The sequence below is a fragment of the Salvelinus fontinalis genome, chromosome 4 (genome assembly GCF_029448725.1).
Source record: "Salvelinus fontinalis isolate EN_2023a chromosome 4, ASM2944872v1, whole genome shotgun sequence".
In the NCBI taxonomy this organism is placed as follows: domain Eukaryota; kingdom Metazoa; phylum Chordata; class Actinopteri; order Salmoniformes; family Salmonidae; genus Salvelinus; species Salvelinus fontinalis.
This window is the reverse complement of record NC_074668.1, coordinates 79906404-80050582: the sequence shown is the minus strand read 5'-3', so window position 1 is coordinate 80050582 and position 144179 is coordinate 79906404. Positions and strand designations below refer to the sequence as shown.

Below are 144179 nucleotides of genomic sequence, written 5' to 3'. Positions count from 1 at the left end.
GGTGGAGGGCTGGGGGTCAGCTGGGGGTCAGCTGGGTTTATGAGCCATCCCTCTTCTTATCAGTGGTGTTGAGAAGCCTGAGCTGCAGGAGGGCAGTGAGGGCAGTAAGGGCAGTGAGGGCAGTGAGTGCTCCCAGCATCTCAACTGCTGTCCACATCGGCTCTAAACTGAACCTGTGATAACCCTATCAATGCTGACCTCCCTCCCAGGCCAGGGAGCTGTAAACCCAGGTCCTGCCAGTTAGGATCACTCCTCTACCTCTCTGGATCATCTTGTACCAGTCTGCCAGTCAGTATCACTCCTCTACCTCTCTGGATCATCTTATACCAGTCTGCCAGTCAGGATCACTCCTCTACCTCTCTGGATCATCTTGTACCAGTCTGCCAGTCAGTATCACTCCTCTACCTCTCTGGATCATCTTATACCAGTCTGCCAGTCAGGATCACTCCTCTACCTCTCTGGATCATCTTGTACCAGTCTGCCAGTCAGTATCACTCCTCTACCTCTCTGGATCATCTTATACCAGTCTCCCAGTCAGGATCACTCCTCTACCTCTCTGGATCATCTTGTACCAGTCTGCCAGTCAGTATCACTCCTCTACCTCTCTGGATCATCTTGTACCAGTCTGCCAGTCAGTATCACTCCTCTACCTCTCTGGATCATCTTATACCAGTCTGCCAGTCAGTATCACTCCTCTACCTCTCTGGATCATCTTGTACCAGTCTTCCAGTCAGGATCACTCCTCTACGTCTCTGGGTCATCTTGTACCAGTCTGCCAGTCAGGATCACTCCTCTACCTCTCTGGATCATCTTGTACCAGTCTGCCAGGCAGGATCACTCCTCTACCTCTCTGGATCATCTTGTACCAGTCTGCCAGTCAGGATCACTCCTCTACCTCTCTGGATCATCTTGTACCAGTCTGCCAGTCAGGATCACTCTACCTCTCTGGATCATCTTGTACCAGTCTGCCAGTCAGGATCACTCCTCTACCTCTCTGGGTCATCTTGTACCAGTCTGCCAGTCAGGATCACTCCTCTACCTCTCTGCGTCATCTTATACCAGTCTGCCAGTCAGTATGACTCCTCTACCTCTCTGGGTCATCTTATACCAGTCTGCCAGTCAGGATCACTCCTCTACCTCTCTGGGTCATCTTGTACCAGTCTGCCAGTCAGTATCACTCCTCTACCTCTCTGGGTCATCTTATACCAGTCTGCCAGTCAGGATCACTCCTCTACCTCTCTGGGTCATCTTGTACCAGTCTGCCAGTCAGGATCACTCCTCTACCTCTCTGGATCATCTTGTACCAGTCTGCCAGTCAGTATCACTCCTCTACCTCTCTGGATCATCTTATACCAGTCTGCCAGTCAGTATCACTCCTCTACCTCTCTGGATCATCTTGTACCAGTCTTCCAGTCAGGATCACTCCTCTACGTCTCTGGGTCATCTTGTACCAGTCTGCCAGTCAGGATCACTCCTCTACCTCTCTGGATCATCTTGTACCAGTCTGCCAGGCAGGATCACTCCTCTACCTCTCTGGATCATCTTGTACCAGTCTGCCAGTCAGGATCACTCCTCTACCTCTCTGGGTCATCTTGTACCAGTCTGCCAGTCAGGATCACTCCTCTACCTCTCTGCGTCATCTTATACCAGTCTGCCAGTCAGTATGACTCCTCTACCTCTCTGGGTCATCTTATACCAGTCTGCCAGTCAGGATCACTCCTCTACCTCTCTGGGTCATCTTGTACCAGTCTGCCAGTCAGTATCACTCCTCTACCTCTCTGGGTCATCTTATACCAGTCTGCCAGTCAGGATCACTCCTCTACCTCTCTGGGTCATCTTGTACCAGTCTGCCAGTCAGGATCACTCCTCTACGTCTCTGGATCATCTTGTACCAGTCTGCCAGTCAGGATCACTCCTCTACCTCTCTGGGTCATCTTGTACCAGTCTGCCAGTCAGTATCACTCCTCTACCTCTCTGGATCATCTTGTACCAGTCTGCCAGTCAGGATCACTCCTCTACCTCTCTGGGTCATCTTATACCAGTCTGCCAGTCAGTATCACTCCTCTACCTCTCTGGATCATCTTGTACCAGTCTGCCAGTCAGGATCACTCCTCTACCTCTCTGGATCATCTTGTACCAGTCTGCCAGTCAGGATCACTCCTCTACCTCTCTGGGTCATCTTGTACCAGTCTGCCAGTCAGTATCACTCCTCTACCTCACTCCTCTACTCCTCTACCTCCAGGTAGAACCAAAAGATTTCTAGCTGGAACTAAAAAAGGGTTCTTCAAAGGGTTGACTTATGGGGTGTGGTGTGTTTTTTTCATCACTGCTAAATGTATGAACATTATTGAAATATTACTGAAATGTCAAGAAATGCTAACAATGAAGCAACCTGTTTATACAGTACACAATATCTGGATATTCAATTCAAATAGAAGTCTTTATCAGTATCTATTTGAGTAATGATACATGACAATGCTGCAACAGTTATGTTCAGTTGAAGTACAGTTTGTACAGTTCAAGTGTCTTCTCTCCACAGTAATCCCCTGGAGACGAACTGCTAATGGGGTAGATTCTCCAGGCTGTCACTTGCTTCCCTTTAAATTATCCGTGCGTGCACAGTGTGCGTGTCAATCCCTGCGGGTCGGTTTTGTCTCTATGGGGGACTAATGATCCCAGTATGTCTGCTCTGAGTGGCCCTCTGCAGCTACATTCTCTTATTATTGGCTTAGAGGAGAGAGAAATTGTGGGCTCCCAAGTGGCGCAGCGGTCTAAGGCACTGCATCTCAGTGCAAGAGGTGACACTACAGTTCCTGGTTCAAATCCAGGTTGAATCACATCCGGCCCTGATTGGGAGTCCCTTAGGGTGGTGCACAAATGGATAAGAATTTGTTCTTAACTGAAATAAAGTAATAATACAAATAATAATATACACTACCGTTCAAAAGTTTGGGGTCAGATGCCTCACAAGTCCTCAACTGGCAGCTTCATTAAATCGTACCCCCAAAACACCAGTCTCTACATGAAGAGGCAACTCTGGGATGCTGGCCTTCTAGGCAGAGTTGACTGGCCAATAAAAAGAAAAGTTTAAGATGGGCAAAAGAACACAGACACTGGACAGAGGAACTCTTCCTATAACGCAGCATCCCGGAGTCGTCTCTTCACTGTTGACGTTGAGACTGGTGTTTTGCGGGTACTATTTAATGAAGCTGCCAGTTGTCACTTGTGAGGCGTCTGTTTCTCAAACTAGATACTCTAATGTACTTGTCCTCTTGCTCAGTTGTGCACCGGGGCCTCCCAATCCTCTTTCTATTCTGGTTAAAGCCAGTTTGCACTGTTCTGTGAAAGGAGTAGTACACAGCGTTGTATGAGATCTTCAGTTTCTTGGCAATTTCTCGCATGGAATAGCCTTCATTTCTCAGAACAAGAATAGACTGACGAGTTTCAGAAGAAAGTTCTTTGTTTCTGGCAATTTTGATCCTGTAATCGAACCCACGAATGCTGGTGCTCCAGATACTCAACTAGTCTAAAGAAGGCCAGTTTTATTGCTTCTTTAATCAGAGCAACAGTTTTCAGCTGTGCTAACATAATTGCAAAAAGGTTTTCTAATGATCAATTAGCCTTTTAAAATGATAAACTTGGATTAGCTAACACAACGTGCCATTGGAACACAGGATTGATGGTTGCTGATAATGGGCCTCGGTACGCCTATGTATATAAAATCTGCTGTTTCCAGCTACAATAGTCATTTACAACATTAACAATGTCTACACTGTATTTATGATCAATTTGATGTTATGCATGGATGCAACATGTGTGTGTGTGTGTGTGTGTGTGTGTGTGTGTGTGTGTGTGTGTGTGTGTGTGTGTGTGTGTGTGTGTGTGTGTGTGTGTGTGTGTGTGTGTGTGTGTGTGTGTGTGTGTTTGTGCAGATCCATTGTAACGCCAGTAGGTGCTGCTGGAGTGCAGTAGAACATGTAGAAGTGGAGGTGTGTGTGTGATTCTGGTCCTTAGAATCTGGGCTCAGCTCCAGCCTGCTGTCAGCATATACAAGCCCAATACTCACAACCCCTCCAGAGACTCAACAAGACAAAGCTACGCACACACACACAAACACACACTCTGCTAGCCCCTTGACTGATTCACACACATACATTCCTCTTGTCTGATCAGTGATGGACAGAGCAACGACTCTCAGAATGAGAGAGAGAACTCGTCTTTTATACGAGAGAAATGAGGGGTCTGATACCTCACACTGTTGTTGGTAGACACTACTACAGTCAGGATCATATTAACAAGTTCTTTAAACACCAGGGGTAAATAAACAGGACTAAACAGGCTTAGGGAGTTTTGTAAACAAACACTACTCCTCACTCAATGATTTGTCATAGGCCCTTCTTTTCCCTCTTAGTTTTGAGTAGAAACGTAATAGAAAATGTAGCTATTACTTTGTACTTTCTCACAAATTGTAATTAAATGATAGGGGAAATGATAGGGGAAATGACAGGGGAAATGACAGGGGAAATGACAGGGGAAATGATAGGGGTAATGATAGGGGAAGATGAAAGGCAGATATGCTGTCCTAGTGAAAAGTAACAAAGACTGCAGAGGGACATAGTGTTATGATGGCATCAGGGTTCTGTTGGCACTGATTGTAATTTGTTTACTACGGTTGTAATTTGTTTACGACAAAAGTATTTGTTTACTACGGAGACTATGTGAGAGGTTTCTTTCAGGTCATGTTTAAGAGTCCAACATGAGAGTCCAACATGAGCCCTGGTCTGGCCCTGGGTGTACCCTGTCATATCTCTATACTACTATACTGTAATATTAACCCTTTATATCCTGGGCTTGCAATCCGCTGGTCCAGCAGCAGCCGCTGACAAGGTTAATCTATTTAGAGTAGGTGGGGAGATTACACAGTTTATTATCCGCATCTCCTCTTCTCTCTCCCCCTTCCTCAGTCCTCAGCCTGAGTCCCCATCCACCAGGCAGCATAGGCCAGCTCCCAGCTCCCTCCGAAACCTAATCCCATGTCTACAAGATAAGGTTGTATTATGGTAGAGAGAGATTAACAATATGCCCGTTGTTTGTTGCCCCGTGCAGTCTGGCAGGCGGGCACGGGCAGTGCAGGCGGAGCGGGCACTAAAGCGAAGAGTCGGGTTGTTAGGAGGCCAGAGATGTCGGATATGAACTCTGACAGGGAGAGAGAGGGGGGGTTAGAGAGAGGTTGCGGGAGAGCGACATAGAGGGAGAGAGAGGGAGTAAGGGAGGGGGGGATGCACAATGCAGCCGGCTGAGATAATCCCGACTCTGCTGCATACTTCCCCAGTAACAGGAGAATGGGGAAGGCATGTCACCCACCAAACCACTGACATGGTCTGTCAGCATGGAGGGGTGGAGAAGAGGAGGGGGAGAGGGAGGTACACACACACACCAGTAGTATTATGCGCAGGTTAATCACTGCCAATTATAGGGAGGAGGAGCAATCAAAAGGCAGTGATGTAGATGAAGGCCTGGCTGGGTGGAAGACAGGGCTGTGTCATCATAAACCACTTGTGTCTCAACCCGTTTGTTCCTGAAACATTGAACAGTGAATGTTATAATCCCTGGGGACTGGGAGCGGCTGATGTATGTGTAGTTACTGACTGGTACACTGTTGTGGTACTATGAGCTGGTGTTGATGGGGACAATAAACAGATGGACCTTTTAACAGCAGCTTTTTAAAAGGGATGTCTGTGTGGTCCAGACTAATAAGGTATATTAATAATAATAATTCACCTGGTTCCATGATTGCTAATCACAAAACATACCAGTGAGATTATCCTAATCCATATCTTTCTCAACTCTGATTAAGCAGATAATCCTATTCAAATGTAGCATGTCTTATTTTAATAACCAGTTTAAACACATATGTGTTGGTGATAATTAATGAAATCCAACCAAAATAAATTCAAACAACAAACTAACCTGCGTGTTCTATTTCTAAACTGCCGTTTTGAATCCAGGTTCATTGAGCAGCGGCCCAGGCCCTCTATAACATCCTATAGTCTTTGAAATACCCTCTGGGGGTTTTATGTGCCTAGATGTTCTGTGTCATATTCCAATTTGCAGCTGATGAATATGTATGACGTTAGGCAGCACGTGCAGTCCCAGTGCCGCTGTGCATCTAGCCAACACGTTTAGCAGTTCTGTTCTGTCCCAGACCATTTGTATTAGGTTGCTGACAGTCGACAGCTGTTTTGCCTTTAATACGATTAGAGTAAAGAAATTAGTAGTGGTCTCTTTAATCTGCCATTTAACAGTGGAGGCCACCTGGGGCTATCTGCCTGCCTTGTCCTCTACACTCTGAATGGCTAATGAGAGAGAGGGGAGCTTTAACCCTAGAGAGAGGGCCCAGCACACAGCCATAGCACTTCTCTCTCCACTGCACATTCCCCCTTAACCTCACTGCTCCATAGCCACACACTTGTAGGTTACACACATGCAGAAAGCTTACACTATAAGTGTTCATGCTCAAATGGATTGAAATTGATTCTCTGAGATGATGATGGAGTTGATAGTGAATGATCAGCATAGTGTCTATGTGCACACAATGACGTCTCCATTGTGTATTGTACTACTGTGCCTTTATTGACCCTTGCCAGCAATTAAAAAAAAAAAAAATGTTTACCTTTATTTCACTAGGCAAGTCAGTTAAGAACAAATTCTTATTAACAATGATGGCCTAGGAACAGTGAGTGAGTTAACTGCCTTGTTCAGGGGCAGAACGACAGAGTTTTATCTTGTCAGCTCAGGGATTTGATCTAGCAACCTTTCAGTTACTGGCCCAATGCTCTAACCACTAGGCTACCTGCCACCCCAAATAACACAGGATCAGAGAAATACTAACCTCAAACAGCCTGATACGGTCTGAGGTAAAAAAAAATATATACAGTATATACATAAAAAAAACATGAGACAATATTTCACCTTGCAAATACAGCCTGATTCCTTCTTAGCGGGAGTCTGTAAATGTTGGTTAGCGAGGTCTGGTCTCCTGTCCCTGTGGGAGCAGCAGTGGGTTAGGGGAGAGGCAGAGCATGCAGAGCCATACAAACGGGCCTTTTTTCTGGGCTTATCGTTCAGGCAGCCTGGGGGCTGGAGGTGGGGCTGTCGCTGGACTCCTGCCCAGAAAGCACAGTTTGGAGGGTGTCTCAGCTTACCTCTGTCTGTACTCTGCTCTGCTGACTGACTGACTGACTGACTGACTGGACTGACTGGCTGACTGACTGAAAGGAGCCTGTATTATAACTTCTGATTCCTCCACTCCAGAACTCTCCTCCTTCTCTCCTCTCCTCTTCTATTCTCTTCTCCCCTCTCTTCCCTTCTCTTCCACTTCTCTTCCTCACCTCTCCTCTCCTCCTTCCCTCTCACTCCTCTCCACTCCACTCCACTCCACTCCCCAGCTCAACAGACTGTTGCATCTGATCTGAGAAATATGTAATTTTGTCTTCCTCCATTGGCTGTACGCCTCTCTGAGATCCCAGCGATCAGTTATGACATTTCCACTGTAGAGACATTTACCTTCCTGAAAGCTGAGGCAGAAATATTTTCACAATATTTAAATCTCCTCGATCTGTAGCTACCAGGAGTGCTGTGTATACAGTGCCTCACCAGACTAACGTTATAAACTGCATGCGGTTTTATGATGTTTATGCCCGATGAGGATTTGGTTGAAAACAAGGAGCAGATGGGGAAAGTTAGTGTCGATATGGAAATGTTTATGTTAAGAATTAAACATGGTTTTTCTTTGAAAAATGCATTATATGAGTCAAATCGGTTTGTTTCGTTCCTTGTGAAATATACTCTGAGAATATCCGCCCATGTTGGATTCTAGATGGGAGTATGTAGCTAGGATGAACAGGGCCAGACATTTTCCTGACAATGTGATCTGACCAGGAAAAATCTAGGGCAGGAGTTCTCCCTGCTCAAGTCACTTGGTCATTGAAACTAGCGATGATGAACCATGCGCATATACACTGTTGTACAGATCTTTGCTGAAACAGGTGCTACAGCGGGAAGTTTACTGAGGTCATTGATTATCATGTTTCCCTGCAAAAGATCACATCAAATCAAATGTTATTTGTCACATGCGCTGGATACAACAGGTGTATTTCACCTTACAGTGAAATGCTTACTTACAAGCCCTTAAACCAACAATGCTTTAAGAAGTCAAGATTTTTTTTTAATAAGTGTTAAGTAAAAAATAGATAAGTAGAAAATAGAAAAGAAAAATAACAAATAATTAAACAGCAGCAGTAAAATATCAAGCGAGTCTATATACAGGTGGTACCGGTACAGAGTCAATGTGCGGGGGCACCAGTTGGTTGAGGTGATTGAGGTAATATGTACATGTAGGTAGAGTTAAAGTGACTATGTATAGATAATAAACAGAGAGTAGCAGCAGTGTAAAAGAGGGGTCTGGGTAGCCCTTTAGCTGTTCAAGAGTCTTATGGCTTGGGGGGGGAAGCTGTTAAGAAGCCTTTTGGACCTAGACTTGGCGCTCCGGTACCGCTTGCTGTGCGGTAGCACAGAGAACAGTCTATTTGGTATTTTGGTGTTTTATTAGGATCCCCATTAGCTGTTGTAAAAGCAGCAGCTTCTCTTCCTGGGGTCCACACAAAACATGACATAATACAGAATGTCACCGCCTGGTATAGAGGTCCTGGATGGCGCACTACCTTTTGCAGTGCCTTGCGGTCGGAGGCTGAGCAGTTGCCATACCAAGCAGTGATGCAACCAGTCAGGATGCTCTCGATGGTGCAGCTATAGAACCTTTGACGGATCTGAGGACCCATGCCAAATCTTTTCAGGAACTTGAAGCTCTCAACCTGTTCCACTACAGCCCCAACGAGTCCTCCTTTTCCTGTAGTCCACAATCATCTCCTTTGTCTTGATCACATTGAGGGAGAGGTTGTTGTCCTGGCACCACACGTCCAGGTCTCTGACCTCCTCCTTCATCTCTGTGAATGTGCCCTGGGATGTAATGGACTGTGCTGCTCTCACTGCTCTGTGCTACAGGACCTGTACAGGACAGGTCATTGAGTGGATGATCGATGGTTTTCTGATGGGAACCCAAAATTGCCTGCTTGTCTCTCTTATCTCTCTTCTCTGAGTGTTGGTCAGCCGGTCACAGATTAGATTGGTGGATGACAAGTTGGAATCTGACAAGACAAGTGAGTGGGACACTTCCTACACACACACATACAAATACACTTGCACGCAGGCACGGACACACAAGCGCAGGTAAGCAAGCACACACACACACACACACATACACACACACACACACATACACACACTCATCTCGCCACTCTGTTTCTCTCTTTGTCCATAGGAATGTTTCAAACCACTCTGGTAATACCATAAAGCTCAGTGAAAGGGAAAACATTCCAGAAACGTCAGACCAACTGTTGATTATAACCACGACTTGAGAAACCCAAGGGGGAGGGGGAGGAGTTGCAATCTACTGCAGAGATAGCCCGCAAAGTTCTGTCATACTTTCCAGGTCTATACCCAAACAGTTCGAACTTCTAATATTTTTTTTTTATCTCTCCAGAAATAAGTCTCTCACTGTTGCCGCCTGCTATCGACCCCCCTCCGCTCCCAGCTGTGCCCTGGACACCATTTGTGAATTGATCGCCCCCCATCTAGCTTCAGAGTTTGTTCTGTTAGGTGACCTAAACTGGGATATGCTTAACACCCCGGCAGTCCTATAATCTAAGCTAGTTGCCCTCAATCTCACTCAAATCATCAAGGAACCCACCAGGTACAACCCTAAATCCATAAACATGGGCACCCTCATAGACATTATCCTGACCAACTTGCCCTCCAAATACACCTCTGCTGTTGTCAATCAGGATCTCAGTGATCACTGCCTCATTGCCTGTATCCGCTATGGGTCCGCGGTCAAACGACCACCCCTCATCACTGTCAAACGCTCCCTAAAACACTTCTGCGAGCAGGCCTTTCTAATCAACCTGGCCCGGGAATCCTGGAAGGATATTGACCTCATCCCGTCAGTCAAGGATGCCTGGTCATTCTTTAAAAGTAACTTCCTCACCAACTTAGATAAGCATGCCCTGTTCAAAAAATGCAGAACTAAGAACAGATATAGCCCTTGGGTCACTCCAGACCTGACTGCCCTTGACCAGCACAAAAACATCCTGTGGCGGACTGCAATAGCATCGAATAGTCCCCGCGATATGCAACTGTTCAGGGAAGTCAGGAACCAATACACGCAGTCAGTCAGGAAAGCAAAGGCTAGCTTTTTCAAGCAGAAATTTGCATCCTGTAGCTCTAACTCTGAAAAGTTTTGGGACACTGTAAAGTCCATGGAGAACAAGAGCACCTCCTCCCAGCTGCCCACGGCACTGAGGCTAGGTAACACAGTCACCACCAATAAATCCATGATAATAAAACATTTTAATAAGCGTTTCTCAACGGCTGGCCATGCCTTCCTCCTACTCCAACCCCTGCCAACAGCTCCGCTCCCCCCCCAGCTTCTCCTTCACCCCAATCCAGATAGCAGATGTTCTGAAAGAGCTGGGAACCCTGGACCCGTACAAATCAGCTGGGCTAGACAATCTGGACCCTCTCTTTCATTGTTGCAACCCCTATTACCAGCTCTTTCGTATCGTCCGTGATCCTTAAAGTTTGGAAAGCTGCCGCGGTTATCCCCCTCTTCAAAGGGGGTGACACCCTAGACCCAAACAGTTACAGACCTATTTCCATCCTGCCCTGCCTATCTAAAGTCTTCGAAAGCCAAGTTAATAAACAGATCACTAACCATTTCGAATCCCACCATACCTTCTCCGCTGTGTAATCTGGTTTCCGAGCCGGTCACGGGTGCACCTCAGCCACGCTCAAGGTACTAAACGATATCATAACCGCCATCGATAAAAGATAGTACTGGGCAGCCGTCTTCATTGACCTGGCCAAGGCTTTCGACTCTGTCAATCACCGTATTCTTATCGGCAGACTCAATAGCCTTGGTTTCTCTAATGTCTGCCTCGCCTGGTTCACCAACTACTTTGCAGACAGAGTTCAGTGGGTCAAATCGGAGGGCATAATGTCCGGACCTCTGGCAGTCTCTATGGGGGTACCACAGGGTTTAATTCTCGGGCCGACTCTTTTCTCTGTATACATCAATGATGTCGCTCTTGCTGCGGGCGATTCCCTGATCCACCTCTACGCAGACGACACCATTCTGTATACTTCTGGCCCTTCCTTGGACATTGTGCTAACTAACCTCCAAACGAGCTTCAATGCCATACAACACTCCTTCCGTGGCCTCCAACTGCTCTTAACTGCTAGTAAAACCAAATGCATGCTTTTCAACTGTTCGCTGCCCGCACCCGTCCGCCCGACTAGCATCACTACCCTGAACGGTTCTGACCTAGAATATGTGGACAACTACAAATACCTAGGTGTCTGGTGAGACTGTAAACTCTCCTTCCAGACTCATATTAAACATCTCCAATCCAAAATCAAATCTAGAATCGGCTTTCTATTTTGCAACAAAGCCTCCTTCACTCACGCCGCCAAACTTACCCTAGTAAAACTGACTATCCTACCGATCCTCGACTTCAGCGATGTCATCTACAAAATAGCTTCCAATACTCTACTCAGCAAACTGGATGCAGTCTATCACAGTGCCAACCGTTTTGTTACCAAATCACCTTATACCACCCACCACTGCGACCTGTATTCTCTAGTCGGCTGGTCCTCGCTACATATTCGTCGCCAGACCCACTGGCTCCGGGTCATCTATAAGTCTATGCTAGGTAAAGCTCTGCCTTATCTCAGTTCACTGGTCACGATAACAACATCCACCCGTAGCACACGTTCCAGCAGGTGTATATCACTGATCATCCTCAAAGCCAACACCTAATTTGGCCGCCTTTCCTTACAGTTCTCTGCTGCCAGTGACTGGAACGAATTGCAAAAATCACTGAAGTTGGAGACTTTTATTTCCCTCACCAACTTTAAACATTAGCTATCTGAGCAGCTAACCGATCGCTGCAGCTGTACATAGTCCATCTGTAAATAGCCCACCCTACCTCATCCCCATACTGTTTTTATTTTATTTACTTTTCTGCTCTTTTGCGCACCAGTATCTCTACTTGCACATCATCATCTGCTTATTTATTACTCCAGTGTTAATCTGCTAAATTGTAATTAATCGCTCCTATGGCCTATTTATTGCCTACCTCCTCATGCCTTTTGCACACACTGTATATAGACTTTCTTTTTTTCTACTGTGTCATTGACTTGTTTATTGTGTTATTGACTTGTTTATTGTTTACTCCATGTGTAACTCTGTGTTGTTGTCTGTGTCACACTGTTTTGCTTTATCTTGGCCAGGTCGCAGTTGTAAATAAGAACTTGTTCTAAACTAGCCTACCTGGTTAAATAAAGGAGAAATTAAAAATAAAAATAAAAATATTTTAACAAAGTGTCAATATTTGTGTGTCAGCTGTCAGGAACTAGGAAGGCTCTATGACAGGTGTCCAGCTGTATGGTCACACACACACATGCACACGCACACACACACACACACACACTGTTACTTCAGCTGTAGGAACTAGGAAGGCTCTATGACAGGTGTCCAGCTGTATGGTCACACACACACACACGAACACACACACACACGCACACACACACACACACTGTTACTCAGCAGGATCACATTTATTTGAGTGCTGATTCTACTCACTGTGTATTATTTGTTATGACTACTGGTACTGTGTCAAATGGAAAATGGATATTAAGTTTTAAAGGTGATTCCTTGTGAAAATAATATTACAATTTGATCCACCTTTTGTTTATTAATACAATTATGAGAAACCAACATCTCATCATGATTTCACTGTTTTGAGAAAGGCGCTTGACAGATTACAAAAAGTCTTAAGCTAATTGAAACAATATCCAAAATGACATTCATCGGCCAATAGAACAAGACACACTTTGGCTGTTGGTGTAATTCAGAAGACCGATTGTGGAATTACACATGTATTCATGTGCATTTTGTCCTCTTTAGTATTTACAAAATTATTTCATTTGAATGTACTGTATGTCAGTTTTATTTTGAATGTATATCAATGAGTATTACTGTATGACTGTAGAGTATAATTCCCCTCCTCTCCATAGCTGTGTGACCTGCCTCAGTGGGAGCATGTTTAGTCTACAGCAGGGTCTCCTGAGCCTGGCAATTTTTTAATTGAAAAGTTGTGTTCTCTTGGCATGAATAGTTCAATACAGCACTACTGGAATTAGAACAGCATGGAGGTGACAATTCATCCGCTAGTATGCACTATCTATAGCAGGGGTATTCAACTCTTACCCTACGAGGTCCGGAGCCTGTTGGGTTTCTGTTTTACCTGATCATTAATTGCACCCATCTGGTGTCCCAGGTCTAAATCAGTCCCTGATTAGAGGGGAACAATGAAAAATGCAGTGGGACTGGCTTTGAGGTCCAGAGTTGAGTTTGAGGGTACTATACTGTACAGAGCTTCCTAGTTTGTTACTGTACAGAAGAGACTACAGAGCTTCACGGTATGACAACTACAAGATGAAAGATGTATTTTCTATCAATATTTTTGGATAGTATTGTTTGTAATACATGCATGTTAACTAAAGGTGTGTGTTGTTTAAACGGGTTGGAATAACTGTCAATTTGCAAAGATGTTATTATGAAATTCTCAGATTGTTTTTCTTTGCATTGACATCTGCCACGTAATGCTTTGTCCTTATCTGTTCATCTAAAGGAATACAATAAAGCTGAATGTGTCAGTGTGTAAACTGACCCATACAGACTCAACTAAATAACTCAGTCTAGTATACTGTCATTCAGTCAAACATACAACATAAGGAAGATATTATATGCAGAGTTGACATCGTTTCGCTGCTAGTCGGTTCACATTTTGAGTGGCACATGCAGTAATATTATACAGCAAAGCCAGGTGTCATAACCAACTCAATTGCTGTTATGAAATGTTAGTAAATCCAGATTATGTTCAGATACACACACAGTCTCTCGCTCTCTTTCTCTCTCTCTTTCTGTGCCAAAGTTATTGTTGTCCTGCTGTGGGTCTAAATGGTTCACAGCCAGATGATGACAGTTGAAGGTCCTTGGTAGTTAGCCTCTCAGCGGTTATCTGAACACACACACACACACACTAACAGGGGGGATGCAGGGTACCCTTACACCCTGAGAAATACTACTGAGGCTTCTCACCCTCCTGGTTCTGGCACAGCACGGGAACTAATCTGTCACGGTGAGTTTTAACCACTAATTTTAGCCCTGAGCTAATGAATAATAAAACAACGTGCTATTATTCATGTTACAATGTTACAAGACGATTCTCACCTACACCAATCATTTCCAGGAGGGAGAAAAATACTGTTAGAATTAGCTACTCCTCTCTTATTTTGCCAATTTGGACTGTTTAATTACGTTGACAGCTTTTTTTGTTACTGTTAGCAGTCCTAAGAACATACACACAAATTGTTCCTCTTATTGAGCTGAGACGACAAATTGAAAAGTACAAATTGCTTCACTGTGGAATGCAAAAATATTTCAAAGCCGAAGTAATACAACAACATTCTGGAGTTTTCCGTGCAAATTCTCTGACTGACTTGTTTGTGTTTATCATAGACACATCTCAATATTCTCTCTCCAAAGCGACAGACGTAAAAGCACTGTCCAACAGACCTGGGGTCAAATACTACTTGAAATGATTTTGCTTGCCTGGCTTAATGGACCATCTGGTATTCCAGGCAGTCTAGGGTATTTAAAATAGTTTAAATACTATTTGAAATGATTTTGCTTGCCTGGCTTAATGGACCATCTGGTATTCCAGGCAGTCTAGGGTATTTAAAATAGTTTAAATACTATTTGAAATGATTTTGCTTGCCTGGCTTAATGGACCATCTGGTATTCCAGGCAGTCTAGGGTATTTAAAATAGTTTATATACTATTTGAAATGATTTTGCTTGCCTGGCTTAATGGACCATCTGGTATTCCAGGCAGTCTAGGGTATTTAAAATAGTTTAAATACTATTTGAAATGATTTTGCCTGTCTGGCTTAATGGACCATCTGGTATTCCAGGCAGTCTAGGGTATTTAAAATAGTTTAAATACTACTTGAAATGATTTTGCTTGCCTGGCTTAATGGACCATCTGGTATTCCAGGCAGTCTAGGGTATTTAAAATAGTTTAAATACTACTTGAAATGATTTTGCTTGCCTGGCTTAATGGACCATCTGGTATTCCAGGCAGTCTAGGGTATTTAAAATAGTTTAAATACTATTTGAAATGATTTTGCTTGCCTGGCTTAATGGACCATCTGGTATTCCAGGCAGTCTAGCGTATTTAAAATAGTTTAAATACTATTTGAAATGATTTTGCTTGCCTGGCTTAATGGACCATCTGGTATTCCAGGCAGTCTAAGGTATTTAAAATAGTTTAAATACTATTTGAAATTATTTTGCTTGCCTGGCTTAATGGACCATCTGGTATTCCAGGCAGTCTAGGGTATTTAAAATAGTTTAAATACTATTTGAAATGATTTTGCTTGCCTGGCTTAATGGACCATCTGGTATTCCAGGCAGTCTAGGGTATTTAAAATAGTTTAAATACTACTTGAACCCAGGTCTGCTGGTCTGTACCCAAGTCTGAACTGACCAGGTCTGCTGACCAGGCAGGTTTCTCCCCGTAGCCTGGTGATGAAACTGATCTCCTCCATGTTAACATGAGCCAAACATTTGTATTTCAGACTGCGTCTGTGTGTTAGCTAGCAGTGAAGTGCTGTGCTGGCCCTCTGCCTACTGGGGAAAAACCTACCATGGCCAGGGTTCTGGAATTACATGTGACTAGGGTTCCAGCCAGGTCTCCATGGCTGAGCAGTATTTAGGACATTTAGATTGAGTCCCAAATGGCACCCTACATAGGTCCTGGTCAAAAGTAGTGCACTATATAGGGAATCGGGTGTCATCTGGGACGCATCATAAGATGTTGTTGCTACTCTGGGGTTTCAAGCAGATACATCATTCATATGAATAACTTGTTAATAGATAATGTTTAATATTTATGAAGTGCTTTTAATTGAGCCCACTTCACTGTGGTGTTGCTGGCAGAGAAAGAGGCAGGCAGGGCTAGCAGGGGAAGGGTCTTTAGTTGTAGCCGGTGTTGATGTAAGTGATCAGGGTTGGCCTGGCTCCCTGGGTGTTCTTCCATTATTGGATATCACTGTGTTTCGATAAATAGTGGCTCGACCGGGAGGATTGACTTGTAAGATACTGCAGAAATGTATGTGTCGTACCTGCCTTAACAAGATTGACTACTGTATACTCCCTACTTGAAACACCACGTACATACACATACTGTAATTCACTCCCCTCTCTCTCTCTTACTCTTTCTGTCTCTCTCTCTCAAACACACACACACACACACAGTGCTAATTGTCAACTACCACCAACCACTGCTCTGGCTACCTCCCAGCCAAAATGTGTTTCAGCCGTTGTATTTCTCAGTTCTAAAAATATCATAGTTTAAATTATAGGTGGATTTTTGTAATTTTTTTACAGGGTGTATTTCACCTGATGAGTTCAGGATGTGTAGCTATACACCCTACACATCATCTTAAAGGCTTTTATGTGATCAGTAGAGAGCAAAACCTTCAGAACAAGCTATAAATATGACAACAGAATCACTCTAAATATGAAGCTCTTGGAAAGATGCCCCGAACAAAATATCCTTGGATGTTAACTTGGAAGCAATTTGGCCTTTTGGCCTCTCATCTCAGTCTGATCCATACAGTATGTTATTGGGCAATGCTCCTTTCAATGTTACTACGTACACTGCTGGTGGATGCAAGATTACAAGTCATTGAGTGACCAGTGCAGTGGGTCACGTAAACTAGCTGTCAGATTGATATCAAGGAAACACATCATTAGGCTTGCTCTCATCTTTTATAGGGTTAGGGTTAGGGTTAGGGTTAGGCCATGTAGTCAGTACTAGTAGGAGGAGAGTCTATCTGGACAGAGATGTGAGGAAAAACAGATGATGACCCTAATGTTAAGGACCATACTGTAGTTTCTTCTCATTGTCCCAGGCCAGTACACACACATAGGCCCTGTCAGTGAGAACCCCTAGCAGAAAATAACCAGATTAAAATACTTGTTGGTCATAAGGTGTTTGCGCTTTTTGACAGCACTTTTGACCCCATTTGGTGTTCCTCATATGAAAATGTTATAAAAATGAGACACTTTTACACTGTGGCACTGGCTACTATCCCTTATAACGTTGAGCCTCCTCAGTCAGCCAGACAAATTACACTCAAAAAGTATCTGTTGAGTTGCAGTGAACCCATAGAGGAGGATAATGTCATAACAGCAGCTTTAGTTCAAGTGACAGGTGACCTGTTGAGTGCTGCTTGGGAGAAGAGAAGGAGGAGACATAGAAATGTTCATAATTACCAGTATGTGAAAGTGGCCTGTCTTGACTGACAATCGTAACAAAGAGAGGGAGCGTGAGAGAGGAGGGGGTCAAGGGGGAGAGGGGGCAGGCGGGGGGATGTTTAGAGTTATAAACAATACTCTCAGAACAGTTAGAATACTGGTGTGTTCTTAAGAACCTGGTGTGTTCTTAAGAAAGTAAATGTTGGGATTGTGACAGACTGGGAGGTCCTGTCTGAGAGGTGATTGATTGACAGCTCTCTCCCCCTGGACATCACTGAACTGTAGCTGGGCAGGGCAGGGCTGTGTCCATCCTCAGGGCAGACAGACATACCTGAGACTAGACAGACAAGGTGAGACAGATCCCTGATCCCCCTGATCCTTCTGGCCCCTCCCCTCAGGGCTCCTCCCTTCAGGCTGACCGGTCACCCAACGATACAGGCAGAGTCGACATGGCGACAGACAGAGTAATAGCCCAATTACCAGTGATTTGTTACGGAGTGGGCGGAGAGAGAATACTCCCTAGACCAGTCATTGGCAGACAAATTAGCGATATCACAATAATACATTGCTGGACGGCCGTGGTGGGCTACTGGGTTTCAGCCCTTAAAGGTGGAGGTATCGAGTGTCGCTGAGACTATTGTGGCTACAACTACAGGGAATTCTATTGTGACTTTTGTGTAGAGGAGGAGGGATTCATTTGAGTTTTTCACTCCAGTCAGCGCTTTGTTTTCTCATCCCTTCACCCACTTTCAAATGTTTTGTGTTTAGTTCAAAGTTTAAAATATACTGAACAAAAATATAAACGCAACATGCAACAATTCCAACAATTTTACTGAATTACAGTTCATATAAGGAAATCAGTCAATAGAAATAATTTCATTAGGCCCTAATCTATGGATTTCACATGACTGGGCAGGGGTGCAGCCACCTGGGAGCCAGGCCCAGCCAATCAAAATAAGTTTTGCACCACAAAAGGGCTTTATTTCAGACAGAAATACTCCTCAGATTCATCAGCTGTCCGGGTGGCTTGTCTCAGACGATCCCGCTGGCGAAGAAGCCAGATGTGGATGTCCTGGGCTGGTATGTTTAGACGTTGTATGCAGTTGTGAGGCTGGTTGGACATAGTATTAAATTGTCTAAAACGATGTTGGAGGCGGCTTATGGTAGAAAAATTAACATTCAATTCTCTGGTAACAGCTCTGGTGGATATTTCTGTAGTCAGTATGCCAATTGCACCTTCCCTCAAAACTTGAGACGTCTGTGGCATTGTGTTGTGTGACAAAACTGCACATTTTAGAGTGGCCTTTTATTGTCCCCAGCACAAGGTGCACCTGTGTAATGATCATGCTGTTTAATCAGCTTCTTGATATGCCACACCTCAGGTGGATGGATTATCTTGGCAAAAGAGAAATGCTCACTAACAGGGATGTAAACACATTTCTGCTCAAAATTTGACAGAAATAAGCTTTTTGTGTGTATGGAAAATTTCTGGGATATATTATTTCAGCTCATGAAACATGGCACCAATACTTTACATGTTGCGTTTATATTTTGGTACAGTATACATTAAAACAGCAGTAGTTTGTTTTATGAATAGTAGTTTAATTAAAATGTTAAATAAATATATTTATATTTAGGTGGTTGAAGCCCTAACACACCATATTCTAACACAGTTGGCAGTTCTCCTTCCAAATGCTAAGTAGTGCTGCTTAACATGCTCTGGCACTGTGCCTCAGTACACTAACTGTCTAGAGCGAGGGGTTGAATGCCAACCACTTCCCCACAGCTATATCATGTTCTGCTTCATCATTCTTCCCAGGCTCTCTCCTCTCAGAGTGGGTCTGTCTGTCTGTCATCTAGCGAATGGTTTTTATTGGGCCAATGAAATGTGCGAGCTGCTGGTTTTCCAATCCTGGACAGACGCGGTGGTGGACGGAAAGGATGGAAGGCTTCCATTTCAGTAATGCAGTCGTTTCCTCTGGTCTGTAGACAACGGCTGGTCGCTGGATGATTGCTGCTGTCCAAGCCATCAGTCCTTTCTGGGGTGGTGAATGTGGCTGCATCCCAAATGGCACCCTATTCCCTATTATGACCAGGGTCCATGAGCCTCTGGTCAAAAGTAGTGCACTATATAGGGAATAGAGTGCAATTTGGGAAACGTCCTGTGATGGTGACTTATAGGGTACACAGACAACAGGAAGAGGTTGACCTGCATTCTCAACTACTCACCATAAAGTCTCACTTCCATTACCGACTGGGCATCTGTGTTTCAGTGTCTGTGAGAAAGACAGACATAATTGGACTCCATGTTATATGGATGCTTTGATGTAATAGTTGTAGTATCTGTGGATGTGGTCAATCTGATGGAGGCTCTGTTTTTGCACAGTGTCCGCAGTATCTTAAGGAGCCAGAACACAGCTACCCAGATACATCAAACCAAGTATTAACAGTGGCAGTAGAATCAAACAACCATGTTTTTTCTTCATACTAACCACATAATCTCATTTCACACGTTATGTAATAACAACATCAATGCATGGTGCCAAAATCCATGTTGTAGTGTTTTCTCAGACAATCTTGCCTGTGTCTTCTGAATGCTCTGTGCATACTGCTTACCTCAGCGCCCACTCCAGCTGACGTGTGTTGTAATGATATTACAATGCGTTCCAAATGGCACTCTCTTCCCTTTATAGTGCACTACTTTGACATGGGCTCATGCCATTTGAGACGCACTCACTGAGTCATTCCACAGGCCCACCACAACCCCTCCACTCCACTCCACTCCACCACACAGTAGCCAGAGAACCAGGTAAATGTTTATGGTGAGGAACACATGATACCCAGTTTATCTATGCAAGTTATTTAGCAGCGTTCAATAGTGAGGGATGTTGGTTTGGATTCTGTTGGCATACTGCTGGCTGGTAGGGTTTTGTGATGATTCTGTTTGAGTTCTTGTGAAATGTCTAAATGTCTTTGTGCTAAAAACATATATATTGTTTTACCCCTTTTTCTCCCCAATTGGTAGTTACAGTCTTGTCCCATCGCTGCAACTCCCCTATGGACTCGGGAGAGGCGAATGTCGTGAACCATGCGCCCCCCGAAACACGACCCTGCCAAGCCGCACTGCTTCTTGATACACTGCTTGCCTAACCCGGAAGCCAGCCGCACCAGCTGGCGACCGAAGTCAGCTTGCAGGTGCCCGGCCCGCCACAAAATGTCACTATAGCACGATGGGATAAGGAAATGCCGGCCAAACCCTCGCCTAACCCGGACGACGCTGGGCCAATAGTGCGCCGCCTCATGGGTCTCCCAGTCACGGCCTGCTGTAACACAGCCTGGGATCGAAACCGGGTCTGTCGTGACGCCTCAAGCACTGCGATGCAGTGCCTTAGACCGCTGCGCCACTCATTTACATTTACATTTAAGTCATTTAGCAGACGCTCTTATCCAGAGCGACTTACAAATTGGTGCATTCACCTTATGACATCCAGTGGAACAGCCACTTTACAATAGTGCATCAAAATCTTTTAAGGGGGGGGGATTGCTTTATCCTATCCTAGGTATTCCTTAAAGAGGTGGGGTTTCAGGTGTCTCCGGAAGGTGGTGATTGACTCCGCTGTCCTGGCGTCGTGAGGGAGTTTGTTCCACCATTGGGGTGCCAGAGCAGCGAACAGTTTTGACTGGGCTGAGCGGGAACTGTACTTCCTCAGTGGTAGGGAGGCGAGCAGGCCAGAGGTGGATGAACGCAGTGCCCTTGTTTGGGTGTAGGGCCTGATCAGAGCCTGAAGGTACTGAGGTGCCGTTCCCCTCACAGCTCCGTAGGCAAGCACCATGGTCTTGTAGCGGATGCGAGCTTCAACTGGAAGCCAGTGGAGAGAGCGGAGGAGCGGGGTGACGTGAGAGAACTTGGGAAGGTTGAACACCAGACGGGCTGCGGCGTTCTGGATGAGTTGTAGGGGTTTAATGGCACAGGCAGGGAGCCCAGCCAACAGCGAGTTGCAGTAATCCAGACGGGAGATGACAAGTGCCTGGATTAGGACCTGCGCCGCTTCCTGTGTGAGGCAGGGTCGTACTCTGCGGATGTTGTAGAGCATGAACCTACAGGAACGGGCCACCGCCTTGATGTTAGTTGAGAACGACAGGGTGTTGTCCAGGATCACGCCAAGGTTCTTAGCGCTCTGGGAGGAGGACACAATGGAGTTGTCAACCGTGATGGCGAGATCATGGAACGGGCAGTCCTTCCCCGGGAGGAAGAGCAGCTCCGTCTTGCCGAGGTTCAGCTTGAGGTGGTGATCCGTCATCCACACTGATATGTCTGCCAGACATGCAGAGATGCGATTCGCCACCTGGTCATCAGAAGGGGGAAAGGAGAAGATTAATTGTGTGTCTTCTGCATAGCAATGATAGGAGAGACCATGTGAGGTTATGACAGAGCCAAGTGACTTGGTGTATAGCGAGAATAGGAGAGGGCCTAGAACAGAGCCCTGGGGGACACCAGTGGTGAGAGCGCGTGGTGAGGAGACAGATTCTCGCCACGCCACCTGGTAGGAGCGACCTGTCAGGTAGGACGCAATCCAAGCGTGGGCCGCGCTGGAGATGCCCAACTCGGAGAGGGTGGAGAGGAGGATCTGATGGTTCACAGTATCGAAGGCAGCCGATAGGTCTAGAAGGATGAGAGCAGAGGAGAGAGAGTTAGCTTTAGCAGTGCGGAGCGCCTCCGTGATACAGAGAAGAGCAGTCTCAGTTGAGTGACTAGTCTTGAAACCTGACTGATTTGGATCAAGAAGGTCATTCTGAGAGAGATAGCAGGAGAGCTGGCCAAGGACGGCACGTTCAAGAGTTTTGGAGAGAAAAGAAAGAAGGGATACTGGTCTGTAGTTGTTGACATCGGCGGGATCGAGTGTAGGTTTTTTCAGAAGGGGTGCAACTCTCGCTCTCTTGAAGACGGAAGGGACGTAGCCAGCGGTCAAGGATGAGTTGATGAGGGAGGTGAGGTAAGGGAGAAGGTCTCCGGAAATGGTCTGGAGAAGAGAGGAGGGGATAGGGTCAAGCGGGCAGGTTGTTGGGCGGCCGGCCGTCACAAGACGCGAGATTTCATCTGGAGAGAGAGGGGAGAAAGAGGTCAGAGCACAGGGTAGGGCAGTGTGAGCAGAACCAGCGGTGTCGTTTGACTTAGCAAACGAGGATCGGATGTCGTCGACCTTCTTTTCGAAATGGTTGACGAAGTCGTCTGCAGAGAGGGAGGAGGGGGGGGGAGGGGGAGGAGGATTCAGGAGGGAGGAGAAGGTGGCAAAGAGCTTCCTAGGGTTAGAGGCAGATGCTTGGAATTTAGAGTGGTAGAAAGTGGCTTTAGCAGCAGAGACAGAAGAGGAAAATGTAGAGAGGAGGGAGTGAAAGGATGCCAGGTCCGCAGGGAGGCGAGTTTTCCTCCATTTCCGCTCGGCTGCCCGGAGCCCTGTTCTGTGAGCTCGCAATGAGTCGTCGAGCCACGGAGCGGGAGGGGAGGACCGAGCCGGCCTGGAGGATAGGGGACATAGAGAGTCAACGGATGCAGAAAGTGAGGAGAGGAGGGTTGAGGAGGCAGAATCAGGAGATAGGTTGGAGAAGGTTTGAGCAGAGGGAAGAGATGATAGGATGGAAGAGGAGAGAGTAGCGGGGGAGAGAGAGCGGAGGTTGGGACGACGCGATACCATCCGAGTAGGGGCAGTGTGGGAAGTGTTGGATGAGAGCGAGAGGGAAAAGGATACAAGGTAGTGGTCGGAGACTTGGAGGGGAGTTGCAATGAGGTTAGTGGAAGAACAGCATCTAGTAAAGATGAGGTCAAGCGTATTGCCTGCCTTGTGAGTAGGGGGGGAAGGTGAGAGGGTGAGGTCAAAAGAGGAGAGGAGTGGAAAGAAGGAGGCAGAGAGGAATGAGTCAAAGGTAGACGTGGGGAGGTTAAAGTCACCCAGAACTGTGAGAGGTGAGCCGTCCTCAGGAAAGGAGCTTATCAAGGCATCAAGCTCATTGATGAACTCTCCGAGGGAACCTGGAGGGCGATAAATGATAAGGATGTTAAGCTTGAAAGGGCTGGTAACTGTGACAGCATGAAATTCAAAGGAGGCGATAGACAGATGGGTAAGGGGAGAAAGAGAGAATGACCACTTGGGAGAGATGAGGATCCCGGTGCCACCACCCCGCTGACCAGAAGCTCTCGGGGTGTGCGAGAACACGTGGGCAGACGAAGAGAGAGCAGTAGGAGTAGCAGTGTTATCTGTGGTGAGCCATGTTTCCGTCAGTGCCAAGAAGTCGAGGGACTGGAGGGAAGCATAGGCTGAGATGAGCTGTGCCTTGTTGGCCGCAGATCGGCAGTTCCAGAGGCTACCGGAGACCTGGAACTCCACGTGGGTCGTGCGGGCTGGGACCACCAGGTTAGGGTGGCCGCGGCCACGCGGTGTGAAGCATTTGTATGGTCTGTGCAGAGAGGAGAGAACAGGGATAGACAGACACATAGTTGACAGGCTACAGAAGAGGCTACGCTAATGCAAAGGAGATTAGAATGACAAGTGGACTACACGTCTCGAATGTTCAGAAAGTTAAGCTTACGTTGCAAAAAATAAATTAAAAAATCTTATTGACTAAAACGATATAGTACTGCTGGCTGGTGAAGTAGGCTGGCTAGCAGTGGCTGCGTTGTTGAAAGTGTAGCGGGCTAGGTAACCTCGACAATTTCTCTAAATTTCTCTAAACTACACAATTATCTTGGATACAAGGACAGCAAAGACAACTATGTAGCTAGCTAACACTACGCTAATCAAGTCGGAGGCCCCCTTGGTTTCTTTTCTAATTGAAATTATAACTTACACGGCAACAGCCTTTAATGCATCAATATTTCACATAGCATCCCACTATTCCTTACCTTTATTATACAGGCCAGGTGTTTTTGACAGGTATAAACTTACTTCGATTTCCCCCCTAACTCAACAAAGACACACTTGTCTTCAGCGCTGTCTCTGATGAGGACATCAAGTATTGACCTCTGACCTTTCAGAGCCCTAATGACGTCCATTTAGTGCCATCTGACAGCCCTGACCCGGCAGTGTCCGGGAGACGCATTGATTCCAGTAGGAAGCTGTGGAAACTTAGTGTCCGTCTGGCTCAGATTCAGAAGACGGCAGAGGGATGGAGGATGGAGGGGAATTGGCTGCAGTTACAATGGTAGTAGCCATGCCCAGATATCTCAGTGCAGCATTAAGCCTTGACCAGGCAACCTCTCACACAATCAGGCCCTTAGATTGTGGAGGTATTGGCATACACTTTCCCATCCTGTGCTTAGCGTACCCCAGAGTTAGGGATACCCGCGCGTCGCATTTATGACAGGAAGTTTAGACTCACCACCCGAGGGGAATCTAGTCCAATTCAGAAATGAAAATGTTTGCTGACTCATTATAACATTACAAAATTGTTTGGGATTTAACTTGGTACACACATATACAGTACACACACACACACCAATTTGCTTCAGCTCTTCAAGATCAGACAGATTGATGTTTGTTTGTTTGTGTACCTGCCTGTTCTGCCTGTCTGACTCAGCCAGACAACACTGACATTTATTGGGTTTAACCGACTGTGGACCGACCAAGACTAATTACATAATGAGTTTATTAGAGGTAATTATGTTGAATCAAATATTTAGTATTACGTTGCGTCCCCCTTTCATCCAGTAAGGAACAAGGAGGTCTTTTCAGGATATGGCTCTGCTCTCCAGCTCACCAGACGTCTGGAGTGTGTAATCTCTCCATTTTAAAACTCTTTTAGCTCTGGAGCCAAAGACTGCATGTCTTTTTTGATCACATTGGGAGTTATTTGGGAGTTCTCAGGAAGACCAGCTCTTTCACACATTGATATATGCAGTAATAGTAGGATTCCATGAAGGCTGTGAAGGTTGTCTGCTGACTCCTGGCTCGAACTCTTGTCCGTAGACTCCCGTTCCTTAGACTCCGTACTCTGCTGTAACAAGGATGGCATTAGTTAGTTAGACAGTCAGAAAAAACAAGCTTAAACCCTCATCCAAAGCAAAGATCCCTTCAGCTCATCAGCTTTGTGAAACCTCCACCATGGTGTGTGTGTGTGTGTGTGTGTGTGTGTGTGTGTGTGTGTGTGTGTGTGTGTGTGTGTGTGTGTGTGTGTGTGTGTGTGTGTGTGTGTGTGTGTGTGTGTGTGTGTGTGTGTGTGTGTGTGTGTGTGTGTGTGTGTGTGTGTGTGTGTGTGTGTGTTGGGGTGGAGATATTACCTGTCCTCCTAGCACGTCAGATATCACTTCACTTCTCCATCACAATGCAGGTTTAAAAGGTTCAACTGTATAATGACATGTGCAGGAATGTACAGAGCCTTGTCCAGACCCCAGCTTAGTCCTACCGTAGTACCCATACCATTAGAACTGCTTCCCAAATGGCACCCTATTCCCTAACTAGTCACTACTTTTGACCAGAGCTTTATGGAACCTTGTCATTAGTAGTGCACTATGTAGGGAATAGGGTGTCATTTGGGATGCATTCTTTAGCTGTCAAAGTCACATTCCTATGGGATTTAGAGTATTCCTACCAGCTTCTGTTTTAGCACCACTAGAAAACAGAGAGTTTGGTGGGGGTGAATTAAGTGCATCCTCTGTGTAACAGAAGGCACATCTTTCAAAACAGCCAAAGGAGTAAGAGGTCTGAGTATTCAATCAGGTGAACACATTGTTTTGTGCTACACACTATGATCTAGGATTTTTTTGAATGAATGAATTAACTAATTGATTATAACAAGCTCTGGTCTTCTCTACCCTAACATCATCATACAGCCGAATACAGACAAGCCCAAGTGCCTCAGAGCCACTGTAAATCCTATCTTTGTTTTCAGTTACCCAGTGAGTTCCTGAACCTGATAGGCATGTTAAAGAAGTGCTCCCAAGTGGTGCAACGGTCTAAGGCACTGCATTTCAGTGCTAGAGGCATCACTACAGACCTTGGTTCGATTCCAGGCTGTATCACAACCAGCTGTGATTGGGAGTCCCATAGGGCGGTGCACAATTCGCCCAGCATTGTCCGGGTTAGGGTTTGGCTGGGGTAGGCCGTCATTGTAAATACATATTTGTTCCTAACTGACTTGCCTAGTTAAATAAATGTTACATTTTTAAAAAGTCATACCAACCCACAGCAGTATTGGTATGGGAAGAGACAGGCCTGGTTAGTGGGTATAACTGGCACCCACAGACAGCAGACTTCCTGGTAAACCACTTGACAACAACATGGCTCTGGTTTCTAACTCCACCAGTCTGGCTCAGATAATATTTCCCCAATTTATAAAATCTTCAGGTTGTCATAGAGGTTGTCAGCTAGTTCCCCTCAGTTTAGACCCTTTTCCTTCCCTCCCGGTATATTCAATCAGAAATATTGATGTAAACTGTGTTTGTTCTGATTGTCATAAAACCAATAAATAAATGTAAATCTCAAAGCTACACTCTTAAAGCATATAGGATGTATCCTACAAGCACTAGAAATAACTATGCAATAACTATGCAATAACTATAACTATGCAACTATACTATGCATCCCATTCCCAAAACTCAAGCAGTAGACACACAGCACCATTGCCTTGCAGCCCACACTTGATGTTTCAGTGTTCTCATTATTGCTCCTGCAGGGCTACCATTAGGAAAAGACGTTTCCTCGCCGAGCATGACCTCTGACCTGGGCTAATCTGTCATGGACAGACAGGTCACGGAAGGTCTCAAGGCTCAGTGCAAACCTGAACAGTCACATAGATGCTGGACTGGACATACACCCACAATGGCCACTGGAGCCATAGTCTCTCACAAATCATCTCTGCTGCAAACCTGGTTTCAAATACTTTTAGCATTGGCTGCAGCCTGGCTGGAGTGCCAGATGGGTGGGGTATGCACTTTTGCGAATATTCCATTCATTCTATCTTGCCAGGTAAGCTCAATCAAACAAAGATAAAGTATTTGAAATGATTTCAACTAGTATTTGAACACAGGTCGTCTCTTCTCATCTGGGACATTGGAGGATGGGGGCTGTAGAGGTTGAACCCACTCTCCTTTTCTCTGACAATCTGATGAAAATCTCCTATGGCTCTGCCATTCCCCAGATCATGTACTCTAGAAAACAAGGAAAGGATTAGAGTGAGTTTAAGCAGGGGAACCTTCAGGTGTTTTAGGACTGTTCCTCAGGTGGGCTCAGCCTGTGTGTTCCAGCCCAGTAACCCACCTAAGTGGGGTTCTTAACATGCACTGAAGGGAGATATCAGTCACATACTGCTCTGGTTCGGACTGCGCTTTCTTTCTCTTTTCAATGTTTTATTGTTGTTTTTAATGACTGTGTGCGCGGTTTGGTCTGTAACAAGCCTCTGATACAGGCAGAGTTGGATCAAAAGCCATGAAACAAAATTACAATTCAGGTTTATTTATGCCAAGGAAAACATGTTTTGAAAGATCTTCTTTGTCAAGTTGGGGGGTAATAGATAGGTCAGGATTGTTTTAGTGTTGTTGCTCTGTTTAGTAATGTGTCAGTTTGTAGATGCCCCAACACACTCACAGTCACACTTTCGCACACACACACACACACACACACACACACACACACACACACACACACACACACACACACACACACACACACACACACACACACACACACACACACACACACACACACACACACTTGATTTGATCTGTGTTGCTCCCGACCCTCTGCTGCTCTGTCACACTGACATGTTTAACAAATAGTGTCTGGGCTGGGGGCAGGACATACTATTATGTCAGGGTGGGGGGCAGCAAGTTGTTGTCTATCTCAAGAAGCTATGATATAGTAAATCATGTCCAGGAAGTGTCAGGGTGTTGGGCAGCAAGTTGTTGTCTATCTCAAGAAGCTATGATATAGTAAATCATGTCCAGGAAGTGTCAGGGTGTTGGGCAGCAAGTTGTTGTCTATCTCAAGAAGCTATGATATAGTAAATCATGTTCAGGAAGTGACAACCTAAATCATACTTAGGTTAGTGTCTTCAGAATTCACATACTGACTTCAAATTACTTTAATGTTCTAGCCAGTTCACATCTATGTTCATATTCAATGATTATGTGATAAGAAATACAAAGAGGTGAGAATTAATCGTACATGTAAATGAGACTATCATCTTTACATCTTAATTCTTCCCAATGGATCTCCAGTGCACTGCATGCAGGCAGGCATCAAGCCTGGCTGCTGCAGGATGTTCAGAGGAGGGAGTGAATGAAGGATGAGGTCTTTCTCCTCATTCACCAACCAAAGCAACAAAAGGAGCCTCTGTAAATATTTCAGCTGGTTTGACACCTTGGTCGTGTCCCACAGCAGGCAGTCTGTTGCCTCTCAGAGAGACCCATTGTGTTCAGTTAGGGTGGTGAGGAGAGGCCTGCTTTGTGCCGTGTGCTGCCCTGATAACTCACTGTGTGTGTGTGTGTGTGTGTGTGTGTGTGTGTGTGTGTGTGTGTGTGTGTGTGTGTGTGTGTGTGTGTGTGTGTGTGTGTGTGTGTGTGTGTGTGTGTGTGTGTGTGTGTGTGTGTGTGTGTGTGTGTGTGTGTGTCCGTGACCTATAAGGAGGCAGCAGTGCTTGCATGCATAGCGTACAGCAGCGGACTGACTAGGTTTGCGTCCCAAATGGTCTCTGGTCAAAAATAGTGCACTATGTAGGGAATAGGATATCATTTGTGACATAGACTGGAGGATTAAAGCCCTGGTTGGTTCCCTGTCCTGTGTCTAACTGGCTGCCATGCATGCTCCAACGCCTTGGCACAGGGGACACAGTGTGCCACAGTTGGCCTGTTCACTATCTCTGTTCCCCAGGCTACTTAAGTCAGCCATGTCCCTTGATACCATCACACCACCATCAGGAGTGGGTCTTCAGGGAGGTTTCCAATAAGAGTAATGTCTTCCCTCGCGTCCCACGCGCCACCCGCGACCATTCAACAATTTACGGGGAGATTACAGATTCTAATAAAAATGTTGTAGTCTTAATTAAAGGATCTGCTCCTGATTTTATGACAGTCCCCCCCCCCCCCCCCCCCCCCCTTATGTTGCTACCTCTCCAATCTAATTATACTGATATACCTCATTAGCATGAGCTGGCCATTGTTCAGCTCATTTGCATATTATATTTGATAATTGAATGAGGAGGCTGGTGATTAAATTAGAGGGAATGACAGATGATTCAGCTCCCGTTCCGTAAGGAAAAATTAACAGAATGACCAAGCTGGGAATTAGAGCTAGTTCATTTTCATGCATATTCATTTTGTTCCCCAGCTGGTTGCACTCTTGCTAATTTGAAATAGGCTCTCCACTGCTGTGAAGTTGTGAGTCTGCTCTTTACTCGCTACTGCAGATCACAAGCTGCTGTGTTGTGTTCCTTCCTGCTTGGCATGCTCTTCAGACCCTGTCACAGATATACGTCTGTCTAAAATGGCACCCTATTCCCAATATAGTACAGTATTTTGACCAGGACCTATAGGGCTCTGGTCAAAAGTAGTGCACAATAAAGGAATCAGGGTGCCATTTTGGACACAGAGAGAGCTGTGAAGGCTATGTCAGATGAAAGAAAACACTTGGTGAATTGAAACATGTTTTGAAAGTGTAGCTTCATCACTGAGGCAACACTTTTACAGGATGAATGATAAGACAGATTGGAGCAGTGTTGGGAAATTCATTTCTGAGCACTTCTAGTGTAAACACAGACTACTCCTAGCTGGAGTCTATTACATCTAGAACTGTTGCTGCTGCCATGACATTATTGATGCCTGCCTGGTCTAGAAAACACAAATACAAAAGATGTTATCATTTTTTTAAGTAAAACATGGTTTTAAGTGTCTGTTTTCATGACAATTACATTTCCACATTCCAATTATACAAACGTTCAAATTCTGCAAATTAGCATTTTAATTGTTAAGAGCCAATGGAGGAAAAATATTTTATTTTTACACAACATTTGTAAGCGTCCCTCTTATGTTATTAATCCTAAAGACATGTCCTCCTGGACAATGTAGAACAAGGCTCCCTGGAATGTTTCCACGCTGGATCCAGGTTCCAAGGCGTCCATACAGGCAGGATAAATGTTTAGAGGGGATATTTGGAGCAGCTTTAGCCTTTCACATGGTAATGTAAGCACTGGCGGCAGAAGAAAGCTGTCCTGACCCGGGGGGCACGCCGTGACACAGCCCCCTGATTCACCGCCCCCAGCCCGGAGCTTTGTTTATGTGTGTGCACAAGAAATAATGCAGAGCATAAAACAGGAGAACTTTGAAGGGGACCCACTACCCTGGATGATAAATGTTGCCTGCTCTAAGGGTATAAATAATCCATCCAATAGCACAAAAGTCATTTCAGGAGTGACTTATACATCGTCATTTGTACAATAACATTGGGGCATGTTTCCTCTCTCTACTGGGAACCTATCAGACTAGGGGTTGAATCATCCTCCTGGCGTTCTACACTTCTAACTTCTGAAGACGACAGTTTGTAGTGAAGAAATACTGTTTTTATTTTGATGGTTTTTTTGCGATATTTAAAATAAAATGCTTAATTTGCTACCATTTTTATTAACTCCATTAGGCTACTGTAATTCAGTTATTGCTAGTTGATTATTTTATTATCATTATAGGTAAGCGGAGTTACACCAGCAGGCATAGCTTTTATGTCTTTATGTTTCTGTTGGACAAACTGCTAGTTATTATTATTTAAGATGGTTGTAATGTAATGATCTCTCCAGCAGTATGAAAGTGGTGGAGAATTCAAAAATCAGACGTTTGCTATAGCCTAGATGTTTAAAATAAACACTTATAGATGTATAAGGTGGTGATTAAATATATTTATCTTTAGTTTAAAAAATTCTAAAACATTTTATGTGTGTTTGTGCTTTGTTTCTTTCAAGTTCCACTGCTGACAAACACAGTTAACCAGATATGGATATTTAAATCCGTTTATAAGATCTTGTTGTTCTTGGTTTCCCTGTTCACTGCCTTGCGAAATCTGTTCACTTCCTACCCCAGTATACATCAATGCACAGACTGTCGTCTCATTGTCTGAACAGAGACAGTTTTAGGAGGCAGCGGAATTTACACAGCCTTAGTTTGCTCTCATCTCACTATCTGTCAGTAGGTGGTAGGAGCTGTTAAGTGAAGTCCTTACATCAGTCACTTCCTCACAAGGGCTCCTTCTCTTGGTCTCTCTTTCTCACCCCCCCCCCCCCTCCCTCCCTCTCTCTCTCACTTGATCTCTCTCTCCCTCTTGTTCTCTCTCTCTTGTGCATGGTCTCTCTCTCTTGGTCTCTCTCTCTTGGTCTCTCTCTTTCTAGCTCTCTCTCTTTCTCCTGGTCTTTCTCTCTCTTGGTCTCTCTCTCTTCTTTCTTCATCTCTCTGATACAGCCTCAGCTCTTATCAGTAACTTGACCGTGCCCACTTCCAGACTTCCAGCTAACGCAAATGTTTGCAGAGAAGATGGAGATCTGTTGATGTGTGTTTTGGGGGGTTGAGATGAGACTGAGATTTGTGGAGCGGTAACACACACACACATGCATGCACACACACACACACACTCAAGTCTCAAAGTAAAGGATTGCCAAGGTGTATAGACTAGCAAGGTAACAGGAACTGTAGCAATGTGTGTGTACTGATATCTCTTTCCCTCTCTCACTCACTGAGTGCTTATGTAAGGAGAGAGTATAGTATATACCAGCTAAGCCCCCTGAGTAATTAGTGTTGTGTTCTCCATTAGGTACCCTGATCTCTGTAGCAAGAACATTTGTGACTTACCACCTGGATTTAGTCTTATGTAGGTAAATGTGAAATTGTGTTTTTTTTTTACATTGGATAAGAGTGGAGACTCAGAGCTACAAAACTGTATATCATACACTACAGTTGAGGAACAATGGGAAAGTAATTCTGCTTTGAAAGTTGATCAACTTGTAAACTCACTTTTTAGAAAATTGCCTTTGAATGTTTTGGTATCTAGTGAAGAGCTCTGTCTACACCCATTCAGCATCGTTCACACCCTCTTAAGCTTTGGCCCCACCCATCTCGTTTCGCTCTCGGAGTGCACACTTGACGCTCTGGCCGATGATTTGTTTACCTCTGTATAACATGAAAACAGCCTAACTAGCTCTGCTGGCAACAATTTCATTACAATTTTTTGCAGACGTTTACTGACACCGGCCGTATTCAACGGGTGTTGTACACACGTCACGTAACATTAGCTAACGAGCCAGCCAGCTAACGTTAGCTAGTTAAACAACAATGAACAACACTAGACTAACTAGAAAAGCAAACAGCTCTGGGAAACGAATAATAACGTCCGCTAGGGAGCCAGCCAGCTAACATTAGCTAGCTAGCTAACAGTATACTTTAGCTTAACACATATAGTTAGCTAGCTAGGTAAACTACGTTTTTAAGACCACACATGTAACGTTAGCTAATGAGCCAGCCAGCTAACGTTAGCTAGTTAAACAACAATGAACAAAGTGCCAACAATGCCTAAAATTAGGCTCTAACTATAAAAGCAAACAGCACAAATAATAATGTCCGCTAGGGAGCGAGCCAGCCAGCTAACGTTAGCTAGCTAGCTAACAGTACACTTTAGCTTGAAATTAAACCACTTTAGAAGTGTACTGTTAAGAGATATAACTAGCTAGCTAGGTAAACAATGAACCTAGCTAGGTAAACAACGTGTAAGATCACACATGTCACGTAACGTTAGATAAAAAGCCAGCCAGCTAACATTAGCTAGTTAAACAACAATGAACAAAGTGGCAAAAATGCCACAGTGCTGGGAGCTAACCAACCAGCCAGCTAACATTTGGCTCTAACTAGAAAAGCAAACGGCTCTGGGAAACAAATAATAACACCAGCTAGGGAGTCAGCCAGCTAACATTAGCTAGCTAGCTAACAGTACACTTTAGCTTGAAATTAAACCACTTTCTGTTAAAATTACAAACGTGTAATATCTGAAAATGTAGCTAGCTAACGATAGACTATTTTACCTGTATACATCAACATGCATCATGGACGCATCTCCCTGTCAGGAATGCCATACCACGGTTGCCCTTAATTTGAAGATGTAATCCAGAGATAGGTGTTTGTTCCATCTCTTTAACTATCATACTCTAATTCCACTGATTTCAAAACTTAATCTTCCAGAAAATGGAGAGCAACACTTACGCAGCTCCACCACACAATACATTTTTTTTAAAGCCGTGTTCGACCTCAAATAGACAGACGCTTTCAACATGGCAGACCAATCCAAACTCCTCTCTCGGCATGTCCAGCCCACTCATTATCTCAGCCAATCATGGCTAGTGGGAAGGTTGCTACTTTTTCTGTGGCTTAACCAACAAGGCTCCTAATTTAACAATTTTATTCGTATTTACAGATGGCATACAAGTTTGTTATTAAGGTGCATGAAAGTTCACATGTTCAAGAAGGCATTTCTGCCAAAAACCGCATTTTGATTAACAAATATGTTTTATGTTCAAACAGCTCTCCTGTGAAGTCGTGACTTGCGACATATGCCTAGTTTCCTGAATCGGGTCACATTTAGGTAGTTCTGTGTTTCCTGAGTTCATGTTTAGGTAGGCCTATTTCACATTTTAACTTGTCATCCGTTTTTCTCTCCTTTAATTGTTTATGTCCTGCTCCTCCGTACCGTCTGTTCTTTTTCACTTTCTTTGCTTTTCCATTCACTTGGAAAGCTGATCCAAATGTACATCTTCAGTGTGACGTCCTTAACCTCACGGTTCACAGTCATTGTAACGTTACAGATTTAAAAACCAACTGCCCGACTATAGGCCCACTGTTGACTGTCCTGAACTACCTAGTCTTGGGCTGTGTTTGTGTTTCACAAAGTTAAGTTTACGTACCCTTTGTTTTACCTGAATAACTTCTTTAAGACTTATGTAATGAGATGCCGTAAAAGCGCAGCAGCCCTGTCTGAGAGAAACACCCACCAGTTGTACTTCAGAAAGGGCAGATCTGTCAGGGCTAGGTCGCTTTTTACGGTGTCTCCCTGTAATTGAGGGCTGATTCATCGGTTCGAACGCTTGTCATTACTTTTATTACCTTGAGGGTCTGGGTCTGGGTAGCTAGATACCTCTGTGAATGAGGTATCTAACTAGTTCAGTGCCAAAGGCCTGTGGGTGAGGAGGAACAATGAGAGCAAAGTCATTTTTCTCCCCCGGCTGTATAGTTACTAGACTAGGGGGAAGCAGCTTTGAAAGGGCCACAGTTTTTGACACAACCCACTGGCCCTGGCACTGGCTGGCGAGTCTTGTTTTATGTCTTCTCTGCAGGGCACACACACGCACACACTTACATACACAAACACACACACACACACACACTTACATACACACACACACACTTACATACACAAACACACACACACACACACACACACACACACACACACACACACACACTTACATACACAAACACACACAGTTGAAGAAGGACAATTTGTTTGGCTGTTTGATGCTCCTCTAGACACAGGCTGGTAGAGGATTATATGTGATGGCTCAGTGATTAGTGGTAGTGGTGGTACGGCTACAGTAGTGTGCATTTGGTTCCAGGCTCTTGCTTTAACACAGACATCAGTTGTCCTAAAGTCCCGCTAACTTCTGAATGCTTACATTATGAGGCTGTCTGCCTGCATGCGGTCCCATGGTCCCTCAGGGAAGATGGTTGTTCGGTATTGCTTTATGGATTATTACGTTACAGGTATATGTCCTGCTTAAAGATTCATTTCCCCGGGATTTCATTTTGGATTTATGAAACGCCTCTGTTGCCAGGTTCTCTTTAAGCATCTTGGCAGAGAAGATAATCATTGATTCACTGTGAAGCTTCGCGGTGCTCTCTCAAAAACAACCAAACGCTACTGTGAGGATAGCCAGATCACACATGCAGAGAGAGAGCGAGCAAGAGAGAGACAGAGAGACAGAGAGAGAGAGAGAATGTGGAGTTGACATTTCCAGAGTTCCATTCATAATTTTTAGAAGCAGATCTTTATATTCTGTTAGTTAGTGCTATCGGAACTTGGAATTTTCATATGACAGAAAAAATAATAACTTGATCAAAATAATAATCAAAATAATTTCATAATTAAATTCAAAATGAATGGATAAGATACATACCATGTGAAAATACATATATTATGTGAAAACTGTGGTACAAATACCTTCATAGCTCTCTGACTTGATGATGTGAACTTCAACTTCAAGTGACATGACGTGAACTTCCCATCTATTTGTTCTAGCTTTGCCTTCAACATTTGTCTCAATTCCACCGTTGCGTGCATTCATCCTTATGAGAGAGAGATAGAGATCAGTGGTGTTGTTTTAAACCTCTTCCAAAGCATCTTAAGATAGCTCTTCATTTGATACTGCACTGTTTGGAGAGAGCCTTTGAACGCTGCTGTAGAACCTAGTCCAGAAGGGCTTCACCTTTCAGATGATAAAACAGTGAATTATTGGTTTGTTTATCACGCTCTTAAACCCTAAAGTGCATAATTAAACAGAGAACGCATTAAAAGGGGTATTGTTAAAAGTATTTTTTAAATCTTGTAAATCCCTGTAATTTATGTCGTCATGGTCAAGAACCTTCACCCTGGCCTTCTGGTTCCAATTTAGGCCTTGCTGTCTGGGTCTGGGTTAGTCTGTACCTGGGACTAGGATGCTGCAGTCACTACACTTTGGAAGCTAGAGAAACACACCGGAGGTCATGTCAGTAAATTGTAGCTGGGAAAAAGTAATAGTGTAGTGCCTTTTTTCCAGACACAATTTACTGATCTGACCTCCACAGAGTTTCTCTATCTACCTTCCTTCCATACTGACCACCGCCTGCCCTGGCCCCGTCCCCAGCCTCTAGGGAGAGACAATAACGGTTCAGACCAGCAGACTAACTGCGTCCCAAATTGCGCCCTATTGCCTGTTTAGTGCACTAAGTTTGGCCAGGGTCTATGGGGCTCTATTCAGAAGTAGTGCACTATATAGGGTGTAGGGTGCCATTGGGACGCAAACCCAGAAGAGTCACCAGACCCCTTGGCTTCTTCTGCCTTGTGTGTTGATCCTTTCCTCCTCTTCTCCTCCTCTCATCCTCTCCTCCCCTCCTTAATCAAACAATCTGGGGAGTGATTGGATTTTAATATTGCTGGGCCCAGTCATAATGGTGTGATGGACGGATGGAGGGGATGGTCGGCAGGGCCCTGGTGGATTGGAGCAACATGTCAGCTGCTCAACCCCACCCAGGGCTGGTTCCATTAATGGTATTGCTTAATTTCTTAAAGTGACGGTAACACCGTGGGAGCTGGGTCACCGTGGTTGGTAGAGCCAGACCCTGCAGACTCTGCTCTGCCCAGCTGTCTTGTCCTGGACTGGGCTATTACTGTAACAATGGAGGCAGGCCATCCCACGAATTCAGGAATCCTATTTCAGTCAGTGGTTTTGAGATATGAGTCAGAGTTGGATTCATTTGATACCATTTAAAAACCTCTCCTGAACTGACATGAAATTGACCCCCACCCTGACATGAATAGGCGTACCAGAGCGTCTAACCTATCATTTTCTTTGATGCTTATCTTTGATGCAGTTGTTTTTTCCCTTCACTAAGTGACTCTTCCTCAATACCTCATTGTCTCACAGCAATGACAGGTAAATATATGATGTATTTCACAACTAACTGCCTAATAACAGTTTGGTTCAGTGGAAAGGGATGTAGTATAGCTAACCCTTCCCTGTGTTTTATAGGGAATAATTGTTGAGTGGGTGGCTTTGACCTTTATTTCTCCTCTTAATGGGCGTTTGTGTGTTTTGTTTTTGCGCTAGATTTATGGTGGGTGGGGCTGGGTGATTTACGACGCTCTGACACTGTCGGCAGTGGGACCAGAGTGACTGACTGTACTCTGTGTGTGTTCCAGGTGATCCCATGCAGTCTGGCCACCAGCCCGGTGAGCCCGGTGAGCTGTACACACATATGCACGGATGCACATACATGCACATAAACACACACACACACATATAAATGAACACACACACACACACATATAAATGAACACACACACACACACATATAAATGAATACACGCATACACGCATACAGACAGACAGACAGACAGACAGACAGACAGACAGACAGACAGACAGACAGACAGACAATATCTCTGTTGCCTCCCCTGTGCTCTGGTGACCTGATTTTTGGCTGATATAGGAGTTCAACCCTGTTCAGTTCTCTTATCTGTGCTTTCTGTAACAGTCCCCCACACAAACCAGGTCATCTATAGTAGGATATAACACACACACACACATATGAGGTCATCTACAGTTGGATATCTGACCATTCCTGGAGCTATACATACTGTCAATTGAATATAGAGTTCAGAATATATAAATATTTCTAATGATATAGCCTATATAACTGCTGGGTGAGAAGAGAATGTGTTGGCTAGTGTGTTTTTATGTTTTTCTCATACCACACCAACTAAATATTAAAACAAGAGCTACGGAATACTTACTGTGTTATTAAGCCATTGACAATTATCCCTGTATGGCCCAGGCCTTCTCCTCCTCCTCCTTCTTCTTCTCCTCCTCCTCCTCCTCCTCTTCCTCCTCCTCCTCCTCCTTCTCCTCCTTCTTCGCCTCCTCCTCCTTCTTCTCCTCCTCCTCTTCCTCCCCCTCCTTCTCCTCCTCCTCCTCCTCCTCCTTCCTCTCCATGCTTTTAAGGTTGACAATATCTGAATATTTACTTCATGGTGTCACTTTCCCATAAAAGCAGCATCCATTCCGCCAGATCGATAGAACACAAGTACCCAGTATTACATTGGGATGTTGACACACACAGTGCTCTTTCATTATCTGTGTAACCTAAGATGATTAAATTCTTGTCACTAGGAGTTAAATTGGCCATTACCCATCTAAGATGAATTGGTCCTTAAATGTCCTATTTAAGAGACCTGACAGGAAGTGCATGGGGGGAGGAAAAAGTGCAAATACTCAGTGCTGTTCATAATTTATTTGTTGACAGATGGAGTCAAAATAACATTTAGCTGTGGACATGTGTATTGGAAAATACCGAAAGACAAAAAGGAGGATCCTTCAAAAAATACGTACAGTATTTTGACAAACCCATTGTAAGCAGGAACAATAATATTATCTACTGTGTGTGATGTAGTTAGTGATAGTGAAAATTCCTTTGTAAAGGGGACACATTATTTGTGTAAACTCCTCCCAGCCTTTTCATAGTTGATTAAGGGTCAATAAGCCGTTCTCATTTCTCTGCATGGATCACATCAGTGGTAACTGCCATTGCTCATCATTTAACCTGACTTGAACCCTTAGTTTTCATTGTTATTCCTCAGTATACAATGTTGCATGCTACTCTCTCCTCCCAGACCCCTTATTTGTCTCTTTTAAAAAAAACATAGTCTCTATATTAAATCAAGCTGTCAGAGTGATTCCCTTGAGATGTTGGACTTGCAGATTTTCCTTCCAGGTCAGTATGGCGGCCTCTCTTCCACACTCATGCCTTGGCATTCATCTTTTAACTGCAAATGTGTATAGGCTACTATTCAATTAAACCTTAAACCTTAAATGTATCTGTCATTCTTTTTTATACAACAGTTATTATGGTTTTATGACAGCCCAAAATATGCATTATTAGTTTGTATTTGGCTCTTTTATTATGATAAGCTAAACCAATATAATTATATTTGGAGCTAATTTGGTATTACACTAATTAGCGGAAGAATGATGCCAACCACACACCCCTTCTCTGTGTGGAACATTGGTGAGTCAGGTCTGGGCCACTGTAACCGGCCGCGCTATACAGTACTGCTCCATTCACTGCGCACGGCCACGGATGGGACTGGGACAACACGCTGGAATTTATCCAAACAGGACCTGCTATTCGATTTCACAAGTCCAACCAATTAGAGTGTTGCATCACACCTTGACTTATGTCAATTGTTTGGTGTATTCAATCATTCATGATGTGGTACAATGCCCTTCAGAAGAGTCCAGTTGCACTGAGTGACCAGGTAGCAACTAAATGCCCTCTGTTATTTTTAGACAGAGTCAGATGGCAGGCAAGCAGTCCTTATTTTCTCAAACAGATTACTGTGAGGAATCAATAAAATGTTAATTATATATATTACGCAAGTATCCGCTGAACTAAAGACGCAATCACAGATGCAAATGCAAAGGTAAACTATATGACTGAATAAATGGATTGAAATTATTCAAGTAATTCTTTACTCCTCTAAAACATAACTATTCATTTTCCAGAATGGGATCAATTCATTGGTTGACAGGACTAGCTCAGAAACGGGTTGTCATTCGGTTAGACCATATATTATTGTAATGTTGAAATTCTGGATTGTGTCTCTCTAGTTAGCATTAATACATGTCATATATTTCCTATCTCAGTGTGTGTGTGTGTGTGTGTGTGTGTGTGTGTGTGTGTGTGTGTGTGTGTGTGTGTGTGTGTGTGTGTGTGTGTGTGTGTGTGTGTGTGTGCGCGCGCGCTCAGAACGCTCCCGGGAACGGGTGTTAATAGTGTTTGTTGTGGTTCTGGTTTAACGCAATGGATAGACACGCCCATTAAAAAGCTGATAAAAGATCAACAACAGATACTACATAGATGTTGCACTATCTTAAGTTTTAGAACGTTCCAAACTTTTGTCATGAACTTTGCGTGCATGACTTTTCTTGAATGTTCTGTTTACACTGGCCAGTCGTTTCATGGAATTTCGTAAATCATGATTTTATATTTTCTTTTGCAATTAGTATTGCCAATAGTGATTAAATCATACAGGCCTTAACTGGCCCGGTTATCAGCAAGCTCAAATGGAAACGTAATAAAATAAATGTAAATATGCAATGGTCTTCTCCAGGCTGCCCTGTGAAAAGCATCAATTAAAGCGAATTCAGGTTGATGTTATAGGATTATGTGATGGCTGTCGTGTGGTATTTTATTAAAAGTCTAATAAAAAATGATTTCATATTATTAAGTATTTTAATATTTTTATGTGGTAAGATATCAATAGATATGAGAAGTATAGGTTAAAATCCATCTGAAATTCAACCAATTCGACAGGATATCATGCACTATTTTTGCTACGGCCTACTCTGATATTCCCGCAATGAAATAGGTCAGATTGACTAAGGTTTGATAAAGTTCACATGTTAATTTGACCCATGATCTCGCTTAGATTTTCCGATTGTGTTTGAAATACCAATTCCAACAAAATTACCATAGGCCTATCCTTTTCCCACACTAGTTTTTCTACTCTTAATTCACAATCGAAATGAAATATTCCAGGCATTTTGAGTATATAGGGTTGAAATGTGTTTTACCTTAAAGTGAAGAATACAACTTTGTAAATGTTATGAATCTACATTATAATAAATGTGTATCTAGGACATTTGTCTCTTGAAACGTTCCTCTCCAGGCTAGTTGCACCAATATTGTTATTCCTCTGTCAGTAACTTCTAGTTATCTCCGGTTATCTCTAACAGGCAGCATTGTTTCCTGCAACGTCTCTAAAACAGCTCAATTACACATCTATTATCTACCCATTGTCATTCGAACTTCCGATTTAGATATAGGTTTTTGTTTTGTGTTTTCAGTTGTTTTAATTTCATTGGGAATGCAAATGTTTATGAATGCATGTATGTATGTATGTATGTATGTATGTATGTATGTATGTATGTATGTATGTATGTATGTATGTATGTATGTATGTAGGTAGGTAGGTAGAAAGGTAGGTAGGTAGGTAGGTAGGTAGGTAGGTAGGTAGGTAGGTAGGTAGAGATGTAGGTAGGTAGGTAGGTAGGTAGGTAGGTAGGTAGGTAGGTAGGTAGGTAGGTGTGTCCATATACAAGTATGATCATTTTATTACAGTGTATAAGCCCATGTGGGCTGGGAATCATGAAGATGCATGACACTATAATGAAATCGATCAATCAATAAATCGTATGCCTAGCCAATAGTTGAGTTGAATTAGGATAATGATGTTTAATACAAATTAAATTAAATCTACAAGATAAAGAGTTCCATTCATGAGTCTATTTTGATCCTGTGAAATTATGGTCAGACATTAAAATAATAAGTTAGACCCACTTTTAAACGGAATTTATAGCCAACTACAAATGGGCTAATTATTAATAGGCTATACATTTCGTCTTAGTCTACTGTATTTTTTTTTGTTCATTGTTCCTATTATCTCAAATTATTTGATGAGTGCTAACTAATTGTGTCCAGGTAGCCTAGTCTTTGCGTTGCCCGGTTAAAAACACACAAAGGTACTTGGTCTGAGATGTCATTACTGAGACGTCTGACCCGTGCGTAATAACGCAATTGACTGAGTGGAATGAAAATAAACTGCGGACAGATTAGGGTGGGTTTACGAGCTGGTCTCTCCACTAAACTAGCTCTTTCCAAAGAGAGAAGTGGGTTTGTTGTGGCTTCATTCAATGTATCGTTTGCAGGTGATGCCAGGCGCAGATAAGAAGCCGCTGATCCTTGTTGGCTGTCTAGACTTGTGACTTAACCAGTGAAACTGGATTGATCACAACAAAAATTCGCCCCTAGAAAGTAAATGACCAGAAGCCAATCCACCTTGATTCCAATCTCCCAGCCTCAGAAAAACTGTTGTTAAGCATTAGGTAGGCTGCGCTAACCCTCAAATTGAGGTTGTCTTATTTACTTTTAAAAAAGTATTATTGTTCATTCCACATGCAAGTTTTAAGCTCCAATGTTTTTTAAAGTTAAAATGATTAAATAGCTTGCATATAAAAATAACATAATCACATGATCATAAATATTTTCCCCAAATCAATAGGCCTATCAGATTATCCTGATAATAGTCATAACATTCAACATTTATATGTAAATGCTTTCATCAATGGACCCTCAGTATTCGATCATTGACGTTTTAATCCATCCTTTTGTATCGCAATTTGAATAGGCCTACTTTTTGCAGTGGTTTAATTAAAGCCTAATGCAGGGATAAATAGGGAACTAAAACCGATTGTAAACTTATTCACCTTGTTAGCACAATTATTATTTTTGATAAATTCAGCAATATATTGGTGTTTGACTTGTTGTATATAGGCCTACACCTCTGTGGTTTAGAAGCTCGGGGAACTGGGGGCCTATAAGGTTTGCGTGAAGCATACTCGTTTTGGGAATACCTTTGGTTGAAGGTTTTGAGCTCAAATAACCACTGGTCAACTTGATTAACTGCATGTCACAGGCTGAGTGAGGGAACGGGGTGTAAGCCTATCTTGGGAAATTCTACAAGAGTTTATGCAAAGACTGTACCTTAGACATTATAAAGATTTAACCGTTTATTTTTGATCAGTTATTAATTCCTTTATGAATCGTTGTCCTGACAATAAATAATAATAACTTACTTTTGTTAGAGAGGCTCAAACAACCTGCCCTCTTACTATTAAGATCAAATATTTAACAACAAGAATCTGTTTTATATAATCTTCGGAAATCATGCTCCTTTTTAAGACAAACACACGAATCTATGGACTTGATAACGAAATAAATGTATCAAAAATCACATAAAGAAACCAAGACACGATATATTCACAATGAATTGCAGAATGTCCACCTGGTTCGACATCAAATGGCTCCAATGTAATATGGAGGGAGGCTGTTTTGTAAATCCATCACGAGAATCTTCTGTCTTCTTTCGGTTCATGCAACGAAGTTCGGTTTTTGTTTTGTCACTGATATCCTCAAAAATGCTGAACTGAGTCTTAAGAAGAAGGGCTTTCGTACGCGTTGCTTTATAGTGCCGTTAGGTAATTGTTCAAAATTGAGAATATGTCACTTTCCTCTCCATGTCCGAAACGACTCCTCTGTCTTTAGGACGCTGTGATGAGCTGGTCACATGCAGGGGACCGGGGACCGGGGCGGGAACATGCTAGGCCTGGGACCGAGGCTGGTGGCCTGGTCTCACGTCTCCACGGGACTGGGTACCATGCTGTTCGGGGTGTCGGGTAAGTGCGATGACAGAGAAGTCACGTCGCTGCCGGAGGAGTTTCCCAATGAACCCGATTCCGAGAAAGATACCTATAATGTGCAAAGACAGTGATGTCAAAATAAATATGTTCTGGCTCTGTTTAGGCTACAAATTTTGCCACTTCTGACTTTGAAATTTGCCATTTAACGTTATTACTTATACATTTTAAATTGATGACATTAAAGTTAAGAAAAAAAATCTGAAATTGTCGTCATCTAAATTAATGTGTGTGTGTGTTTGTTTGCGCGCGTGCGTGCGTGCGTTCGTTCGTGTGTGTGAGAGAGTTTGAACGTGTGTTCGTGCGTAATTACGCGTACCCACATGTGCACCCACATTAGCATGTAAGTATAGAATGTCTCCTCTCTCTTACCAGTTGTTGAAAGGCCGGCTGGTCCAGATCACTCTGCAGGGCGAACTCGCTGAGGGCTTTCCAGGGCGGCTGGTAGGTCTGCACCTCCACCGAGTTACCCTGCCCCGTGTTGTCGTGCCTGATAGGGCTTCTGGCAACCAGAGGCGTACCTGTGAGCCCCTGTAGACTCTAATACGAGATTAGATAGGAAATCCAAATTAAATCTACACTTTGGTAGAGGAAGAAAATAATCAAATTCCCAGATCAGAATGTCAGGATTTTGTTTTGTAGTCTTTGCTTTCCAATACAGGTCATGCACAATTGAATTCTTGATTAATTATTTATTGGCAGGTTGAATACAGAAAAACAATAATGAAAGAACAGCTAGTGGAAATGACCGGCCTCGGACCAAGGGTTATTCAAGTGTGGCACTGGTCAAATCATTCCAGAGAAACGAATTCTTTGCCTTTAATTAAGAGGTAACCATTTGGCCACAAGTACTTCTTTGCTGACCAACCTGGACTCAAGGTTAGACGTAACATAGTAAACGAAAATATCGGAGACTTATATTAGTATATGTACGTTTGGTATGGTAATAATTTGTGGATGTCTATCATCCCTTTCGTATGAAATGTTACGAATTACAATTCGTATGATATGTTACTAATTGCAATTCTTATATCCCGGATTTTCGTTTACTATGTTATGTTTAGTCTATGAGACCAGCCTGTGCTGACATACCTCAACTATCGCAAAAATGTAAGGATTCAACGATGAACCAAACATAAAGAAAAAGTAATAGGCTAATAGAAGTATAAAAAATGTTTCCGAGATTAACTTACGAAGATGCTTACAGTCTTATCACTGTGTTGCTGCTGCTGAAGTTGCTTCATGAGAATAGATCTCTTTTTGTCTTTGCATCTTTTATTCTGGAACCAAACTCGAATAACCCTTGGGCTGAGGCCGGTCATTTCCACCAGTTGTTCCTTCATTAGCGCATCTGGCCGCGGATTGGCGTTGTAGCAGGTCCGTAACGTGTGGAGCTGCTTCTCGTTCAAAACGGTTCGCACTCGTGTTGTCTTCTCTGACTGCTTGTGGACGTGGTTTCGGTGTGGTGCCCGTACTGTCACCGGCTCTGCTGAAGAGAGGCGGAATTATATTTAATAAAAAAGGAAATTAACTAAAGTTTGACTTATATTGTTATTATTAATTATTATTCTAGTCTATGCAAATGCGTTTTTTCCTGGAGTATGTTCCTTGATATAGGTTATATAGACCGTTAATTACTCTTATTAATCTAAAATATAATTTATTCAACTCTTGCCATGCGTTATAATAGATGGAGTACGTGTGAATGGAGAGACTGATGTCGTGTATATATATAGTAATTAACAGTCTCTCCATCCACACGTACTCCATTTGATCTTGGTTTTCCCCCCTAAAAATACATTGCCCATATTGAGCAACAATTATGTCTAGGCCCCAATGACAATGTAATTCTAAAAGCATGTAAGCTTTATTGCATTATAGTTCAATAGGCTACAGATTCCCATCCACGCACTATGACGCACTCCTTATTTATGTCATGCATTAAGTTTTTGTTAAATTAAAAAGGAATAGTCAATTAGTCAACAGCAACTGTGCGTAGGCCTACTCGTTAACATTTCTATCTACTACAATTCTTTAATTTGCACATTAAGAGATGATCTGTAAAATCGTATTTATTGTTATCCAGATGATCCTGATAGGCCTAACGTCAAGGGGTAGGGATTAGCCTAATCTTTGAAGTTATTATAGCCTACTGTATTAGTATTATTGGGTCAACACTATTAAATAGTCATGTAAATATCAAATATCAAAATCCTTAAAAAATCCAACGTGATTATGTTCAAAATCTATCAATTTTAAAAGCTTGGTATAAAAATGAAATCATATCTCAGTGATTTTCCATGGAAAAGTTTAAAGGTCAGTCTGATTTTGGTCGCCTATTGCCTAATATAGCCTAGTTATTGACATCTTAATGACTCAAAGCTTGCATCTGATTTTTTTTCTGGATCGTTATGGTCATAAAATTAGGCCTATCGATAATTCTAGGAAAAATATTTAGGGACTATTATTATCAGGCAATTATTATGATCATTAATATAACAATGAATATCACCATTCTGATTAAGATAATTGCCTCCATATTCTTCTTCTTATTGTTGTTGTTGTTCCTCTTATTATTATTATAGAAGTCAGTGGTGGTGTTGTTTTGTATGTGCAACTGACCTGCTAAGTGTAGTGATCTGTTGGAGTGGATATGTCCGGGGCTGATTGGGCTTCCGGCGGAGCTCCGCTCCATTAGTAAACTGTGGTCCGCCCGACACAGCAGCTCCTCGTCCCGGAGAGAGAACTCATCCCCCGGCAAGAGCTGCCTGCTACACACGGAACATCTGAAACACTCGATGTGGTACACGTTGTCCCGGGCTCGCATCACCAAATCACTGCTGCTGAATCCCAGGTTACATTTTGCACATTTTATTCCAAATAACCTGCAAGGAATAAATTAAACAAAAAATATATGGAATTAAACAACAACTTCTAACAGCCATTTGATCTGTTACTGCAGTTTTTATTCCAGGTTTTACATTACTAGGTCTACGTCGAACGTCAGAAACAAGGCTAAGATAAATATTACTGTGCATTGTTTAGCCAGGATCAAAGTATAAAAGCTCAAATGAACGAACTATTTTAATTGTAGAAAAGCTGATTAATTGTAGGTCAAATGGCCTTTTATGTGTTGAACTACAGATACATTTTGCATAGAATTACACAGACTGAGCACACTTTGTTTTATAAACCTTCAAAAACAAGGATATTTGTATTTTTAGGCCTAATAAGCCTCTGTGATTTAGGTACAAGTCTTGCATGTATATGGATATACTATATATTAGTTTGTAGGCTACCTCCTCATTCACACCAACGTTAAAATACGTTCAATCACTAACAGATTATTTCCAAAGAATTTCAATCCGTACCTTACATAATCTCTTTTGCAATATGTTTTTCCGTCCCGTACGAAGCAAGTGCATGTCTCATCCAGGTACTGGCTGCACTCTGCACACTTCAGGCAGGCTGCATGCCACTCCAGGTCCGGGGAAACTCTCAGTATGTACTGGTCATGTATCTGACTTCCACAGCCTACACACATCGCGAATCCGGACTTCTCTGCAGAGAGCACAGACATTGTAACCATTCTTTCCCATGTACACAGTTCTTGACACCTTAAATGACACTTTTTGAGAGCCACTGGCCTACATGTCACTTCTTCGTCTTAAATTGTCTTATACAGAGCGACATACTCCCAGTTTCTCAGTGTATTACATTCCAATGACTAAGACCTGTTCTGAAATTATGCACAATCGTTTTGAAAGAAATCTAAGATAAAATGAACTATAAACAAGAAAAAGTACGCATTATGGATAACAAAACAATACCAATACGAATATATTAAATTTGCTATATGCAAATAAATATATGAAATACGATGGCATTTGAATGCGATAATAGAATATGTTTTAATTTCAGAGGCTACGATTTGTAGGGTAATCTACAACACTGTGAAAAGCGGATAAAAATACATGCAAAAAAATGCCACTTACTTTTGGAATGATCCCCCATATCACCCAAGAAAGAAGAGTTAAAAATAATATCCACCATACAGGAATGATGACGGGATTGCGATAAGATGCAGAAAATAAGTAAGAAGGAGAAGAAGAGGAGAAAGGAGGGAGGTGAGTGGCCTGTGCCTGGCTGTCTGATAACTTCAATTCGGACTGTGGGACGGCCCCGGGAAGAGGCGCTGCAGTGTCCAACACGCTCTCTGACGTCACGCGTAAAACTGGACATCCATTCGTCCCACATAACATATTCCCACTGTCATATCAAGTCTCGCTAGAGATTTTAAAGAATTAAGTAGTTCAAAATGTTTATTTATTTTGAAACAGTTGGTTATTTGTTAGAATGCAATAGGTCATTCTAAGGTCATTTTGGGGCTTAGACATTTGCCTACGTTTATGGAGAGCTTTTTTGGTTGATCCATTATTTCCTGACAATTACTACTAATTATTTAAAATCTGTACACTTTTGTTAGGTCTACATTGAAATTGGAATTAGCAGGAGTAAGCAGTAAATTGCATGTTTCTCCTGAGACAAGGAGAATGCACACAGAAAACCCGTCATGACACCTGACACCATGTGAATCAGTCCATCCATCTACTCGAGAACAACAAGGACACCTACTGGAGGAACATTAGAAGTACAATTTTACTGCTTCATGCCAGGACAGGAGAGCAGCGCAGTGAGCCACTCTAGACTGGTACCTGCTTTTTAGTTATAAATCAAATAAAATGTATCCACAAAGTTTCTGTATTGAATTTGTTCTATTTCATATATCAAATTAATACAATGTAGGTAGGTTCCTTTCATTGTCTCGCAATTTTGGAGTATAGGGCTCTCATTATTTAATTCCAGATAATTCACAGGTTTATTTATGACCATTTGGTTGCCATATTTTACATTAGCCTGTATTTTTCCAATTAAATATAAAAGTTTATGTCTATGGATGGAATGGAATGCTTACATCATGTATTTTATAGCCTACAGTACATGCATTCTCAAATCCCTGGTCTTTTGCACTTTTAAAGGGCATTTGAATTCATAATGAAATTATTAGATAGGGCTATTCTCCGAGTTCACTGTTTAAAGTGAAAGAGACGCGGAGAGATCAGAGTACATTGTTCTCGCGAGATACAAGAGTGGAGAATTAACTGATGCCTCTCAGCTTTGTGTGTTTGTTTAGATCAAGACAAATAGCTAGCAAAAATGTAGCTGATTAGCTAGAAAACTAGCCAGTTATGTTTACAGCAATAAACAGAAGAAGTTTGGGACAATTGGTAAGTAAAACTCCAGTGTTGACAAATGCAGCAATTTCTTCTACCTTTTCAGATTGCCACCAACGTCTAGTTGGCTAGTCTGACTGAAGTCTGTCTGAGGTCAGTTGAGGACATGGCATGTCGACAACATACTTTCACTCTCATTTGCAACTGTACTGTTAACTACATACATTGAAACTATTAACCGGTATCGTGTCAGAGTAGAGCATGAAACTAATCCAGATTTTTGCCACATAACTAGCTACAGTACAGTGTGTCATCTGACTTGGGTTAAACTAAACTAGCAAGTGATTTCGTTATCTTGGAGGACAAAACACACAGTTGACCTGCCATGGCTATAGCCTTCCTTTTGGTTTTCGACAAACGTATTTCATATTGCCTTTATTCCCTGTCGTGCGTTTTATAATGACCATTGTACACACTACTGTTTACACTTAACTTGATAGAGCCAGTCTGATAATGTGCCCAAAGCCCTCTGTCGAGTTTATCATTCAAGACCAAAATAGTAGTTATTGACAATCAGAAATGTCTAAGTCTTCTTTTTAAAGCAGTTTCATAATGGAGATTGGTAGTGTTCTCTCCTGCAGCCCTGTCTGGCCCAGAGGTTTCAGAGTACTCTGGTAATAGCAGAGCACAACAACAACCAGCTCACACCCATCACGCTGAACGCCATTACTGCTGCCAGCAAGGTGGGAGGAGAGGTCACCTGCCTGGTGGTTGGAACCAACTGTGCCAAGGTAGGACTGTCACTACGGTGCACCACAGAGGTGGCAACCCCTCTTATCTGGAGAGCTACCAGTGTGCATACAACTTTTTTAATTTAACCTTTATTTTACCAGGTTGGTCTCATTGAGATTAAACATCTCTTTTGCATGAGAGACCTTTCCAAATTTTGCTCCAACCCTACACTAATGCACCTAATTTCAGCTAGGCTAATCCTAATTCTGGTGGGTAGAATCAGGTGTGTTTCAGGAAGGCTGGAGCAAAATCCTGCATACACCCAGCTCTGCTGGAGGAGGGTTGGCTACTCCTGCCCTAACAGCTGTTCAGTCACACATCAATGGAAGTTATGTTTTAATGTGGTATTTCGTACATATGTCACCCTTGTGCAGTACAATGTAGCTCTTTCATGATATACAGCTGGCTGATATGGTTAACTGTTTATTTCTGTGTTGGTTTCCTTCTTTAACAGGTTGCAGACCAGATCAGTAAAGTCCAGGGGGTCAAGAAGATTCTAGTGGCTCAACATGACTGCTACAAAGGACTGTTACCAGGTGATTTTTGGAAATGATGAAAGTCCCTTCATTCTGGGATGGGATATTTTTGTTATGTTCTGAGGTCTGTGTGGATATGCTTAGTTACAGATGTTTATTTACAGTTTATATGATATATACTGTTGGAATGATGGAATGCCATGATACTTCCTTTTGGTCTAAATATGTACTTTAACCCCGGTCCTCTTTTCTCCATACAGAGGAATTGACTCCTTTGATTCTTGCTACCCAGAAACAGTTCAACTTCACACACATCTATGCAGGAGCTTCTGCTTTTGGAAAGGTGAGTTACTGACTGTAACACAACAGTGTTCACATGTCTGCATTTCCCCCATATTAATAATAGCTATATAATGATCAAATCCTTCCTTATCATGGGAAATGTATTTTATTATGTATCCAGACATGCATGAATAATAGCGCATTTTATCATCATAGCAACATCTAGTTGATCTGATTTACCATTTTTAAACATTATGCTTTAATGCTTCTGAAAGTTGTTTTTTTCCTTCCAATTTTACCCAGTAAGTGTAGTACTACCCCTCAATTACTACCCCAGTAATCTGTCATTCTGCAATAGAACTGTCAACTTGCTGATCTAATGGTATTTCTATTGAATTAGGATGCATTAAACAATATCTTATGTATTGTAATCCAACTCATATTGACTGAGGCTGGGTTGTCTGGTCTCGATCTCCCCGAGTAGATGAATGTGCTTTAGATGATGCATCCTAATACTGTCTGGTATTTGATTTCATTATTTTACTAAAAACATCATCAGCAATCATTTGTCAAAGATTACTTTGAATTCCATTGTCCATCCTTGGGCTAAACTTCACACAGTTTTGTATTTGAGTCTCCGTAGCCCAAGCTAGTTTTATCCAACTCACAGAGGGAAGTTTGTATCCATCATGGTACTATAGCATTATTCACGTCATCTACTTTAAACTGTTTCCGTAGGGACACATTATTTGTAATAGTTTCAATTTTGTCTTTATTGTACCAAACTTTGCCAAGTCCTTAAAATGTTGAGAAACATTCCTATTTTAAAACATCAACCTCCTCATCACCTCTCTGTGTCCTGAGAGATCCACAGGGTGATATGGTTGAATTAAAGAATATCATCTCAATACTGTATTATGCTCAACAGAATCTCCTTCCCAGAGTGTCAGCCAAGCTGGATGTTGCAACTCTCTCTGACATCACCGAGGTCAAATCTCAAGACACCTTCGTTAGAACCATTTACGCTGGTGAGATTCCTGTTGTAATATCTTTTATAATTAACAACTATTCCATTGAGGTATAAAATGACCCCAAATATTTTGTAAGCACACTAATTATTATGCATTACAACATCGTTTCTTATCGCTGCAGGCCTGTTCTCAGCACAACCTATAATGCATACGTAAGCAGCAGAATAAATGATTGGATATATTTCAGTATTGGTGTAGTGCTCTGCTAATGGGCTGGGGTCAGGGGTTAAATGGAGATGATTGTTCTATATTCATTAGTAAAGTGATGAGGCTATAGTAGTTCATGTTGTTGTTGTTTCTGACCTCTTAATGACTACAGAGATCCACCCTAGTCATCCCAGCTGTCAGTCTGAAAGACTAAAAGCCTCCCTGAAGAAGAATAAGCTCAGATCATATTTTGATTGAGCACATTATAATCATAAAATATAGATGGGTCTGATTTAAAATTATCCACTTAAACTTTGGCAAGAGCCTGACTCTTCCTGGTTGGAAATTCAGTGGGGGGGTTTAACCATTTTGCTGCTGCATTTTTGACAGACAAAGGTCTTACACTTGGATGTTTTGGTGTTGTCAGACAGTCCAATTAGTAATTTACAATGCATATGCCAGGAACCGCCCTAGCTTCATACAATGCAAGTTCTTACAATGCAAATAATTACAATGCAAGTCTGTTCTTTCATGTTTTTAATTATTACTGTGAACATTTGTCATTGTATTTTATAGAATTGCCTGAATTGCATCGCATGTAAAACCCAAAAGCTTTATTAGATCCCCAAATTTTTATAAAACCTTTTTTCTTATATTGAGGGGTTTTGCTCTGAGAATATATCTCAATATATCCAAGCAAACACATTGTATGTGGTGTATAGTAGTGGTGTATAGTAGTGTATAGTATGTGTTGTCTTTGCTACAGGTAATGCCCTGGCCACAGTGAAGTGCAATGAGAAAGTCAAGGTGTTCACAGTGAGGGGAACTTCCTTTGAACCTGCTGCTGTGGAGGGAGGCAGTGCTGCTACTGAACAGGGTACAGTACTCTTCCATTACACGTTGACAACAGCACCACTCCGTAACCTTTTTCTGTCATCATAACAGATATTAATATTTTCAATACCTGATTATGGATGGAGAGCAGCATATTCAGATGCTAGTGTAAAGAATATATTGGACATTTAAATTGGCTGCGTTTTTTTGTTATGTCTGTCCATTCTGTTGCAGTTGCCTCACCCTCTCCTACGGGGATGTCAGAATGGCTTGAGCAGAGCCTGACCAAGAGCGATCGACCAGAGCTCACTAGTGCCAAAGTGGTGGTGTCCGGAGGTAAGGGCTTAGCTTTACACTGTCTGACTGCTTCAGCCAATGTGCCATTCACATTCCCTGGCCTCTCATTCTGTTAGGTCATTGTGACCAAACACTTGATTTCTTTGTCCCATTAGGACGAGGGCTGAAGAGCGGTGAGAACTTCAAACTGCTGTACAACCTCGCTGACAAAATGCAGGTATAAATAACGATGTGTGTGTACATCAGAGAGAAGGAGAGAGAGAATCTTTGAGATTGAGTGGGTGCATGTGTGAGGGACAGTGGAAAGAGTGAGGTCAGTTGTCTGTGTGTAACTGCGTGGTATGATCATGTGTATTAATAACCTGCTGTATGTTGTGAATGCAGTGGGGGCTTCAGGAGCTGCTGTGGATGCTGGCTACGTCCCCAATGACATGCAGGTTGGCCAGACTGGCAAGATTGTAGCACCTGTAAGTGATACAACACACACCCTTTTTTTGTCTCTGTTATTTCACTGTGTCACAGCAGAAACCTACGTACAGTATTTCTTAGTGAGCAACCTGACAAGAAAATAATAACAGAACTTTAATAAATTGTTTATGATTGTTTCAGTTTTTCAGCATCACACTATCACATTAAATGTTCTGTAAAATTATATTTTAATTGAGGTATTTTGGATTACAAATGTAATTATGTTTGGTCTTGTTGAATGATTTTAATTGAACTGTATGTGCACTTTTGCTGACCTTCATTAGCCTACAGTGCATTCGGAAAGTATTCAGATCCCTTGACTCTTTTCACATTTTGTTACATTACAGCCTTATTCTAAAATGGATTCAATTGTTTTGCCCCCCTCATCAATCTACACACAATACCCCAAAATGACAAATCAAAACAGGTTTTTAGACATTTTTGCAACTGTATATACACTACCGTTCAAAAGTTTGGGGTCACCTAGAAATGTCCATGTTTTTGAAAGAAAAGCACATTTTTTTGTCCATTAAAATAACATCAAATTGATCAGAAATACAGTGTAGACATTGTTAATGTTGTAAATGACTATTGTAGTTGGAAACGGCAGATTTTTTTATGGAATATCTACATAGACGTACAGAGGCCCATTTATCAGCAACCATCACTCCTGTGTTCCAATGACACGTTGTGTTAGCTAGTCCAAGTTTATCATTTTAAAAGGCTAATTGATCATTAGAAAACCCTTTTGCAATTATGTTAGCACAGCTGAAAACTGTTGTCCTGATTAAAGAAGCAATGCAACTGGCCTTCTTAAGACTAGTTGAGTATCTGGAGCATCAGCATTTGTGGGTTCGGTTACAGGCTCAAAATGCCCAGAAACAAAGAACTTTCTTCTGAAACTCGCCAGTCTATTCTTGATCTGAGAAATGAAGGCTATTCCATGCGAGAAATTGCGAAGAAACTGAAGATCTGGTACAACGCTGTGTACTTCTCCCTTCACAGAACAGCGCAAACTATCTCTAACCAGAATAGAAAGAGGAGGGGGAGGCCCCGGGGCACAACTGAGCAAGAGGACTGAGCAAGAGTACATTAGAGTGTCTAGTTTGAGAAACAAATGCCTCACAAGTCCTCAACTGACAGCTTCATTAAATAGTACCCGCAAAACACCAGTCTCAACGTCAACAGTGAAGAGGAGACTACGGGATGCTGTCCTTCTAGACAAGAGTTCCTCTGCCCAGTGTCTGTGTTTTTGCCCATCTTAATCTTTTATTTTTATTGGCCAGTCTGATATATGGCTTTTTCTTTGCAACTCTGCCTAGAAGGCCAGCATCCCGGAGTCACTTCTTCACTGTTGACGTTGAGACTGGTGTTTAGTGGGTACTATTTAATGAAGCTGCGATGGCGTGATGGTTGCTGATAATGGGCCTCTGTACGCCTATTCCATTAAAAATCTGCCGTTTCCAGCTACAATAGTCATTTACAACATTAACAATGTCTACACTGTATTTCTGATCAATTTGATGTAATTTTAATGGACAAAAAAATTTGCTTTTCTTTCAAAAACAAGAATTTCTAAGTGACCCCAAACTTTTGAATAGCGTATATAAAACATATTTTTAGAAATATCACATTTACTCAGTACTTTGTTGAAGCACTTTTGGCAGCGATTGCAGCGTCGAGTCTTCTTGGGTATGACGCTACAAGCTTGTCACACCTGTATTTGCGGAGTTTCTCTAGAGCAGGTTTTCATCAAGGATCTCTTTTGTACTTTGCTCCGGTATCTTTCCCTCGATCCTGACTAGTCTCCCAGTCCCTGACTCTGAAAAATTTCCCCACAGCATGATGCTGCCACCACCATGCTTCACCGTAGGGATGGTGCCAGATTTCCTCCAGACGTGACGCTTGGCATTCAGGCCAAATAGTTCAATCTTGGTTTCATCAGATCAGAGAATCTTCTTTTTCATGGTCTGAGAGTCTTTAGGTGCCTTTTGGAAAACTCCAAGCAGGCTGTCATGTGCCTTTTACTGAGGAGTGGATTCAGTCTGGCCACTCTACCATAAAGGCCTGATTGTTGGAGTGCTGCAGAGATAGTTGTCCTTCTGGAAAGTTCTCCCATCTCCACAGAGGAACTTTGCAGCTCTGTGAGAGTGACCATCAGGTTCTTGTTCACCTCCCTGACCAAGGCTCTTCTCCCCCGATTGCTCAGTTTGGCCGAGCGGCCAGTTCTAGGAAGAGTCTTGGTGGTTACAAGCTTCTTCAATTTAAGAATGATGGAAGCATTGTGTTCTTGGGGACCTTCAATGCTGCAGAAATGTTTTGGTATCCTTCCCCAGATCTGTGCCTTGACACAATCCTGTCTCGGAGCTCTACGGACAATTCCTTAAACCTCATGGCTTGGTTTTTGCTCTGACATGCACTGTCAACTGTGGGACCTTTATATAGACAGGTGTGTGCCTTTCCTAATCATGTCCAATCAATTGAATTTACAACAGGTGGACTCCAATCAAGTTGTAGAAACATCTCACAGATGATCAATGGAAACATGATGCACCTGAGCTCAATTTCGAGTCTTATAGCAAAGGGTTTGAATATTTATGTAAATAAGATATTTAATTTTTTAGAATTTTGCGAACATCTCTAAAAACCTGTTCGCTTTGTCATTATGTGGTATTGTGTGTAGATTGAGGATTTTTTTTATTTATTCCATTTTAGAATAAGTCTAACATAACAAAATGTGGAAAAAGTCAAGGGGTCTGAATACTTTCTGAATGCACTGTATTTTCTCGATCTTGATGCTCCAAAGGTGGCCTATCTATCTCCTACATTCAATTGTGTGTACAGTGTGTTAGTTAGCAGATGTGTGTGGATTGGGGTGTGTGTGTGTGCCAAGATTGCGGAGGCTGTGTATGTTTTGGCAAAGCCAACAAGCCACAAGACAGACCCCTCACAGCAAAGCGAATTAGCCTTAGTCGAGTTGCATATTCCGGTTTTCAGGAATACAGCTATTTTCAACCTAGCTTCCTTTTCCACTGAAAACCAAATGTGGGAACTCCGCTCAGGCGTATCTCGTATGCCTGCTACGTCAGGTTAAAGGGAATTAATACAGGCAAGCACACACTTGTTATCCGAAACAATACAAACAAAATCACAATGTGTGACAATACTCTGTATTGTGACATTATTTAATTATTTTAAATTGAATAAGCTTAAAAAGGCTAAATGGGTCATTTGGCTCGCGACAGGGATATCCCAGCTGTCATCAGACCCACATTAGGGCAGTCTGAAGCGGCTGTAATGTAGTTAATGGCTGATTTAAGGTCCTAAATGATTTACAAGTCCCATTAGGAAGGAGACTTAAGTGCTGTGAGTCCACCCTGCCCCTCAAAATGGACAACTCTGCCAATATTGTTGTACACAATGTAAACAGGAAACAATCACAGAAGGCTATGAAATGCAACATACTAAACCAGTAACCATTCATTGCTTGTGTATTGCAATTAATATTCAAAACAAATCAGGTCAATTGAAATATAATTGATGTAACCAAATGTAATAATATACTATTTACAGTAATATTATATATACAGTACCAGTCAAAAGTTTGGACTAACCTACTAATTTTCTTTATTTTTGCTTTTTTCTAGATTGTAGAATAATAGTGAAGACATCAAAACTATGAAATGACACATATGTAATAACCAAAAAAGTGTTAAACAAATCAAAATATATTTTATGTTTGAGATTCTTCAAAGTAGCTGCCCTTTGCCTTGATGGCAGCTTTGCACATTGGCTTTCTCTCAACCAGCTTCATGAAGTAGACACCTGGAATGCATTTCAATTAACAGGTGTGCCTTTTTAAAAGTTAATTTGTAGAATTTCTTTACTTCTTAATGCGTTTGAGCCAATCAGTTGTGACAAGGTAGGGGTGGTATACAGAGGATAGCCCTATTTGGTAAAATACCAAGTCCATATTATGGCAAGAACAGCTCAATTAAGCAAAGAGAAACAACAGTCCATCATTACTTTAAGACATGAAGGTCAGTCAGTGCAGTCACAAAAACCATCAAGCGCTATGATGAGACTGTCTCTCATGAGGACCACCACAGGGAAGGAAGACCCAGAGTTATCTCTGGATAAGTTCATTAGAGTTAACTGCACCTCAGATTGCAGCCCAAATAAATGCTTCACAGAGTTCAAGTAACAGACACATCTCAACATCAACTGTTCAGAGGAGACTGTGTGAATCAGGCATTCATTGCCAAATTACTGCAAAGAAACCACTACTAAAGGACACCAATAAGAAGAGACTTGCTTGGGCCAAAAAAAACGAGCAATGGACATTAGACCGGTGGAAATCTGTCCTTTGGTCTGATGAGTCCAAATTGGAGATTTTTGGTTCCAACCGCCGTGTCTTTGTGAGACGCAGAATAGATGAACGGATGATCTCTGCATGTGTGGTTGTCACCGTGATGCATGGAGGAGGTGGTGTGGGGGTGCTTTGCTGGTGACACTGTCAGTGATTTTATTTAGAATTCAAGGCACACTTAACCAGCATGGCTACCACAGTATTCTGCAGCGATACGCCATCCTATCTGGTTTGCACTTAGTCCCACTGTCATTTGTTTTTCAACAGGACAATGACCCAACACCTCCAGGCTGTGTAAGGGATATTTGACTAAGAAGGAGAGTGATGGAGTACTGCATCAGATGACCTATCCTCCACAATCACCTGACCTCAACCCAACTGAGATGGTTTGGGATGAGTTGGACCGCAGAGTGATGGAAAGGCAGCCAGCAAGTTCTAAGCATTTGTGGGAACTCCTTCAAGACTATTTAAAATGTTTTGGTTACTACATGATTCCATATGTGTTATTTCATAGTTTTGATGTCTTCAGTATTATTCTACAATGTAGAAAATAGTAAAAAATTAAGAAAACCCCCTAATTAAGTAGGTGTGTCTGCACTTTTGACTGGTACTGTATATATTTAAAGTTATAGGTATATTTTCTAAACAGTAAGCAGTGGATGGTATGTCAATCTCCATAATTCCATGTCAAGCCTTCAGAAACGCTCCAACCCCCCCCCCCCCCCCCCCCCCCCAAAGAAATCACATCTTTCCTCATGCCTGTCTGAGAGGGGAACCATGTTGTGGATTTATAATTTATCATTCTTCAGAGGTAATGCAGTATTCACATGATAATTAGGATACATTTTTGATTGTTGCCTGCGGGCATTTCTGCATTGTTGGCTTCAGGAACCTGGGCCATTATGACCTTATTAGTGTAACTGTCAGTGGCCTGTTTTAGTTTACACATGCGTTGTCGTGTATTTTATTATGAACTGCACTCATCAGGATAAAACTTATTAGTGGCTTTTACAAGACGCCGTGTCACTTAAATGAGGAGAGCAACACCTTCGCTTGACTCAATGTACCTGTCAAAACAACGCTGGCAAATTAATAACGTTTTTAATTACTGTATTCTTGTTAATTACTTATAAAGACTATGTATTTTACTTGAAATGGGATATGATAACAATTGATTAAAATAATGACATACAATTGTTTCAGGTTTTGTCATAAAGAACAAATAATGAAAGATTTTATAATATAAGGCTATTGTTAAGTGACAGCACTGTATAGGCATTGGTGGTTTCTGAATGATGCAGGTTGATATAGTCTTTACTTATGATTTTAGAGGACTGAAGTAATCATTTCAAGTGATAACTTTTATAATTTTCTCATTATCTACACAAGCTTTGTCACATGTAGGCCTACAGTACAAATATAACAAAATAAAGACTTCTAATGGGACCACTTTTACCCTTTTTTCATATGCTTTTCAAGGCATTGAATATCATAGATTCTTCTGTCAAACCAGTTATAGGACTCAGTCCTGAGATACCACTGAGCCAGTCTAACAGTATTTAGTGTTGTTAGCCAACCTGTTGTCCTTTGTTGTCTATTTGCACACAGCAGCATCCCGTGATCACCTGGTTGATTAACTCAGTTGTGTCACAATCTGGCTATGTGTACAGGAGCTTGTGTTCTCACACCTGAGGGGAGCTGTGCTGTGTGAACCACTGGGTTTCAGCATCACTTTGGGGGATTTTATTAACAGGCCAGCGGGTGCACCGAGTCCCTGCCCTGCTGCCACTGCTCACAGCAGCTGTGGAGAGACCAAACACCAGACAGGCAAGCAGAAGAGGAGGGAAAAACTGACCAAGCTTGGCAAAGCGTCTGGCCATTCTCCTCCTCTCCCTACATATACTTTAAAAACATCCAGGGCTAAATGACCCCCCCCCCCCCAGTATAGCAGTTTGTAGTGGGAAACTTTCAAAAAGCTGTTTATACCCAGCTGGGGACCTACTTGGAGGCTAACGGGGAGAAGCTTTTCTATTTTTTATTTTCTCTCTCCCAGTCTGGGGGGAAAAAAGGCCTCTGGATTGACAGTGCCTTTCATACTGTATTATCCGGCCTGGCTTTTAACTCCGGGAGAACTGTGTTCACAAATTGATGCTCTATCCCTCTGAGGATGCAGCTGAAACATTAAATCCTACTGAAATATTCATATGTGAGTGCATTTAGCTGAAAGCAATTGATGTGCTGCTCCCTGGAGAATGGATGGTAATGTTGCAGCCAGGGGCCAAGGCCCCCACACTCTGGCTGGCAGACACCCTAAAGGACCACACTGGTCAAAACCATTGAGATGTATGTTCAGGAATTGACTGCCTATCGGGTCAGAGTATGATGTAAAGGGTTCCAGGGGATTGGGGCTCAGTTTGTGGTTCTGGTGTTGGTCATTTATGGTCACAGCAACTTGGTTCACCAGACTACTGGTTAGGAGAGCATATCTCATATGGCTGTGGTCATAGGGATTCTCTGATGGCCATGCTGTGTATATCTGTGTGAAAACACGCATCATCTTTGCATTTTAAGTTGTTGAAAAGTAATGGTTAAATCAATAGTCTTACATATCATATTGTGTCCTAACCTTTTCATTTATTTGGTTGAGACTGATTTTTTTTCAAAATAGATTTTTTTGTTCTCCCTACAATAAACACTCTGTTTATTAAAACTTGAAAGCTGATTTATTTTATTTATTTATATATTATGTCTCTGTAGTATTATTGCAAAAATATACAATTTTTTGTTATACGAATTACATTTTTGATAATACATTATTATATACTGACTGGCCATTTTATGTTTTTTTTCCAGGAACTCTACATCGCAGTGGGCATCTCTGGAGCTATTCAGCACCTGGCTGGGATGAAGGACAGCAAGGTACAGCACACCACATCACACACATCAAACTAAGCAGTCTAAATAAGCTAGTGGTATTATTGTGGTATAGCTGTGTTATTACTTGTGGATAATACTTCTCATTTAAACAAATGTAAAAAGATTTGTTCTACTGATTTTCAAAAAAACGATTTGAGGATGCAAGATATTCTGAATTTTTCTAGTGCTCCAAACAAAATACAGAATATGTTTTATACAGCAAGAGGTTTTTGAAAATGTAACAATGTTTCCCTAAAGAAGTTGTGCTTTTTAAAACATTGTTTTTTGCTGATTATTGCTGTCGCAAGTCATGCATAAGTACATATAGTTATGGGGCTTGTGCGTCTGATTGCTAAATTAACTGTGGTGTCGATTATTTTATTCAAGTCTTCTGAGCTCTTTGTGATGTAGCGCCTTGTCACCAGGAGAGTGATAAATACGTCTCACCCTCATGTTTATCACAATTTCATGTAGCTAAGCTTATTCTACCGCCTTTTATGGAATTTGCACTAGTGATGGATTAACAAATAAAGATATACATACAGTAAAACAATGGGGATACTTATTAAATGTCATATTGATTTAAAATAAATTCTATTAATGTAAAAACATGTATTAATTAATAAAAAATATTTACAACTCTTTGAAACTGGCTGTCTCATTTTGAAGATAAAAAAACAATCATTTGTTATCTGAAAGTTATCTGAAAGTATAATGATCACCCATTCCAATAATCAGTCCAGTTAACACTGTTACTGTATAGGCGGATTTGAAAAAGCCAAAATTTACCTAATTAATAGTATTACAACAATTCACTCTTTGAGAATGTCTATATATGAGGAGGATTTGAATTAACTTGGTCAAAGTACTTTTTCTTATTTGCATTCCTCTTTTTTCGCTGTAGTTGACCCACTTTTACAACAAGTGGAAGGCAGAATACGTCTGTCCCTGGAAGAGAACTGTTTTATGTAAATGAAAAATGGAAAAACTCTTTCGTAGCCATGACAACAGTCTCCTGAGTGGATTTCTTCCACCAAGGCGAGCTATCTGCTCCGGGATCCCGTGCACTTAAGAAGTGTGTTTTAAAAGGGAACCTGAAGAAGCTTTTTAAAGAATGATGTATAATTTATTTGTATTTTCTCTCTTGCTTCGGAGCTTCTTAAGAGGAAAGTAGGGTGTCTTGTGTGGGATGTGTTCTGAATGTGTCAGACCACAGTATTATGTACTATTATGCAGCCATAGTCCCATATCTATTTGTTTTATATGAGATGTACTCTGCTTCTACGTATATCCAGCCACTTGATGTCATGGAGCTGTTTTCAATCACTTTCATCCACTTAAAAAAAAACACATTCATAAGTGACATCACTTAAGTGCAGCTAATTTGGGTTTGTATGTTTGCTGCTTTAACAAGCTATGCAATATGTCATGAAAGCATCGTGTATATATAACATGAGAGAGTAGTAAGGGATGGTAATACAACTTTATTTTGTTCTTTATTATTAATTTTAACTCAATTCTGATTCTCATCATAGTGACTGATATTGTCCTAATGCCGGATACTGACTCACTGCTTTAGGATGTGGATCAACAGTTTACATAGCAATGTATCTTTGTAATTTATGATTTAAGTGTTTGGTTTAGCCTCCATGTACAGTATGCATACCGCTTTGCATTTTCATTCAGAGGACAGGTTAGTACATGTACTGAGACGAACTGTGACACGTGTTTCAGTGTTTTATTTCTAGATAATCGTTGCCATCAACAAAGATCCTGCTGACTACGGTTTAGTGAAGGACCTCTTCAAGGTAAGACTGTCAATGATGACACGATTAGATATTGTAATATAAAAGGTGTGAAATGAATCCCTATATGGAGGTAGATATTTAGTTCATCTTAAGGAGTTGGACCTAGATCTTCAGCATTGGCTAAATGAAGTATTGTACACCACACCCTGTATAAGTTTAGTAAAGTGCTATGAGTGTTATCCAAGTTAACACTGATACACTGGATTTAACCTGTATGTTGCCCAGTATATCTAATTCATGACAGCATTTAAAGTGTCAGTGTTCATGTCCTTGATCTGGTTAGTCCTGATGGGTAAATTGTGGTGAGGAGTCTTGAGGGAAATATCCATCACACCCTCATGCCATCGTTACAGATCCCTGTCACACCCTGTCCATCTCTCCTTTAAGAGTCATTCTTCTAGTACCCTCAGGAGGATTTAAAATAGGTTTATTAACATGATGTGTATTTATGTTATTGTCACGGCCGTCGTTGAAGGAAGATCAAGGTGCAGCGTGGTGAGCGTACATAATCCTTTTATTTCGAAAAATTATGTCAACTAAACAACAAACGAAGAAAACAAACGTAAAGCTTACCACTAACAAAAGTGGTAAGCTTTGTGCCAATAAAAAAAGTCAACTACCCACAACGAAAGGAGGGAAAAAGGGCTACCTAAGTATGGTTCCCAATCAGAGACAACGATAGACAGCTGTCCCTGATTGAGAACCATACCTGGCCAAAACATAGAAATAAAGAAACATAGGAAACAAAACATAGAATGCCCACCCCAAATCACACCCTGACCAAACCAAATAAAGACATAAAAAGGCTCTCTAAGGTCAGGGCGTGACAGTTATATTAATAATATGGGCCTTATTCTACCAAAAGTGGTTTCCTGATAAAAGCAAACATAACATTGGTTTTGGCTGAATTAGGTCCTTAATTAGCTATAAATTATTATAAACTGGGTGGTTCAAGCCCTGAATGCTGATTAGCTGACAGCCATGGTATATCAGACCGTATTCCACATGTATTTTTACTACTCTATTTACATTGGTAACCAGTTTTATAATAGCAATAAGGCACCTCAGGGGTTTGTTGTATATGGCCAATATACCACGGCTAAGGGCTGTATCCAGGCACTCTGCATTGCGTCATGCTTAAGAACATCCCTTAGCCGTGGTATATTGGCCATATACCACACATATACCCTCGTGCCTTATTGCTTAAGTATACCATAGCAAAACACATTTGAAAAAAACGCAAGAAAGAGGTGATATCTCAGATTTCCTCCTCAGTTAATGACGCTGTAATAAGACACATCAACGACTGATCGACTAATTGTCACGATCGTCTTGCGGTGAGAGAGAGGACCAAGGCGCAGCGTGTGAAAAATACATTCTCTTTTATTAGAGATGAGAGAAACACGAAACGAACACTATTAACAAAAATAAACAAAACAACAAACGACCGTGAAGCTACAAACGTAAGTGCAATACACAAGCTACAAACGTTCTACATAGACAATTACCCACAAAACCCAATGCCTATGGCTGCCTTAAATATGGCTCTCAATCAGAGACAATGAACCACAGCTGCCTCTAATTGAGAACCAATCTAGGCAGCCATAGACATACAAACACCTAGACAAGACACTGACCCATTTAACATACAAACCCCTATACAATCCAAAAACACATACATTCCCCATGTCACACCCTGACCTAACTAAAATAATAAAGAAAACAAAGAATACTAAGGCCAGGGTGTGACAGTACCCCCCCCCCCCCCCAAAGGTGCGGACTCCGGCCGCAAAACCTAACACAGAAGGGGAGGGTCCCGGGGTGTGACCCCCACTCCACCATTGTCAATACCAGCTTTGGTGTCTCTGGTAGATCCTGGCTGACTGGCGGCTCTGGCAGATCATGGCTGGCGGTAGGCTCTGGCTGCTCATGGCTGGCGGTAGGCTCTGGCTGCTCATGGCTGGTGGTAGGCTCTGGCTGCTCATGGCTGGTGGTAGGCTCTGGCTGCTCATGGCTGGCTGGCGACTCTGGCTGCTCATGGCTGGCTGGCGACTCCGGCTGCTCATGGCTGGCTGGCGACTCCGGCTGCTCATGGCTGGCTGGCGACTCCGGCTGCTCATGGCTGGCTGGCGACTCCGGCTGCTCATGGCTGGCTGGCGACTCCGGCTGCTCATGGCTGGCTGGCGACTCCGGCTGCTCATGGCTGGCTGGCGACTCCGGCTGCTCATGGCTGGCTGGCGACTCCGACGGCTCGGGACAGACGGGCGGCTCCGACAGCTCGGGACAGACGGATGGCTCAGACGGCGCTGGGCAGACGGATGGCTCAGACGGCGCTGGGCAGACGGATGACTCAGACGGCGCTGGGCAGACGGATGGCTCAGACGGCGCTGGGCAGGCAGGCAGCTCAGACGGCTCTGGGCAGACGAGCAGTGCAGGCGGCGTTGGGCAGACGGCCGACTCTGACCTGCTGAGGCGCACAGTAGGCCTGGTGCGTGGTGCCGGAACTGGTGGTACCGGACTGGAGACACGCACCTCAAGGCTAGTGCGGGGAGCAGGAACAGGGCACACTGAATTCTCGAGGCGCACTATAGGCCTGGTGCGTGGTACCGGAACTGGTGGTACCGGGCTGAGGGCACGCACCTCAGGGCGAGTGCGGGGAGAAGGATCACTGTGTACAGGGCTCTGGAGACGCACAGGAGGCTTGGTGCGTGGTGCCGGAACTGGTGGTACCGGGCTGGGGACACGCACCTGAAGGCTAGTGCGGGGAGAAGGAACAGGGCATACTGGACCCTGGAGACGCACATTAGGCCTAGTGCGTGGTGCCGGCACTGGTGGTACCGGGCTGGGGACACGCATCTCAGGGCTAGTGCGGGGAGCAGCAACAGGACGCACAGGACTCTGGAGACGCACAGGAGGCTTGGTGCGTGGTGCCGGAACTGGTGGTACCGGGCTGGAGACACGCACCATAGGGCGAGTGCTTGGAGGAGGAACAGGGCTCTGGAGACACACTGGAAGCCTGGTGCGTGGTGTAGGCACTGGTGGTACTGGGCTGGGGTGGGGAGGTGGCGCCGGAAATACCGGCCCGTGCAGGCGTACTGGCTCCCTTGAGCACTGAGCCTGCCCAACCTTACCTGGTTGTATGCTCCCCGTAGCCCGACCAATGCGGGGAGGTGGAATAACCCGCACTGGGCTGTGTAGGCGAACCGGGGACACCATGCATTAGGCTGGTGCCATGTATGCCGGCCCGAGGAGACGCACTGGAGGCCAAATGCGTTGGGCCGGCTTCATGACATCCGGCTCAAAACTCAATCTAGCCCTGCCAGTGCGGGGAGGTGGAATAACCCGCACCGGGCTATGCACACGTACAGGAGACACCATGCGCTCTACCGCATAACACCGTGTCTGCCAGTACTTTCGCGCTCCACGGTAAGCTCGGGGAGTTGGCGCAGGTCTCCTACCTGACTTCGCCACACTCCCTTTAAGCCCCCCCCCCCCCAATAATTTTTTGGGGCTGACTCACAGCCTTCCTACCGCGTCGTCGTGCTGCCTCCATTCGCCGGTATCCCCCCTCGCTCTGTTCCAGAAAGTCCCAGGCGGGCTCCGGCATTCGCCCTGGGTAGATCGCCCACCTGTCGATCTCCTCCCACGTAGTATAGTCCAGATCCTGCTCCCATTGCCATAAATCCTGTGTATGTTCCTGCTGCCGCTTGACACGCTGCTTGGTCCCGTTACGGTGGGTAATTCTGTCACGATCGTCTTGCGGTGAGAGAGAGGACCAAGGCGCAGCGTGTGAAAAATACATTCTCTTTTATTAGAGAAGAGTGAAAAGACGAAACGAACACTATTAACAAAACCAAACAAAACAACAAACGACCGTGAAGCTACAAACGTAAGTGCAATACACAAGCTACAAACGTTCTACATAGACAATTACCCACAAAACCCAATGCCTATGGCTGCCTTAAATATGGCTCTCAATCAGAGACAATGAACCACAGCTGCCTCTAATTGAGAACTAATCTAGGCAGCCATAAACATACAAACACCTAGACAAGACACTGACCCATTTAACATACAAACCCCTATACCAAGGGTGTCAAACTCATTCCACGGAGGGCCTAGTGTCTGCAAGTTTTTGGTTTTTCCTTTCAATAAAGCCCTAGACAACCAGGTGTGGGGAGTTCCTAACTAATTAGTGATGTTAATTCATCAATCAAGTACAAGGGAGGAGCGAAAACCCGCAGACACTCGGCCCACCGTGGAATGAGTTTGACACCTGTGCCCTATACAATCCAAAAACACATACATTCCCCATGTCACACCCTGACCTAACTAAAATAATAAAGAAAACAAAGAATACTAAGGCCAGGGCGTGACACTAATGTTAATGCAATTAAACTGACTCCCTCTGAGCCTTTACTCAAACATTTCAATTATTAAGGGAAATGTCTAATGGTCACTGTTAATTCACTCTTCTTCTTCTCTAATTGTGACATTGAGGCACTTCCTGGTTCACTAGAGACCTCCCGCAAGCCATTTCCTGCCTGATCAGAGGCCCAGGCTGTCAGTTAGACGCTCATTAAAACTATTCCTGTGTAATAATGTCATTGTAAAAGCATTTTGTGACATCTGCTTATGTACAAGGGGTTCTATAAATGAGTTTGATTGATACAATGAATTGAATAGTTAGGTTTATCATTATAAATCATTAAAAGACACCTTCCATTTGCCGTTCAGTCTTAAACAATGGGGATTCATTAGCTTGGTGGTGCAGCCATCTATTTGACCTGTTTAAAGGCCATGTTAATGTCTGGTTTTCCCTCTCATACATTTGCACATTATTCAGTTGTTTAATCTCAGAAAGCAAAACTTCTAGAGACCTTGTGCCTTACTGAGTTGTGCCTTATTCAGTTACAATCCGTTAACTAGGTTTCTGGGATAAGCCTAAAATAACACTGAGTGAAAACATGTTTAAATGAATATGCAGTTGAGTTCTTACTCTCTCCGACTGTAAACATTTCTCTGAGTGCCTGAATGCAAACCTGGTAAATCAGTTATTGGGATTGATAGAATAGGAACCATTTGGAACTGTATATTATTCCACCTAATGAAAAAGCAGATGTACTGAATTATTGAACTGGTGAATGTATCAGTAGATAGTTCATGAGAGGACCTCCTGCTCAGAGAGTAACTTCCACTCCTCAACCTTAACAGGAACTAATACCACCTGATAGTTAAACTAAGGGGATTGCCTGGTGTTTCAGATTGATTCTGTGTTCCTCTTCTCGTATTCACTCCTAATTGACATGCTCAGGTAACTTTGGCAGGGCTCAACGCCACAGGGTTCCAGGCAGCACTTCTACCCTCTAGTTTAGGCATAAAGACGGAGGTGGCAGATCCAGATCCAGTGGCCAAGCTTTGCCACACACTTCAAGAGGGACCCTTTGTGAGAAGTGAAAGCCTAGTGGCTTTTTCCATTTGTTTGGCTGTGCCTCATCATTTATTAACCAGTGCCGTTGCGTGTGATCGGTCGGTGTAGGACTGTATGGAGGAGTGGGCCAAAATCCCTGCTGCAGTGTGTGCAAACCTGGTCAAGAACTACAGGAAACGTATGATCTCTGTAATTGCAAACAAAGGTTTCTGTACCGAATATTAAGTTCTGCTTTTCTGATGTATCAAATACTTATGTCATGCAATAAAATGCAAATGAATTACTTAAAAATCATACAATGTGATTTTCTGGATTTTTGTTTTAAATTCCGTCTCTCACAGTTGAAGTGTACATATGATAAAAATGACAGACCTCTACATGCTTTGTAAGTAGGAAAACCTGCAAAATCGGCAGTGTATCAAATACTTGTTCTCCCCACTGTATCACGGTGGATAATGGAAAGCTACAGTATCAGGATAATAGTGTTATATATCACGGTGGATAATGGAAAGCTACAGTATCAAGATAATAGTGTTATACATCACAGTGGATAATGGAAAGCTACAGTATCAGGATAATACAGTGTTATATCACGGTGGATAATAGTGTTATATATCACGGTGCATAATAGTGTTATATATCACGGTGGATAATGGAAAGCTACAGTATCAGGATAGTAGTGTTATATATCACGGTGGATAATGGAAAGCTACAGTATCAGGATAATAGTGTTATATATCACGGTGGATAATGGAAAGCTACAGTATCAGGATAATAGTGTTATATCACGGTGGATAATGGAAAGCTACAGTATCAGGATAATAGTGTTATATCACGGTGGATAATGGAAAGCTACAGTATCAGGATAATAGTGTTATATATCACAGTGGATAATGGAAAGCTACAGTATCAGGATAATAGTGTTATATAATCACGGGGGATAATGGAAAGCTACAGTATCAGGATAATACAGTGTTATATATCACGGTGGATAATGGAAAGCTACAGTATCAGGATAATAGTGTTATATATCACGGTGGATAATGGAAAGCTACAGTATCAGGATAATAGTGTTATATCACGGTGGATAATAGTGTTATATATCACAGTGGATAATCGAAAGCTACAGTATCAGGATAATAGTGTTATATAATCACGGGGGATAATGGAAAGCTACAGTATCAGGATAATACAGTGTTATATATCACGGTGGATAATGGAAAGCTACAGTATCAGGATAATAGTGTTATATATTACGGTGGATAATGGAAAGCTACAGTATCAGGATAATAGTGTTATATATCACGGTGGATAATGGAAAGCTACAGTATCAGGATAATAGTGTTATATATTACGGTGGATAATGGAAATCTACAGTATCAGGATAACAGTGTTATATATTACGGTGGATAATGGAAAGCTACAGTATCAGGATAATACAGTGTTATATCACGGTGGGTAATGGAAAGCTACAGTATCAGGATAATAGTGTTATATATCACGGTGGATAATGGAAAGCTACAGCATCAGGATAATAGTGTTATATCACGGTGGATAATAGTGTTATATCACGGTGGATAATGGAAAGCTACAGTATCAGGATAATAGTGTTATATATTACGGTGGATAATGGAAAGCTACAGTATCAGGATAATACAGTGTTATATCACGGTGGATAATAGTGTTATATCACGTTGGATAATGGAAAGCTACAGTATCAGGATAATAGTGCTATATCACGGTGGATAATGGAAAGCTACAGTATCAGGATAATAGTGTTATATCACGGTGGATAATGGAAAGCTACAGTATCAGGATAATAGTGTTATATCACGGTGGATAATGGAAAGCTACAGTATAAGGATAATAGTGTTATATCACGGTGGATAATAGTGTTATATCACGGTGGATAATGGAAAGCTACAGTATCAGGATAATACAGTGTTATATATCACGGTGGATAATGGAAAGCTACAGTATCAGGATAATAGTGTTATATATCACGGTGGATAATGGAAAGCTACAGTATCAGGATAATAGTGTTATATCATGGTGGATAATAGTGTTATATATCACGGTGGATAATAGTGTTATATATCACGGTGGATAATAGTGTTATATATCACGGTGGATAATAGTGTTATATATCACGGTGGATAATAGTGTTATATATCACGGTGGATAATAGTGTTATATCACGGTGGATAATGGAAAGCTACAGTATCAGGATAATAGTGTTATATCACGGTGGATAATAGTGTTATATCACGGTGGATAATGGAAAGCTACAGTATCAGGATAATAGTGTTATATCACGGTGGATAATGGAAAGCTACAGTATCAGGATAATAGTGTTATATCACGGTGGATAATAGTGTTATATCACGGTGGATAATGGAAAGCTACAGTATCAGGATAATAGTGTTATATCACGGTGGATAATGGAAAGCTACAGTATCAGGATAATAGTGTTATATCACGGTGGATAATGGAAAGCTACAGTATCAGGATAATAGTGTTATATCACGGTGGATAATAGTGTTATATCACGGTGGATAATGGAAAGCTACAGTATCAGGATAATAGTGTTATATCACGGTGGATAATGGAAAGCTACAGTATCAGGATAATAGTGTTATATATCACGGTGGATAATGGAAAGCTACAGTATCAGGATAATAGTGTTATATATCACGGTGGATAATGGAAAGCTACAGTATCAGGATAATAGTGGTATATCACGGTGGATAATAGTGGTATATCACGGTGGATAATGGAAAGCTACAGTATCAGGATAATAGTGTTATATCACGGTGGATAATAGTGTTATATCACGGTGGATAATGGCACATTTATGAAGGACAAAAGAAAATCAGTGTGTTTCAAAATGTTGTATAGTTTGAATGAACATTGAAGTGCTCAATTACACTATAACAAAGGAGATGTAATTTAGAATGCAAATACATTTGTTAAGACATACACACCAAATGTTTCATCCGCTAACCCTAAGTGGAGGGAAAGCATTGTCGCCAAAGGAGGGTGGTGGAATCGTTCAGCTGTAAATAAAACGCTACATCAGCTCTTATTGAAACCCATAATGACTTTACTTCATATGATCCAGGTCCTCAAATAACATTACACCCAACCCCCACTTTACTATCCCCATGTCTTAATGAATACTTCTGAAACACTTAGGCCTGCTTGATTGAAGCCTTGATTGTTATTAATTAACAATTAAACATATCATTTACTTGTAAACACTTGACAAGCAACAAAATGGGTAGTTTATGTCCTCAATTAATTATTTGATTGAAGTTAATTAGGGGGTTTAATCCTCATTACCAGACATTTATAATGACAAACCTCATTAACCAATTACAGTTTTGTTGTGACAGGTCTCTCCAATGTTAATAGATATGAATCATTTATTTCATTTCAGAGCGATATGCAAATAAGTTGACAGTTGCTAATGCAAAAGTGTTGTAGGGTGATGTTGAAGAGTCTGGAGCCAATAGGAAGGCTCAGTCATATCTGATAAAGAGCCCACATGTAAAACAAACTCATTCATATTCATGTAGAGGATTCTATCTCGAATACATCGTAGTACTTTTTGGTTTGGGCTGTGTTCTACTGTGTCATTTCATGTATTGCTTTGTAAAGTGCATCCATATATACATCATATCCCTTGGTAAATGCAACTAATGAATATTAGAGTGAATAAAAAAATCTCTGCTACCAATGTACAAAATAATATAATTGAAAATAGCATGGCTCATTTACAACTGAAAACAATAAAATGGGACCACAATATTGTTAATGTTACAAAGGTTTATTTATTATTTGAATGGCACCACCTGCAATATGGCAATGAGTTCCCCTCATTAAGTTTACAAAACATCTGTAAAGATTAAAGTGCACAGGATTGGCTTGTTCAGGCTGTAGATCTTTTAAAGAAAGGTTCATGCTACCAGCACTCCAATCTAAAACATCCATCCTCTATCACTGCTCATAATCAGATTCACATACTTTTCCTATACTGTACCTCTTGGGATCCTTTAGGGCCATTCACTACCTATCCTCATACTTTTAATTCCTCCATTTCTTCAATTGCCTGTTCTTGTATCTGGCTAGAAAATGTCAGGCTTGATATGGTTGATGTTCCTCTACTTCAATACAAACCTCTTTATCTCTGTTATAGAAAGACAAAAGTATAGTAAGAAATTGTCTGTTTATTTGGCACAGACAGTTTGTACAGAGAAAGCAGCCTGTGGCTTGGTTGTTAGAGCAGAGAGAACTGCACAGTTACAGTAGCTAATACAAATAAAAAGAAAGCCTCCCACTCCCACCCAACTTAGAGAAATCTCATGTCAAATCTGTCTTGTAGTTAACATAGGAACACTTGAATAGGCGTGTTCTGTAAAGGCTTGAATAGGGCCCATTGCTGGTTTTATTTCAACCTGTTTTGTTTCCCATTTGGGGCCCCATTTAAAGTGGAATTTCCTGATGATGCTTCTTTCTAGGCCCACACGTGTCTCCTCTGTCCTCATTGGGTCATTGTTGTGCAAATGGGGCATTATTCAAAGTCACCCCAAGATTGAGGTCGAGGAGGGCTGTGTCTGTCTGTCTGTCTCTGTCTGGAGCCCCACAGAGAAGGGAAGACTAACATGAGAGCGGTAGCCTAGTCCCAGATCTGTTTGTGCTGTCTTGCTAACAGATGGTCTTTGTAACGCCAGGTTTGATCTTGGACCAGGCTCTGACTTTGTTTGAAGCATGAGGATTTGGAGAGAAGCCAGGTCAGTCAGTTCTGTCTTGAGCTGTATGCTCTGTCCTCTGGGATGGACTATTGCCCTTTTCACACTGTTGTGCCGACCCGAGCCAACCAGTGCTGGCTCTGACATATTCTTTTCACATGTCCTTTCCAGGACGGTTCAAACAACTATGGTGGATGCATAACCAGGCCAGCACAATGCAGCTCGGTTCGGCTTGGCTCAGCTCAGTAGTGTGAATCAACCCTATGTATCAGGCAGACGGCCCAGTGGACCATCAGCAGGACCCAGTAGGCTATACTTCTCCTCCAAAGAGGACTCAGGAGCACCGCCCTGCAGGTGGATGAGAGGCTTAGTCTGTAGGAGCACAGTGGCTGCGGCTCGGCCCTGTCTCTGGCCCTGGTACTGGTTCTCCTCTTGATTCTTCCAGTTGTAGATGTTGATTCTGTGCTCCAGCTCTGGGCTGGCCTTGGCTGAGCCGGCAGGGCTGGGAAGCTTCAGGTTAACTGGGTCCACCAGGCCTTTCTGGGCCAGACAGGAGTCCTCAGACAGGGACGAGAGCAGCTCCTGGACTACCACGCTGGGGTCCCGTGGAAGGGGAGGCTGGGCTGAGGTCAGACCCAGGCCCAGAGGGCTGCAGTAGGGCAGGGGGAAGCAGCGCTGGCCCTGGGTGTTGTAGTGCTCGGTGTTAAAGTCCCTGTCCTGGGTCTGCATCTGGGACTTGTAGTCCAGATAAGGCCCCCGGGCCTTGGTATGGAAATTGTAGTTCCTAGCCTGGGTGTGGTAGTCCCTGGCCGTGGTGCTGCTGCTGCAGTCCGTAGTAGGCGAGCGTAGGGTGTGGCTGCTCAGGCTATGGGGGCGGGACGTCAGACTGCCGCTGGACCGTGATACACTGGTGGAAGTGTCACTCACAGCGCTGCTCATTTGCTCCACGCCCAGCAGAGGGTTGTTGTGGGCGGGGTAATGGGTCTTAGGGAGGTGGACATCGATGGCTGCCGTGGTGATGACACGAGGACCCCCCATGTCTGAAATGACACATCATCCAGTACATCAGACTGGGGAAGATACAGTAGGTATACAGCAGAGTTGCCCCATATACATTACCAGCTATACACTTTACCCAAGATCCACTAAGTCACTCACCACTACTTGGTTCACTGTAATACTGGCTGATATAGTTGTTCATGTCGTCATGATGGACAACAGGGTCTGGATAACAGATAAAAGAAGCATGATGAGGTTAAAGACCCAATCTGTATGATTTCAATGCACTGTAAACACAGTGCAAAGCAATCCCTAGATGTGGGAACAGTACATTTCACTTATAGGTGGCGAGACATCTGACATCTTATCTATCAATCCAAGTGTACAGGTGCTTTACCGACTTAACCCTGGTTTCCAAATCACACCAACTGGTGTTGTGAGGCTCAAGTACAGTAGTGAATGTGAGAGCAACCAGGCTTTGGTATAGAGTTCTCTTTGTGTCCTCAGCCAGACAGCTAGGTCCTCAGTGGTGAATGGTTCTGCCCTGATCTGCTCTTCAGTGTTCGCTTGATTGGGCCTGAGCTCAGTGTTTGTCCGCTGAGTGGTGCCCAAAGTACCCTGAGTGCCTGGGCCAATCCCCCAGGACCACAGCAGACTCTGACGGGTAATTTCATTTATTTTTCAGCGTAAAATATTAATCCAGGGGAGGGAGGGTTGGATGGAGGGTGGGGGGCGGCACCCCTGGAGAGGAAGCATTGCACTCACTAAAACACGACCAAGACAATCACTCAGTGATTAATAACACATGAGGATGAGGTCTCAGATAGAAAGAAAGAGAGAAATAAATAAATAGAAAGAAAGAGAAAAAGAAAGGATGGACAACATGAAAGGCCCTCTCTCCCTCTCCCTCTCCCTCTCCCTCTCTCTCTCTCTCTCTCTCTCTCTCTCTCTCTCTCTCTCTCGCGCTCTCTCGCTCTCTCTCTCTCTCCCCCCCCCCCCCCCCAACAGTAAGACTACCATCCATCTATGAAGTAGGGCTGACATCATTTAGGTCATTTAGTTTGGTTTAAATCAATTTGCATGTGCAATACTTTGTGATGATCTGTAGGTACTGTAGCAGAGCCGTATTCAGGCAGCTCTGCTACCTTAAAGGAGAAGTTTTATTTTTTTATAACCAAATCTCTATTTTTGATGTAAATGGCATGTTATAGAAGGGTCCAAACACCTTTTATTCACGTTTTTGATCAACTTACCCCAAACAGAAAATCACTTCCTCATCCTCGTTGTGTAGTATGGTGGCCCCGGAAAAACACTAATACGCAACAAAAGGAATTTTAACGTTGTGGATAAAGTTCATAATGACACAATTTCACATGTACAACATCTAAAGCACTGCATCACTATACTGAGAGCTTTGCTGTTTCTAAAAGGATGTATTTGGGTATTTTCGGTCCCCATACTACACAAAAAGGATGAGGAAGGGATTTGCTGTTTGGGGTAAGTTTATCAAAAACACGTCTATAACATTCCATTTACATCAAAAAGAGAGATTTGGTTGTAAAAATAAAACTTCTCCTTTAAGTGAGGTATTCACATTGGATTTTGGTACTATGTCCCCTTCCCCCAGCAGTACAACACATAGAGAAGTTATGTGAACTTCCAAGAAGTTGATCTGAAAGCAATTACTGTGCTTTTCACCCACAACTCTTTGTGGTCAATTTTATATGTTCCTCAAAATCTACAGCTGCTCTCTTGAGAAGTGACAAAACCACAAATCCCTCGTGACCAGTAGACAAAATGTTTCTAACCTTTTCTACCTTCTTTTGAAACAAGCTTAGTTTTCAACAAGGAAATAGACTTCGCAGTAGAGTGCCTCAATTAGAATGAATGACACTTTGATGGCATCCCTCGGGCCAGAGAGAGAGGGGGGAGAGAGAGACGTGAGGAATCCTAACCCAGTCCACGGCCTGTCCTTGCAGGCCTGCCTGAAGCCTAAGTGCTCCTCCTGTCCCAATACTCCTTCCAAGTTCTGGAGAGAAAAAAACACGCTTGTTCCTAAGAGCCAGATTTCCCACAATCCCCTGGGGGTGGTGGTGTGGCGTCTCCTGGTGCCCTATTGTGGTTTCCAGGTGAAGAGGAGCAGATGTTCACAGTGGCCCTCTCTCTGCTCAGACCTCAGAACAAGGCCCAATGCACAGAGCACTCTGTACCTCAAACAGCCTGGCTGAGGTGGGGTGGGTGTGTGTGAGTGTGTGTGTGTGCATGACTGCATGTGTGTGTGCGTGCATGCTTGCGTGTGTGTGACGAGCCGTTAGGAGAACATGCTTGTTGTCCCCAGGTTTCAGCACATCCTAAAAGCTTTTCTGCCCTCTTATTGATACTGCACTGCCTGCGGTCAGAGGTGTGGTGTGTGTGTGTTGTGTGTGTGTGTGTGCGTGCTTTGCCTGCGGTCAGAGGGGTGTTGTGAGTTAACGTCAGTGTTTTAAGAGGCTAGGGCCTGGAGACTAGCTCAGGGCTACTGCTGCTAGATCAGTTTGACACTGCTCTGACACCCCATTCACCTGATGTTACATTAGATGGGACTTTTTGTCCCACATAATTATGTACATACTTTATGTACAAACCTCTCTCCTGGTTCTGTCAGGATGCCTTTTCAACCAAACAGACGAATGTAGAACTTTATTAAAATGAGTCACAGGCCTCCCGAGTGGCGCAGTGTGGCGCAGTGGTCTAAGGCAGTGCTAGCTCCTGGTTCGAGTCCAGGCTCTGTCGCAGCCGGCCGCAACCGGGAGACCCATGGTGCAGCGCACAATTGGCCCAGCATCGTCCGGGTTAGGGGAGGGTTTGGCCGGCAGGGATGTGCTTGTCCCATCGCGCACTAGCGAGCCAGGTATACGGTGTTTCCTCTGACACATTGGTGCAGCTGGCTTCCAGGTTAAGCGGGCATTGTGTCAAGAAGCAGTGCGGTTTGGCTGGGTCGTGTATCGGAGGACGCACGGCTCTTGACCTTCGCCTCTCCCGAGTCCGTACAGGAGTTGCAGCGATGAGACAAGACGGTAACAACCAATTGGAAACCACGAAATTGGGGAGAAAAAGGGGTAATAATAAAAATAAAATAATAAAATGAGTCAAGTTCATTGTTTTTGGTCTGTGGTGAAGTAATTCATAATTAGGATTTACAGGTTTGTCTGCCTCTTGGAACAGCAGTATTCATCAGACTCAATATCCTTACATGTTCCGGAATATAGCAAAACCCATGAAGAATATCAAAGAGCTAGTATCTATTTTATCTCATGGTCTGAGGATTATGGTATGGAGTATTACATACACCGTTATAGTTGGGGCCAGAAAAACTCTGGGCCCTAGTTTCCCTGGATGTGACATACACTGCATGGCCAAAAGGGGTGTCCACATACTTTTGTATATATAGTGTAGCTTACCTGCTGGGGTCTCCCTGAGGACTCCATGTCCCTCATCGTCAGACTCCCCAGGGCCCTGGCCCTCCACCACCTGGTAGCTGTTCCTCTGTTTGCCCCACACATGGTGGATCTGCATAGCAGCCTCCTGCTCCGCAGCCAGGTCCAAGTCCTGCTGGGCCAGGTGGGCCCGGAGCTGTCTGATCTCAAACTGAGGGGGGGGGGGGGGGCAGAGAGAGAGAGAGTTGGTCTGGAAAAGGAAAACACACATGTATTCTTCTAGCTGAAATCTTGGTGTATTGATGTAACAACATGTCAGTGTTAACTAACCTTTTAGTCCCAGACAGGCCCTTTTAGCATGATCCCAGGCATTCTGCAGCTAAGTGGTTCTATTACTAGCTATAGGATCAATGCTTTCACTGGGGTTTCCTCTGGCCTGATGGCTCATATTGACGAACAGACAGTCAGATTACACATGAACTGGTTGTTTCTAGCATTACACTGAGGATCCCATCATTACTGGACTGTTTGTACAACAACATGTTTCCATTGATCTACAGTTATGGCTTCTCCCTCTATTGATCTTGGGACCTTGAGTCTTTGAAAGAAATGTAGTCCTTTAGTTCAACTGACTAGAGGAGTGCAGTCATTAATCAATCAATCAAATGTATTTATAAAGCCCTTTTTAAATCAGCAGATGTCACAAAGTGCTTATACAGAAACCCAGCTTAAAACCTAACAGCAAGCAATGCAGATGTAAAAGCACAGTGGCTAGGGAAAACTCCCTAGAAAGGCAGGAACCTAGGAAGAAACCTAGAGGAACCAGGCTCTGAGGGGGGGCAGTCCTCTTCTGGCTGTGCCGAGTTGAGATTATAAGAGTACATGGCCATTAAGGCCAGATCGTTCTTCAAGATGTTCAAGTGTTCGTAGGTGACCAGTGACAGTGATAAAAAGAACAACATGGAAAATATGTGTTGTTTACATCTATATGGGAAACATCTTTCCAAATATATTTTACTGTATTATGTTGCGTGCTTATGAGTATTGTGGGTTCATAATATCACAAAATCAACTTTTCTTGTGCCTGTTTATTATGGATTTGCAAATCATTGAATATTGTAAAACAATTTGAAGAAACATCGTCTCTGATGTCTGTTGAAAATGCGTTGGCTACACATTGAACTCTTCTGTGACGTCTTACTGCCCCCCTGTGGTAGCAATTGAAATTGCAGCCTCTGGAAATCTGAAACAGCCTCAAACACAACCCTAACCCAAGCGTCATGTCCACATCCTGCTTCAACTTTAACACTAACCCTAGCCTCAACCACAACCCTAACTCTAGCTTCATGTTTACCTCCCGGTTCAACCTTAACCCTAACCCTCAACCCTAACCCTAGCGTCATGTCCATATCCTGGTTCAACACTAACCCTAGGCTCAACAACAACCCTAACCCTACCTTCAGGTCCACATCCCAGTTCAAACCTAACCATAACCTCGACCTTAACCCTAACCATTACCATAGCATCATGTCCACATGCCAGCTCAACCGTTAACCACAGCCCTAACCCTAATCCTACCTTCATGTCCAAATATCTATTGCTGCTCATTGGACCCTATGATCACTCGGCTACACAGCTGATGCCTGCTGGACTGTTCATTAACACGGTACTTCATTTTGTTCATCTGTCGGCCCCAGCCTCGAACTCAGGCCCTGTGTGTAGCTAACTGACCCTCTCTGCCCATCCATCGCCTTTTACTCGTTGTTGTTGTCTTAGCTGTTTACCCGTTGTTGTCTTACCCTTTGTTGTCTTGGCTCTCCCAATCAACACCTGTGATTGCTTTATGCCTCTCTCTAATGTCAATATGCCTTGTATACTGTTGTTTAGGGCAGCTCTCATTGTTTTATTTTACTGCGGAGCCCCTAGTCCCGCTCAACATGCCTCAGATAGCCCCCTTGTCCCACCCCCCACACATGCGGAGACCACACCTAGCTTAACTGGCTTCTCCAGAGATGCAACCTCTCTCATCGTCACTCAATGCCTAGGTTTACCCCCACTGTACTCGCACCCTACCATACCCTTGTCTGTACACTATGCCCTGAATCTATCCTACAACGGCCAGAAATCTGCTCCTTTTATTCTCTGTTCCCAAAGCACTAGACGACCACCTTTAGCCGTACCCTCATCCTACTCCTCCTCTGTTCCTCTGGTGATGTAGAGGTTAACCCAGGCCCTGCAGCCCCCGGCATCACTCCCATTCCCCAAGCGCTCTCCTTTGTTGACTTCTGCAACTGTAAAAGCCTTGGGTTCATGCATGTTAACATCAGAAACCTCCTCCCTAAGTTTGCTTTATTCACTGCTTTAGCACACTCCACCAACCCTGATGTCCTAGCCGTGTCTAAATCCTGGCTTAGGAAGGCCACCAAAAATTTGGAAATTAGAGATAGCCTGCAGAGTTCTGTTATACTATCCAGGTCTATGCCCAAAATTTTAGAGCTTCTACTTTTAAAGATCCATCTCTCCAGAAATAAGTCTCTCACTGTTGCCGCTTGTTATAGACCCCCCTCAGCTCCCAGATGTGCACTGGACACCATATGTATATGCCCCCCATCTATCATCAGAGTTCGTACTGCTAGGTGACCTAAATTGGGATATGCTTAACACACCGGCAGTCCTACAAGCTAAGCTAGATGCCCTCAATCTCACAAAAATTATCAAGGAACCTACCAGGTACAACCCTAAATCCGTAAACATGGGCACCCTCATAGATATCATCCTGACCAACTTGCCCTGTAAATACACCTCTGCTGTCTTCAACCAGGATCTCACACTTCTGCGAGCAGGCCTTTCTAATCGACCTGGCCCGGGTATCCTGGAAGGATATTGACCTCATCCCGTCAGTAGAGGATGCCTGGATGTTCTTTAAAAGTGCTTTCCTCACCATCTTAAATAAGCATGCCCCTTTCAAAAACAATTGTACTAAGAACAGATATAGCCCTTGGTTCACTCCAGACTTGACTGCCCTTGACCAGCACAAAAACAGCCTGTGGCGTACTGCACTAGCCTCGAATAGTCCACGCGATATGCAACTTTTCAAGGAAGTCAGGAACCAATACACAGTCAGTTAGGAAAGCAAAGGCTAGCTTTTTCAAACAGAAATTTGCATCCTGCAGCACTAATTCCAAAAAGTTTTGGGACACTGTAAAGTCCATGGAGAATAAGAGTACCTCCTCCCAGCTGCCCATTGCTCTGAGACTAGGAAACACTGTCATCACTGATAAATCCACGATAATCGAGAATTTAATTTAAATAAGCATTTCTCTACGGCTAGCCATGCTTTGCACCTGGCTACCCCAACCCCGGCAAACAGCTCTGCACCCCCTGCAGCAACTGGTCCAAGCCCCCCCCACCCCCCGCTTCTCCTTCACACAAATCCAGACAGCTGATGTTCTGAAAGAGCTGCAAAATCTGGATCCTTAAAAATCAGCTGGGCTTGACAATCTGGACCCTCTCTTCCTAAAATTATCCGCCGCTATTGTTGCAACCCCTATTACTAGTCTGTTCAACCTCTCTTTCGTATCGTCTGAGATTCTTAAGGATTGGAAAGCGGCCGCGGTCAACCCCCTCTTCAAAGGGGGAGACACTCTAGACCCAAACCGTTACAGACCTATATCCATCCTGCACTGCCTTTATTCGAAAAGCCAAGTCAACAAACAGATCACCGACCATTTCGAATCCCACTGTACCTTCTCCGCTATGCAATCTGGTTTCCGAGCTGGTCACGGGTGCACCTAAGCCACGCTCAAGGTCCTGAACAATATCATAACCGCCATCGATAAAATATAGTACTATGCAGCCATCTTCATCGACCTGGCCAAGGCTTTCGACTCTGTCAATCACTGTATTCTTAACGGCAGACTCAACAGCCTTGGTTTCTTTAATGACTGCCTCGCCTGGTTCACCAACTACTTCTCAGACAGAGTTCAGTGTGTCAAATCGGAGGGCCTGTTGTCCGGACCTCTGGGGGTGCCACAGGGTTCAGTTCTCGGGCCGACTCTTTTCTCTGTATACATCAATGATGTCGCTCTCGCTGCTGGTGATACTTTGATCCACCTCTACGCAGATGACACCATTCTGTATACATCTGGCCCTTCTTTGGACACTGTGTTAACAAACCTTCAAATGAGATTCAACACCATACAACACTCCTTCCGTGGCCTTCAAATGCTCTTAAATATTAGTCAAATGAAATGCATGCTCTTCAACCGATTGCTGCCCGCACCCTGGCTAGACTGTAAACTCTCCTTCCAGACTCACATTAAGCATCTCCAATCCAAAGTTAAATCTAGAATTAGCTTCCTATTTCACAACAAAGCCTCCTTCTCTCATGCTGCCAAACATACCCTCGTAAAACTGACTATCCTACCGATCCTTGACTTTGGCGATGTCATTTACAAAATAGCCTCCAACACTCTACTCAGCAAATTGGATGCAGTCTATCACAGTGCCATCAGTTATGTCACCAAAGCCCCATATACTACCCACCACTGTGACCTGTAAGCTCTCGTTGGCTGGTCCTCGCTACATATTCGTCACCCACTGGCTCCAGGTCATCTGTAAGTCGTGGCTAGGTAAAGCTCTGCATTATCTCAGCTCACTGGTCACCATAGCAACACCCAACCGTAGCACGCGCTCCAACAGGTATATTTCACAGGTCATCCCCAAAGCCAACACCTCCTTTAGCCGCCTTTCCTTCCAGTTCTCTGATGCCAATGACTGGAACGAATTGCTAAAATCACTGAAGTTGGAGACTTATATATCCCTCACTAACTTCAAGCGTCAGCTGTCAGAGCAGTTTACCGATCGCTGCAGCTGTACACAGCCCATCTGCAAATAGCCCATCCAACCAACTACCTACTTCATCCCCATATTTGTTTTTTGTTTTTCTGCTCTTTTGCATACCAGTATTTCTACTTGCACATCCTCATCTGCACATACAGTTGAAGTCAGAAGTTTACATACACATAGGTTGGAGTCTTTAAAACTCATTTTTCAACCACTCCATAAATTTCTTGTTAACGAACTATAATTTTGGCAAGTCGGTTAGGACATCTACTTTGTGCATGACACAAGTAATTTTTCCAACTATTGTTTACAGACAGATTATTTCACTTATAATTCACTGTATCACAATTCCAGTGGGTCAGACGTTTACATACACTAAGATGACTGTGCCTTTAAACAGATATCATGGCTTTAGAAGCTTCTGATAGGCTAATTTAAATAATTTCAGTCAACTGGAGGTGTACCTGTGGATGTATTTCAAGGCCTACCTTCAAACTCAGTGCCTCTTTGCTTGACATCATTGGAAAATCAAAAGAAATCAGCCAAGACCTCAGAAAAAAAATTGTAACCCTCCACAAGTCTGGTTCATCCTTGGGAGCAATTTCCAAATGCCTGAAGGTACCACATTCATCTGTACAAACAATAGTTTGCAAGTATAAACACCATGGGACCATGCAGTCGTCATACCGCTCAGGAAGGAGACGCGTTCTGTCTCCTAGAGATGAACGTACTTTGGTGCGAAAAGTGCAAATCAATCCCAGAACAAATGCAAAGGACCTTGTGAAGATGCTGGAGGAAACAGGTACAAAATTATCTATATCAACAGTACAATGAGTCCTATATCGACATAACCTGAAAGGCCGCTCAGCAAGAAAGAAGCCACTGCTCCAAAACCGCCATAAAAAAAGAAGCCAGACTACGGTTTGCAACTGCACATGGGGACAAAGATCGTACTTTTTGGAGAAATGTCCTCTGGTCTGATGAAACAAAAATAGAACTGTTTGGCCATAATGACCATCGTTATGTTTGGAGGAAAAAGGAGGAAGCTTGCAAGCCGAAGAACACCATCCCAACCGTGAAGCACGGCAGTGGCAGAATCATGTTGTGGGGGTGCTTTGCTGCAGGAGGGACTGGTGCACTTCACAAAATAGATGGCATCATGAGGGAGGGAAATTGTGGATATATTGAAGCAACATCTCAAGACATCAGTCAGGAAGTTAAAGCTTGGACGCAAATGTGTCTTTCAAATGGACAATGACCCCAAGCATACTTCCAAAGTTGTGGCAAAATGGCTTAAGGACAACAAAGTCAAGGTATTGGAGAGGCCAACACAAAGCCCTGACCTCAATCCCATAGAACATTTGTGGGCAGAACTGAAAAAACGTGTGCGAGCAAGGAGGCCTACAAACCGGACTCAGTTACACCAGCTCTGTCAGGAGGAATGGGCTAAATTTCACCCAACTTATTGTGGGAAGCTTGTGGAAGGCTACCCGAAACATTTGACCCAAGTTAAACAATTTAAAGGCAATGCTACCAAATACTAATTGAGTGTATGTAAACTTCTGACCCACTGGGAATGTGATGAAAGAAATAAGAAATGTGATGAAAGAAATTAAATAAATCATTCTCTATACTATTATTCTAACATTTCACATTCTTAAAATAAAGTGGTGATCCCAACTGACCTAAGACTGAAATAAATGTAATTATTATTTAATTAAAAAAAATCCTGGTTTAGTCTTAGCCCTAGCCTCAACCATAACCTAGCTTCAACCAAAACACTAACCCTAGTCTCAACGCTATCTGCGAGGTGATGGTGCGGGGACTTACTGCCTGTTCCTGGCAGATCTGTGTGAGTCGTTCCAGCTGCTCCTCCCTGACAGCCTTGATCTTCTCACACTGCAGGATCTCCAGCTCCATCTCCACCTTCACCTGCAACACATAGGCTGAGAGAGGGAAGAGATAGTTAGAGAGAGAAGAGACAAATATAGAGAGATAGTAGAGACAGATAGAGAGAGTGAAGAGACAGAGGTCAGAGAGAGAGAGTAGAGACAGAGAGAGAGAGAGTAGAGACAGATAGAGAGAGGGAAGAGACAGATAGAGAGAAGAGACAGAGAGAGAGAGTGAAGAGACAGAGGTCAGAGAGAGAGTAGAGACAGAGAGAGAGAGAGTAGAGACAGATAGAGAGAGGGAAGAGACAGATAGAGAGAAGAGACAGAGAGAGAGAGTGAAGAGACAGAGGTCAGAGAGAGAGTGAAGAGACAGAGGTCAGAGAGAGAGTAGAGACAGATAGAGAGAGGGAAGAGACAGATAGAGAGAGAAGAGACAAATATAGAGAGATAGTAGAGACAGATAGAGAGAGTGAAGAGACAGAGGTCAGAGAGAGAGAGTAGAGACAGAGAGAGAGAGAGAGTAGAGACAGAGAGAGAGAGAGAGTAGAGACAGAGGTCAGAGAGAGAGATAAGAGATAGATAGAGGGAATAGACAGAGAGAGCAAGAGTAGAGACAGATAGAGAGAGGGAAGAGACAGATAGAGAGAAGAGACAGAGAGAGAGAGTGAAGAGACAGAGATAGAGTGAAGAGACAGAGAGAGAGAGGGAAGAGAGATAGAGAAGAGACAGATAGAGAGAGGGAAGAGACAGAGGTCAGAGAGAGAGAAGAGACAGAGAGAGAGAGAGTGAAGAGACAGATAGAGAGAGGGAAGAGACAGATAGAGAGATAGAAGACACAGAGCGAGAGAGGGAAGAGAGAGAGAGTGAAGAGACAGATAGAGAGTGTGAAGAGAGGGAAGAGACAGAGAGAGAATTTGAAAACAAATCCAATTTTGATAAACTCCCATATCTACTGGGAGAAATTCCACAGTGTGCCATCACAGCAGCAAGATGTGTGACCTGTTGCCACAAGAAAAGGGCAACCAGTGAAGAACAAACACCATTGTAAATACAACCCATATATATGCTTATTTATTTTAACTTGTGTGCTTTAACCATTTGTACATTGTTACAACACTGTATATATATATATATATAATATAACATTTGTAATGTCTTTATTGTTTTGAAACTGTTACTGTTAATTTGTATTGTTTATTTCACTTTTGTATAATATCTACCTCATTTGCTTTGGCAATGTTAACACATGTTTCCCATGCCAATAAAGCCCCTTGAATTGAATTGAATTGAGAGAAGAGAGAGATAGAGAGGAGACAGATAGAGAGAAGAGAGAGAGAAGAGACAAAGAGAGGGAAGAGGCAAGAGACAGAGAGAGAGGGAAGAGAGAGAGGAGATAGATAGAGAGAAGAAACAGAGATAGAGAGAAGAGAGAGAGAGAGAGGAGAGAGAGAGGGAAGAGACAAAGAGAGAGGGAAGAGACAGAGAGAGAATATAGATAAAGAGAGAAGAGAGAGAGAGGAGACAGATAGAGAGAAGAGACAGAGATAGGGAGAAGACAGAGAGGGAAAAGATAGAGAGAGGGAAAGACCGAGAGAAGAGACAGAGAGAGGGAAGCGACAGAGAGAGAGAGAGAGAGAGTGAGAGAGAGAGAGAGAGAAGAGACATATGCACACACAGCCTGGCCTCAGAGCCATACAAAACGTATTCATGAGCACCTCCAATACATTTGATATTTAAACACACAAGACATAGAAGTCCACATGCTCTGGTATTGACTTCAGCCTCTTCTGTTCTACACAGTGACCTCAGTGCACAGCTGCTCTCCTGCTACTGCTGACTCTCCTGAGTAGGGCCACATTACTAGGCCATACAGACTGGGAAGCAGCAGAGTGAATAACCAAGCCCTCTACAGCAGAGGAGACCTACTAGTGAACTACTGACAGCAGGCAGTGCCTGCAACCATCTCTCTACAGCAGCTCTGCTCTGTTCTGCTCTCCCATAGCCTATTAATAGAGCTGTTGATGTGAACACGCAGGAAGAGGGAGGGAGACAGCAGAGGGGAGAGGATGAAACAGCGGAACTCAGGGCCGGGGAGAGCAAAGGGGGGAGACAGGCACAGCAGAACTCACACTTAACAAGGGGAAGGGAGCAGAGCAGAGGGGGCAGGCAGGCACAGCCAAATTCACATTCACCAAGGGGAAGCTGAAGTGGGGGATTATTAGCTGCCCAATTTGTGCATGGCTGTAATAAGCATGTCAAAGACGGCTGGTGTACTGTGTGTGTGTGTGTGCGTGCGTGTGTGTGACTGCTGACAGCTGCTGGCATGGTAGGACATGCCAAGCAGCAGTGTAATTCACACCATGGTTGATTCCACAGCACCTCTGTCACAAGAGCCTTTTCCACTTTCACCTCTCCTCTCAGCTCAGGCCAAGTGCAAAGCCCCTGGCCTCCACACCTCTCTCTCTCTCTCTCATCCTCTCTCTCTGCCCTTCTCTCTCTGTCTCTCTATCTCTCTCTCTCTCTCTCTCCCACCATCTCACTCTCTCCCCCTCCACACCTCTCTCTCTCTCATCCTCTCTCTCTCTCATCCTCTCTCTCTCTGCCCTTCTCTCTCTCTCTCTCTCTCTCTCACCATCTCACTCTCTCCCCCTCCACACCTCTCTCTCTCTCATCCTCTCTCTCTCTCATCCTCTCTCTCTGCCCTTCTCTCTCTGTCTCTCTATCTCTCTCTCTCTCTCTCCCACCATCTCACTCTCTCCCCCTCCACACCTCTCTCTCTCTCTCTCTCTCTCTCTCTCTCTCTCTCTCTCTCTCTCTCTCTCTCTCTCTCTCTCACACCATCTCACTCTCTCCCCTCCATCTCTCGCTCTCTCTCACCATATCACTCTCTCCCCCTCCACACCTCTCTCTCTCACCACCTCTCTCTCTCCCCTCCCTCCCTCTCTCTCTCTCTCTCTCTCTCTCTCTCTCTCTCACCACCTCTCTCTCTCCCCCTCCCTCTCTCTCTCTCACCATCTCACTCTCTCTCTCTCACCATCTCACTCTCTCCCCCTCCACACCTCTCTCTCTCTCTCCCTCCCCTCTCTCTCTCTCTCTCTCACCATCTCACTCTCTCCCCTCCCCCTCTCTCTCTCTCACCATCTCACTCTCTCCCCCTCCCTCTCTCTCTCTCTCACCATCTCACTCTCTCCCTCTCTCTCTCACGATCTCACTCTCTCCCCCTCCCTCTCTCTCTCTCACCATCTCACTCTCTCCCCCTCCACACCTCTCTCTCTCTCACCATGTCACTCTCTCTCCCCCTCCCTCTCTCTCTCTCTCTCTCTCACCATCTCACTCTCTCCCCTTCCACACCTCTCTCTCTCTCACCATCTCACTCTCTCCCCCTCCCTCCCTCTCACCATCTCACTCTCTCCCCCCACACCTCTCTCTCTCTCACCATCTCACTCTTTCCCCCTCCCTCCCTCCCTCTCTGCCCTTCTCTCTTTCTCTCTGTCTCTCTGTCTCTCTCTCTCTCACCATCTCACTCTCTCCCCATCCCTCCCTCTCTCTCACCATCTCATTCTCTCCCCCTCCCTCCCTCACTCTCTCTCTCTCATCATCTCACTCTCACTCCCTCTCTCTCTCTCTCACCATCTCACTCTCCCCCTCCCTCCCTCTCTCTCTGCCCTTCTTTCTCTCTCTCTGTCTCTCTCTCTCTCTCATCCTCTCTCCCCCCCTCCATCCCCCCTCTCTTTCTCTCTCTCTCTCTCTTACACCATCTCACTCTCTCCTCTCACCATATCACTCTCTCCCCCTCCACACCTCTCTCTCTCTCTCTCTCACCACCTCTCTCTCCCCCTCCCTCTCTCTCTCTCTCTCACCATCTCACTCTCTCTCTCACCATCTCACTCTCTCCCCCTCCACACCTCTCTCTCTCACCATCTCACTCTCTCTCTCACATCTCACTCTCTCCCCCTCCACACCTCTCTCTCTCGCTCACCATCTCACTCTCTCCCCCTCCCTCTCTCTCTCTCACCATCTCACTCTCTCCCACTCCCCCTCTCTCTCACCATCTCACTCTCTCCCCCTCCCTCTCTCTCTCTCTCACCATCTCACTCTCTCCCCCTCCACACCTCTCTCTCTCACCATCTCACTCTTTCCCCCTCTCTCACTGCCCTTCTCTCTCTCTCTGTCTCTCTCTCTCTCACCATCTCACTCTCTCCCCCTCCCTCTCTCTCACCATCTCACTCTCTCCCCCTCCCTCTCTCTCTCTCTCTCACCATCTCACTCTATCCCCCTCCCTCCCTCTCTCTCTGCCATTCTCTCTCTCTGTCTCTGTCTCTCTCTCTCTCACCATCTCACTCTCTCCCCCTCCCTCCCTCTCTCTCTCTCACCATCTCACTCTCCCTCCCTCTCTCTCTCTCTCTCACCATCTCACTCTATCCCCCTCCCTCCCTCTCTCTCTGCCATTCTCTCTCTCTGTCTCTCTGTCTCTCTCTCTCTCTCTCTCTCTCACCATCTCACTCTCCCCCTCCCTCCCTCTCTCTCTGCCCTTCTTTCTCTCTCTCTCTCATCCTCTCTCCCTCCCTCCCTCCCTCCCCCCTCTCTTTCTCTCTCTCTGTCTTTCTCTCTCTCCCTCTTTCTCTCTCTCCCTGTCTCTCTCTCTCTCTCTCTCTCTCTCCCACCATTCATCTATCTGATACTTTTACAGTGAAAGAGGAAAGAATGTATTCTATCTTATTACATATTTCTTGGTGTGTAATCGATGTTGCTCTCCACTCCTGCACTTACTGTATAGGTGTGAGTTTGATGTTCTTGCTGAGTGTGGCTGGCTGCCTAACTGCCCAACTCAATCACTCAAACACATGTAAACGAACACGCCTGGAGACAAATACTGTGAAGGAATGTGAAGGACTAAGTTGTTCTCTATAGTGATTGAATTGCTGCAGAATGAATCAGTGCCGTTGGGCGTTTCTTCTGTTGAAGTAGAAAAACAAGTTAACATGATTTAGATGTACCACATCATGATCACTGCACCATTTTCTGATATGACTAGTGTTGGATTTTAACTTACTTTCTCAAAATGCTACTATCGTATTTAGCATGCAGAGCTGACAAATTAGTTCACTTCACCTGTATTGGCAAAAATACTAGTACAAACTATATGTACAGTATTTCAGATTCTATATTGAGTTGCCCCCCCTTTTGCCCTCATAACAGCCTCAATTCGTCAGCGCAATTCCACAGGGATACTGGCCCATGTTTCCCACAGTTGTGTCAAGTTGGCTGGATGTCCCTTGGGTGGTGGACCATTCTTGATATACACGGGAAACTGTTGAGCATGAAAAACCCAGCAGCATTGCCGTTCTTGACACAAACTGGTGCGCCTGGCAACTACCACCATACCTTGTTCAAAGGCACCTAAATATTTTGTCTCACCCATTCACCCTATGAATGGTGCACATACAATCCATGTCTCAATGTCTCAAGGCTTAAAAATCACTATTTAACCTGTCTCCTCCCCTTAAAGTGGATTTAACAAGTGACATTAATAAGGGATCATAGCTTTCACCTGATTTCACCTGGTCCGTCTGTGTCACAGAAATAGCAGGTGTCCTTAATGTTTTGTACACTCAGTATATGTAGGTCTATGTAGCTCTATGTAGACTACATGGGTGATGTACTGTATGTACACTGTTTCTGGTCTGGAGATTGGTCGAACAGACACGCAGAGCTGATGGTGATGTAAGTATACTGTCTATAGTTAGAGAGACTGAGGTCCGTAGGTTGATCATGCACAGCTCTCACTGAGACTGAGGGTGACCTCCTGTTAGAAATCCATCTGCATTACATTAGCATAACATAGAACAGTCAGTATAGTCATTATCATGGCTTTTCTAAATCTGTTTAAACAGGGCTTAGGATCAATACCAGTTTAAGTGGAGAACGGGTGGCAATTTACTCCGAGGGACGATCAATAATTATATTGTTGTGAATAGTAAATAATGTGTATAATCATGGGGAGAATGGGGTCGTGCTGCCAATCATGTATTGAATAAGCAATAGACTTTATCATCCTTAGGTGAAGTATGATATTTTCGAATTTAGCGCTAAAATTGTAAATCAAAAATATAATACATTTTTGTAATTTTTGTCATTTAGCAGACACTTTTATCCAGAGCAACTTACAAAGTTTATTCATCTGAAGATAGCTAGGTGAGATAACCACGTATCCCAGTCATAGTCCCTCTCGTAGAAGATCAGTCAGGTGTAATAATTAAGGACTGATAGCTCAAGTTCAAAGTCATCTGTTGGTACAAGGTTGTTGAATTTTTCAATAATATCTCACTAGAACCAATCCTACCAAACTAACTAACCATCCATCTAAGAGTAATACCAAGAACACTAAGGAAAGCTGTTGACTGAGAGGGACGATGACTTCACCTAGGTCAGGATCACTCTAGTAAGACATCCACCAGCAGGGCTTTGACAGACAGACAGACAGACAGGAGGCAGAGAGACAGACAGACAGGGGAAGCAGACAGACAGACAGACAGACAGACAGACAGACAGACAGACGAGGCAGACAGATGGACGGAGGGAGGGAGGGAGGGAGGGAGGGAGGGAGGGAGGGAGGGAGGGAGGGAGGGAGGAAGCTGGGACACAAGGGAGCGTCTGGTCTGCTCCACCCTCAGTCTCACCGTCGATGATTCTCTTGACCCTCCAGATGCGCATGGTGATGATGAGGCTGATGGCGTCCCAGGGACTGCTGGGGCCGTTGGCTACCGTGGAGGCTACCATAGGGGCCAGGGACAACACGATGACTGCCCCGTCAAACACCTGCAGGGAGCAGACACACAGACACACACACGCAAGCACACACACATACCCACACATGCAGGCATGTGTACACACAAACATCACATGCCACACTGTCACAGACTTAGGAGATATTACACACTGTCATTAGGAGATATTACACACTGTCATTAGGAGATATTACACGCTGTCATTAGGAGATATTACACACTGTCATTAGGAGATATTACACACTGTCATTAGGAGATATTACACACTGTCATTAGGAGATATTACACACTGTCATTAGGAGATATTACACACTGTCATTAGGAGATATTACACACTGTCATTAGGAGATATTACACACTGTCATTAGGAGATATTACACACTGTCATTAGGAGATATTACACACTGTCATTAGGAGATATTACACACTGTCATTAGGAGATATTACACACTGTCATTAGGAGATATTACACACTGTCATTAGGAGATATTACACATTGTTTTTAGGAGATATTACACGCTGTCATTAGGAGATATTACACACTGTCATTAGGAGATATTACACTGTCATTAGGAGATATTACACACTGTCATTAGGAGATATTACACACTGTCATTAGGAGATATTACACGCTGTCATTAGGAGATATTACACACTGTCATTAGGATATATTACACATTGTTTTTAGGAGATATTACATTGATGTTTATTATATGAGGAAGATTACAATGCACGCAGACTTTTTGGCAGCATTTAACATTTAACAACTGTAATGTGAATTGATTTGTGGAAGAAAAAAAATTGTTCAATGATAAAACTCATGATTTCTCGAGGGAAAGTTATTATATTTTCATTACTTGCTATGAAGCTTACGTAATTTATCTTACCTCTACTTTGTTCTCAATGTAGTCCCAAATCCCAAGGACTACAATCCTGAAGACAGTCTGTGAAAAGAGGGAGAGCGAGAAAGGATGGAAGGGGAGGAAAAAAGACAAATACAACCTCTCCCATGACATGCGAAATATTCTCACTCTCCTCAGGTTTCAACACATCTTCAACACATTCTGAAACGTCATTTGAATATGGACAAAAAAAGACAGGACAAGTTACAGTCTACATTTTTATAATGCTGCTGTGAATGTAGGCTTTCTTTGACTCAAGCCTTCCTTTTCTACATGGTCACAGAAAGTAACATATACAGTTGAAGTCGGACGTTTACATACACCTTAGCCAAATACATTTAAAGTTATTTACCATTTCTGACATTTAATCCTAGTAATAATTCCCTGTTTTAGGTCCGTTAGGATCACCACTTTATTTTAAGAATGTGAAATGTCAGAATAGTAGAGAGAATTATTTATTTCCGCTTTTATTTCTTTCATCACATTCCCAGTGGGTCTGAAGTTTAAATACACTCAATTAGTATTTGGTAGCATTGCCTTTAAATTGTTTAACTTGGGTCAAACGTTTCAGGTAGCTTTCCACAAACTTCCCACAATAGGTTGGGTGAATTTTGGCCCTTTCCTCCTGACAGAGCTGGTGTAACTGAGTCAGGTTTGTAGGCCTCCTTGCTCGCACACACTTTTTCAGTTCTGCCCACAAATGTTCTATGGGATTGAGGTCAGGGCTCTGTGATGGCCAATTCAATACCTTGACTTTGTTGTCCTTAAGCCATTTTGCCACAACTTTGGAAGTATACTTGGGGTCATTGTCCATTTGGAAGACACATTTGCGAACAAGCTTTAACTTCCTGACTGATGTCTTGATATATCCACCTAATTTTTCTTCCTCATGATGCCATCTATTTTGTGAAGTGCACCAGTCCCTCCTGTAGCAAAGCACCCCCACAACATGATGTTCTTTGGCCTTTTTCCTCCAAACATAACGATGGTCATTATGGCCAAACGGTTATATTTTTGTTTCATCAGACCAGAGGACATTTCTCCAAAAAGTACGATCTTTGTCCCCATGTTCAGTTGAAAACCGTAGTCTGGCTTTTTTATGACGGTTTTGGAGCAGTGGCTTCTTCCTTGCTGAGCGGCCATTCAGGTTATGTCGATATAGGACTCGTTTTCCTGTCGATATCGATACTTTTGTACCTGTTTTCTCCAGCATCTTCACAAGGTTCTTTGCTGTTGTTCTGGAATTGACTTGCACTTTTCGCACCAAAGTACGTTCATCTCTAGGAGACAGAATGCGTCTCCTTCTTGAGCGGTATGACGGCTGCGTGGTCCCATGGTGTTTATACTTGCGTACTATTGTTTTTACAGATGAACGTGGTACCTTCAGGCGTTTGGAAATTGCTCCCAAGGATGAACCAGACCTGTGGATGTCTACAATTTTTTTTCTGAGGTCTTGGCTGATTTATTTTGATTTTCCCATGATGTCAAGCAAAGAGGCACTGAGTTTGAAGGTAGGCCTTGAAATACATCCACAGGTACACCTCCAATTGACTCAAATTATGTCAATTAGCCTATCAGAAGCTTCTAAAGCCATGACATAATTTTCTGGAATTTTACAAGCTGTTTAAAGGCACAGTCAACTCAGTGTATGTAAACTTCTGACACACCGGAATTGTGATACAATGAATTCTAAGTGAAAAAAATCTGTCTGTTAACAATTGTTGGAAAAATTACTTGTGTCATGCTCAAAGTAGATGTCCTAAACGACTTGCCAAAACTATAGTTTGTTAACAAGAAATTTGTGGAGTGGTTAAAAAACGAGTTTTAATGACTCCAACCTAAGTCTATGTAAACTTCCGACTTCAACTGTATCTTTGAAGGGTACTTTTTACAAGTCTTTCGATCAATTAGAATGTGGGAAAAGGATTGATCCTGGACACTGTACAAAGGCCCTCCTAGTTGTCTGATCTTACCTGATCCATTACATACATCTACTGTATGTACAGTAACACACACTAGTGTTGGGTTGGGGGGGTCCGTTATTTTGAAAAGGAGGATGATATAGTTACATTCTAATCAGGGTTGGGAGAGTCCTTTATTTTGAAAGGAAAATGATAGAGTTACAATCTAATCATGATGAAAGGGTGACAATGTAAAAGTGGCCTGTCTCATTCATCATACACATTGTGACAACAACGGCTCCACTGTAAGAGAGAAGCAGCGAGGGACATTCTCTGATTGGTGCATAGGAAAAATATTATTATTACGGCCATTTAATAAGTCAAGGTCTCTATAGTTACAGTAACTATAGTTTAGTTTTTAATATATAGACCGTGCGTGCGTGCGTGCGTGTGTCTCATTACCTCAGTGAAGAAGAGTGAAAGGATGGCAAGGCTGATCCAATGGATGACGCTGGCAAATTGAATAGCATTGGCAACTGGAATAAATAACAAAAGAGAAAAATGTGTATATTAAAGGATGATTCCACTTTTACTGCTTGTTCTTAATGGAATCAAGCGCAACACTACCATGTCCTGTGAATGTCTACATCTGTCCAGCCATATTTATTTTTTCTCCAAATCTGTCAGAAGAATGGTGCATTGATATTACATCATGCCTTTTCCCACTAATCCTCATTTCCATCTAGCAGTGTTGTGAATGCTCCCGCTCTACTTCTCCTTCCCCATCCATCAGTCCATCAGCCCATATATCCCTCCCTTTATCTCCCTGTACCTCTCCATCTCCCCCCCCATCCTCCTTCCCTCCGTCCTACTCCCTCCATGTATCTTTCCAGAGCTGGCAACAGGACAGCCAGGACAGTCGGAGTCTATGGTAATGCATCTGTGACTGGTGTCCTGTAGTCCCCAGAGCAGAGAGAGAATCATCTGTCAATACAGACCTGTCTCTTGAGGTGCGTCTCAAACGGTATCCTATTCCCTGTATAATGCACTACTTTTGATCAGGGCACAAAGGCTTCTGGTCAAAAGTAGTGCAGTATATTGGGGATAGGATACCATTCGGGACATAACCTTGGCTTACAGTCCGTAATGTAATGCGATGATGACACCTTCCCAGACAGTCAGTGCTGTTGAGTAGAGACCAGTTCATAGACTCATTTACTATCCCGGTTGGCAATGCTGTTTCTCTCTCATTTGGGCCTTTTAGTCGCCGTAGTTTCCTCTCTTTGGTAAGAAATGTAATCATGTTTATAAAACAGGTTGGAACGCATGTTAATGCAGCATCATGATAATTGTCTCTATGGGCTGTAATCCCAAAACATGGGTCACAGGATCAAGGAAGCACAGGACTACCCAAGTCTAACTTTCTACAGTCACTAGAACACAGTGTATAAGGATCCTCCTTTACTGTCAATGGGAAAGATAGTTACATTGTAGATGCTTGGTGTCTATGAGGAGTTCCAGGGTCAAGAAGACCACCACCAGGATGACCAGGGCCACCAGGAAACAGTTGAAGCCTGCACTGAGCAGACACACCTGCCACAGGGCTACCCTCCGCCCACAGCACGGCTTCAACCAGTTAGACCTGGGGAGAGGGAGAGAGGAGAGAGGAGGAGGAGAGAGGGACTAGAGAGTCAGTGTTAGTACACCAAAGACAGGGAGAAAGTACTTGTGTACGGACACAGGTTTGTATTCACCATTTAATTATTTCAAAGATCTTACTGTACCAGCCGACTGTATGCTGACTGATGTTCCTTCTATTTGCCAGCAGGGGGTGCTATTTAACACATATAACCGCATCAATGCAATGTGGTGAACCAGTTTCTAAACCCAGCCTGGGTTTGGTGGACCGGGGCAGTGGAGGCGGAAGAGTGTGAACAGAACAGAGACTGCATTAAGACAGAAAGACACTGAGGCTCTTTGAGTTGGTGACTTGTCTTTCAGGCATATCAGTGAGAGGATTAGTAAAGCAACTCTATTCAGAGGGCAATGAAGGGGTCGACTGTATATTAGAAGACTCCATACAACAGTAACAAATTTCAAGTTAATGAAAGAAAACACATGGATAAAATCTTATACATAGCTCTTTCCCAGACCCACTGTTTCCTCCCTCTATTAGCAGTGGGAGACAGACAGGAGAAACGATGCCAGAGCTCCAGCCAGAATGGAAACTTGGCTCGTCCTCTTCTACACCTTTCACTGCTCCCCATGCACTGGGCCTGGCATACAGTGAGCTTGGCTAATCACACCACTTCTGTGATCATGTCTTCATTCCCTAGCATGGTGCTAATTAGAGCTAAAACAATCAGTGGCAGTGGGCAGAATCAGTGGCGGTGGAATGGAATAAAGCTGTATTTTATCAGGGTTGAGGTCGATTCCATTTCAATCCAGTCAGGAAGTAAACTAAAATTCTAATTATTTTACTTCCTGAATTTACTGTATTGACCCCAAATCAGATTTTCATACTGTCAGGCAGGAGTTGTATAGTGGCCATTGGACTGTTACTGATAGGACCAAGGCACGGCATGGGAGCAGAGCAGAAAAGAGCAGTCCTGGAGGATTTGAGCGTGTGGCTATCAGGGCATTCCCCCTCACACACACATATATTCCCAGGGTAGAGATGCTTGTATGTATCACATCCTCAGTTGAGGGCAACTGCTGCTGTTGTTAAGTCATTAGTAGGGAATGAGGCTTGGCTGGAATGACTTTAGATGTTTAAATGGGGCCATTTAGTCTAACTGTTAAGCGACATGTGGATATGAATATGCAAGTGATACTGTATGAGCCTCATAATATTATGTAGGAATTGTTACATGAACTGTGTCTTACTTACTCATGCAAATGAGGACGATGAACCATTTGGGTGTGTGTGTGCTTACAGGATGTGCCCAATTATACCACAGTGAGTGACAAACAGGCATCCTCTCTGAAGGATTCATATTATTCTCCTCTATTCATTCAGACTTCACCCTGAGTAGGCTGACACGAGGCAATGAGCAATGGACTCTTACAGCAGCTGCTGAACAGTTCCCCTCACCTCCTTCTGCTCCTCTCGGTCTCTCTCTCTCTCTCTCTGAGGGTAGTGGTAGGTACACTTGGCACGAGCAAACCCACAAGCCCGTAAACAATGCTAGGCTAATCTAATAGAGCCATAATCACGCTGTTAGCAATCATCTTTCTGGCGCTCGGTGAGGTTCGGTGGGGCTGGAGTGTGTATGGTGGGCCAGATGGTGTTGACTGCTCTCTCTCTCTCTACCGTCAGTGGCCGTGTCTCAGCCAGACTCACAGGATGCAGTTACCACCATGCCAGCCTGGGCCTGGACACCTCATCTCCTCATCCCCTTTTTTAGGGGACAGACAGCAGGGTGGAGTCATATGCTAGAGCTCATTTTAGAAAACTGACATAGATTTGACAGATCAGATTTGTACATGTTTGTTGTCATTTGGCAGTTACTCTTATCCAAAACAACTTACAGGAGCAATTATAGTTAAGTGCCTTGCTCAAGGGCACATACAGATTATTCACCTAGCCGGCTCGGGGATTCGAACAACTGACCTTTCGGTTACTGGCCCAACGCTCCTAAGCGATAGGCTACCTGCCGCAGATCAGCTGATAGGAGAACAGTTATACTTTGGAAATTAAAGAATAAAGTGTACACAAAGTCTTCAGATGTCATCAGTGTTCAGTGTCTATAAACACCTTCCTCTAGACCCTGCTGGTGATACATAATGAAACATCTCTAACCACCCTACCTGACAGCATACAGTATGTTACCATCCTAGAGGGGGTGTTTTCTTAGAACAAACTCAAGCTGCTAGGCCTCAATCCCTGTTTAACCCTCCAAACATGGCCATGCTAAAAACCATGAGACCCTAACCATTATGCTGCTTTTAGACTGTAACACCAGTGTTAAACTAATGTATACACCCTTATGTTATACTAGGTAAATTGTGGTTCCATAGCTAGGGCTGACAGTGGGGACTTGAAGAGCAGAATGACAACCTCTGCAGAATCAAAACAGTTGCTTTGTGAGGTGTTAAAGTTTACAGTTAGCCATTGTTATGTAAAGGCCAGCTGAAAAGTACCAGTGGCCTGGCTTTGGCCCCAAGTGAGAGCAGGTTTGCCGGATCCATGGCCCAGTAAGATAGTGGTTCCCAACTCCAGTCCTCGAGTTCCCCCAACAAGTAGACATTTTTATTGGAGCCCCGGACAAGCAAACTTCAATCCATTCTACTGTTCTAGCTGTCACAGGGATATAGAAGAAAGACAATGTCACTAAGCATCTAAGTGAAGTATATACGAACAAAAGAAAACTAAGGAATGGAGACGATTTTAATATACACTGCTCAAAAAAATAAAGGGAACACTTAAACAACACAATGTAACTCCAAGTCAATCACACTTCTGTGAAATCAAACTGTCCACTTAGGAAGCAACACTGATTGACAATAAATTTCACATGCTGTTGTGCAAATGGAATAGACAAAAGGTGGAAATTATAGGCAATTAGCAAGACACCCCCCAAAACAGGAGTGATTCTGCAGGTGGTGACCACAGACCACTTCTCAGTTCCTATGCTTCCTGGCTGATGTTTTGGTCACTTTTGAATGCTGGCGGTGCTCTCACTCTAGTGGTAGCATGAGACGGAGTCTACAACCCACACAAGTGGCTCAGGTAGTGCAGTTCATCCAGGATGGCACATCAATGCGAACTGTGGCAAAAAGGTTTGCTGTGTCTGTCAGCGTAGTGTCCAGAGCATGCAGGCGCTACCAGGAGACAGGCCAGTACATCAGGAGACGTGGAGGAGGCCGTAGGAGGGCAACAACCCAGCAGCAGGACCGCTACCTCCGCTTTAGTGCAAGGAGGTGCACTGCCAGAGCCCTGCAAAATGACCTCCAGCAGGCCACAAATGTGCATGTGTCAGCATATGGTCTCACAAGGGGTCTGTGGATCTCATCTCGGTACCTAATGGCAGTCAGGCTACCTCTGGCGAGCACATGGAGGGCTGTGCGGCCCCACAAAGAAATGCCACCCCACACCATGACTGACCCATCGCCAAACCGGTCATGCTGGAGGATGTTGCAGGCAGCAGAACGTTCTCCACGGCGTCTCCAGACTCTGTCACGTCTGTCACATGTGCTCATGTGCTCAGTGTGAACCTGCTTTCATCTGTGAAGAGCACAGGGCGCCAGTGGCGAATTTGCCAATCTTGGTGTTCTCTGGCAAATGCCAAACGTCCTGCACGGTGTTGGGCTGTAAACACAACCCCCACCTGTGGACGTCGGGCCCTCATACCACCCTCATGGAGTCTGTTTCTGACCGTTTGAGCAGACACATGCACATTTGTGGCCTGCTGGAGGTCATTTTGCAGGGTGCTGGTAGTGCACCTCCTTGCACTAAGGCGGAGGTAGCGGTCCTGCTGCTGGGTTGACACAGCAAACCTTTTTGCCACAGTTTGCATTGATGTGCCATCCTGGATGAACTGCACTACCTGAGCCACTTGTGTGGGTTGTAGACTCCGTCTCATGCTACCACTAGAGTGAGAGCACCGCCAGCATTCAAAAGTGACCAAAACATCAGCCAGGAAGCATAGGAACTGAGAAGTGGTCTGTGGTCACCACCTGCAGAATCACTCCTGTTTTGGGGGGTGTCTTGCTAATTGCCTATAATTTCCACCTTTTGTCTATTCCATTTGCACAACAGCATGTGAAATTTATTGTCAATCAGTGTTGCTTCCTAAGTGGACAGTTTGATTTCACAGAAGTGTGATTGACTTGGAGTTACATTGTGTTGTTTAAGTGTTCCCTTTATTTTTTTGAGCAGTGTATAATAGGCGGTGTCAGAGGAAAGCCCATAAAATTGTCAGAGACTCCAGTCACCCAAGTTTTAGACTGTTTTCTCTGCTACCATACGGCAAGCGGTACCGGAGCGCCAAGTCTAGGACCAAAAGGCTCCTCAACTGCTTCTACCCCCAAGCCATAAGACTGCTAAACAATTAATAAAATCACCACGGGACAATTTACATTGACCCCCCACCCTCCCTTTTGTACACTGCTGCTACTCGCTGTTTATTATCTATGCATAGTCACTTCACCCCCACCTACATGTACAAATTACCTCAACTAACCTGTACCCCCGCACACTGACTCGGTACTGGTACCCCCTGTATATAACCTCATTATTGTTATTCTTATTGTGATACTTTTTAGTATTACTTTTTATTTTAGTCTACTTGGTAAATATTTTCTTAACTTTTCTTGAACTGCACTGTTGGTTAAGGACTTGTAAGTAAGAATTTCACGGTAAAGTCTACACTTGTTGTATTCGGCGCATGTGACAAAAAAGTTTGATTTGATTCGATTTTTCCCATCAAAAAGGCTCCAGCTGTGAAAGTGATGTATTGTCTTTAGTTCATGGATATAGACCTACACACCATTGTGTAACATTTGACTTTCTAACATCTGGTGGTGACCTTACTTGACAGTTGAAGGGGTTGCATTGATTTGCTTTGGGACAATTCTCTGCAGTTATATTCTACATTAAAGTCCATCTCAGGAACGCATCGTTTCATAGTTCATTTATACTGCCCTCCGCAGAGAGGATAAAATATGATCATTTCTCCCAAACAATAAAAAGCCTTGAGTAGGAGTAGTAAAACAAAGTATTAAAGAGAAATGACTCTGTTCACAAGCTGAATGTGCTGAAAAACACTTCAGGGCCTCATTACTAAAGGAGAAATGGTACTTTAAAATAACTGCAAAAACTGCATAAGAGTAACTACATGTAACTGCCAAAATAAAGGAAACACCAACGTAGTGTCTTAATAGGGTGTTAGGCCACCACGACCCAGAACAGCGTCAATGCACCTTAGCAGAGATTCTACAAGTGTCTGGAACACTATTGGAAGGATGCGACACCATTCGTCCACAAGAAATCCCATATTTTTGTGTTTTATTTTATGATGGTGGAAAAGCTGTCTCAGGCGCCACTCCAGAATCTCCCATACAGTAAGTGTTCAATTGTGTTGAGTTCTGGTGACTGAGATGGCCATGGCATATCGTTTACATCGTTTTCATGCTCATCAAACCATTCAGTTACCAAACCATTCAGTGACCACTCGTGCCCTGTGGATGGGGCCATTGTCATCCTATGGGGCCATAGCCATGGTAGCCAAAACAATGGCCTGCCCAACATTTTTATACAAGACCCAAAACATGATGCGCTGTTAACTACTTAATTAACTCAGGAACCACACCTGTGTGGAAGCACCTGCTTTCAATATACTTTGTATCTCACATTTACTCAAGTGTTTCCATTATTTTGGCAGTTACCTGTACATTACAATTACTTATTTCTGATTGAGCGGACCCAGCGTTTACTGTGAATGCCTTTAAATTTCAATCACGCTATAGCACTGAACTTCCGCGAAACGGATTGAATCGAGTCCTCTTCTCTCATCCGCTCAAGGAAGGACCAACACCAGACTATGTCACAGACGAGGGCCTGCAGAAAGGGGTTCATCATGGACATGACATCACATAGGCTACACTCTGAGGAATCAACAAACAATGACACACCAGACAGCCTAAATATGGACAGCACCTATGTCCTTAACTCATGTCTGGACATGGATGTCCCAAAGGAACACACTCTGACACTCTCTCACCCTCTCTCTTTCATGCATTATTTCTCTCTCTCTCTCTCTCTCTCTCTCTCTCTCTCTCTCTCTCTCTCTCTCTCTCTCTCTCTCTCTCTCTCTCTCTCTCTCTCTCTCTCGCGCTCTCCTCTCTCTCTCTCTCTCTCTCTCTCTCTCTCTCTCTCTCTCTCTCTCTCTCTCTCTCTCTCTCTCTCTCTCTCTCTCTCTCTCTCTCTCTCTCTCTCTCTCCTCTCTCTCTCTCTCTCTCTCTCTCTCTCTCTCTCTCTCTCTCTCTCTCTCTCTCTCTCTCTCTCTCTCTCTCCTCTCTCTCTCTCTCTCTCGCTTCTCTCTCTCTCTCTCTCTCTCTCTCTCTCTCTCTCTCTCTCTCTCTATCTCTCTCTCTCTCTCATGCACTCTCCCTCTATCTCTTTCTATGATGCTCTCTTCCTGTCTCTCTCTGTTTCTGTCGCTCACTCCATCTCTCTCCCTCTTCACACGTCCGCTTAGGACAGGTTGATAAAGGCATCAGTGGAGCCCTGGTGGGGAGGAGATTGAACCGGGCTGGACAGGGAAACAGAGGAGGTAGATTAAATCATGCTATCAATATGACCGAGCGGAGCGGGCAAGGAGTGTGGTGCTAAACACAGCAATCAGCCAACATCCCTCCCTCAGAGTGCAGACGGTCCATGATAAAGGACTGCAACTCCTACACACACTGACTGACTGCAGCAGATGATACACCACCTCTCTCTCTCTCTGATCTCCTATTTGCCTTCATCAGGGCTCGGATTAGAACAGTCCTTATCAGCCAATCACAGATGATTTGTATAAGAGTCTATTTGCTCAAGCATCACAGCAAAATCAGGGGGAACAGGAGGATTGAGCTGCCTTCATTTCCCTTTCCTCCCTTCCTTCCCTTCAAACACATTATCAGGAAGTGACCTTTTAGATCATTCCAGGAAATATAGACCTACTCACTGGCTCCCGAGTGAAGAAAGAGAGAGAGAGAGAGAGAGAACAATTGAGGACCAACTCAGAAGTATTTCACTGAACTGAACTTCTTGAGGTATTGTATTGACTAGAAGCCTTTCTCTGAAATATATTATGGCATTCAAATTCATAAACAATCCTTCAGCTAGCACAAATCTCATTGCTGCTGTGGCGCGGAGCAGGCCCCTTTGATAATGTATAGAGTCCAACTTCTGACTAACTGAAGCTTAAGATCATTACTAAATTAAAGACCCTGGGATTAAACACCTCCTTCTGCAACTGGATCCTGGACTTCCTGACAGGCCGCCCCCAGGTGGTGAGGGTAGCAAAAAACATCCAATCTGACCCTCAAAACAGGGGCCCCTCAGGGGTGCGTGCTTAGTCCCCTCCTGTACTCTCTGTTCACCCACGACTGCGTGGCCACGCACAACTCTAACACCTTCATTAAGTTTGCAGATGACACGATGGTGGTAGGCCTGATCACCGACGACGATGACACAGCCTACAGGAAGGAGGTCAGAGACCTGGCAGTACGGTGCCAGGACAAGAACCTCTCCCACAATGTCAGCAAGACAAAGGAATTGATCGTGGATTACAGGAAACGGAGGGCCGAGCACGCCCCCATCCACATCGACGGGCTGTAGTGGAGCAGGTCGAGAGCTTCAAGTTTATCGGTGTCCACATCACTAAGGAATTATTATGGTCCACGCACACCGACACAGTCATGAAAAGGGCACGATAACGCCTCTTCCCCCCAGGAGGTTGAAAAGATTTGGCATGTGCCCTCAGATCCTCAAAAAGGTATATAGCTGCACCATTGAGAGCATCTGGACATGCTGCATCACCTCTTGGTATGGCAACTGCTTGGCATCCGACAGAAGGCGCTACAGAAGGTAGTGCGTACAGCCTAGTACATCACTGGGGCCGAGCTCCCAGCCTTCCAGGACCTCTATACCATGCGGTGTCAGAGGAAGACCCTAAAAACGGTCAAAGACTCCAGCCAAGTCATAGACTGTTGTCTCTGCTTCTGCATGGCAAGCGGTACCGATGCACCAAGTCTGGAACCAACAGGACCCTGAACAGCATCTACCTCCAACCCGTAAGACTGCTAAATAGCTAGTTACTGTAAATAGTTAACAAATAGCTACCCAGACTATCTGCATTGCACTCTTTTGACTCATCACATACGCTGCTGTTACTGTTTACTATCTATCCTGTTGCCTAGTCACTTTATCCCTACCTAAATGTACATATCGACCTCAATTACCTCGTACCCCTGTACATCGACTCGGTACTGGTACTCGTGTATTTAGCCAAGTTATCGTTACTCATTGTGTATTTATTCCTTGTGTTATTATTTATATTTTTTCTGTTTGCATTTCAATGTTAGTCAGAGTGTTAGAGTGTGTGCGAGAGAGAGAGAGAGAGAGAGAGAGAGAGAGAGAGAGAGAGAGAGAGAGAGAGAGAGAGAGAGAGAGAGAGAGAGAGAGAGAGAGAGAGAGAGAGAGTGTAATACACAATAGCCATATAGCATTGAGGAAAGAACAGGGGCCTCCTCCCTCACAGGGCAGTGAACAAAACTTCCTCCCTCACAGGGCAGAGAACCAAAACTTCCTCCATCACAGGGCAGAGAACCAAAACTTCCTCCCTCACAGGGTAGTGAACAAAACTTCCTCCCTCACAGGGCAGTGAACTAAACCTTCCTCACAGGGCAGAGAACCAAAACTTCTTCCCTCACAGAGCAGTGAACTAAATCTCTCTCCCTCACAGGGCAGGGAATTAAACCTTTCTCCCTCACAGGGCAGTGAACAAAACCTTCCTCCCTCACAGGGCAGTGAACAAAACCTTCCTCCCTCACAGGGCAGTGAACTAAACCATACACCCTCACATGGCAGTGAACTAAACCATACACCCTCACAGGGCAGTGAACAAAACCTTCCTCCCTCACAGGGCAGTGAACTAAACCTTCCTCCCTCACAGGGCAGTGAACCAAACCTTCCTCCCTCACAGGGCAGTGAACAAAACCTTCCTCCCTCACAGGGCAGTGAACTAAACCATACACCCTCACATGGCAGTGAACTAAACCATTCACCCTCACAGGGCAGTGAACTAAACCATCCACCCTCACATGGCAGTGAACTAAACCGTCCACCCTCACAGGGCAGTGAACAAAACCTTCCTCCCTTACAGGGCAGTGAACTAAACCTTCCTCCCTCACAGGGCAGTGAACCAAACCTTCCTCCCTCACAGGGCAGTGAACAAAACCTTCCTCCCTCACAGGGCAGTGAACTAAACCATCCACCCTCACTTGGCAGTGAACTAAACCATCCACACTCACAGGGCAGTGAACTAAACCATCCACCCTCACATGGCAGTGAACTAAACCTTCCACCCTCACAGGGCAGTGAATGAAAACTTCCTCCCTCGCAGGCAGTGAACTAAAACTTCCAGTCCTAATGACAACTTACTCCCCCCTTGGCTGATTCCAAATTCAATCTCACCTGACAAATATGAACAGTCAACCATGGCAGGGTGGCGTGCCTCTCAAACTGCTCCCCACAAAAACAAATGTTCCCGCCAGCTAGGTTTCGCTGCCTGGGCCCACACACAAAGGTTTCTACTAAAGCAAGCGTGGAGAGGTGAATACCAACTAAGCACAAAATATATACTGAGTATCAGAGATGTGTTGAGATCGCAGGTAATTACTTTTACATTTGAAAGATTCCCCATTACTGATACTTAGGCACCACTGATCATGACAACCTCAGCCTGAAACTGACAAACAGAAAGAGTACATAAGTCTAGGTGAGTTTTCAGGACTATCAAACTTAAGGAAATATTACATTGTAAAAAGGCTATTTATAAGGTTATGTATAAACTATTGATGAGACAAATGATTACCTGACTAATACTGATTAATTCATATTAATATCAAATAGGAAAATGTATATATTCTAGCAATTAAAATGGACAGTTACTATTAGAACTATATCAATCCTACTGTATAATGAATAATAATGATTGTTTCTCAGCCTGGGTTGGAGTCAACCCTGCCCCTCTGTAATCCAGTTGTTGTTATAGTAACTACAGTGGTATCTCTCCTATAGGGTTAGTGAATTAGTGTTCCAAGCTGTCACGCCCTGACTTTAGTTATATTTGCTTTCTTTATTATTTGGTTAGGTCAGGATGTGACAATGGGTGGTTTGTTTAGTTTTTGTATTGTCTAGGGGTTTTGTCTTGTCTAAGGTTTTTTGTTATCTATGGGGATTTTGTATTGTCTAGGGGTAGTAGGTTTATGGTGGCCTGAGTGGGTTCCCAATCAGAGACAGCTGTTTATCGTTGTCTCTGATTGGGGATCCTATTTAGGTTGCCATTTTCCATGTTGGTTTGGTGGGTAGTTGTCCATGTTTAGTTGCCTGTGAGCACTACGTTGGCGGCACGTTTCGGTTGTTAGTTTGTTAAGTGTTCTTCGTGGAATTAAAATAATTATTCAAATCGCAATGCACCTTGGTCCACTCCTTTAAACGGCCGTGACACAAGCAGCCCACAGGGGCACAATTCTATTTATTTAGCAGAGCAACACACAACAATGAGTCCTGCTCCTGAGACTTGTTAACATGGCTAACAATGAAGATGATCTGGGTTGAGGATGATCAAGTTTCAAGTTGTATTGTCAAATGCACAGGTACAGTGAATGCTTAACTTGTGAGCCCTACCCAACAGTGCAGTATTCAATATCAAAACAGTGTAACAAATAAAATGAGAAAAAAAATCCACTCATCTGTAGTGTAGAGAATAGTAAAATAGCCCTTGACTACCCTCGACCTGTGTGGCACTTGGTGGGAGGTGTAGAAGGTCATTCTGGATGCATCAACAGGTAAATGTGTAAAAGAAGGGTATATTTTTTCTCTGAGTACATTTGGATGGATATAGGGAGAAAAAAGAGGGTGAGATAACAAGAGTGGATGTAGGGGAAAAGTGAGAAGAGTGTCATGTCCTGACCTTAGAGATCCTTTTAATTCTCTATTTTGGTTAGGTCAGGGTGTGACTAGGGTGGGCATTCTAGTTTTCCTATTTCTTTGTTTGGCCTGGTATGGTTTCCAATCAGAGGCAGCTGTCTATCGTTGTCTCTGATTGGGGATCATACTTAGGCAGCCTTTTTTCCCACCTTTAGTTTGTGGGATCTTGTCTATGTCTAGTTGCCTGCGAGCACTACATAGCTTCACGTTTTGTTGCTCTTTGTTATTTTTGTTTGTGAGTTTCATCGGAATAAAACATGTGGAACTCTATGCACGCTGCGAGAGAGAGAAAGAGGGCTGTTCTTGAACACGACGCAACGCAGAGTGCCTGGATATAGCCCTTAGCCGTAGTGTATTGGCCATATACCACAAACCCCTGAGGTCCTTATTGCTTAATTCTAATATAAATGCTATTGTGTATACCAATCATCATTCAGAAATCAAACCACCCAGTTGTAGTGTCACTTGATATCAAGGTTCAAAAACTCATATGACTTTGACATACGTACGTCCCTCACCTCTATCAAACTTTACGCGATCCTAATCTCTCGTGGACAGACGCATGTAACATAAATGGTATCGTAGCTTCTGTCAACAGACTGTGGGATGCGACAACTAATGAGGAACTTTGTTCCGGTGCACAGATTTTTCCTCACTGATCATTTGGACAAATCAAGACTTCGCAGGTGCTCACAGCTTTAGAATTTCAGAAGGGGAAGATTTGGCCCATAGACTTGCCCGAAACTTGCAGAAGAGGGGTACCACCCTGCTTCTGCTCCTCATTGTAGCATGTTTTCTAACATACTGTATCTCCCCCCAGAATTCATCAAGCATCTGACACAATTACGCAAGATTTTAGTTCTGGGTTTTTGAGACCAAGTCCTGATCACACTCTCAATCCTCAACACACACCCTGTTCATGATCCAGCCAGGGGAGTTTCACTTCACCCACTGCAGAAAAATACGCTTTAAAATTCAAGATGTTCTTTGCCTGAGAAATAGCCTTTTAATACAGGTTAAAGTGAGATAGATCTACCTGCGTCTGGAGTGAAGCTGACAAGCTGCTCTGAGCTAATAGGTTTTTCCCAGGACAGTTGATCTCTTTCCCTCTTAGCCAGAAAAGCAATCTCACACTTTGCATGTCTGTGAATATCAACCACCACCGCTGCCATGGCTCTCTCTGCCTCTTCCCTCCTGTCAAGGTGATTCAATCTGGGCCCAATTGGGGGGGGGGCAGGATGTGGATACAGAGCGGGGAGGCTGGGTCTATTTGGAGGGCCTGTTGTGGGCTCTGCACTGATTAGCCTATACTCCATGTGTTGGATAAGGTGTTGAAACCGTACAATCTCAGAAACACTCACATATATCCTTGGAGACTTCCTATAGCATTTGTCTACATATGCAGAGGTAGGACAGTTAAGAGACTCAGCAAAACACAACTACGGTAAAGTTTAATCTCAACATTCAAATCAAATCAAATTTTGGCAACACTTCACTTGACACCCAGTGTCATAACACTTTATGACAGTCATAACCATGTCATATGTCAACAGCTGACATAACTTGTCAGAATGTGGTCATAACACTGACATGACCCATATAGTTACACCTGTTGTGACATATATTGTGTTATTCTATGGCTGGTTATGACACCTACATAAGAGTGTCAAAACCCACATTTATTCAAATGAGTTTTTTCCCTGACAAGATGTTTCCTTTCGCCTGAAAGTTTGTTTCTTAAATCCTTTGTTGTTGTTGTAATGAATTCTTTACAGTCATGTTTTTTTCATTAAATTTTAAATAACTTGTAGAAAATACATTTTATGACACTGCCACGAAGCATTATGACCATCCTGTGTCACTTTACTTGGACTAAGAAAATACACTTTATGACATTGTCAAGAAGCATTATGACCATCATAATCATATAAGCCAGATAGGCCTATCACGTACATGCCCTGATGTCAGTCATCAGTCAAAAAGAGGGTGTCTTGTCCTGCTCCTGAAATCTACTCCTGCATTCACCCCAGTCATCAGCAACAGAGCATTGGGGTAGGTGCACGTCTGACATCAATGTGTACGCAATTACAATGATAATTTAACATGGTCAATTTCCCCCAAAATGTTATAACATAAACATACTGTTGACATGTAGGCTCTGGTGAAATGTAATGTTTTGTCATGTGTGGTAGTTTTTGTGGGTTTTTCACATTTATGTAGGTGTCATAACCAGCCATAAAATAACGCAATATGTCAAATAAAATTTTATTTGTCACATACACATGGTTAGCAGATGTTAATGCGAGTGTAGCGAAATGCTTGTGCTTCTAGTTCCGACCATGCAGTAATATCTAACAAGTAATCTAACAATTTCACAACAACTACCTTATACACACAAGTGTAAAGGAATGAATAAGAATATGTACATAAAAATATATGAATGAGTGATGGCCGAACGGCATAGGCAAGATGCAGTAGATGGTATAGAGTACAGTATATACATATGAGATGAGTAATGTAGGGTATGTAAACATTATATAAAGTGGCATTGTTTAAAGTGACTAGTGATACATTTATTACATCCAAGTTTTAATTATTAACGTGGCTAGAGATTTGAGTCAGTATGTTGGCAGCAGCCACTCAATGTTAGTGATGGCTATTTAACAGTCTGATGGCCTTGAGATAGAAGCTGTTTTTCAGTCTCTCGGTCCCAGCTTTGATGCACCTATACTGACCTCGCCTTCTGGATGATGTCGGGGTGAACAGGCAGTGGCTCGGGTGGTTGTTGTCCTTGATGATCTTAGTGGCCTTCCTGTGACATCGGGTGCTGTAGGTGTCCTGGAGGGCAGGTAGTTTGCCCCCGGTGATGCGTTATGCAGACCTCACTACCCTCTGGAGAGCCTTGCGGTTGTAGGCGGAGCAGTTGCACCTTCTCCACTGCGGCCCCGTCGATATGGATGAGGGAGTGCTCCCTCTGATGTCTCATTTTATTTATTTTTTCTGGCACAACTCTGCCAGGCATCCTCACTTCCTTCATGTCTCGTCATTGTTGGTAATCAGGCCTACCACTGTTGTGTCGTCTGCAAACTTAATGATTGAGTTGGAGACGTGCGTGGCCACGCAGTCATGGGTGAACAGGAAGTACAGGAGTGCATTGTGATATACAGTATGTGTGTAGAGAGAGCGAGAGAGAGTAGCTGTTTAACGAATACACCCCCAACTCTCCACCTCAGCTCTGTCCAGGCCCAGAACCACTTGTCTGTAGTCCTCCCTTGGGCAGACAGACAGACAGATGTCTCCAGGAGATAACAAGGTCTCTGGCTGGTAATTCCCATGGTGGCTGAAGACAACATCCTCTGCTCTTTCATTTCATCAGTCCAAATTGGCCGGCCCGGTTACGAATCCAGAGAATGCTTAATGCCACAAAGTAGTACTTTAACATTCTGCACTCCTAGCCAGTCACTGTGACTGATTTGTATTAGAGTTATCTATCTGAGAGAAAAACAAAGTCCTCAATGCCATAATGGCTTTAAGTAATCACTCAGGATAGAATGCACTTTGTTGTGGGACTAGAAGGGACTACCAGGATCAACTAAAATATGAAAATGGGAAAATGGGCCAACCAAATCATTATTTCCTATATGGAATATTTGGACTCTTGGACCTGGACTGGTGTAATGGCCATGAAGAGAGGGATGTTTTTATGGGATGTTATGTTTCCTCCTCTTCCTCCAGTACCACCAGGACACTGCATTTAGATGGGCCATCTGGCCCTGCAGCAGAGTGCTCCCAGTCCCAGTCCCTCTCTGAGCTCGGATCACATATTCACAGCGGTGAGATCAGCGACATATGCTTCTGCTCCCGATACCACCCATGTCTGGCATCCAACCGCACGCTGGTCAGTGATCTGGGAGATGACATCATTCCGGTAACGTTGTGTGTGCCGTGGTGTGTGTGTTTTTTGCACCCATTCTGTTTGACTCCATAGTAAGCTACCCAATGCTCCTCTAGCATGGACAACATACCACCCAAGTTAAGCTGAAACACAAAAACACCCACACAAAAACACCCACACAAAAGACACCTACAGAAAAAAGCAACAACAAACAAAAACAGCTTGACTGCTGAGAGAGAAACAGAGAGAGACAGAGAAAGAGGGAGAGAGAGTGTGAAAGAGAAAAAACAGAGAGAGAGAGAGAAGAGAGAGGGGGAGTGCGATGAAAGTGCTGAACACAAGTCCGTCCCACGCCACCTTGATCCTCCGAACGGGAGGCACTTCCTGGTTAGACAGGAAGATGGATGACCTCAACTCTATTAATAACTGAGCTCCACTTACCATGGCCTCTGTGTGTGTGTGTGTGTGTGTGTGTGTGTGTGTGTGTGTGTGTGTGTGTGTGTGTGTGTGTGTGTGTGTGTGTGTGTGTGTGTGTGTGTGTGTGTGTGTGTGTGTGTGTGTGTGTGTGTGTGTGTTCCAAAACTGCTAACACTGTAACTTCCCCCTGAAGCTAGCTAAAAACAACCACCTCCCCCAATGTCGCCCACGCCTCCTGCCTACTGATAGATATGCTACATTATAACAGCGCAGTGTGCTTACAGTAAAACCAACCTCCTGCATGCACGTGTGGGCCTTTTCCATCCTTCCTCACAGAAACAGGGACTCATGCATACCAAACCAAAGGTTCCTGCATGGTTCCTCTGTAACTTTTTGTCCATTGAGATATGTTATGTCTGAATGAGTGTGTTTGACAGGAGGGGAATAAGGTCTAGGGATAAACTCAAGGCATTTTATTAACATTTAACACTCTGATATTCAGCAATCGGGAGATTTTTCTGCAGAGAGAGGACAGACATAGACAGAGATATATGAAAAGAGAGAGAAAGATGGAGAGAGAGAGAGAGAGAGAGAGAGAGAGAGAGAGAGAAAGCTCTGCAGATAGAGAGAGAGAGAGAGAGAATGCTCTGCAGATAGAGGGAGAGAGAGAGAGAGAGAGAATGCTCTGCAGATAGAGGGAGAGAGAGAGAGAGAGAGAATGCTCTGCAGATAGAGAGAGGGAGAGAGAGAGAGAGAGAGAATGCTCTGCAGATAGAGAGAGGGAGAGAGAGAGAGAGAGAGAGAGAGAGAGAGAGAGAGAGAGAGAGAGAGAGAGAGAGAGAGAGAGAGAGAGAGAGAATGCTCTGCAGATAGAGAGAGGGAGAGAGAGAGAGAGAGAGAGAGAGAGAGAGAGAGAGAGAGAGAGAGAGAGAGAGAGAGAGAGAGAGAGAATGCTCTGCAGATAGAGAGACAAAGAGAGAGCCTATCTGGATGTTGGAAGGCACCACTGAAGGAGCTGTGCTAGTCCTAATGAAATGTGACAGGCAGACATAAACTTGAATATGAAGTGAACCATGATTACAGACGATTAGATAACAATCACTACGTACTGCAGCCAGAGAGCGTGTGTGTCTGCCCTCGCTTTCTCTCTGTCTGCGGTGTGTGTGTGCGCACGTGTGTGTGTGTGTGTGTGTGTGTGTGTGTGTGTGTGTGTGTGTGTGTGTGTGTGTGTGTGTGTGTGTGTGTGTGTGTGTGTGTGTGTGTGTGTGTGTGTGTGTGTGTGTGTGTGTGTGAGTGAATTGCCTGTAGTCTGAATCCGCATGTGTAAGGGCTGTGGAGTGGAGTGGGAGGACTGTAGAGTAGGGGGGACTGTAGAGTAGGGGGGCTGTAGAGTAGGGGGGGCTCTAGAGTAGGGGGGGCTGTAGAGTAGGGGGGGCTGTAGAGTAGGGGGGGGCTGTAGAGTAGGAGGGGCTGTAGAGTAGGGGGGACTGTAGAGTAGGGGGGAGCTGTAGAGTAGGGGGGGCTGTAGAGTAGGGGAGGCTCTAGAGTAGGGGGGGCTGTAGAGTAGGGGGGGGCTGTAGAGTAGGGGGGACTGTAGAGTAGGGGGGGCTGTAGAGTAGGGGGGACTGTAGAGTAGGGGGGGCTGTAGAGTAGGGGGGGCTGTAGAGTAGGGGGGACTAGAGTAGGGGGGAGCTGTAGAGTAGGGGGGGCTGTAGAGTAGGGGGGGCTGTAGAGTAGGGGGGGCTGTAGAGTAGGGGGGACTATAGAAGGGGGGAGCTGTAGAGTAGGGGGGACTGTAGAGTAGGGGGGGCTGTAGAGTAGGTGGGGGGGCTGTAGAGTAGGGGGGACTGTAGAGTAGGGGGGACTGTAGAGTAGGAGGGACTAGAGTAGGGGGGACTGTAGAGTAGGGGGGACTGTAGAGTAGGGGGGACTGTAGAGTAGGGGGGACTGTAGAGTAGGGGCTGTGGATAAGAGAGAGATAACAGAAAGTTCAGCTCCATCTTCACAATGCTACAGGCCATGATATACAAACATGGCCGTCGGTCGGTGATGGTAGGTGCTTCATCACAGGCTGAATCCCAAATGACACCCTAAGTCCCTATGTAGTGCAGTACTTTGACCAGGCCCATTGACACACACACACACACACACACACACACACACACACACACACACACACACACACACACACACACACACACACACAGCAGGTTGACATGAGAGGCTTTCTCTTGATTAATCTCCACCACTTCAGCCCCACTAGAGGTTGCTACTGAACTACACCCAGCCTCTTGCTGCAGCACAGTGATAAAATACAGCCTCTGTGGATCAAACACTAGCTGCATACGGTCACTGTACCCATGAAGTCAGCAATGAACACGATAGCAAAGTCAAGTTTGGTACCCGATCAAGCCCTGCAATCCCTGCACATTATTCACAGAGTAAAGTTATAAGAGACATGGTTCTAATTGACCTCTTGGAGATGAGATGTTCACATTTACAATAAACGTTTCCTTTGCTAAATGTAGGACAGTTATCATACAGAGAATGATACATGCTGACTGAAATCAGAGGGGTTCTACTCAGTATGACTGTCCACTGTCTCTCATTCTTGATGAAATACCTACATTGTGTTGTTGTGAGATTCTCATTTCAGAGTACACGCTCCTGTAAGTGATACAGTATTCAGTATTACAGTGTATTACAGTCTCTCTCTCTCTCCCTCTCCCTCTCTCTCTCCCTTTCCCTCTCACACTCCCTCTCTCTCTCTCTCTCTCCTCTTCTCCCTCCCTCCGTACATCCCTACACCCCTCTCTCTCTAAGAGCAGATGAGCCACCTAATGCAGACAGGGAAGGCAATTCACTTTTCTGTAGAGAGTCAGTGGACCACAGGACACATTCCTCTCTGAGATACATTATCAATTTGATGGCCATGTTGGATTTCCACCCCCTCCCTGTACTGCTGCTATTGATGCCGCCAGCGTCTCTATTCCTCCCAGCTTCACTTCATCATTCAGCAGCCACGGCAATAAAGCAGGAACATTTCCCTCCCATTTCCTTTATGAAGGTGGTTTTCTCTCTGTTTAGAATTTGGTCTTGTTCCCACAGCAGTCAATCCTGAACCAAAAGGGTTCTTCCTAAACTCAAACTGAAAGGTCAAACACTTTATATTGTTTGTGACACTCAAAGGCTAGAGAGTGACCACCATGGACCACAAATCAAATTGTAAACATGATACAATATTATGGCTGTATTGCTACAGTAGTGAGTGTCTCCATTAAATAGTGCTACTAAAGGTCACTAAGAGGAATGAGGTTTGCTGCTGTTGTCCAAGGAGGGCTGATCGATACGGTATTAAGCAGACAGAAGCACGTGCGTAAGCATTCAGGAGCTAACACTGCTGAAACCCACAGAATAATATTGGGTGAATCTCAAGTGCAGGTTCCTCACCTCGGACCTTCTCTTCCAATGAGTTTTGCGAAAGAGGTGAGAGGACACAAGGAATCAAGGAAATACAAATGAAATTGACCCATGGTGCCCCCAGGCCTAGAGGACACAGGTTTGACTGACACCTTCCCATCACCTGGCTAATAGCCTTCTTTAACAGGGATTCACCCTTGAGTCCTTTACTATGGAGCCAGTGCCACCTCTGATGCTGAATCCTAATGGAGCGACCCAGGGGAGGAGGGACCAAACGCCTGATAATGATGATTGGTGTTCCATTTAAAGTGTAGTCCAGATAGAACAAGTTCCTGCGTCGTGGATTTAAATGTTGTTGTTTTTTATTAGGATCCCCGTCTTCCTGGGGTCCACACAAAACATGAAACATGACATAATACAGAACATTAATAGACAAGAACAGCTCAAGGATAGAACTACATCAATAAAACAAAATACGAAAGGCACACGTAGCCTACATATCAATACATACATACTAACTATCTAGGTCAAATAGGGGAGAGGCGTTGTGCCGTGAGGTGTTGCTTTATCTGTTTTTTCAAACCAGGTTTGCTGTTCCCTTGAGCAATATGAGATGGAACGGAGTTCCATGCAATAATGGCTCTATATGGGAAATGGGATTTCATTAAATGTCATGTAGAGAATGAGAACTTTTACTACTCCCACTGACAGGATTTTTACAAGCAGCCATTTTGCACTAATGACTTGGATATGAAATAGTGACCCTGACAGTAATGTAGTTGAAGTAGTACTGCTGTGGTAACATACAGGTCAAATCACCTTCAAACCAATGATGGACAATTCCTGTGTTTTGGCCCATACACAGCCAGCAGATTTCACAACAAGCAGAACTACAAAAACAGTGTGACATAGGCATGGCATTCTCTGTTGTGCAGCAGGGAGTAGCTAGAAGTGTGTTGCACTTTTGACATGAAAATGGGGCAAACGAGAGATGTAGCCTGTGAGCTCACAGCATCATGATGAGACAACAACAGTAATGTGTTAGTGTCAGCATTGCACTGCCCACTGTTGACTGTGCGTCTGTAGGATCCATCTGTTTAAGGGGCACGGCTGATAGCTGGCGAACACTGAGCCTAGTGGAGTGAGACCTGATCTGGTGTCAAACGGAGTGCTTGGAAGGGAAGGTGTGTGTCTGTTTGGGATGCTGGATCGTAAAGCCAAAGCATATGGTGTTGTTTATCTGGACTCACAGTAAGACCCAGGTCTGAGTCACTATTACTGGACAGGATGCCATTGCAATACGGCAATACAGGGGCCGTGTTTTTACTGTATAATGAAAGAGACAATCTGTTAAGACCATACAGTAACAGACGTACAGGGACCGTGTTTTTACTGTATAATGAAAGAGACAATCTGTTAAGACCATACAGTAACAGACGTACAGGGACCGTGTTTTTACTGTATAATGAAAGAGACAATCTGTTAAGACCATACAGTAACAGACGTACAGGGACCGTGTTTTTACTGTATAATGAAAGAGACAATCTGTTAAGACCATACAGTAACAGACGTGCAGGGACCGTGTTTTTACTGTATAATGAAAGAGACAATCTGTTAAGACCATACAGTAACAGACGTGCAGGGACCGTGTTTTTACTGTATAATGAAAGAGACAATCTGTTAAGACCATACAGTAACAGACGTACAGGGACCGTGTTTTTACTGTATAATGAAAGAGACAATCTGTTAAGACCATACAGTAACAGACGTACAGGGACCGTGTTTTTACTGTATAATGAAAGAGACAATCTGTTAAGACCATACAGTAACAGACGTACAGGGACCGTGTTTTTACTGTATAATGAAAGAGACAATCTGTTAAGACCATACAGTAACAGACGTACAGGGACCGTGTTTTTACTGTATAATGAAAGAGACAATCTGTTAAGACCATACAGTAACAGACGTACAGGGCAGCTAAAATAGACTGGGACCTCATCCATCACACATCAACCTAACACCTTACAATTCTGGTTAAGGGTAGAAAATGGAACTAGCAGTGTCACAAGTAAGGTAAACTATGGATGTTGCAATATAGGTCTTGAAAGAGCACAGTACATTCAGGGGATGCATTTAGACCCTCATAGGAAATTTATGGAGACCAAATAGCAAATATGAATCCGTTTATCACTGACGGACATCCCCTGTGTTGTAGCTACAGTACTGGCTATGAGTTAAACAGGACCAATGTATCATGTGAGATTGAACATCATCCATACTTCTCCCTCTGTGTTGGCCAATGTACCATTAGCATAACTGACACTGTACATGGCGGTGTGTTCCTGCCCTCCTTCCCAGCCTTCACTCTGTTAAATGCTTGATGTACTGCATAATTATACATGATACCATATTCAATTACATCATTTCGTCTCACATTCAAACCAGAAGCAGGTCGTTTCTGAGGATAATTGGGAATTGATCATTTCCAAGGTGTGGAAAGTCATTAATAGAAACGTCTGCCCAAGATCTTTTCAAACCCTTATGAACCGTTGTAGATGCGTGCAAGGTTTGGACCTATTGGTGTAATGGCTGAAGTCTGTAAATAAAGCCACAGCGCCTGACCCTTCCCTTCCCTAATCAATAGCTACCTACTGTACGGTCAGTGTCTTTCAATGGATGAATACAGTTGTATTGCCTCACCCTTCCCTGTTGTCGTCCTCATCCAGGTTAGAGAGGAGCTGTGATCCGGCCAGGGAGAGGTCCAGGTGGGCCAGAGGAAGGTCCCTGTAGCCGAAGCTGACCAGCTGGACAGGAGCCATGCAGGACGGGTCCATCTCCTGCACACCATGCTCCTCCACTGGGTCTGGCTGGGAGATGATCTCCAGGTCTGATAGGCCTCCAGCCTGCTGCTCCACCACGTCACTAAACACACAGGGAGAGAAGACGACTGTGTTAGCCCACTGAGCTCAAGCCTCTTCACCTTCTAACTCCACTGGGTCTGGCTTCACCCTTTACCTCCAGGTCCGACAACCCAACCGCCTGCTCAACCATATCCCTAAACACAATGTTGTGGGCTGCTGGAGATCCAGATCCTATATCAAAGTCTGAGAATCAACACTATGAGATGATGGTGTTCATGTGTTACTTTGAAACAAACAAAACAGGGAAATAAAGTCCATTGAAGTGCTGTAGAAAAACACCAACTTGGCGATTGGCGATAAACAGCACACCTTGCATCAATGATATCTGATTCAAACACACACAGTGACCTGAGTAGTGGTAGAGGCTGAGCCTCTTCTGCAGGGGGGTACCAGAGCACCATGACAAAGGGAACAAACTGAGCATATCCAGTTATTTGACATGGATTATTGTCTGATATGCATGACTTCCTCTGTGGGGTGGAACAAAAGTTGAAATGATACAAACACAGAAAGTTATTGAAGAAGCTCTGTCCTGTCGCACAATAGAACAAATAACAACATTATTCTGTCTCACTCCTGCCAAGTGTTAGCATTTCATCAAACAGGCAGACTGAACTTAGACGTTAAATCGGTACCTACACTCTTAGAAAAAAAGGTGCTATCTAGAATCTAAAAGGGTTATTTGGCTGTCCCCATAGGAGAACCCTTGAAGAATCCTTTTTGGTTCCAGGTAGAACCCTTTTGAATTCCATGTAGAACCCTTTCCACAGAGGGTTCTACATGGAACCCAAAAGAGTTCTACCTGGAGACAAAAGGGGTTCTCCTATGGGGACAGCCGAAGAACCATTTTGGAACCCTTTTTTCTAAGAGTGTACGTCAACTGATTTTGCAAACACACACCGAGGGAGCACAAAGCACAACATCTGATACTGTTGTTTCATTCTCCTCTGTAGTATAGTTAAACACCTCTATACAGCTTTGTCAGCACCTCCAGAGTATGTATACATACTGTAATATATCAGAAGTTTCTATTGTGGGCCAGGCCTCTAGCAGCATCACACAGCCCATCCACAAGCCTCAGTTGTGCCCTGTGGTGCATATTTTTAGACCAGAGCAGATGCGGATGTATCATGTCTGCTGTGACGTTGCTCTCCTCAACGCTCACAAGCCTCCCATTGTCAGATGAATGGATCGGAGCTCTTACAAATGTGAAGTTAGGAACTCTCTCTCTCTCTCTCTCTCTCTCTCTCTCTCTCTCTCTCTCTCTCTCTCTCAGAGATTTGATCTCCACTGTGCTGTACTGAGGCGCTGTGATGCGTTCCACTGGGCTGTACTGTTAGACGCTCCACTGTGCTGTACTGAGGCGCTGTGAGGCGCTCCACTGGGCTGTACTGTGAGACGCTCCACTGTGCTGTACTGAGGCGCTGTGAGGCGCTCCACTGGGCTGTACTGTGAGGCGCTCCACTGGGCTGTACTGTGAGGCGCTCCACTGGGCTGTACTGTGAGGCGCTCCACTGTGCTGTACTGTGAGGCGCTCCACTGGGCTGTACTGTGAGGCGCTCCACTGGGCTGTACTGTGAGGCGCTCCACTGGGCTGTACTGTGAGGCGCTCCACTGGGCTGTACTGTGAGGCGCTCCACTGGGCTGTACTGTGAGGCGCTCCACTGGGCTGTACTGTGAGGCGCTCCACTGGGCTGTACTGTGAGGCGCTCCACTGGGCTGTACTGTGAGGCGCTCCACTGGGCTGTACTGTGAGGCGCTCCACTGGGCTGTACTGTGAGGCGCTCCACTGGGCTGTACTGTGAGGCGCTCCACTGGGCTGTACTGTGAGGCGCTCCACTGGGCTGTACTGTGAGGCGCTCCACTGGGCTGTACTGTGAGGCGCTCCACTGGGCTGTACTGTGAGGCGCTCCACTGTGCTGTACTGTGAGGCGCTCCACTGGGCTGTACTGTGAGGCGCTCCACTGGGCTGTACTGTGAGGCGCTCCACTGGGCTGTACTGTGAGGCGCTCCACTGGGCTGTACTGTGAGGCGCTCCACTGGGCTGTACTGTGAGGCGTTCCACTGGGCTGTACTGTGAGGCGCTCCACTGGGCTGTACTGTGAGGCGCTCCACTGGGCTGTACTGTGAGGCGCTCCACTGGGCTGTACTGTGAGGCGCTCCACTGGGCTGTACTGTGAGGCGCTCCACTGGGCTGTACTGTGAGGCGCTCCACTGGGCTGTACTGTGAGGCGCTCCACTGGGCTGTACTGTGAGGCGCTCCACTGGGCTGTACTGTGAGGCGCTCCACTGGGCTGTACTGTGAGGCGCTCCACTGGGCTGTACTGTGAGGCGCTCCACTGGGCTGTACTGTGAGGCGCTCCACTGGGCTGTACTGTGAGGCGCTCCACTGGGCTGTACTGTGAGGCGCTCCACTGGGCTGTACTGTGAGGCGCTCCACTGGGCTGTACTGTGAGGCGCTCCACTGGGCTGTACTGTGAGGCGCTCCACTGGGCTGTACTGTGAGGCGCTCCACTGGGCTGTACTGTGAGGCGCTCCACTGGGCTGTACTGTGAGGCGCTCCACTGGGCTGTACTGTGAGGCGCTCCACTGGGCTGTACTGTGAGGCGCTCCACTGGGCTGTACTGTGAGGCGCTCCACTGGGCTGTACTGTGAGGCGCTCCACTGGGCTGTACTGTGAGGCGCTCCACTGGGCTGTACTGTGAGGCGCTCCACTGGGCTGTACTGTGAGGCGCTCCACTGTGCTGTACTGTGAGGCGCTCCACTGGGCTGTACTGTGAGGCGCTCCACTGGGCTGTACTGTGAGGCGCTCCACTGGGCTGTACTGTGAGGCGCTCCACTGGGCTGTACTGTGAGGCGCTCCACTGGGCTGTACTGTGAGGCGCTCCACTGGGCTGTACTGTGAGGCGCTCCACTGGGCTGTACTGTGAGGCGCTCCACTGGGCTGTACTGTGAGGCGCTCCACTGGGCTGTACTGTGAGGCGCTCCACTGGGCTGTACTGTGAGGCGCTCCACTGGGCTGTACTGTGAGGCGCTCCACTGGGCTGTACTGTGAGGCGCTCCACTGGGCTGTACTGTGAGGCGCTCCACTGGGCTGTACTGTGAGGCGCTCCACTGTGCTGTACTGTGAGGCGCTCCACTGGGCTGTACTGTGAGGCGCTCCACTGGGCTGTACTGTGAGGCGCTCCACTGGGCTGTACTGTGAGGCGCTCCACTGGGCTGTACTGTGAGGCGCTCCACTGGGCTGTACTGTGAGGCGCTCCACTGGGCTGTACTGTGAGGCGCTCCACTGGGCTGTACTGTGAGGCGCTCCACTGGGCTGTACTGTGAGGCGCTCCACTGGGCTGTACTGTGAGGCGCTCCACTGGGCTGTACTGTGAGGCGCTCCACTGGGCTGTACTGTGAGGCGCTCCACTGGGCTGTACTGTGAGGCGCTCCACTGGGCTGTACTGTGAGGCGCTCCACTGGGCTGTACTGTGAGGCGCTCCACTGGGCTGTACTGTGAGGCGCTCCACTGGGCTGTGCCTTTAGGTTGTGTAATTATGAGACTTCACAGGGCTGTGGGGTCTGGGTTTAGAAGGTCAGACAGTGCTCCAGTTGTACTCTAGCTCAGTCATCCTCCTCATCCTCCCCCTCCTCCTCCTCATCTCATCCTCCCCCTCCTGCACCCCCTCCTCCTCATCTCATCCTCCCCCTCCTCCTCCTTCCCCTCCACCTGCTCCTCCACCTCATCCGCCTTCACCTCCTCCCCCACCTCCTCTCCCACCTTCTACTACTCCTCATCCTCCTCCACCTCCTCCCCCACCTTCTACTCCTCCTACTCCTCCCCCTCCTTCTACTCCTCCACCTCCTCCTCCCCCACCTTCTCCTCCACCTCCACCTTCACTTCCAACTCCTCAAGGCTAAGTAAAACAATATCGACCTCCTACATAATGAAAGAAAACCATCTTGTAGTTCCATTCTAAGTATTAAGAGATAAGTCAACAGTAATGGTCTGCTGATAGGATCAGGGTTGACCTGTGCAGTTGGAGGGCAGCCCCATCACCATCACTAGGACCAGGGTGTGCAGTAAAGTGCTTGTGTTGTGGGGAGTCAGTGGCCTCGGAGGCACCCAGGACCAATCTAATCTCTACAGTGACTCACTAACCTTCACAAGGACGACGGACACGACGGACTGGGAGCAGACCACACCTGGAGTGGTTCCTACTGCATGTCCACGAACAAACAAACACAAACACACTGAACACACACACACACACACACACACACATACACACACACACACATGCACACATAGACACACATGCACACACACACACGCACATACACAAATTAAACCCACATAGGCTGCACCCACGCATACTGTGCATGCTAGCATATCCAGGTGTGTTCTTCTGACACACATTCACATAAGAAATAGTTAAAGCAGTTAACAAGGATTTCTAAGGAAATTCTCACGATAAGCCTGACGGATAACAGTGTCTGTCTTGTGAAACAGAGAGGTTACATGGTACACATAATCAGTGGAGAAAGCTCTCTCTCTCTTACGAGCCTGGCACGCATCATCCCTAGCTGAACCCCCATCTGAAATGTTAATGTGGTCTATGTTTGAAGGCCAGCGTTATGACTAATCCCTACTTAATATGCTCCCCTCCAACATTGTTTTTCTTTTTCCAAGTACACAGAGACCTCTGGGAAGAAATACTATTCAGGTAGTGACTATTTTTCCTTCAGAGTGTGGAGTAAATCAGAGTATATCACCTTTATTCACCAATTACATTTACATATACCTGGAATGGTGCCGGCAGCAGCAGAGAAAATATACAGACAGAATATAGACAGATATAGAGCATCTCGTCTTGGATCAAAACACTACTTGAACACAGTAGGCCTAAATAATAGTGACCCTGAGTGTTTCCCAGTGTGGGTTTGTGTACATGAGACAATGAAAAAAGAAAATAAATACTACTATTCGACTATAAGTGAGACCAAGTAAGCTCAAGGAACTATAGATGCCACAGTCAAGTTCAGCCTAAAGACATAAGCCTCCTCTTCAGCGTCCTTGGTCATCTCGCCCTACACTACACGTCTCCATTAGACCAGACCTGTCCTGGCCTCTCACCACCCCTTCTGATCAACACAGCCATCTGATCAGTCATGGCAGACACAAGCTGTTCAGAGCCCCACACCTCATCATCTCATCCCAGCACAACTGCATGCAAAGCAGGGACCCAGTGCTGTGGCTAGCTGCCAATGGAAGTACATGGACAGTAGTGGCCCAAGACTCCTGTCGTCTTGTGTATCTCAGTTGGTAAGAGATTGTGAGTTAAATTCCCACAGGGATCACATATGTGTACTACAAAGTCCCACAGCAGAAAAGCTCAGAAGCATACTTTATATACACTACATACACTTTCCCACTGTATTATTCAGTGGGAAAGACAAGAAGAGTCTCCCTTGGGGCATTGGGACACATACACACAGCCTGCCCCTTCAGCCAAATGATAGAATTAGAAGTGTTATGGGCCAGGTCGAAAAGGTCATTATTCATGTTGCATAATTGGCTTAAGGCAGTCCACTGACCATACAGAAGGTCACGCAACTGGGAGCAACCACAAAGAAGATCATCGCACCACTTGCAATGTACCGTTGTTTGTGTAAGTTGGACAGACACATCAGTGTTTCATACAGTGGAGGCTGCTGAGGGGAGGACGGCTCATAATAATATATGGAACGGCGTAAATGGAATGGCATCAAACATATGGAAACCATGTGTTCGATGTATTTGATACCATTCCACCGATTCCGCTCCAACCCTTACCACAAGCCCGTTCTCCCCAATTAACGTGCCACCAACCTTCCGTGGTTTCATAATCCAGAAAAGCAACACCAATCCATATTCTAGTGTACTTGGGTTGGTTGGACTAGGCTACAGTATGTGATTAACACACCTTAAAGTACTCAGGTTGTGGAAAGCCCTGCAGAGCTAAACACACCCAACCTGGCCAAGTAAAACGCAGCAGCTGTCTGATTGAAACCACCAGCTGCTACAGAGAACAGTGGAGAAGCTAGCCATCAGTATGAGTTAGTGTTCAAGGCTCCACCTTATCTAACAGTGTGTTCCATGTGTACAGCATCTCTAGACACTTGATGCACATCTCACTCCACTCCATTCAACCCATGTACATGCTCACTCCACTCCATACAAACCATGTACATGCTCACTCCACTCCATCCAACCCATGTGCATGCTCACTCCACTCCATCCAACCCATGTGCATGCTCACTCCACTCCATACAACCCATGTGCATGCTCACTCCACTCCATACAACCCATGTGCATGCTCACTCCACTCCATACAACCCATGTACATGCTCACTCCACTCCATCCAACCCATGTACATGCTCACTCCACTCCATCCAACCCATGTACATGCTCACTCCACTCCATCCAACCCATGTACATGCACACTCCACTCCATCCAACCCATGTACATGCTCACTCCACTCCATACAACCCATGTACATGCTCACTCCACTCCATACAACCCATGTACATGCACACTGTATTCCATCCAGCCCATGTACATGCTCACTCCACTCCATCCAACCCATATACAGTGGGGAGAACAAGTATTTGATACACTGCCGATTTTGCAGGTTTTCCTACTTACAAAGCATGTAGAGGTCTGTAATTTTTATCATAGGTACACTTCAACAGTGAGAGACGGAATCTAAAACAAAAATCCAGAAAATCACATTGTATGATTTTTAAGTAATTAATTTGCATTTTATTGCATGACAAGTATTTGATCACCTACCAACCAGTAAGAATTCCAGCTCTCACAGACGTGTTAGTTTTTCTTTAAGAAGCCCTCCTGTTCTCCACTTATTACCTGTATTAACTGCACCTGTTTGAACTCGTTACCTGTATAAAAGACACCTGTCCACACACTCAATCAAACAGACTCCAACCTCTCCACAATGGCCAACACCAGAGAGCTGTGTAAGGACATCAGGGATAAAATTGTAGACCTGCACAAGTCTGGGATGGGCTACAGGACAATAGGCAAGCAGCTTGGTGAGAAGGCAACAACTGTTGGCGCAATTATTAGAAAATGGAAGAAGTTCAAGATGACGGTCAATCACCCTCGGTGTGGAGCTCCATGCAACATCTCACCTCGTGAGGCATCAATGATCATGAGGGATCAGCCCAGAACTACACGGCAGGACCTGGTCAATGACCTAAAGAGAGCTGGGACCACAGTCTCAAAGAAAACCATTAGTAACACACTACGCCGTCATGGATTAAAATCCTGTAGCGCACACAAGGTCCCCCTGCTCAAGCCAGCGCATGACCAGGCCCGTCTGAAGTTTGCCAATGACCATCTGGATGATCCAGAGGAGGAATGGGAGAAGGTCATGTGGTCTGATGAGACAAAAATAGAGCTTTTTGGTCTAAACTCCACTCGCCGTGTTTGGAGGAAGAAGAAGCATGAGTACAACCCCAAGAACACCATCCCAACCGTGAAGCATGGAGTTGGAAACATCATTCTTTGGGGATGCTTTTCTGCAAAGGGGACAGGACGACTGCACCGTATTGAGGGGAGGATGGATGGGGCCATGTATCGCGAGATCTTGGCCAACAACCTCCTTCACTCAGTAAGAGCATTGAAGATGGGTCATTGCTGGGTCTTCCAGCATGACAACGACATCTCAAGGTCCTGGAGTGGCCTAGCCAGTCTCCAGACCTGAACCCAATAGATAATCTTTGAAGGGAGCTGAAAGTCCGTATTGCCCAGCAACAGCCCCGAAACCTAAAAGATCTGGAGAAGTTCTGTATGGAGGAGTGGGCCAAAATCCCTGCTGCAGTGTGTGCAAACCTGGTCAAGAACTACAGGAAACGTATGATCTCTGTAATTGCAAACAAAGGTTTCTGTACCAAATATTAAGTTCTGCTTTTCTGATGTATCAAATACTTATGTCATGCAATAAAATGCAAATTAATTACTTAAAAATCATACAATGTGATTTTCTGGATTTTTGTTTTCGATTCCATCTCTCACAGTTGAAGTGTACCTGTGATATAAATTACAGACTACATGCTTTGTAAGTAGGAAAACCTGCAAAATCGGCAGTGTATCAAATACTTGTTCTCCCCACTGTACATGCTCACTCCATTCAACCCATGTACATGCTCACTCCACTCCATTCAACCCATGTACATGCTCACTCCACTCCATTCAACCCATGTACATGCTCACTCCACTCCATCCAGCCCATGTACATGCTCACTCCACTCCATCCAACCCATGTACATGCTCACTCCACTCCATTCAACCCATGTACATGCTCACTCCACTCCATCCAACCCATGTACATGCTCACTCCACTCCATACAACCCATGTACATGCTCACTCCACTCCATCCAGCCCATGTACATGCTCACTCCACTCCATCCAACCCATGTACATGCTCACTCCACTCCATTCAACCCATGTACATGCTCACTCCACTCCATCCAACCCATGTACATGCTCACTCCACTCCATACAACCCATGTACATGCTCACTCCACTCCATTCAACCCATCCACAAAGACACACAAATCTGCTTCCTAAACCTTCCTTCACCTCTTCTTCCTCTTAGGCTTTGTCTTGATGCCTTTCCTAATATTACAGTAGCCTATGGGTACACTCCATCAGCCTTGACTTTATGCAGGAAATCTCCATAATGATAAATGAGTCTGGTTTCAGGAAGCTGTAGGCATGGCATGTTTCAGACAGGCACAGTGTGACCAGTCTCATCTGACCTTTACAGATACCAGGACTGGGAGACACACTGATGATGAGAGACCCTCCTGGAGAGCTGCTGTGCTGTACTGTCAGCAGAGGAAAGGTCTTGGCTCTTTACAGTCGCACTGAACTGCAGTGTGTTTGAGGTTACCTGAGGCTCAAAGCTAAAGAGTCTGCATAGAAAGGTGATCAGTGAAATGGGAATGGGCTGTATTATGATGTGGACTTGATTTGTAATATGTTAAACGATATGACATCCAGAAAGGATTTTCTAGGCAGAAAATCATCAGGAATTAAATAAAGTACAGTTTCAGTCCAGACATTTGCTAAGATGCAAATCACCTACAGCATGAAATAGCACCCTCTTCACAGCAACAACAAAAACAATTTGTTTCCGGCTACTAAACCTAGATGCATGTAATGGAGACTTCCTAACAGATTCCTTATTATCTTCTGTAATAGATGAGGTCCAATAGATGAGCTGGCCCAAGCATCCATCCATCCCTGTGTTACTGTTCTGCTTGGAAAAGACTCACAGGAATATGACCCTGCTCAGACAGACACCATGTGCTTGTCAACCTCAGCATGCTGAACAACAGAGGCAGAGCCCTCCAACCTCCCCACCCTCCTGTTGGCATTGAATAAACAACAGGGTCAACAGCGACGAAGAGAAAGATGAATGGTGCTGTCCTGCAACGACAACCCTTCAGAATCTTAAACAACTGGGCCCAAAGATAGGTTACAGCCCTACGCCACTGACTGAGCAAGGCAGAGTGACAGAATAGAATTGGACCGACAGGGCACAGAATAAATCCACTCCCCTGACTGGCTGTCACACTGACGGACAGAGAACAGTGAAGGAGGGCTTTTCATTAACCATTAATTTATTACACGTTTGATAATGAGCATGGCTAGTTACATACAGCCTGCTGAAGACTAATAATTAAGTCAAGTGAGACTAAATAAGCTCAAGGAACTATAGATGCCACAGTCAAGATCAGGCCTAAAGACTTAAGCCTCCTCTTCAGTCTCCTTGGTCCTCTCGCCCTACACTACACATCTCCATTAGACCAGACCTGTCCTGGCCTCTCACCATCCCTACTGATCACGCAACTGGGAGTAACCACAAAGAAGATCATCACTGCATAAGCAATTGTTCATTAGTCGGGTATATTTCTGCAAGGAAATGTTGAACTATCTTGTTTCTATCTCTTTATCGCTCTCTCTCTTTCTCACACACAAACACATTCTCTCTCACACACACTCATCAATAAATCAACCAATCAAAAGACTTGAGGATAGCAAGAAAAAATGGCAAGGTAAGAGGAATTTGTGAAAGAGTGGCTAGACTGCAGAATTCCAAATGAGCTGACCGATGAGGTGCTCCTCAGCAATATCATTGAGCTCTGCCTCTGTCTGTAACAGGGACATTGTCGTTTTCCCTCTCTCTCTCTCCCTCTCTCTTTCTCCCTCTCGCTCAGCCTCTCTCTGTCTCTCTCCCTCTCCCTCTCTCTCACTTTCTCTGTGTGTGTGTCTGTGTGTTTGCGTGAATGCCTGTGAGTACAATACCATATATATTATTCAGGAAAAGAGGTGAGAGGAGATCAGAGAAGTCTGGTAAAGAGGGAAACATCTTACTGAGCACAGATCGTGTTCTGGGGGGGAGACATCTTACTCAGGACAGGTCATGTTCTGGGTGGGTGAAAGATCTTACTGAGCACAGGTCATGTTCTGGGGAGGGAGATCTTACTGAGCACAGGTCATGTTCTGGGGGGTGAAAGATCTTACTGGGCACAGGTCATGTTCTATGGGAGAGAGATCTTACTGAGCACAGGTCATGTTCTGGGGGGGAGAGAGATCTTACTGAGCACAGGTCATGTTCTGGGGAGGGAGATCTTACTGGGCACAGGTCATGTTCTGTGGGAGAGAGATCTTACTGAGCACAGGTCATGTTCTGGGGGAGAGATATCTTACTGAGAACAGGTCATGTTCTGGGGAGGGAGATCTTACTGAGCACAGGTCATGTTCTGGGGGGTGAAAGATCTTACTGAGCACAGGTCATGTTCTGGGGGGTGAAAGATCTTACTGAGCACAGGTCATGTTCTGGGGGGTGAAAGATCTTACTGAGCACAGGTCATGTTCTGGGGGGTGAAAGATCTTACTGAGCACAGGTCATGTTCTGGGGGGGAGAGAGATCTTACTGAGCACAGGTCATGTTCTGGGGGGGAGAGAGATCTTACTGAGCACAGGTTATGTTCTGGGGGGGAGAGATATCTTACTGAGCACAGGTTATGTTCTGGGGGGGACAGAGAGGAGATATACACACTGGGTGGTGTAATGTACTATACTTACTGAGGGTTAGCCATGTTGGTGGATGGTGATGGTGATGGACAGAGGAAGAGGAGGAGGCTATGATCTTCACTCAGTTCTCAGTCAGGCTATGCCTCTCTTAGCTCCTGAGTTCACCACACCAGATAGACTCTGCTGGACTCATGTTGAACCTGGGGATTAAATTAAATATCAATTACACCTGACATGTACTACAACCATATTACATCCGTATTACACTAAGATGTTTATGAGTTCAGTAAAACATTGTATAATGGCACCAGAAACAGTATGGGGATACTGAGACAATGAAGAACTATAATTGTAGCTTGAAGAGTAACCTACAACAGCAATTCTTCAAAGTAAAAGATGATTCATTCTATGTCTATGGTAAGAGCACATCACCTGCATGTCTGCTGGATAATACTCATGAAGAGCTGCTCTCACCATAGAATGAGTCCATTGTTGAGTTACTGCTGTGAAAATCCATTACGCTTGACACAGGACATGCATGAGTGAAAACCTACCCAGGTGCTTGGTCTTTATTTAGATATGACTGATGACAGACAGTGACACACTATTATGGCAATCCCCTGAGAGTATGGTATGTGTCATTCAATAACACTTTAAACGCAAGACATACACTACAGTACCAATAGTTCAAATGGAGAAGATGTGAGAGACATTACAGGTCAAATCATTCTGTGTTGCCCATCATTACATTGCAGATGGTGCTGGTGAGAAGGTCTATTGAGAGACTTCTACTAAAGACTACAACAACTGAAGGTTGTCAGCACATCCCAACCTCCTGTATAAAGGGTTATGTTAAGCAAATCCTCTTCAATAGCCTTTTTTCGACCATGGTGTTTGAATGGTGAGAGTTCATAGACTGTGCTTTGCCTGATCAGCACAACATATCAAGTAGAGGTCTGTCCACTGGTCTCTGCATGACCTTAATAAGCTACAGGAGCCTATCAGTTCAGATCCATCTCGCCTCTAATCTACTTACTATATAGTGCACTACATTTAAGTGAGCCTGTGTATGCCATTTGGAGCATGCCCTGGGTCTCACACAGTTCATTGAATAGTAAAGTAGGCTAACGGCCACTTACTTCATAACTGAGGTTTCTTCACACTAACTTCATTTTACAAGGCTTTTCTGTAGCACTGCATAAAATTCAAAGCACAACTCAGCCCCATATCCACGTCAAAACCAAACTTACAGGTAGCTTGACATGCAAATGTTTGTCTCCCTGTTCGGGAACTAATAATAATGTAACCCTACTGGAAATTGTCATTGAAACGGACTAAGCCAAGCATTAATCCACGTTAGGACTATACTTAGTCGCTGTAGTACCTGAATATAGAAGCAGAGACTCGAGAGACTATAGTAGCCTAGTGCGTAAAGCGGGGGTGGTCCCGGTTGTAGGCTACACCAAGGGAGTGCCCCGGCAATGTACAACTAATCTATTATTCAGTTGAACCAAAGAGGAACCTTCCTACCTGTCTTGATTTACATTGTTGACAATCTAATCGAGCCTCCCGTTGGCCGCGTGCTCGTGATAATGTCTCCCTCTGTGATGATCAGCGTGAGTGAGGCGCGTGCTACAAGCTCGTGGCGATGTGTAGGCTGCTCCCTTCCTTAGCACTTTTACATTGGACAAGCACCCCTGCCGCTGCTGCTGCTTAGAATCCTGTGCAAAACGAAAAGACTGGAGCCGAAATGCAAGCACCATCGTCGTTCAGCAAGATTATATTAAATGTCCCTGACTGACCACCAAATAACCAGCTAACAGCATCATTGGAGAGTGGAGGAAGAAAGGTCAGAACGTTGTGTGTGTTGTTGGCTACACCGCTCCAAATTTGCTAGTGAGGGTTGAGGGCTTCCCCCGCGATCGCAGAAGGGACTCCTTGCTGCCGAATATAGACGTCCTCTTCCACAAGGAGCTGTCTAGGTGCTGAAAACGTGATTAACCTCCGGCTTCTCTAGTGCCACGCTGTGATGCCTGGCTCTCTCCCTTCAAACCCGAGAATAGTAGCATAATCCCCGCGAAACAACGTCAAAAACATTGCCGTTTATTTTCATGCCGAATAGTGGCAGTATCGAAGCTCTAACATTGTCATTGCTTGCTTCGGTCACGACTCACATGTTTGCTCTCTGTGGATTCTAGTTCCAAATCCTGATAACCGAATGAAAACTGAGGTACAGTCACCTCACTTCATTTGTAGCCCTATAGCTTTATGCCCGAGCTGCCTTTCTCCATGTCCATAGGCTTTACGTTTTTTATCGTTTCGTAAATTGAAGATACTATGGGAATATAAATGATCTTTCTACCAATTGGTTTAACAGTTTGTCATTCACCAGGAATAGCCAGTCGATGGTTAGAGCGCACATCAATCAATCTCATAGCGTCTTCGCAGCCTTATATCAAACACGCCTGCTTGTCAAGGTTAGGCTTTCGGGAAATGGTCGATATGAAATAATTGTAGTCTATGATAGAGCAATTCTGAACAATTAGGCCTGTTATATAAGAAAACATATATATAAATTGCAGGTTTTACTATTCTGTTATTCTTTCATTTAATTGTTAATATAAGTACATTGGTTGTAGAATATGATATTGGAAGGTGTTCTGAAATTAAATAGATGCACATTTTTTCTCCATTATGATAAATCAGGATACCTAAACCTGAAGTCCACGTTGTGACTCTTGTGCAGGAGTTAGAGATAGAGAAAGCCAGAGAGTGAGGAGACATTTCAATGGCAGTCATTTATTGAATTTCAAATAAAATCAAACATATTTGGCACACATAGTTGAAAAGTGCTTGGAACCTTAAACATTTTGCTCATCATATTAAAGCCATAAAAAACTATTTAAAGAACCATTTTAAAATAATCCCATTAGCTCTACACAGAATGGTTGTGTGTTATCATTAGGTGTGTTGTCTAATGAACATAATGAAAGTGTATAAGGTGACAAAGATGCATGTTCCTAAAATATGTCTGCTATAGAAAAAAGTTTGTTATCCAGATGAAAACCTCTGTTGAGTGTACAGTATTATTTGGGAAAAGTTACGTCACAGAAAACTATGAAGTGATCTTACATTTCCCCCATTAAAGAGTATCAGGAGAATAACTTGTATACTATACTGAAAAGTTATACCTTAAAATAGCTTATTCTAAATAAAAAACAGAAGCAATCAAAACCATTTAGTCAAAGGTTGGTAAAATTGCACATTCATCTCCAAAGAACTGTTTTGAACTTCCTAAACATTTCTCATACCTCATACCTTCATAAACAAAACAAATACTGTCATCAGGAATGTCTTCAGAATTATAATAATGTTCGTAAATTCAATGAATGAAGCAGAATATTATACAGAATCCAAACTACAAAACTGTTTGTTCATGGTATGTTTATCACACATATAATACCCTGTTTGGGAGTGGAACACGTACAATAATAACACACATTTTAAAACGATCAGTTCCACTGAAGCAACAAATATGACCTTACAAGATAGTATGAAGAACGACACAACAGAGAGATTTTGTCTAAACCATGGAATCCATTTGCGTAAATAGAAGCTAGTGAGGCAATTCCACAATAACAGAATGACAGCACAAACCCTCATTTTGTTACCAAACTTTGCATCTTTTTTTATTTAACTAGGCACATCAATTAAGAACAAATTCTTATTTACAATGACGGCCTAGGAACAGTGGGTTAACTGCCTTGTTCAGGGTAAGAACGACAGATTTTTACCTTGTCAGCTCGGGGATTCGATCTAGCAACCTTTTGGTTACTGGCCCAACGCACTAACCACTAGCCTACCTGCCGCCCCACTGTTCACTGTTCTTCAAGTAAATGTCTTTATAAAAGTCATCCTTATGCATAGAGTTGTATGGTTTGTTTAACTTTGCAATCATTGCTTTCTGTTTGACATAAAATTTCAAGTGAAAAATCAGTCTCAACCTCACTCTGTTATTGTGGAATTTCCCAGTGTGTGAAATAGTCTTATAAAAGGTAGTAGGAATAGGCCTTGATTTAATTGCATTTCAAAAAGGGTTTCTCCATATCTAACACTAAAAGAGGGGCATGTGTCAATGCACATACAGGAGAAAACATTGAAATCAAGACAACCTGAATTTTTCTCAAAGGTTCAAAACATGTTACTTTCCTTATCTTAACTAAAAAGTGCCTGATCGGTAATCTCAACAAGTATTTATATTAATTAATAATAACATCATTAATTGGACATCAAGTGTCAGTAACTTTTCACTATAAGGTGTAAGAAACCATCTGGTTAAGATTATTACTTAGTTTCAGTTATATGTTTTGAATATGTGCATTACATTTGGTGAGTAATTCAGGATAATATATATGTGTTTTACATGGGGAAGTCCACTGTATTATTTTGTAACAGAGGACTGAGATGAATGGACAGTATTTTCTTCTCTGATTCCCATCAGCACCTTGTTAAACTCATTAACATATCAGCAATATTTCCTATTCAAGTTTCAAACTGATCAATGCATGATCAAGTAAGTATTTGCCTCTCTTGCAGCAGATTAAACATTGCATTTCCCCCCAAAATGGACAAAGTTAAAACTTTACATTGGGACAAGTTGAACACAACAAAAAGAAAGACATCTACATGTTGTAATCCACTTCAAACAGCATCACATACCACCATGGCTGAGAGTTAAGATTCCACAACCAAAATGTTGTTGATCCTGATTGTTACGTGCACAGACAGTCTTCTGAACTAGACACCAGGGTTGTATTCATTAGGGCACACCGTTTCAAAACATTTTGCAATGTAAAACGGGTGTTTCTTATTGGACCAGTTAAGATAGTACCTCTCTGCTTCTTCTGGTTTTCTTCCGTTTCGTACCTAATCAATAGGAACCTGAAGTGAACAAAACAAACTATAGTTTGAATGTAAATATGACCATCAACCACTCAGCCAAGGTGAACTAGGGTCATAACAGTGGTGTATCCATGCTGCAGACTGTCCGTATCCGTGTCACACAGAGTATAGTCCTCCTTCACGATACGATCACACCCGATCTCCCCGTTACCAAAGAACCCAAACAGTGGGATGTTGGGGAACACCTTGCGGAAGGTGTCAGCCTCCACGTTACGTTGGTTGTTGTAATAGTTGTGTCCGCGGCCCACGCAGGCAAACATGAAGCCCAGGGTGTTCCTCTCTGGGAGGTTGGCGGCTTTCAGTCTCCGTATGGTGGCCTCGGCTGCCTTGGGGTTGCTCACGTCCTGCTCCAGGAGAACACTGGCCCCCTGGATCCTTGGACCGCTCAGAGCCAGACCCACCACGCCGTACGACCCCCGGCCACAGCTATGGAGAAAGACAGACCACTGTCACATAACTGTATAGTAATACTCTTAAGCTAAACCCTAACCCCGGTACCACTCAGGGCCAGACCTACACCACCGCACGAGCCCCAGCAACAGTTACAGAGAACGGCGGCGGGACAGGCAAAAACAAAGTCACAGCTGCATAGTAAGAGTAGGGATTCCCAAACTTTTCATGTCAAGGCCCTCTGAATATGATAAGCCTCCAGCTGAGGACCCCCACTACCTTAAAAAAAAATATGTTTTGCCGCTTGGTAGATTACTAGGAGGTTGCAATAAATAAGACCCCAGACCCCTGTTTGAGAACTCCTGACCTTTCTCAGCATTGAAAAGAACAGTACATGTTACAGATCACTCAGGTACTCACCAAACTCTTTCAGGGGAGAAGACATTCTCCACATGGCCCCCAGCGATGAGAGCCTTGCTGCGTGCCAAAGGCTCCAGGACCTGGTTAAGGAAGCGGGCTGCTCCGGGTTTGTAGGCTTCATAGCCAAAGAGCAGCACCACACGCAGATCAGGGTTATTCACCAGCCCTGAGGGGACAGGACGACAACAGAGAGGGGTCAGAGATGGAATCATATGGTGGACGGTTGGCTAGAGCCAAGGATGTGTTTAGCATACTGTAGAAATGTTTGTTGCCATCTCTTTTCTGTAAATATTGGTATTTATCACTCACACTCATATACTAATCCTAGTATCAACTTTACACTGCAGGGTTTGTATTGGGCTAGAACAAGACCTGCACTGACCATAATGGTTGACCTTAATGGTTGACTGTGGTACCCCTATGTGGGAGAGCGGAGAAAGGTATATTTCTGAACTGGTCATCATAACTTCAACTCCCAGTCGGTCACACCAACCTGCTTCCTCCAGGTGTGACTCTGAAATGGTGCGTTTGCAGAAGTGAAAGGGGCGGATGTCCACTCCCTCCATCCTAGGGAACATGATAGCGTAGCCAGCTTCTCCTTCTTGGAACTCCTTCGGTGGACCCGAGTGGGAGCCACTGGGAGTTACTGTGGGGGAAGATGAAAAGAGACTCAGCAGCAACTCTTGGGAGGACATTTGAAGTTTGCTTTTTTTTAAAGTACATTTTGGCAAATGCCTTCTTCAGGGTTACTGTGGGAAAAGGCAAAAGGACAAATCATACTGTCAACCAATGTCCTTTTCCTTATATTGGTAAATGTATCACCTGCATGATGTACATTTAAAGTAGCTAGCTAGCTAACAGTAATTGCATTTAACCTATTGCATGGCGTTCCACTTCTCTGCTTCTCTAAGCACCCAATCTATGTGACATAACACATAACAAATCAATATTACCTAGCCAGATTTTCAGTTCACGAGCAAAGACACTATCTGCATACTTGGTTGATGGAGTGTCACTTCTCTCCAGCTTAGTGATTATATAGAGTAATACAGAGCACAGGCCCTGTTGTCAGTCCTGGAATAGTAGGCTATCTATCGACATATCTAGTCGCCATGCTTCTCTTCCCAGCTCCAAAGTAGAGCACCCTATGCTAATAAGGCAGGGGGAGATTAATGTGGACCCTCCCCTGTTGACAGGTGACCCATTCCTCTGTGATATGCTTAAGTGAGCTGGTTAACATTCAAAAACTCTGGTAGATGAGAATGCACAACACGCATCAAAGAGGAAAGGACCTGAATGTCATGCACTGGCAGCAGCCTGTGTCATGAATTATGGCACAAGAGCTAGCTATCAGTGGTTAGTTAGTGTTGTAGGGAAATTTTGTGTTATAACATACACTGCTCAAAAAAATAAAGGGAACACTTAAACAACACAATGTAACTCCAAGTCAATCACACTTCTGTGAAATCAAACTGTCCACTTAGGAAGCAACACTGATTGACAATAAATTTCACATGCTGTTATGCAAATGGAATAGACAAAAGGTGGAAATTATAGGCAATTAGTAAGACACCCCCAAAAAAGGAATGGTTATGCAGGTGGTGACCACAGACCACTTCTCAGTTCCTATGCTTCCTGACTGATGTTTTGGTCACTTTTGAATGCTGGCGGTGCTTTCACTCTAGTGGTAGCATGAGACGGAGTCTACAACCCACACAAGTGGCTCAGGTAGTGCAGCTCATCCAGGATGGCACATCAATGCGAGCTGTGGCAAAAAGGTTTGCTGTGTCTGTCAGCGTAGTGTCCAGAGCATGGAGGCGCTACCAGGAGACAGGCCAGTACATCAGGAGACGTGGAGGAGGCCGTAGGAGGGCAACAACCCAGCAGCAGGACCGCTACCTCCGCCTTTGTGCAAGGAGGTGCACTGCCAGAGCCCTGCAAAATGACCTCCAGCAGGCCACAAATGTGCATGTGTCTGCTCAAACGGTCAGAAACAGACTCCATGAGGGTGGTATGAGGGCCTGACATCCACAGTTGGGGGTTGTGCTTACAGCCCAACACCGTGCAGGACGTTTGGCATTTGCCAGAGAACACCAAGATTGGCAAATTCGCCACTGGCGCCCTGTGCTCTTCACAGATGAAAGCAGGTTCACACTGAGCACATGTGACAGACGTGACAGAGTCTGGAGACGCCGTGGAGAACGTTCTGCTGCCTGCAACATCCTCCAGCATGACCGGTTTGGCGGTGGGTCAGTCATGGTGTGGGGTGGCATTTCTTTGTGGGGCCGCACAGCCCTCCATGTGCTCGCCAGAGGTAGCCTGACTGCCATTAGGTACCGAGATGAGATCCTCAGACCCCTTGTGAGACCATATGCTGACACATGCACATTTGTGGCCTGCTGGAGGTCATTTTGCAGGGCGCTGGCAGTGCACCTCCTTGCACAAAGGCGGAGTTAGCGGTCCTGCTGCTGGGTTGTTGCCCTCCTACGGCCTCCTCCACGTCTCCTGATGTACTGGCCTGTCTCCTGGTAGCGCCTCCATGCTCTGGACACTACGCTGACAGACACAGCAAACCTTTTTGCCACAGCTCGCATTGATGTGCCATCCTGGATTAACTGCACTACCTGAGCCACTTGTGTGGGTTGTAGACTCCGTCTCATGCTACCACTAGAGTGAAAGCACCGCCAGCATTCAAAAGTGACCAAAACATCAGTCAGGAAGCATAGGAACTGAGAAGTGGTCTGTGGTCATCACCTGCAGAACCATTCCTTTTTTGGGGGTGTCTTACTAATTGCCTATAATTTCCACCTTTTGTCTATTCCATTTGCACAACAGCATGTGAAATGTATTGTCAATCAGTGTTGCTTCCTAAGTGGACAGTTTGATTTCACAGAAGTGTGATTGACTTGGAGTTACATTGTGTTGTTTAAGTGTTCCCTTTATTTTTTTGAGCAGTGTATTACAACACACAAAATAGTTACCACAGTGTTCTGGTCATTAGGAAGGGAAATATGTGGGTCTTACAAACAACACCAGGAGTGGCGATGGCCATGATGTCACATCCATTGGGGAACAGCCTGTTCAGTTCCTCCACTGAGTCTGAACTGTGGTGGCTCTTACGTGCTGCAAGAGGGGATACAGGTTAGAACATGCCTTACATTTAGATTGTTACTGACAGGGTCTCTAATATAAGCAGCAGGTTTCACAACTTAGCCTACAACTTTTAATAACTTAACACGTGTTTAGTAACAAACTAAATGGAAGTTTGCTAGTAGATAAGAGGCCACAGTACTTTTTACTTCTCGGCCCAGGATTATTAGTGTGCTTTACTACAGAGTAGTAAATGTAGTACATGTTACATCTTACCCTTTTTCTGCTTGTAGCAAGAGTCTTGTCCACTGAAGGTCTCGCTGTCCACCATAACCAAGACTGTTTTGGGCAGCAGGTAAACATTCTGCAAACATTAAGAGAGAGGTGTTTCTACAGTTTTCAAAAATGTCAGTCTTCCACTGTAGGTGCCAGGCTATAACTTTACTGTGTTCTACTAGCCTACTTGTAGGACTGTTGCAACAGCATACAGAAAGATATGCATAATGTCTAACAAGCATGCCTCTGGCTAAGCTCAGTTAACCCAGAACTAAAGTCTTGCGTAATTGGTCAGATGCTCGATTAAGTTCTGGGTCTGTACATGTTAGTAGAAGAAATGCTAGAACGAGGAGTGGAACCGGATTGAGGAGATCCACTCTTTGCAAGTTATGGGCAAATGTATGGGCCAGATGTCCCCTCCCCTTCCAAAATAAGGAAAGATAGTAACACCTGCGAATTCTAGATTTGTCCAAATATAAAACCAGTGACGAAAAACTGGAACTACTTCTGCTCGTTATCAATCGGAGCTCATAGTATAAAGACAGATCTACGGTACCATTTATGTTTATGTAGTCTGTTCACGAGATACTACTCTCTGGCATGCAATCATGTCAGCTCTATTCATGACACTTCTATCAACAATTAATGAAGGTTCTCCTGAAAGAGACCCTGTTGTAATTTCTTGTGTATTTTCAGTAGTCAAACTGACTTCCACTTCTTCAGCCAGGCTGTGGCAGAGAGCATGGCCGTCATAGTTGGACGGTCCTGAGGCAGACACCCACGTCAACTTCTGCTGGACCCTCAGTACTCTCCGTGCACAGTTCATCCACAGCCTGCAAACACTGCACAATAAGGAAGACAGTCGTCGTTAGCTCTCACTCTCATCCTGGCATGACAAGGAAGTTGTTTAAAAAACATGATCCCTACGACCAGTCTGGGGATAACTAGCTAACGTTAGCTAGATTCCAATAATTTCTTAGCTAGCTAATTTAGCTGTCAAAAACTCATCTGTAATACAAGATTATTACTCAAATACTGTTGTGATACCTGTTAGCTAGCTAGCTAACGTATGCTAGCTAACGTATGCTGCACGCCTTTTTTGCAAGCAAAACGTATACAGCTAACAGACATTTAGTGTAGATTGCTAGTTAGCTACTTATATTCAGTTCCAGTCCTGTTTAGAACTTGGAACGTGCATTGCCATTGTTGATAAAACACTGTGCTTGCTTGCTAACGTTAGCTAGCTAGCTGACTGTGGCTAATCGGTCAGTGTTATCCGGAATCCTTGGGACATCCCTACACCCCGAAACCCTACCCTTACGGGGGGGGGGGGGGGGGGGGCGTCCCAAGGTTCCCCGATAGCACGGACCGTGGCTAATCTAGCTAGCTAGCTAACGTTAGCTAGTCACTTACCACGCAATTTGGAGCAGGGATTTGGTTGGTACAAACGTCAAAATTCTCTCCACTACTTCTGCCACATTACTGAGAATGTATTCTGCCGTGCATTCATCTGAAACGCCAGAAAAGTCTGTATTTCCATCCATATTTCCTTCGCAAGATCTTGGCAGCTAGCTACGGATTTGTCTTTTGACCTTTCACTAATGCAAATTGCATAGCTAAATATCGAAAGCAGTTTTCGGGAGAAAATACACTATTACTGCCACCTAGTGGCGAGTACACTTTATCTGCCTAGTATGTATAAATCAAATCAAACGTTATTTGTCCATGCGCCGAATACAACAGGTGTAGGTAGACGTTACAGTGAAATGCTTACTTACAAGCCCTTAACCTACAATGCAAATAGTCTGGGTAGCCATTTGATTAGATGTTCAGGAGTCTTATGGCTTGGGGGCAGAAGCTGTTTAGAAGTCTCTTGGACCTAGAATTGGCCCTCCGGTACCGCTTGCCGTGCGGTAGCAGAAAGAACAGTCTATGACTAGGGTGGCTGGAGTCTTTGACAATTTTTAGGGCCTTCCTCTGACACAACCTGGTATAGATGTCCTGGATGGCAAGAAGCTTGGCCCCCCTTGATGTACTGGGCCGTACGCACTACCCTCTGTAGTGCCTTGCGGTTGGAGGCCGAGCAGTTGCCATACCAGGCAGTGATGCAACCCGTCAGGATGCTCTCGATGGTGCAGCTGTAAAACCTTTTGAGGATCTGAGGATCCATGCCAAATATTTTCAGTCTCCTCAGGGGAAATAGGTTTTGACGTGACTGTCTTGGTGTGCTTGGACCATGTTAGTTTGTTGGTGATGTGGACGGCAAGGAACTAGCTCTAGCTCTGTGCAGGACCCTTGTATCCTGGGGTTGAACTTTCTTAGGAGCACAGGCTGCCAGTTAGACCTAAATAGGGGCACACTGAGCTTCCAGGGAGGGCCGGAAGTCACCATGGCCCCCCCTAATGTCACATTCACTCAACCCAACAAACCCTTTACTCCAACAGTTAAAGCAGCAGAGACTCATGGCTGCCCCCCCTCACCCACATCTGTGGGTGATTTTTCCCCAGCACCCCTATCACCAACGGCGGTGTGTTACATTCCCCCAGCCACCTCCACGACACAGCCCTCTGTGAGCCCGGGCCACACCCCCCCAGCCCAGCTACCCCAGATGGGAGAGGAGAGGACACTGTCTGCAGTGAGGGAGATATGGGGGAGGAACTGTGTTGGTCTTGACCCCGAGCAGCAGGAACGGTTGTGGCAGTTGCTGTTTGAATTCAGAGACAGCTTTGCGCTGAGTGAGGAAGAGGGTCAGACTCATCTGGTGCAGCATGAGATCGACACAGGTGATGCTCGACCCATCAAGATGCGTCCCCGCCGTATCCCGCTGGCATGCCAGGAGGTGGCAGACAAGGCTGTGTTGGAGATGCAGCGAGCAGACTTCATTGAGCCCTCAGACAGCCCCTGGGCGGCGCCAGTCGTCATGGTTCCGAAGAAGGGGGGCAAGCTGAGGTTCTGTGCGGACTACAGGCGGCTGAATGAGGTAACCAGGAAGGACTCATATCCCATACCACGTATCGATGAGTCGCTGGACCTGGTTAGGGGGTCCTCCTGGTTCTCCTCACTAAACCTCTGCAGTGGCTACTGGCAGGTGCCCCTCTCCCCAGAGACCAGAGCAAAAACTGCGTTCTCCACTAACAGAGGACACTGGCAGTTCAAGGTCTTGTGCTTTGGCCTGTGCAACGCTCCAGCTACTTTTGAGCGTTTGATGGACAGGGTGCTGGATGGCATCCCCCGACAGCAGTGTCTGGTATACCTCGATGACATCCTGGCCCATGGCAGCTCCATCCAGTCAGCCCTGGGGGCGCTACGGCGTGTGCTGGAGAGGGTGGCTGCCGCAGGTCTGAAGCTCCACCCCGAGAAGTGCCACTTCATGAGCCACCGAGTGGGGAAGGAGGGGATCAGCACCATGGAGGACAAGGTAGGGGCTGTCAAAGACTGGCCCACCCCCACCAACCAGCGTCAGCTGAAGAGCTTCCTGGGCCTGGCCTCGTACTACAGGAGGTTTGTACTGGGCTTCTCAAGCGTTGCTGCTCCCCTGAACCGCCTGCTGCCGAAGGACAAGGCTTTCACTTGGACAGTGGAGTGTGAGGAGGCGTTCAACACCCTCAAACGTGCACTGATCGAGGCCCTCGTGCTCGCCCCCCCTGACCTCACCTTGCCCTTTATCCTGGACACAGATGCGAGCAATGTGGGCATGGGTGAGGTGCTGGCCCAGGTGGGGCCAGAGGGGGAGAGAGTGGTGGCGTACTTCAGCAAAACATTTGACAAACATGAGCGCCGCTACGGTGTCACCCGGCGGGAGCTCTTGGCTGTTGTGGCTTCCGTCAAACACTGCAAGTACTACCTGGGTGGCCTGCCCTTTACTGTAAGGACCGACCACTTTGCTCTCCAGTGGCTCATGTCTTTCAGAGAGCCAGAGGGGCAGGTGGCACGCAGGTTGGAGGAGCTTCAGCCGTATGACTTCACGGTGGTGTACAGGGCAGGGGCACGCCACTCCAACGCCGACGCCATGTCCCGTCGGCCCTGTACTGCAGACGGCTGCAGCCACTGTGAACAGAGAGAGGGACGGGAGAGAGAACTGTGTGCAGAGGAGGGGGTCTGTGCCACAGTGTGTCGGGCGAGCGGGCCTGTCTGCTCTGAGCTGCAGACTGTCGACGTAGCTGAATGGGGGCAGCATCAGGGACGGGACACAGACCTACAGCCAGTGCTACAGTGGGTAGAGGCGCAGGTGAGGCCACCATGGGAAGAGGTGACAGCGCTCTCACTCGCGACCAAAGGGTTGTAGTCAAAGTTTGAGCGACTGCGGCTGGCTGATGGCGTGCTGCAGCGGGCATGGAAGGAGTCAGCTACGGGAGAGGAGAGGTGGCAGGTGGTGGTCCCAAAAGCACTGCGGGAGGCTGTGCTCCAGAGTACTCATGGGGAGGTGGGGACTGGACACTTTGGGGTCACAAAAACACTGCACCGCCTCCGTCAGGGCTTTTACTGGGGGCAGCACAAGAGGGATGTGGAAGACTTTTGCCACCCCTGTGACAACTGCACAGCGAGAAAGGGCCCCCCAGGCCGCTCTCATGCTGAGCTCCAACAGTTCCCAGTGGGGGCTCCCATGGAGAGGGTGGGAGTGGATCTAGTTGGGCCGTTCCCCACCACAGACAGTGGAAACTGCTGGGTGCTCACGGCCATGGACTATTTCACAAAATGGCCCGAGGCTTATGCTCTGCCTGACCAGGAGGCAGAGACCATTGTCGACGCCCTGACAGCGGGGATGTTCAGCAGGTTTGGAGCTGCAGAGTCCATCCACAGCGACCAAGGCAGAAACTTTGAGTCCCGTGTGTTCGCCACCATGTGTGAGAGGCTGGGTATGCACAAGACCCGCACTACTCCTCTCCATCCTCAAAGTGATGGCCTTGTGGAGCGCTTCAACAAAACTCTTGGACAGCAGTTGGCCATCGTCTCTGCCAAACAACAGCGTGACTGGGACAAGCACCTGCCTATGGTCCTCATGGCATGCCGCTCCGCTGTCCAAGACTCCTCCTCCTGCACGCCTGCCCTCCTCATGCTGGGTAGAGAGATCCGCACCCCTGCGGAGATGGCGTTTGGTCGGCCCCTGGATAGCCCTCATGTTCCCCCGGGGCCAGAGTATGCCCGGAGACTCCAGGACCGCCTGGAGACAGCCCACACCTTCGCCAGAGAGCGGCTGTGAGGCAGAAGAGGAACTATGACGTGCACACCCAGGGAAGGCACTTTGTGGCTGGGGAGCTGGTCTGGGTCTACAGCCCCCTAAGGAAAAAAGGCAGATGCCCCATGTTGGACAGTCACTGGGTGGGACCCTGCAGTGTCCTGGAGAGGGTAGGGGAGGTTGTTTACCGGGTACAGCTTCCTCCCAGGGAGAGAAAGGTGACACTGCACCGGGACAGGTTAGCCCCATACAGAGGGGCCTCTTCTCCCCAAACCCCAGGGACCCCCACAATTCCCCTCTCTGGCAATGACATTCTCCAGGCACCCACCCCCAGGTGCCGCAGACAAGGCTCCAGACAGCCCACTCCCCCTGTCTCCCTCCCTGTGTCACCGCGTGGTTCCCAAGAGCCACGGACTGTATTACCCGTTCCCGCTTCCTTGTCCCCCATATCCCTGCCTTCATCCCCTGGTTCCCAGAGGGGCACTCTGCGACCATCACGGCCACGCAGGCAAAGGGGACCTCTGGGTCGCTTCAGAGACTTTGTTTGTTCCCTCTGGGACGAGGGACTTTGTGGTGGGGGGGCTGTGTAGCGACCCGCACAGACAGCTGTGTGTTATGTGTTAGGCTAGTAGGTGGTTGTGTTGTACTGACCAGTACCCAGTGTTCGCGGGGTTCGACATGCCAATCAACCTGCTATCTGCCATTCACGGGAATGCCTGGTATGTTTTGATGCCGGGCATCCTGGCGGTTGGCGGAGTGGCGTGGAGGGGGGATGGAGCATTGGAAGTTAAGACCAGGTTTAGCCTTTGTTCTCTCTCTTATGTCTGGCCTTCACAAGAGAAGGTCACGGTTGGCTTGTGGTTATCTTTCACTTATTTGGCGTGGGCTACGGCCAAACAGTAGCCTGTGTAAAGTTGGGTTAATAAACCGTCAATTCGTAAACTCAATCCTCTGTCTGGACAATTGTTCCTTTATGATCTAGTCAGGTCATTACAATATTTTGTGTCATATATTCATGGATTACATTTTCAGTCCATTGGCATTTGAGCAAGAATTATCCTCATAAAAAACAAAATGTTATCACTCCAAAGAAAGTTTTTGTAGTTCTTTATCACTGCAAAATAACACAAAAATACTAGGCTATGCATGGTCCTGGAAATATCTTTTTTTTTTTAATTAAATGGATCGATTCAAGGAGGTACCACCTTGGTTGATTATAATGATTGTATGCGTTGAAAGTAGTATTAGACTGTGTTTACACACACAGACTATTTCCGATTTTTTGGGGAAAAAAATTTGATCTAATTGGCCAAAAGACCAATTAGTGGAAAAAGTTCAGAAATGGGATGCCTGTGTCAACGCAGCCTTGGAGAGCGAGTTAATGGTCATTGTGCAGTAGCTTCACACCAACACTAGAGTGTAGTCTTCACACACTACATCTGCTTCCACTTGTAAAAAATATGAGCCAGATCTTTCTAAAGGGCATATACAAGTCAAATACATTTAAACAAAATCACAGTTGACTTAGTGGAGACTGGACTACAATTCTAACTGTACCCCTTATCTACAAGTGTAAACACTTAAAATAATAGCACAGAGTACAGATGTCAGCATGTTTTCTGAAAGTAACACTTCATAAATGTGATTGTGGGTTTTTATTTATATATTACATTCACATAATAAAAGGAACAAGAGACACCATCAAATCAAACATGTATGCTATTTGACAAAAAAAACATTCCCTGGGGAGTGACACTGGACATGAAATGATCTAGGTCGATCTATTTGAGATTAAATGAACATACTGTACCTGCCGCCTCGCTAAACATTGTATCAGTGTACATATTGCACATGCTTACTTTCTTTTAAATATAAGTACTGTATATCACTGAGGCACCAGCACATACATATGAAACATGGACATAAAGAAACATGGACAATAAATAACTAAAGAACAAGTTACAAAAGCAGAATAAAAAAGTACAAATGTTAAACCTTGGCTTCGGTTATGGCTTAATTGGTCAAGAGTAATCCTGTCCATTATAATAGCTTGAATAAATAAAGTGCACATTTTGTCAATTAAATCTCACTTTAACATACAAAAATAAATGGTATATGAGTCAAGTGACTGCTCAGCCATACGTCTGCTTTGCTGTCTAGCTAACATCCAGTTAAAGTCCATTGTGTTTGTTTTCTCAGCCCCTCTGAGAGCTGAGAAAACAGTCAAGCCCCAGAGATCTCCACA

General features: G+C 44.5%; 5 protein-coding genes across 13 annotated transcripts in view; 1 reads left to right on the top strand and 4 right to left on the bottom strand.

The window, feature by feature from the left end:
* Nucleotides 1-38555: 38555 nt before the first annotated feature.
* LOC129854492 (insulin gene enhancer protein ISL-3-like) lies at nt 38556-47779 on the bottom strand. Of its 4 annotated transcripts, none has more exons than XM_055921589.1 (6): nt 47583-47779; nt 46959-47148; nt 46210-46472; nt 44793-45073; nt 43960-44127; nt 38556-43639 (listed from the first exon to the last, which is right to left on the bottom strand). In XM_055921589.1, the coding sequence occupies exons 1-6, from the start codon at nt 47638-47640 to the stop codon at nt 43523-43525; spliced, it is 1077 nt and encodes a 358-aa protein (XP_055777564.1). In that variant the 5' UTR covers nt 47641-47779; the 3' UTR covers nt 38556-43522. The 4 variants fall into 4 exon arrangements, with proteins under 4 accessions (XP_055777564.1, XP_055777563.1, XP_055777562.1 ...); XM_055921588.1 differs by having other exon boundaries at nt 44781-45076; nt 47583-47778; XM_055921587.1 differs by having other exon boundaries at nt 44793-45076; nt 47583-47740.
* Nucleotides 47780-48720: 941 nt separating this feature from the next.
* Nucleotides 48721-65923, top strand: LOC129852934 (electron transfer flavoprotein subunit alpha, mitochondrial-like). The gene is made up of 12 exons (XM_055918532.1): nt 48721-48875; nt 49463-49612; nt 50068-50149; nt 50350-50432; nt 51300-51399; nt 52316-52426; nt 52618-52719; nt 52836-52899; nt 53060-53147; nt 60371-60436; nt 62182-62241; nt 65825-65923. Exons 1-12 carry the CDS (start codon nt 48837-48839, stop codon nt 65921-65923), a joined length of 1044 nt encoding a protein of 347 aa, XP_055774507.1. The 5' UTR covers nt 48721-48836.
* Nucleotides 65924-70754: 4831 nt separating this feature from the next.
* On the bottom strand, nt 70755-130094 carry LOC129854491 (transmembrane protein 266-like). 3 transcript variants are annotated; one of them, XM_055921582.1, is made up of 11 exons: nt 129151-130094; nt 127672-127820; nt 116302-116523; nt 94654-94808; nt 93629-93702; nt 91251-91307; nt 90256-90496; nt 83514-83629; nt 76863-77049; nt 73582-73647; nt 70755-73463 (listed from the first exon to the last, which is right to left on the bottom strand). In XM_055921582.1, the coding sequence occupies exons 2-11, from the start codon at nt 127683-127685 to the stop codon at nt 72685-72687; spliced, it is 1911 nt and encodes a 636-aa protein (XP_055777557.1). In that variant the 5' UTR covers nt 127686-127820; nt 129151-130094; the 3' UTR covers nt 70755-72684. The 3 variants fall into 3 exon arrangements, with proteins under 3 accessions (XP_055777557.1, XP_055777558.1, XP_055777559.1); XM_055921583.1 differs by having other exon boundaries at nt 129795-130094; XM_055921584.1 differs by having other exon boundaries at nt 90256-90394; nt 129151-130092.
* Nucleotides 130095-130399: 305 nt separating this feature from the next.
* On the bottom strand, nt 130400-138386 carry LOC129854490 (F-box only protein 22-like). Its single transcript, XM_055921581.1, has 7 exons — nt 138172-138386; nt 137468-137600; nt 136759-136846; nt 136417-136515; nt 133886-134038; nt 133393-133558; nt 130400-133008 (listed from the first exon to the last, which is right to left on the bottom strand). The coding sequence occupies exons 1-7, from the start codon at nt 138300-138302 to the stop codon at nt 132615-132617; spliced, it is 1164 nt and encodes a 387-aa protein (XP_055777556.1). The 5' UTR covers nt 138303-138386; the 3' UTR covers nt 130400-132614.
* A 5188-nt stretch (nt 138387-143574) lies between these two features.
* Nucleotides 143575-144179, bottom strand: part of LOC129854489 (tropomyosin alpha-1 chain-like) — a 12104-nt gene continuing 11499 nt past the window's right edge. For all 4 annotated transcript variants that reach the window (XM_055921574.1, XM_055921577.1, XM_055921578.1 and 1 more), the window contains one exon: nt 143575-144179. This exon is cut by the window's right edge and continues 1017 nt beyond it. The gene's annotated coding sequence lies outside the window, so the exon portion shown is untranslated.

Excerpts from the sequence above, each read along its gene's own strand:
- LOC129854492 (XM_055921588.1), bottom strand. The coding sequence starts at position 47,640 with ATGGTGGATATTATTTTTAACTCTTCTTTCTTGGGTGATATGGGGGAT. Across the intron at positions 46,473-46,958 it reads TGCAAAAGAGATTATGTAAG|GTTATTTGGAATAAAATGTG; the intron begins GTACGGATTGAA and ends TATTCCTTGCAG. Across the intron at positions 44,128-44,780 it reads ATAAGACTGTAAGCATCTTC|AGTCTACAGGGGCTCACAGG; the intron begins GTAAGTTAATCT and ends ATCTCGTATTAG.
- LOC129852934 (XM_055918532.1), top strand. The coding sequence starts at position 48,837 with ATGTTTACAGCAATAAACAGAAGAAGTTTGGGACAATTG. Across the intron at positions 50,150-50,349 it reads CTACAAAGGACTGTTACCAG|AGGAATTGACTCCTTTGATT; the intron begins GTGATTTTTGGA and ends TTCTCCATACAG. Across the intron at positions 53,148-60,370 it reads CTGGCAAGATTGTAGCACCT|GAACTCTACATCGCAGTGGG; the intron begins GTAAGTGATACA and ends TTTTTTTTCCAG.
- LOC129854491 (XM_055921582.1), bottom strand. Across the intron at positions 94,809-116,301 it reads GAGGACGACAACAGGGAAGG|GTCTAACTGGTTGAAGCCGT; the intron begins GTGAGGCAATAC and ends CCCTCTCCCCAG. Across the intron at positions 93,703-94,653 it reads AGACACCAAGCATCTACAAT|TTGCCAATGCTATTCAATTT; the intron begins GTAACTATCTTT and ends TATTTATTCCAG.
- LOC129854490 (XM_055921581.1), bottom strand. The coding sequence starts at position 138,302 with ATGGATGGAAATACAGACTTTTCTGGCGTTTCAGATGAATGCACGGCA. Across the intron at positions 136,847-137,467 it reads GCCTGGCTGAAGAAGTGGAA|AATGTTTACCTGCTGCCCAA; the intron begins GTCAGTTTGACT and ends TAATGTTTGCAG. Across the intron at positions 136,516-136,758 it reads TTGCTACAAGCAGAAAAAGG|CACGTAAGAGCCACCACAGT; the intron begins GTAAGATGTAAC and ends CCCCTCTTGCAG.